This window comes from Catharus ustulatus, chromosome Z, assembly GCF_009819885.2.
Source record: "Catharus ustulatus isolate bCatUst1 chromosome Z, bCatUst1.pri.v2, whole genome shotgun sequence".
Classification (NCBI taxonomy): Eukaryota; Metazoa; Chordata; class Aves; order Passeriformes; family Turdidae; genus Catharus; species Catharus ustulatus.
Genome location: NC_046262.2, coordinates 53,530,451 through 53,660,623, shown reverse-complemented (window position 1 = coordinate 53,660,623; position 130,173 = coordinate 53,530,451). Strand labels below are relative to the sequence as shown.

General features: G+C 39.0%; 1 protein-coding gene across 3 annotated transcripts; it reads right to left on the bottom strand.

The window, feature by feature from the left end:
• Positions 1-22,912: 22,912 nt before the first annotated feature.
• On the bottom strand, positions 22,913-102,390 carry CSNK1G3 (casein kinase 1 gamma 3). Of its 3 annotated transcripts, XM_033084808.1 has the most exons (16): positions 102,228-102,390; positions 87,374-87,431; positions 84,764-85,179; positions 80,993-81,033; positions 69,774-69,843; positions 57,488-57,636; positions 54,433-54,667; positions 44,049-44,134; positions 43,834-43,918; positions 41,771-41,919; positions 40,748-40,843; positions 40,043-40,138; positions 31,361-31,467; positions 30,972-30,995; positions 26,468-26,559; positions 22,913-25,168 (listed from the first exon to the last, which is right to left on the bottom strand). In XM_033084808.1, exons 3-15 carry the CDS (start codon positions 84,939-84,941, stop codon positions 26,502-26,504), a joined length of 1,374 nt encoding a protein of 457 aa, XP_032940699.1. In that variant the 5' UTR covers positions 84,942-85,179; positions 87,374-87,431; positions 102,228-102,390; the 3' UTR covers positions 22,913-25,168; positions 26,468-26,501. The 3 variants fall into 3 exon arrangements, with proteins under 3 accessions (XP_032940699.1, XP_032940700.1, XP_032940701.1); XM_033084809.1 differs by lacking the exon at positions 26,468-26,559; XM_033084810.1 differs by lacking the exons at positions 26,468-26,559; positions 30,972-30,995.
• Positions 102,391-130,173: the final 27,783 nt, after the last annotated feature.

Genomic DNA, 130,173 nt, shown 5'->3' with positions numbered 1-130,173 from the left:
TTTCCCACCTCTGCCGGGGCCGGCCGGGCTCCAGCTTGGCTTGGGGCTGCCGCGGGCTCTCACTTCCGTGTTGGCAGCTTTTAGAATTTTGTTAATAGATTAGCTGCCCCGGAATATTAGCCGCACTTCCGGGTTTCCACCAAAATTTTGGAAAAATTGGTGCGGCTTGTATTCGTGAAATTACTGTATATGAAAAATTCAAACACAAGGCCTGAAAGCTAAAACATGCACAAATGGGGATCAGCTATGCCTGCTTGACCTAAATCCATGGGATTTCTACCACTGGATAAATTACTCCTGGGAAATACTTGCTACTGCAGAAGTCCTTTCCTTTTTGCACAAGATGCAAAAATAATCAGAAATGGTTCTGATATAACACTTGCTTGCAGAGTCTCCTGCCTTTGGGAGACATGTCCAACACTGAGGTGCATCATCATCTTCCTGTTCAGTTTAAAATCTTATTTCACAGAATCATAGACTGGTCTGGGTTGGAAGGAACCTTGAAGATCATCATAAAGGTTTGAACCCACCCTTCCACAGGCAGGAACACCTCCCACTAGACCGGTTTGCTCAAAGCCTGATGTAGTGGGATTTATCCTCTGAATTACCATCATTCATTTTAACCTTTTTTTAATGACTATATTGATCTTACACATTGTGTCCTCTGAGAATGCCCACAATGTGACAGTCCTGATAATGGTTCAGACCACATGAATTCCTGTCAGTTACAAACCAGTTTCTAAACACTCTCAACAATGAAGTACATCAGATAGTTATTGTTCTTAATATAACCCAAAGATAAAAATACAAAGTTTTCCCCTTTATTTCAGTTGCTATTTCTAAGAGATGCTTGAAACACGGTAAGCAATTTACAAAGAATTTTGAACTTGTACGGTAAAAATCACATCAACTGAAAAATTTTAAGATCAGGAGTTGACAAGGAGTCAACAGATCTTTGGAATGCAATACAGTGCTACCCTGTCTGCACCAGAAAAAAAAAAACAAAAGTGGGAAGAAAAAGGTCCATCTCATTTCTACTTCAGTTTTTTCCTTACTATTCTTTACTTCTCGCAATTAAAAAAACCTCTTGTAAAACAAATGTTTTCTTCAGCCTCAATGCTGAAACAGTAAACCTACAAAAGCAAATATCTAAAGAATATGTACTTTCTTTTCTTAAAATATAATGCATAAATATTACAGGGATTGAATTTGTTTACCTTAATTGTGTATTAGGCACAGACGTTTTCCAGTTCTCAAAAATAGGTACAGCTAAAATGGGAGGTCTTAAATCCTCAGTGTTATTCTTCCATGCTGTTTCAGTGCATACAGTAAAACTATTTCTAGAAATTCTAAGTATTTTAAACCTACTGTAAAATCCAGTTCTTTTTTTTCCTTTGCTCTAAAAAAATTCCTCAGAGGAAAATCAAGAAGACTTATATGACTTTTGCCAAAAAAAAATCAAATACAGAAAAATATGCTTTTGGCTATATAAATACCAACTATAACAGAAAATTCCATCACATTTCCTAGGACTGTTGGCACAGCATAGGCATTCACTTTTCTTATTTAGAGGTATGTTTCATTGTTTTGAGGTAAGAAAAATTAGGCGTGTGTGTGGCATTAAGACATCATTCTAGTTTCAGACTAGCTACTGCCTCTGGTCATTAAAGAAAATTCACAACAGAGCCGATAAATAAAAAAGTTTCAGATGCTAAAGGAAAGGGGCAGGAGAGGACAACTGAGAATTGTGTATTTCTCAAGAGATATGGCACAGAAGATGCTGATTGAGTGCTACCATCTAAACCAAAAAATACAGTAATTTCACAATTATAAGCTGCACCTGATTATAAGCCGTACTTCCGGGTGACAGCAACTTTTCATTCTATGTCCATATATAAGCTGCACGTTACAATACAGGATGTGATAAAAGGTATCTATTCTGTCAGCTTCTGTTGAGGGTGGGGGCAGTGATCCTTATCTCAACGGCAGATATCCTGCTAATGGGACAGCCATTGAAGCCAGGTGGGGCATTGTTCTTTATCTTTTCACAACCCATCCTTCCTCCAGCGAGGCATTTTTTGCTGATGGCCATTGAGTCCTACTGTGTGACTGATAAAATTACTTCATCCCATTGGAAGTTGCTCCAGCCAGGGGGAAGAGCCCAACATACCTTACCAAGATAAAAACAGAGGTTTTGGGACACTAAGGTAGCCCTTTCTCCACTGGACTCCAGAGGAAAACTGGATTTCTCCACATCACCACTGGACCTCCAGAGGGAAACTGCACCTTCTGCAGGAGCACTACTTCAACTCAATCACATCTGTCACTGTAAGAGGATGCAGCCACCATTTAATGGGACTGCTACCAACATCCTGCCTGATGGGGTGTCAGGTTGTACTCTGACTTTGCCAGGGTTTGGCGTTTGTTTCTTTGTAGTACTGTATTTCTATTTTAATTTCCCTAGAAAAGAACTGTTATTCCTAATTCCCATATTTTTGCCTGCAAGCCTCTTGATTTCAAAATTATAATAATTTGGAGGAAGGGAATTTATATTCTCCATTTCAAAGAGAAGCTCCTGCTTTCTCAGCAGACACCTGTCCTCCAAATTAAAACAGCAACTTTACATTCTTTGTCCATATATAAGCCGCACCTGATTATAAGCCGCACTTCATGTTCGGACCAAAATTTTAGTCAAAATGGTGTGGCTCATAATCATTAAATTACTGTAACTTTACTTCTTTCCCAGATAAAAGACTGTAAAGTAACTGTAATTAACAAAAAACCAACCAGCCAAACAAATAAACAAAAAATCCCAGTCTCTGATTCAATCATCTTAAGTTTTTAAGTCTTTAAAGCACCTCTGCATTGTTCTTCTAAAGCCCCTTCTTCTTCCAAGGTGTGTAAAATTGTAGTCTCCCTCAGGCTGGTGACTCAACATGTGTTTTTCCCTACATCTTCTGTCATCCAGAGAAGAAATAATAACATCTTCCATGAAATTTGCTTTTATAAAGTGATTACCCTACAATTTGTAAAGTGTTTGTGAATTTTGAAACTGTTTTTTCACACAGCAGTAGGGTGTGCACACATTTGACACAACTTTCAATGTGACATGTTCTAGCAATTCAAGTAATTCATGTAATATTCATATGACTATTATCTGCATTGGCAATTTATTTACTTTCCAGAAATCAGTATACACAGAAGTCTAAAATTCTGGCTTTGTAATTTTAGAATAATCATCTAAAGTTATAGCTTTAATTAAAAAAATCTTTGCAAATTTTTGGCTACAGTCTTGATGTTACCTCAAACTAATCTTCATGTGTGATGTCATCACCAGTTTGCAATTTCATGGTGTTCCTTGAAAGCTTGCTTCACCTTTGCTTCAAATTCACTTACTGCTGATCCCTGAATACTTTGTACAAATAATCCTTCTTTCCTCTATAGGAAATAGAAAAACAACTTATTCCCTAAATAATGAATGCACATTTTATCTTTAACCAGAAACTGAAAAACAGTTTGGTTTCTCATAAATATAATAACTTGGATTAAAAGCATGTTATACTTTCACCTCTGTTCTCCTAATGTCAGAATTGCTTTTCACACAGCTTCTTGAACACTAACTTTGTTTGGAAAGTGTAGATTATTTCTTACAGAATCCACTAATACTTTCCTTATTCATACCCCTAGAAATATGTAGTACTCTAACTCAGACAATGTAGTGTTGCCTTGTTTTTCAGTACAAGGTATGTTTTCTTATGTTCCATAACATTGAAAAAATTATTAGGCAGGTTTTAAGCAAAGTGTTCTTACATCTTGCATATGTAAAATATTGCACATCTGTCATAACACTCTGACCTGCTACAAATGAAAAAAAAAAAAAAACATTCAGAGAAATATAAGTTTTTCCTTTTCTGTAACATTTCTGCCCCTCTCAAAATTTTGGACATGAGATATACTTTTTTACAGTCTTACATGCAGTCTGAGAACTTCATTCAAGTGAACTTCTGTATATTTCCATCTTTTGAAAACTGGCTTTTTATTAAGGCTAATTTTAAACTACAGTACAGTAGTTTCACGAATACAAGCCGCACGGATTGTAAGCCGCACCCCCGGTGCCTCGACAATGTTGCTGTCTTTGTCAATAGATAAGCCGCACCCCGAATATTAGCCGCACTTTCGTTCGTCGCGAGAATCCGTGCGAAGCTTTCACAAATTGGCCAATTAGTAACAGGATCGCGGCATAGCGGGCTTTACTGGCTCGGGGCGGGGCCAGGAAGGCTCGGCCCGCTCATGGTTGCCGACGGGGCCGGTCAGGTGGTGCTGCAGCTGCCGCCGGGCTCACTGGCCCCCCTCTCCCGTCAGCACCACCTCGCTGCCGCGTTTGCTCGCCCTGCCGGCTGGCCAGCTGCCACCGCCGGTGCCAGGCACGCCAGCCGCCCCGCCGCTGCGTTTAGTCGCCCTGCCGGCGGGCCAGCCGCTGCCGCCGCTGGCAGGCATGCCGCCCGCCCCGCCACTGCGTTTAGTCGCCCTGCTGGCGAGCCAGCCGCTGCCGCCGCTGCCAGGCACGCCGGCCGCCCCGCGCCATGTTAGCTCGCCCGGCCAGCAGGGCTGCCGCCGCTACCAGGTTCTGCTGGCGGGGCGGCCGCCTCCAGGCTCGCCGGCCGCCCCCTCCCGTCTGCACTGCCGCCGCGTTTGCTCGCCCTGGCCGGCACTGCAGGCCCCCGCACCGCCGGGCTCTCCCACGCTGCTGGCCCCGATTCTGCTGGGCTTCCCCCGCTGCCAGGCAGCCCCACCCGCCGGCCTTCCTGCTTCTGCCATGCTCCCCTGCACTGCTAGCCCCAGTTCTCCCAGGCTCCCCCGCCCTGTTGGCCTGGGCTCTGCCGCCCCCCCTGCCCCGCCCTACTGGTTCAGGCTCAGCCGCCCGCCCCCCGCACTGCTGGTCCCGCCTCTGCCAGGCTTTCCCACCTCAGCCAGGGCCGGCCGGGCTCCAGCTTGGCTTGGGGCTGCCGCGGGCTCTCACTTCCGTGTTGGCAGATTTTAGAATTTTGTTCATGTATTAGCCGCCCTCGAATATTAGCCGCACTTCCGGGTTTCCACCAAACTTTTGGTCAAATTGGTGTGGCTTGTATTCGTGAAATTACTGTAATTTCACGAATACAAGCCGCATCATTTTGACCAAAATTTTGGTGGAAACCCGGAAGTGCGGCTAATACTCAGGGGCGGCTAATTTATTAACAAAAATGTGATATCTGCCCTTACCTGGTACCGTGCCGGTCCTGTCCGGAGCCAAAATGGTTTGAAATCCATGGTTTCCCAGTGTTCCAACGATGAACCAATCAGAGAACAGCTTATTGCCTGCCTGTGGATGACAGTTTTACTGAGGGGCGGGGGGTATTATCAGGGTGAGTTCCCTTGGCACGTTCTCTCTGTGCATTCTCTTCTTGGCGCGTTCTTCTCTTGGCGCGTTCTCCCCTCGGCGAGTTCTTCCCTCAGCATGGCTGCAGAGAAGAGGCTAGCGTACAATGCTGAGTTTAAATTGAAAGCATTTGACTACGCAAAAGAACATGGGAATAGACCTGCAGCTAGAGAATTCAGTATTAATGAATGCATGGTATACAGATGGAGACAGCAAGAGGACGAACACCGTCTTACAAGAAAGACAAAGAAAAGCTTCCGTGGCTGTAAAGCAAGATGGTCAGGGTTGGAAGACAGACTTTATCACTGGATTTCTGAGCAAAAGGCAGCTGGTCGAAGCTTATCACCTGTCGCCATTCGGATACAAGCCAAAGCAATTGCAAATCAATTGCATATAGAAGAATTTAAAGCAGGAGCTTCTTGGTGCTTCCGTTTCATGAAGCGACAGCAGCTCTCCATTTGTACAAGTACCACAGTGTATCAGCAGTTGTCGGTGGACTACAAGGAAAAGTTAGCCACCTTCCGGAGTTACTGCAAAAGCAAGACCTCTGAAAAAAATATACAGCCACACTGTATAATCAACATGGACGAAGTCCCCCTCACATTCGATATGCTGTTGACAAGGACCGTGGAGCACACCGGAACACTGATGGTATCAATAAGAACCACAGGGAACGAAAAGACATAATTTACAGTTGTCCTTGGTGTTTCGTCAGATGGGCAGAAATTACGCCCCATGGTAATTTTTAAAAGAAAAACCCTCCCTAAAGACAGATTTCCAGATGGAATAAAGGTTCATGTTAATTCAAAAGGCTGGATGGATGAAGAGGTAATGCGGACTTGGCTAACGGAAGTTTATGGTGGCACACCAGATAGGTTCTTTAATCAGTTGCCGGGACTGCTAATTTTTGATTCCATGCATACACACAAAACCGAAAGCGTGAAAGAAATTGTGAAAAAGAAGAACTCGGAGCTTGCTGTAATACGGGTGGTTTGACCAAAGAACTGCAGCCTCTGGACATAGGTATGATTCGTTCCTTCAAGGCTAAAGTGCAACTTCTGTGGGAAAAGTGGATGATGGAAGGTGAGCATTTCTACACCAACACGGGGAGGCTGCGCAGAGCAAGTTACGCTACAGTCTGCCAGTAGATACTGGATGCCTGGAGAAAAGTAGCTACCACAACTATCATCCGAGGGTTCGCCAAAGCCAACATCATTCCTGGACTCACCAGCAATGCCATTGAGAGTACCGAAAGTGATAACTCTGACGGTGAAGATACGGGCAATACTGGTTCGGGTTCGCTGGATCCCACCATTACCCAACTGCTGATTTCCGATACAGAGGACAAAGAGTTCGAAGGTTTCATGGAAGATGAAGCAGCTGATGAAGTGGCTGATGAATGAAAAATGAAGCTGTTTAAAAGTTTAATAAAAGTGTGTGATATTTCTCTGTATTTTTAAGTGTTTTCAGTCTTGTGCGGCTGCGCGTCTGGCCGTCCTTGTGCGGCTGCGTGGCTGGTTGGGCTCACGCGGGGTGGGGGGGGCGCTGGGCTCACATGGGAGGCGGAGAGGTGCTGAGTTCACGCAGGGAGCGGGGCGCTGGGCTCACGCAGATAAGCAGGGGGAGATGCAGCTCCACTTGGAGCTCAGCTGCCCGTCCGCGCGGCTGAGTGGCTGTTTAAAGGCAACGCGGATCTGTTGGGAATGCTTGCAAAATGACCACACTATCGTTCGTGTCTTTTTCGGCTTGTAAATAAAACTTGCAGGGAACACTGCCGCAGCTATTGTCTGTGTCTTTTTTCACTTGGAAATAATGTTTCCGAGGTCGGCAGTAAGCCAGTAAGCCCCGGTGATCCGCAATTGTGTTACTAAATGACAATTTTGTGAAGGTTCGCCGCCAACGAAAGTGTGATTAATATTTGGGTGCAGCTTTTTTATTGACAAAGACATCAGCGTTGCCGACGCATCAGAAGTGCAGCTTATACTCCGTGCGGCTTGTATTCGTGAAATTACTGTAATTAACTTCCAGCCATATCCCTGTTTTTTACTTGACATAAGGAACTTTAAGCTACACATGGGAAATTCCACAGACTGTAACATCTTCCAATCCCTCAGACATGAGACAACAATCAAAGAGAGAATTAGCACCAAGCACATTTTCACAGACCGTGAGTGGCTGAACCATCACATCTCTGAGCACAGTTGACAGCTTGCCCTGATTTAAAGAAGCATTAGCAATGTCTTCCACCAATAGGCCCAAGTCTATTCCACCTCTTTTCCACAGCCATATAAAGGGACAGATCCCATGTTCAGCTGGCTGTGCAGATCTTAGCACATCTGAGATTGCCATTCAGGGCACAAGACAAAGATCAGCCAGGGTAGGTTCCCCAGTGTCATACTCCTGGTGTCATGCCATTAATTGCAGCAGAAATCATTCTATAAATGTTCAAATTGTATCTACGGAGAAAATTGAAGCAGCGTCTCTTTTTCAAATCTGCTTTCTGCTATCAAAATACCTGCTTTAAAATTAAATCTTTGCAGAAAGGTCTTCCACATTTTAATATTTTCTTCCTTGGAAAAGCATCCACTAAACTTAGAACTCCAATATACACATATTTTAACCACTAGAAATATAATACAATTGGTAAAGAAATTGAGCTAAAAATTTCTGTTGGGAAAAATCCAACCTTAAAATCTAACAAATACAAATACTATCCTGCAGTTATGACTGAACTGACTTTTTTTGCTGTTGTCCACTGAAATGTTTAACCAGCTCCAGATTATTACATTTGCCTTTTTATTAATCTTATCTACACTGTCATGTTCCCAGACTACTACAAACGTTGCATAAAGTCTTGTCTTTATGGCAAATAAGCTCTGTCTGGTTACCTAGGTGGAATATACACTATTTTCTATGAACCAAATACACAATTAAACATAAAATGAAAACCTTAAGGAAAAAAGACGACTGAGGTTTGCTGCCAGAATATATTCTTTATATTTAAGCATTCATACTCTCCTGTCAAATTTTCAAGCAATTATAGCAAACAATATTCAGTGTAATTTATTTTTAAATCTTATGCTAATTGTCAGTAACCTTTGAACCTTGGAAATAGTGCTACCATCCGCATGGCAAATGTAATTACGGAATCTGATTTCCTATATGTTGTAAGCAATGAAACTGCTTTAATTGACACTGATATATATTTGCAATAACTTTTGTGTAAATTAAAAATCAATGCCAATATTAGCTCCCTGATCCTATTTTTATCAGACTGCTTGTCTCTTTAGAATTGGAGATAAGCAAGAGCAAATATTTTGTAGAATGTACAATATATGTTTTAAATCTCAGTGTAGTTTTCATGTATGCCATTTATGTTGAAAGCTTGCATATCTCGCACTTATGTACACACAAATAAGGACAAATCCCTTCAGATCTGGGCTGCCTTCAGGAGATTTTGCTTCCAGCTGATTTTTGATTGATTGTCAAGCATGCTTCACCATGACTAAGTGGGATATCATTGTATTATCTGGTATCAATGCTGCCGTGCATTGTAGATACCCAAAACAGGGTTACAAAAGCAACTATAAGTAGAATTATTCACTTTGATTGTTTTGGTTTTTTTCCAATTTTTATAGAGCATTCTAGATTTTAAGCTTTTCAGTCCTGTTGCGCATTCAAAGATATTCTTGGCAAAGACTGCTAACATATCTCTCCTATTTTGTCATTTCTCTTTGTCTTCATACTCTTTGTTTAAATGTTGGAAAGCAAACTATAAATACAAACATACAAAATGTATTTAAAACTTTATACCAGGAAAGGTATCTTTGTTCAGCATCAGTAAAAAACATTCAGCCATTTGGATGCAAGCATTGATTAAGAATTCAGGTAAATTTCAGACTAGGCTTTGAAACAGTCGTAATAGCTGCTGTGGGGAGTGGAAGGAAGGTGGTCTTTGTGGTTTGAGCCCTCAAAACCAGCATGCTGGATTGAGTAAAGTATTTTTCTTTCGTCAGAAACACCACAACAATATATGGTTTTCCCCAAAAAGTAAAAATGCTAACAGTATATTTTGAAAGCACGGTGTTACCCATATAAGCTATATATTAAATAAAGATGGACTGAGGAACAGTGAAGAGAATAACAACACTCGAAGGTCTTGCTCTCAGACACAGTACAGGGCCACATCTGATCTCACAGTGGTTTACCCTGCTGTGACTGCACAGACTTCATTAAGCCTCATCCTTTATACAAACACAAATGAATACATAAATAGTAAGCAAAGATTGCACAGATTTTATAGTGGGGTGGAGGGAAAGGGGGAGGTGCATAATCTGATTCGGGAAGCATCCATCTACCCCTCCAGTTCTGTTTTCAAAGGCTATCTGTTCACATTGTACTCCTTAGTAAGGAAGCCAATTTACATCGGAGCTGCAAAGCAGCAAAAACAGTGCCGTATTATAAAGACCAGGGAAATTTTGCCTCTCAAAAATGACATTTTCAACACGCAATTGAAACTCAATGAGATGTAAATTAGGTCTTTCTATTAGAAGCCTCAAACCATACCAGCCCCTTGTAATAATTTCAGCTGAAGCAGAGGACTCTCTTCTCTCCTGTGTCCTTTCCTAGCAGTACCAGTCAGACATCAGGATGTACCTGATGTACCACGAGGATTCACACTCCAGAGAAAGAATGATCACCTCTCCTCTCACTCCAATTTCTTTGCAGCAAACTGCACTTGGGAAGAAGGAAAAATAAGGGGAAAAAATCAGACGACTTCCAAACATACTTGTTGAAGACAGAACCAACACATACTTAATTTTTTTAGCTCACAGAAAGATGCACTTTTTGGGATCAGTAAAATAATCAATTTTAAAAATAAAAGAATGAAAAGAAAAAGGCTGCAAGCTAGATTTTGTAAATAACACAGAATCCCAGCACACCCACTGTACCTGTAGTTATACTTTACTTAGAAAACAAACCATCGACCTGTAATTTGCTTCTGATGTAGCCTAAAAGCACTTTATAATATTAAAGCTTATTGATGCCTGTAAGACCCTCTTACCTACAGCTGTTTCAAACGCAGTGAAATAATGCAACACTAATCACTAAGACTTTTATTCCATAATAGATGTTTTTCTCACTAAATCAATTCAAAGGCTAATTGGGGTGGAAGGTGGCTATCTCTAGTGGTTATAAATACATTTGCATTGCTATCAATCTTTTACCCGGCTGATGTGTAAAGAGGCTGAGCCGGGTGTCACCGCGTATCCAATGCTGCCATCCAGTGGCACCACCAGCGGGGATGCCAGAGAGGCATTATCCTTACTGCTTGTTACAAGGAATAATCCTTATTCCCGGTAGCAGCTCCGCCTTTGTCCTGCGGGGATAGCTCCAGCTCCTCCAGCGCTGTCCCAAACTCATCCCATCCACTGCTGCCAGAGGTGAAACAGAGCCACAGGCACCCCACGATAGCTCAAGAAAAAAGAAAGACCAGAAAAGGTTGTGGATTCCTTCTTTCAGTGCCTCTTGGACCAAAGCCTATGTCTATCATATATTCCAAACTGATCCATAATTATGTTTCATCTTCCTGGCCAGCAAGAGTTCTTTTGTCACTTTTTAAAATAAGCTTCCTCACACACACGATAAAACCCAAAGCCCCCCAAAACCCCAATCACCTCTACTTTTACCAGGCACATAATTTAAGGTATTATTTAAACTCTACAAGTTTCAGGTCAGAGAAATAGAAGCCCAGTTTACTTTAAAAAAAGGACAAACAACCCTGAATATGTCTGAAACAGGTGATATGGCTTTCCTTAGAGAAATTTAAATAAACATCTTTGGGCTCAAGAATGTTTAAAAAAATATTCTTACAGCATTTTCCTAATGAGAAATATGGAGATATGTGATAGAAAGCATCTGGTTTTCCACCAGAGAAGTTATTGGAGGAAAGAGCTATTTTATTTACTTGGTTTGTCTCTGAAATAGTGAGATTATCCAAGTCAGCTCAGCAGTGCTTTTCTCTGTGCATCATTTCTGTGTGGACAGCTTGCAATGAAGTGTATCTTCCCCTTCAAGACAGGAGGTTCTAAATCAAGTATTTTGCATACACCAGCAAATTTTACCCATCACCAGCCAGACTGCTACAAGCATTATCCACAGAAGGATCATACATAGTCAATGGCAAACATATAATAAGCAAGCAGCCAATACAACATTTATGAAGCTACATTATTACTAGATGCTTTCTGGAGTTTTACAACCAGAAACTTGAAGTAGCCAGTTGCTGTTTGTTAGCAGGCTGTGTTAAGTGAAGCCAGCTATTATGATTGCAGAATTTTGCTTTCATGTGCCTAATGTTGTAGTAAACAGCTCATAAACTGTAAGTTATGATATTAAGGCAGTGGGCAAAAGCCTTGCATTCTGTTATTACTGAGATTTTGTAATATAGTGTCAGAAGATAGTATTTCCTCTGAAATATTAATGTTGCAGCATGGTACTTTACACTGCAAGTAAAGACAAGACAAGCCTTTTTGTCAATGAATACACAGGCTAAAATGAGTACAGAAATAGAAGTGGAAGCCTAAGGGAAAATAGCATCACAAAATGAACAAAATGAAGTTAGAATTAACTACAAACACATATGCATAAAGATAGTTAATTGCACTTTCTATAGCTACAGCAAGAATTTACATTGCTGTTTAAAAGGAAATAGAGGGCATAGTTGTTAGATAATAAAAAATATATTTTAAAAGCTTTCTCAAGATTTAAATCAGGAATACACATTGGGAAAAAAAGGTCCAGAATAAAACTTCATTTTTATAAGCCTGTGGCTAAACAGTGAGTGAAGACTACAAAGAAGATCAAACTCTCTACAAATGTGGTGCATATGTTGTAGCATTAATATTTTTTCTTTAATGTGTTCAGAGATCACAACTGATGTCACACTGACATTTTTAATTTCTGCCTTGAGGACCTTTAAACAGAGACGCATGTAATTAGAAAGCAACTGGACAGAGTACATTTTCTCATTTATTAGCTGCTCAGAAATTGAGACTTTCACTGATTATTGAAAGTTCCAAAACATGACAATTCGAGACATGTCTATTTGTTTTCCATGGTGTAAGCAGAAATGAAAAATTAGAAACTATGTGCAGACAAAATACGTCAGGTATCAAAACAAGCATTCTCAGTAGGAAAAGGATAGCAATTATCCATTTCCGATTATTTTCCTTGACACTGTGAAATAATATAACACATTCTGAACAGCAATTAAACTAACAACAACCACTAACAAAACATACACATAAACCAAAAAAACCAAAACAACAACAACAAAAAATCACAAAGCCTAGAATATAAAAAAAAAATTAAAAAGTATTCAAAACTATTTATCAAGAATTGTTAATGTGCTAGGGCAATCAAGACTACAGTCAAAACCTGCCAATTTAAGTAATGCTGTAACTGTTTCTGAATTTTCTTACCACTGCCATGCCACAACAATAGAGGGGACCTGTGTGAAATCAGACCCTTGGACTATGGCCAGCTAAAGTTGGTCAGTGACACTCTTAGGGAAGTTTCAAAAAATTCTAGTAACATCAGCACAATGACAAGCAGACAGAGGTGTTTTACAGCCAACAAAACCATCCCAGTTAAGGGGTAGCATCTGATGATATTGCATTTCTGTTTATCAACCGATCAAATTTTGCAAGTTAAAAAAACCAAACCAACAAAATCAAAAGCACAAAAAAAAATCCCAATCAAAACAAAACCAACAACAACCACAAAAACCCCACCCCGACACAAAACAAAACAATAAAAAAACCAAAACAAAACGAAAAAAAACTAAAAAAAACAAAAACAAAAAACAACTCCAACTAACCAAAAGTAAGTTTGAGAGCTTATCCAAATATTTCTACATGTTGAACTCATATAGGATTAACAGCAAGCCTTCCCATTCATCTACTTTCAAGAAGAGGTACATGCCAATTCACAAAGAAATCAGGAGACTTAATCAAAGTAAAAATAAAACTCAGTGAGGTTATTAAACTGATAAGTATTGCTTATGACAGAGAACGTTCCTGAACTATGTAATGCTGAGAGAGTTGATTACTGGGAGAAATATTAGTATAATCTTTCCTTGTCTCACAGCCTTTCTTAGGCATCTGATGCTGAGCACTGACTGTGACAGACTACTCTGCTCAATACACATTCAGTCTGCTGCAACATGGTTGTTCTTGACTTTCAAAACCTTACCCGTTTTCACTCTTAATATGAAATTAAGCATATTTGGAAACACTGCATTTGAAAAAATCACAAAATTTCTTTAGAAATGTCCTTGTGATCACTTACCTATGCTTAGATAACTCATGTTTTCTGATAAACGATCTCAGTTTAAACATATTTCATTAAAAGCTTCACAGCTGTTGATCCAGACAACCTTCTATCTCCACATGACACATGGACTAGAAGCGATCTGCTGAGTACCCATGCAACCTGATTTTACACCCTCATTCACATTCTGCCACACTGCTCTGACATCTCTGTGCTTGCTGAAGGGAACCAAGCACAAACAAGGTGAAGTCACTGATGTCCACACGGGAACATTTTACCTCCGCTGAAAGGGAATGTTTGAATTTAAATCACTGAAGCACTTCAGCAACTACAAAGCTCAGTGGCTGAGTATTCTAAAGTTAAAAATTGTGACAAGTGACCTTTTTTTATTTTATTTGATCTAAGAGTAGCATTCATATTTTTTTAAAAGAGTTTTTTCTTGTATGGAAAGATCATCCAAATGGAAGCAGATAAAGTTTTTCTGCTGAATCAGATCCTAATTCATATCACATTTATGCAGTAGAAATGCTCTAGTTTTGTCATGCTATGTTAATGCCTATTGAAACAAAATTGTAATATTTTCAGTACAACCGATTTCCTTAAAAGACTCTCATAGGCAAGTTTGATCTTTATATTACAAATTTCGTTTCACGTAAGCTTTTACATTTATATTACTCCTTAACATGAATTCTCACTGAAATGTGACCTGACAATTTATATCTGTATTTATTCATGCTTAGCTTTCTGCTTCACAACTACTGAAAGTGTAGTATATTCATTGCAGAAATAATACTTCCTGCTATTTCCAACAATGAAGGTCACACCAAGCTTTACATGAAAGGAAATGTAATGTTTCATGTTTTTCAGTTGGGGTTTACCTTTTAAATTCCTTGTTATAATCATCTATAGTAGAGCATTTCTGCAAGTTTCTTTTTTTCCCTAACTCCATTTTCTCTCTTTTAGGCCAGGAAAAAAGTTTATGTATATGACACGGATAGAAGAAAAATTAACAAATACACAGATTTAAAAACTTACTGAGCTATACAGTTAAAACTAAACAAACCAGACCAAACCACTCTCAGGCTCAGGTCTGTCAGTGCGTGAGTTTCATTCATGCATTGTTACCCCATCAGCAAAATCTTACACTTTTGGCATATGCAAAGAAGGGATCCCAAAGAGATCTGTATGTTGTTGAACTTCATGTTCGTATTAAATCAGATCAATAAGAATAACTGCACAGCTCTAGTTCCATAATTAAAGGTATGGTCGGTTTTTAATTCAGTTTTATCTGCACACTAGTGCCTCAGTTCCTAGCTTTTCATCAGCATGCACCAACCACAGCTACTCTGCTAATTTCTGCATTACACATTTGTACATTACACCTCCAAAGGTATTGAAGGCTCAGAACAATAGATATTACTGTCATGAAAAGACAGTTGCTAAAAATACGAGTGCATTTTTCTGGTTAAAAACATTGGAAACATTGGTTGCTTTTCCTTTCTGTATTTTGAAACGTGCAGATATCATTTGTTCTCTCTGTTTCCAATGCTCTATCATAGAAAATGCCCTAATGTATAATTTAAAACAATAATATCAACAATATGTACATAAAAATATTTATAGGATAGTTCTTAAATAAAAAATGTACAGTTTTTGTAGACTAGCTACATGAAACATCTATTGAACATTAGTAGGGTGTCTAGTAATTTACAACAGTTTAACATATTTAATACAAAATCAGTTGAGTTGGGGGTTTTGTGCATATGCTGTTTGCTTGTAGAGGTATTTTTTTTGAGCTAAACATTTTTGCTACAAAATGGGGCATTTTCTGAAGCATTTACTCAATTCCTCATATTTCATTTGAAAACAATTATTTCCATTCCAAAGCACATATAATAAGAACTTTCAAAGGTCACTTTTAAGTGGCAACATCACAGCACAACCAAAATCATGATATTTTAGCACCCATAGCAGGAAACCTGTTTTAAAAAAAAATTAAAAAGAAAGAAACACATTCAAAAACTAATTCAGCTGCACAAGTGTTAAAAAGTATCCCCATCCCCCCCATCTACCCCAGGCTCAGCTTCACTGCCAAATTCTCTGTCTCCTTCACCCTGTAGTGCAGGGCTGCGGTCAGTTCATCACGTGTCTCGGCCACTCTTCAGCCAAGGGGGAGGACTGACAACATGCTTCCCCTGATCCATTGCAGGAATCCCTTCCAAGGAACACCATCCTTCACGGGCTTCTCCAACATGAGCCCTTCAACAGGTTGCAGTTCTATACAAACTGTTCAACTGTGGGTCCTTCACAGGGTCACAAATCCTGCCAGAAACCCTGAAAAACCTGCCACAGTGTGGGCTCCTCTCTTCATGGTGTCACAGGTCCTGTTCGAGCACAGGATTCCCACAGGGTCAATGCCCCTTTTGGGTAATCACCAGCTCTAGTGTGACATCTTCCCCAGGCTAACGTGGATCTCTGCTCCACCATGGATTTCCACCGTGGTCTGCACCGCGGGCTGCAGAAGAATCTCTGCTCTGGCACCTTAAGAACCTCCTGCCCCTGCTTCTCCTCTGACCTTGGTGTCTGCAGAGTTGTTTCTACCACATATTCTCACTGTTCTTTCCCAGCTGCCACTGCTCCTGCACAAAATCTTCTTCCCCCTGCCCAATTTGCTGTCTCAGAGGCGCTCCTGCTGTTGCTGGCTAGGCCAGCCTTGGCCAGCAGTGGGTCTGTCCTGAAGCCCACTGGCCCTGTTGGACATGGGGGAAGCTTCTGACAGCTTCTCACAGAAACCACAGCCCCATGCTACTGAAACTTGGCAATACAACCCAAATACAGCCATAGTGCTGCTGTTTAGATTTCAGCCTCAGCCTTCAACTTTCAGCAGGCAGAGACAATTTCCATCAGCAGGATACATTCTCCTCATAGTTTTCAGGAAAAAAACGTCCAATTTACTTTTAAAATTGTAGATCTTTTGAAATATGTCAACCTTCTAAGCCTAATTTCCTGGATACTTCAAACTTCTGGGTAGACTTGCACAGACACCAGTTACTTTGAGCAACAGCAGGGCTGTAGCCAAAGCTTGGCGGTGAGAGGAGCAGGATCATCATTTGCTGCTGCTTCAGATACATCAACAGACTCAACTTCTCCTATCCTTAAGGATGAGACAGCAGAAGAAACAGAACATCTTTGGATGTTTAGCATCTACAAAGGAAGAAAACAATCCCCAGGCAGTCATGAAAGATGGACAAGAGCAGAAATACCTTCCCAAAACCTTCTTCCTCAGTATCTCCTCTAGCAAGTTATGGCTGCCAAAAAAACCTTATTAATGCAAATACATCAAGCAAGAAATCTCTTGTCGTAGTTCACAGTGGTAGCCATAAGTTTTGTACAGTTCTTATACTGCTTATTGTTGCAATAGCTGGGATAAACCCATGCCAGCTGTCTCCTGTTGGCTTAGCCACCCACACTTTCTCAGCACACAGACACTGTCCGGGCTACTGAGCTGAACAGCAGCATGGGTACTCCATTGAAGGAGAGGGGAAGAAGGGCAGAAAATGTTCAGAGATTCAACTCTTCCTCTTTTCTCTTCCTTCTTAAGGGTGTTCACTAATTAACAGAAACCTAGCACAATCTTTTGGTCAGCCTACGCTTTGGGTTTCAAACACCCATTAAACCTCTTCGAGATACACATTGGTCTTTCAACAGCATAAGGCTCAGTTCTCCTATCCTGGTGTTTCCAAAGATTGGCAACCAGCCCGTATGCTTTTGCAGATTTTAATTATTCTTCTCATACAAACCTAAATTCAAGAGAGATGATCCCCACCTGCTTGAGAGGTGCAAGAAAACATTCATCTGCAAGAAGAGACCAACAGCTGTATTTTTGCTTTTTATGAAGGAAAACTGCCTCCAGAGAAGCCCAGAAGAGCTGGGAGGGGCACCTGCTGCCAGAAATCCTCATGCATGCTCCCTTTTACCCCCACATTGCAGCCAGGCCCAACCCGAGCTCCAGCAGGCTGCTTCTGCTGCCTCTGCTCCTTCACCAAGTCATGGCACACCTTCCTAAAAATAGCTGGACACCATGCACACAATAACTGGGGCTTCATGCTGTTATGATCCAAATAGTGAGAGATGCTTCTGTCTGAATTAAGGTGCTACTGAGCCCATATGCTGAAGTCAGTAGTAAGGATTTTTTTTAACTGTAAATGTGAGGCAGAAAAAAGAAATAGAAAAAAGGAGTGGGGCAGAGGAGAGGAAAAGAGAGATCAAGCAGAAAGTAGCCACCACCCACGGTTCCAGCAACGCCCCACTGCTCCTTCTTCACCCTGGGCCTCTCAGTGGGGGCATCCTGGAGTCATTCTTCTGGATGAACCACCTTTATACAATCCAGGTTGTAGGTATCCACATGTTGGTTGCAGGTGTTCCTGTAACTTGAGGTGGCATGTGTATGAGCAGTTGCTTCCTTTCCCACAGTTTTCCAGAGTGGGAATCTTTTGTCTGGACACATTAACTGGATTGAGTTAACCAAATCTCATCTTTTTGTTGTAATTTTTTCCTGTCTGCGCTTATCTCAAGTTCCTGCTTGGGTGATCCATCTTATTTCAAGTTCTTTCTGTTGCCCTGACTGTTTTCAGATGGGCAACTGTGGTCTTTAGGTCATCATACCTCACTGCAGCCATGCACAGCAGCTCTGCAGGCCCCTGGGGTTGCCCTGCACCTCTTTGAGCACCCACAGTTTTACACGGTTGTCCACTCTGACAAAATTGTCTGCTCTGGCTATGCTCGGGCCACAACTCCCAAATATCCCTCTCTGACAATGCAAGCAAAAGGCTGGAACTCCAGTACCCATCAGACTGGAGTCCCCAGTAGGCACCCAGTCAGCAGACTGCCAGACATCTGGAAATAAACCATCCAAATAACAAACTCTTTCCAGTTGTCATCTCATTTTATAGCTGAATCCCAGACTGAGGATCTAATTTGAGAACTTTCCAAGTTTGTGTAAAGTTATACCAAATCAAATCCAAGTGGGGGCATGAGTTCAACTAAGCTCAAAAGGTGGAAATACTTCCTATCAAAACCTACTGAAAAAAACCTTACTGTTAGAAACATTGACCAAGAACCATGGGCACCATTTGAGCCAGGTGTTGAAAACTAACCTAGCAAATGTGCTTTTTTTGCAGAGGACAAGCAGATTTTGCCACCCTCCAGTTTCCGCAGCCCCTGGGCTCCAACACGGGGTGCACAAACCCCAGGAGTGAGCAAGAATATCCACTGTGGTAAGGGGAGGAATCAGCAGAACTTTCATTTATATTTATTTTATAGCAAAACACAATAGACAAACAAATAAAAATCCCAACAACAAAAACACTTAAGAAAGAAATCATGCTTTACTAACATTTTACATGCAAATCAACACCAGTGTTTCCACTCACCTTATGTATCAGAGCATCCCAGACCATACATAGTGCCAAGGTCTTCTCAGTGAAGAAGGCATGGACAGACAGCTTCAAACAGTGCCCTCCCTCACCCACTCACTTTCAGTGAATTGCCACATAGTGCAGCTCATAAGTACCTGCTCAAGCACATTTACAGCATCTGTGCTCTACTCTGAAGTAAACTACCCTCCCAAAATGGACACAGCTCACAGAGCATCTTGCAAAGAAACTGCAGGTAGAAGACCAACCTGATACTCCATGCAAGCAAGAACATGGCAAAGCTGACAGGTTTCCCATTCATCCTAGCAGGAGCTTTTTTAATAATGCACTACACAAAACTGATGCTTAACGGGGTGGCAGAATTAACAGATACAGACATTCTCTGTACTGGTCATCGATACAGAGGGCTCATTTCACCTGTGACATGAAAGAAACTCGAATTTAGATTGCTATATCCACCTGTGATTTTAATCCATGCAGGGAGGTTTCTCAGTCAAATTGGACTAATTTATGTACACTTACTACCTACCTAATTCTTGAGAGGTCTAAAGAACTTTGTCCTCAGTCTCTCTTGTTCATGGAAAGAAGGCATAAATGTGGAAAACAAACCTCTAGCAAGGATCCTAAGGACAACTGTTCATCTATGGTTCTTTATGTCCAAGCAATGGCCAGTCAATGCCAGCTCTTCATGCATTTGAAATATGGTATAAAATATATTCCTAGCATTAATACAGAATTCCATTGCAAAAGCCCTTTGCGATCACCAAGCCCAACCCCTATAGGCACTGCCAAGGCCACCACTAAACCAGGTACCAAAGCACCACATCTACATGTTTTACCTACCTCCAAGGAGGGTAACCACCATTTCACTGGGTAGCCTGTTACAACATTTGAAGACCCGTTAGAAGAAGAAATCTGTCGTTAATATCCAATCTAAACCTCTCCTGGTGCCGTATCAGGCCATTTCCTCTTATCCTGTCACTCGTCTCTATTTAGAGAGACCTTCATTCACCTGGCTACACTCTCAAAGTCCTCACTGAGCCTTGTTTTCCAGGCTAAACAGGCCCAGCTTCCTCAGCCACTCTATACAAGACTTGTGCTCCAGGCCCTTCCCCAGCTCTACTGCCCTTCTCTGGACTGGCTCCAAGCACTATAATGTCTCTCCTGAATTGAGGCACAGAAATGGACACCAGACTTGAGGTGTGGCCTCAGCAGTGCCCTGTAAAGGGTGACTGACCTGCTGGGACTATCCCAGCTCCTACTGGTGACATCATTTTTGATACAGGCCAGGATGCCTTCTTCTGGGCACAGCTGGCTTGTGTTCAGATGCTGTTGACCAGCACCCTGAGCACCTGTCCAGCCACTCCTTCCCCAGCACGTAGCTCTGCACAGCATTACTGTAAAGGCAGGACTCAGCACTCAGCTTTGAGGTTTTCAGTCAATTGACCTCAGCCCAGTGATCCAGCCTGTCTAGGTCTCTGCAGGCCCTTCCAGCAGATCAACATTCCTGCCCAATGTAGTATCATCTACAAATTCACTCAGGCTACACTCAGTGCCCTGGTCCAGGTCACAGGTAACACCAGCTGCCAGCTGGATGTAACCCTGCTCAGCCCCCACTCTCTGGGCCCATCCACACAGTCATTTTTTTATCCAGTGAGGATTGCAACCATTCCAAGCCATGAGCAGCCAGTTTCTCCAACAGAATGCTGGGGGAAATGGTGTCAAAGGCTTCATTAATGTCCAGGCAGAAAACATCCAGTCTTTCCCTCCTCCACTAAGAAGGTCACCTTGTCAAAGAAGGAGGCCATGTGGGCTTATTAGCAGGATCGTCTTTGGTAAACCAGTGTTGGCTAGGCTCAATCCCCTGTTCATTCTCTATGTGATTGCCATGTGATGACAATCAAAACGATTTGCTCCATGACCTTCCCAACACTGAGGTCAGGCTGACAGGCCTGTTTGTTCCCTGAATCCTCCTCTCAGCCTTCTTGCAGATTACTATCATGCTTGATCTGGCTGGGATGGGGTCTTCCCCGCAGCAGCCCTCAACTTGCTGTGCTGCGTGTCCATGGCTGGTGAGGTGCTGGTAATAGAATGGTGCTTTGGCTACCTCTGAGCAGCCCTGGCCCAACATCAGCACTGTCTCCCCAAGATTCTGGACCCCCACAACCAGCAGGCTGGGGCTAGGCAAACCTGGGGAGGGGACATGAGCAAGATAACTAACCTGAACTGACTGAAGGAATATCCCATACTATACAAAATCTGCTCTGATATAAAGCTGAAAGGCCACAGTCTAGAAGTCAAAGGCAGCAGTTCTGCTGATCCACCCCCTCATTTCTATGAGAACCAAAATAGTTGCTCAAGACAGCCTCCAACCACCACATCACTCGGCAGCCTTTCCTTGTACACAAGTCCACTGCGGGGCCTGGACCCAAACATCCTTGAAAGCCAAAAGCCTGCTCTGCATAATCCCGGGTAGTATCTCTACAGACATTTTCTTTGATAGGGACAACTATCTTAAACTTAACATCTTTATAATCAACAGTGACCAAGACAGCCACCAATCTTCACCCATCAGACTATCTTTAGCTGCAAACAGATGTAGGAATGGACCTTCATCAAAAGCTAACTTCTATGTACTTCATGACCTTGACGAACTTTTGGAGTGCACCCATGCAAACTTTCTGAAGGACAGCAAGGACAAATTCAATATCCTGTGCTTGGCCCAGGGCAACCCTCACTCTAAGTAGAGACTGGATGAAGGTTTTTTTGACCAGAGAAGGACCTGGGGATACTGATGAATGAAAAATTAGACGTAACACCAAAAAGTGCACTCAGCCCAAAAAGCCAAACATGTCCTGGGCTGCATCTAAAGGAGCGTGGGCAGCAGGGAAGGGGATTCTGCCCCTCTGCTCTGCCCTGGTGAGACCCCTCTGCAGTGTTACATCCAGTTCTGGGGTCCCCAGCACAAAAAACACTTGCAACCTGTTAGAGAAGGTCCAGAGAAGGTAACAATAATCATGAGAGGATTAGAACACTCCTCCTATGAGGAAAGGCTGAGTATTGGGGTTTTCAGCCCGGAGAAAAGGTGATTCTGGCAATACCTTATTGTGGGCTTTCAGTACTTGCAGCGTAAAATATGGAGACTTTTTACCAAAGCCTATGACAGAACAAGAAATTACAGATTAAACTGAAAGAGGGTAGATTTAGACTGGATGTACGCAAGACCTTTTTTCCATGGGGGTGGTGAGACAAGCAACAGGAGCAAGTTGCCTGAAAAAGTTGTAGACACCCCACCCTTGGAAATACTCAAAAGTCAGGACGGATGGGGCTTTGAGCACCCTGATCCAGTGAAACATTTCCACATTCACATAAGGAGGTGGTAGTGGTGTTTTTTGTTTGGACTAGATGTTGTTAAATGCCTCTTCTAACCAAAACATGTTCTTTTCATGCATTTTCCAGACCTCTTCAGGTCTTTTTTTAGGTGGTATAGACAGCATAAACTTTAATTCATGAGTAGATTTCAAATGTGTGCATTGAGGTCTCCATTGGTGTTATCAGGTCTATTAAAGCACAGTAACACAACATAAAAGTAACATCTGTTAAGTAAGCAAACACAACTATAAGTCAAGACAGCATTATGAGAATCATTCTTTCCAATACCTTGCCATCCAGTACATCCTAAAACATTATTTCATTTAAGTCTGTAGGAAAGGGGGGAAAAGGCAAATTTTAAAAAACTATCTTTATTTTTTTTCTTACATTTAAACAGGGATGTGTTTCAGTTTTAGACATCCAGCCATTGTTTACTTCATTACTGTAGACAGGAAGAAAAAGTATACAAATGCAAATCATATTGGCATACCTACATTAGTGCCAACTGCTTTACTGGAAGAAAACCTTCCACAATAAAATCAAGCACTTTGAAAAATTATTGAAAGACAAGTGCCTTGCTAGTCATTTCAGCAAATAAACAGCTTTTATATATTCAACCATTGTAAGTCCATAATATTCATACTGTCTTGTTACGGAGTTCAGATAATAAACACTGCAGAGATCAAAAACCTCCAAGAATAAAACTCATCAGGTGTGTGAGAAATACATATACCACATGTACAAGCAATAGATTTGGTCAAGTACTACAAAGAAGGATGTGTTTTCATAAGAGAATGGTCAAGTGACCTACTTCTCAGCTGAAACAAAAACAAATGCATAAACAAAGTAACTTCATGAGTCTGAAATAATCAGTAACACACTCTGGTGGAGTGGAAACTTATGACCCGTCACACAGTGTGTTTTTGTAGGACAAGTTCAGGTTTTCTAAAACAAAAACTTAAGAGCATGAACAGTAATAATGACAAAGATCGAAGTATACATATGAGCACATAATCCAAACAATAAAATACACTTTTGGCTCTTAATGAAAAATAAATTACAAAATAAAATTAAAACCCTTGTAAATGCAATGATTAATTCAAAGGTGTACCTTTGCTTTTATATACATTTTAAATGCTACCATAGAACAGACTAAAAATAAATAAGTATGCCAAAAGACATTTGTGGAAAGAACAAGGACGCTACTTAGCTCTAGAACAATTCTAAAGAAACAGAGATAATCTGTGTTTTGGTCAATAAATCTGTCTAGTCATTTCCACCTTCCACAGACCTTCTTCAATAACTGGCATTAAACATGAAAAAACCACAACTCTGTCATTATGGCTTTAAGAGAAGCATATCTTTTCTGAAGAAGAAAATATAAAATGGGATGCCTTGCCTACAGAACTATTGGTTTGTTTATATTGCAAGCATTTAATTGGATGGTAGAGAAGCATTGGACACATCCTTGCCATCCTATGATACTAGTGAGCTTACACTGCAAGACAAGAAAATTCCAGGGGAAAAAAAGGCAGGAAATTAGGGATGCTCCAGGCTAGTATGCAGTGAAGGCAGAAGTCTAACTCACTTCCATTGCATTTGTTTTCTACATTAAAGAGCAAAATAATACACCTCTAACATTACATGGCACGTCCATATTTTCAAGTTAAAGATGTTGCCAATAATCAACCATTTCAGTGAACATACAGGCTTTAATGCTTATTCTGCTTTAGTAAGATTCAATACCAGATCTGCTCTGTAGAATTCTTTGAAGGAATTCAGTCTTGTTAACATTACCAGATGCACAACTTAAATTATACAAACATTTGTATTCTTTGAACATTCTTATAATTTCTACTGTACTGCAATTTTCATTATCAGCAAAATAAAAGCAGGTTTTCAAACTGAGAGGATACTAGAAATACTTTCTATTAGTAGCACCAGCATTTTGACAACTGTCAACAGTAAAATCAGCATCCCCAGGACCTCTAGACAGTGACAATTTGACTAGAGTAACAATTTGACTGACCAGTAATACTGAAGGCAAAAGAAGAAAAACAATGCAAGTGTCATAAAATAAATCTTGAAATTTTATTATTTCACAATATGGTTGTGTATCTGTATTTTTCTTCTTCATTTTTGAAGAAAACTGCTTTAGATACACTGCTACAAACTCAACTGATTTATGATCCGTCTTCATCTAAGACACTGCTGTTACTTCCTAGGAAAGAAGAAATACTTCCCAAGTTCAGTTTTGCTCAAGATACTGTTCATTTGCTATAATTTCATTGGTCCATATGTTGATGATCAAAGAAGCACTCCTTTTTGACAATATCTTAAAGCTTTCAGAACACGTGAATTAAAGAAATAGAAAACAGATGCAGACGAACCAAATCAAAGCACAGAGGCATAATGTTGTTTATCAGGGAGTCCTCGGAAAATGTGTTTATTATGGAGGTTTTTGCTTTGGGTTTTGTTGTTGGGGTCTTTTTTTTTAAAGTTCACAAGACAACAGTTGAACAAATAAGCATTTTCCAGTATTCTGTTTGGTTCTAGTCATTTGTTGCGCTGGATGGTTTTCCTTTTCCTCCGCTTGAATAAGCAGCAGCACCTGTAAGTGTGACATGAATTACACATGATATAAAAAGAAACCACAAAACTAAACTATTTAATGTATGTCTTGTTTGAAGAATGTAGCTCAGGTATAGCCAGCACCACAAGGAACACATTAATTTCTACTGCAGGCCATTGATTTATTAGAGAAAGAAACTGAAGTAGAGATATTTTTTACATATTTCTCCTTTTTTTTTTTTTTTTTTGAAAAAAGTACCAAGCTTAAAAAAGCTATAATGAAAGCAGCTATTAAGTTTAGAGTATTGATGAGAGTATCAAAAGCATAGGTGGTATAGGCTGATTCAAAAATGCATTCATAAGAATAAAGAACAATACCTGAGCACTTTTTCACAAATAACAGGCAATATGCCAAATAGAAGCTTGTGCTTATGACTGTGTCACCTAAACTATGCCCTTAAGACATTACTGTTGCTAAAACAAGAAAACAATTCGAGCTTCCTTTCTCAACCAAAACTTGGAACAACTTTCTCCAAAGCTATTCCACAAGACATTTTAGAAGGAAATGTTAATGAACAATATAATTAATGTTCTGATCCAGTGCTGTGATAATACTACAACAGTGAAAAATCACAGCTTAAATATAAGAATACTGATATTCTCTCTTCTGCTTTATTTCATACTACATGAATGAAACTAAAATTGACAAACACTAAGAATTTCACTTAACAAATAGAGACAATCTGAAAGTACCTGAAAGAACATTACAAAATGAAAGAGTTGGAGGGAGTTAGACATAGATAATATAAAGAAGGACTGCAGAAGTCCAGAAAGTACTTTTGAAAATAAACTAAAGAGGAAAGCAACAATTAACACATACACCAAAAGAAATCATTTAAACTGTACTGTTAGGCTTATTTTAAGCAAATTCCAGGTCCTGAACAGCACCTTTAAAAATAAAGCTTCATACTAAAGTATTCACAATGTGTGTGATCAAAACTGAATATGCAAGTTTTCTACTCGAACAGCTTGCCCCATGGAGTTCCGTGGTTTGGTTATAGAATTCTCACTCACAGTGCTATATACTGAAGAGTCTTAAACTGTGAAGTACAGCAGTAGTAAAAATATAAATGTACTGCATCAATAGCCTTGATCAGTAAATCCTTAAGTTCACCAAGCACTTTATATTTTATATCACTAAAATTCAAAAGGAATTCAGATTATTTAGTTTGGAATATGGGAAATGGGGAAAGCATTTAAAAATCAGGGAGAACAAGGGTCTAAAAATAAGGTTCTACAGGGGGTGAGAACATCCAAAGCAAGGGGAGACAGAAGTTACCTTCTCAAAATATCCAAGGCACCCTGTCGCTCAGTCACTGAAAAAGTAGCAGTGGGCAGAGGCAGACCAGAACTGCTCTGAGAGTTACATAACTTTTAGCAGAAAAAAACATTGGTTATTGATGAAGAGGAAGCCCAAAATTAAAATTCAGTAGGGGAAACTACATAGATAAGTATTTTTACAGCTAGCAGAAGTATCATACTGTATTTACTAAATTTAAAGCACTTCTTAAAGAAGAGAAATAATGGGTTTTGAAGGGTAGTAGCCACTGACAGTAACTGAAATTCACCCATAACTACTAACCCTTTTTTTAGCATCTGCCTGTAAACACTAACATTCATTATCACTTAAGCTTTGAATTTACTTGTACATGTATGAACTCCAATTTAGTTTAACTTTTTTTTTTACTCCAAGTATTTCCTATGTGCATATGCCATGTATCAAAGCAAAGCAGTGCTCCTCCCTTTTCACATTAATTCTCCTATGATATCATAGATGAGGAAATCCTACCCTCAACTGTGATGGTAAATCACTTTTATACTTGTTCAAGATTAGCATGCTTTAGGGAAAGCCCACAGAAAAATTCTGTCTTGATTTATGACATTAGGATATACAGAATTCAGGTTATGTAAGTAACTGTAAGAAGATGGAAGTACAGCAGACAGTTAAAATTTTAACTCATCTTTGCTACAAGTCTCACAGTTTTTTATTCCTTCTGCATAGCCTATTTAGTTTGCTGCTTCTCTGTCAACCAGAGAAAAAGTGCACCATGAATTCAAGAGTTCTATTTTTAACCAACATAAAGCACTGTTTTTTTAATCCTCTGGTCATTTGGAGTTTGCCTAATAATAATTTCTACTAAGAGTTCTTTTGTTTGGGTTTCTTAAATTTTAAAAATTATTCTACTGTATTTCAATTAAAGGAGAAATCACTAAATGATGAAAACCTTCAATTGGTGTGGAAAAATAAGTATCTTATTAATATATAACATATCTGAAAAGAACTAAAGGAATGCAAATTCTATGATGAATTGTAAACCATAGAACTGTTTTGGAAAAATCTGAACTCTACACCACTGTGTCTTTATAAAATCTAGAAGTGCTAGACTTCGAATTGGCTTCCAAGGCCAAACAAATGTAATTTTAAAATACATCTTTACATGGGATTATGACAGATCAGACTGTAATGCCTGACAAAAAATCTAATGAAAGAAACATAACCGTGAGTTAGAGAATTATAGTGCAAGACTGCTCAGTGAGTAAAACTCATAGCAGAAATGTAGACTTGTTCTTAAGCATACTGTCGCTAGAGGGTGTTATTGTCACTCATACATAATACAGATACTAGATTACTTAGAGTTGTATTTAAAGCTATAGATAGGTACATTACTAAGGACTATTAAACCACAAATTCATTATATTATTCAATATGCATGCAAAATACAGAAGAGGTAAGTTTTTAAAATTTTTACTTCTGGGAAAGGATACTTTTAAAATAAAACATTTAATGACTACTAACCTTTATCTGTTTATGCAACATTTCTAGACCTGTCAGTGTAACATTAATCTATCAAATGCAAGAAACACTGCACTTTTGCTGTTCAATCTAAAGTGACCTTTGAGGTATTATCTGAGGTAGCAATATCAGCATTATGGTTTTGAACACTTCTCATCCTTCTTAAGACATTAGCAAATCTTTTTTCCTGTGAAATACCCTTCCTTCCATTTGAACTTGGGCCAAAATTCTAAAGCAACTTAATTTGTCAGTTGTGTTTAGATAGTTGTGTTTTTATATTTGCCATCAAGCACGTGGCAGGCACTTAACTGCAGCATTAGTAACAAGTATTTCAAGTGGCAAAAAGATGCAAGATGCAAAAAGGATAGATCATATAATCAGTTTTTGTTTGCCCTTCTCTGTCTTCCCACAGAAGAGCTTTTTGGTTATCCAAGTCACACGTGCTCCATAGAAGCATGTGTTCTGATGGCTAAACAGTGAAGAGAGGCTAATTGCTCAGTGATAAATGAAAGAGCATCTGTAGAAGATTATAGATAGATCTGTAGATCCCCAAGTGTCAGGGCAGCACAGTGATCAGGTTAGTTTTTCTTCTTGCTTTACAACTTCAGTAAGTAACAGCTGAAATAGGACAGAAAGCAACTTTTCTAAAAACCCAAACCAACGAAAATAACCAAACCAACCCCTCTGCCCCCAACACTCACAAACCAAAAAAACAAACCCACCTAAATTCCCCAAATAAAACACACACTGCTAAGTCATACTAGCTGCACAACCACCATGAAAATGACACAGCATAAGATTTAGACTATATACTGCATGTGAGTACATAAATACTTATCAAACAATGAAATGTTTGATTAAATGTTGGTTAAATGCCCCAAAACACTAAAATCCTTACTGAAGAAAAAAACCCCGAACTCATCCTTTCTGATTTACAGGATTACACTGAAATGGTAGCAGCTCTAATATTCAGCTAAATTGCATTAGTGTTTATAGTTAAAATCATACATAATGGTGGCATTCCCACATGAGGGACACCCCTTCTAAACCTTTTAAATGAAGATACAGTCATGCCAAGTTTCTAAAACTAAGAAAACATCTAGGACAAAAAATGAAGCATTTCTAAATAAGATTCAAGTATGTTTTTTCAGAGTATGCGGAAATGTTACAAACAGAAGATACGAGCAAGACAGGTTAGCTTTGTTCATACGATCAGGTAGAGAAAAGATTATGACAGAGGCACAAAGTGAGAGTCTCTTGAGAAAACAATGTCTCTTTAAAACAGAAAATATCCATGTCACAAACATGAAGGATATAAGTAATCCCATTCCCTTAACCTATTCCACAGTGCAAAATTTATAAACAAATGTTTAAATGTCTCACAATCCCTTTTGATATTAGGCTTGCAATTACCATACTAAAATGTAAAATTATCTAAATCTTCTAAAGTGTTCTTTCTGAAAAAATATGTGGACCTATGCAATGATGTTTGACAGCAAAGCTGGAGAGAAGGTGAGGGTGAGTGGAAACCTCTAGTCACTGAGGAAACTTCAGCTTAAACAGACAGTGCTGAAACACTAATTTGAGTGTTACATACTCAAAAACAAGAAAATCAATCTAAAGAGTAGGACAATGAGACTAGTTATTTTGTCTGTACCAAAACTAGTAAACAGTAAGCCAAAAAGGTCAAGGATAGTATGTAAGGAGAGTATCTTCATCCATTATATATTTAAATAAGAAAAAGTGAACTTCTACACTTAAGTAGCTAAGCATCTTGGCTCCTGAGAATTCTCTTAAATTTCTGCAGATAACTAAGTAAAGTAGGGAACTAAAAATGGGTTTAATTGTGCTAAGCACTACTCAAAGTACAAGAAATTTCATCTTTTTCTGTGTGTACATGAGATGAGCATAAGGAAGATTATCACTGTGCTTACTTGAAGAGAGGGGACAGGGAATTTATCTATGGGCAGCCTATTAATATCCTTGCCCCTCTGGATTTTTTTTAATTTCAAATATATATCTATCAGAACTGTATTCTTGACAGTAAAATAATACTGTCCCCACAAGGATGGCAGCAAAGAATTTAATTTTTCTAAGTGCTCACAGAAAGCCAGTGCAAAAATGTGGCCACATGCAAATAAAGCTTGTCTACCAAAACCAGAACCTGCACAACAACTGCTTCAAAAAATATTGCACCTTGAGAATTTTCCCTTTTCCCCAAAGTTAGGAGAATGGGTCCTAGAAAAATTGCTGCTACTGAATTGCCCGGCTACTAATGTACCCTTCAGACCTGCGAGCCTGTATTTTATGGTAAACTAAATCCATAAACTTGCAAAATCCTATTTCAAGCACAATTACACAATAAAACATGTTGGAATTCATACCACCATGTCAAGAATATTTTTCCATACTATCTTGCAAGTCTAAGTTTATTGCTCAAATAAATAAACATTAGTTGCCCATCTCATGGAAATACATCTTAATAATTTTCCCTTTCATTACATTGTAACATTAAGGAACCCTGAAGTTATGCTTTAGTGATTAGTCAGATGGCTGTCACAGACTAATACTCTGATAAATACTTTCTTAACAGAGATAACAGGAAAAGTTGAAACATTTGGTAGCAATTATTACTTATTCATGCGAGTTATTTTCTAGATGTTAATACACTAGCTGAATGCTACAATATTTGAAAGGAATGCCTTCCCCTTTCAAATAGATTAGAAAGTAAGAAAAAATATTCTAGTACCCATTAAAAAGGTTAAGGTAAAGTACATCACAAACTACACAACTAAAAGCAAGCAGGATTTGAAGCAGGCAGAACAGCTCCTGAAGGTGGTTTTTGGTTAATTGTTTCACAGAATTAAAATATATTTCATCATTTCTAAACAGACATTTAATTTTTAAGTTTTACAAAATTAGTTTTAAAACCAAGAACAAGAACAAAGCTCCTGGGGCTATTTCTGCCTGCCTGTGCTGTATAACTCACCACATGTTCAACACTTTCTGGCAGCTATACAGAAAGAGAGTAAGAAAAGAAAGAGAATCAGAATACAATACAGAGGAAGAATTTCACATCTTCCATACATGGCATTTGGTAGTCAGAACACTATCTTAAAATAAATATTTCAAAATGAGTTGAAATATCAAAAATGCATGCACTTCTCTAGCCAGCATAGCAAGACATGTCATTAAAGGCTTAGCCTAAAAAAGCACAAGCTACTATTTAAATACTTAAAGACAAAATTAAGTATAGCACTGTAGTTTTGCTCCTGAACAATGGCTATTCAGTTCAGACAATATTTTCTGAAAAACTGTATGAGAAAAATACTGAAGTAGCCAAGCACAAAAGATCTGAAGAATATGAAAAGGACATACTTTGTTTCATCCATTACTTCTACTTCTGCAGGAGCTGTGATGGGTGCATTTGAACGGCCTGCAGTTGGGTCATCCGTGTTCAGCTCTCCATTTGTTGAGCTTACTACCTGAAATCACAAGAAAGACCTGAAATTATACTAGTGCTGGACATACATTTGTTAATTCCTAAGGTTACAATACAGCTTAGAAAACCAGTAATTTTTGTTATTTCCATAGTGATTTTTATTCCAGTAACAGTTATCTTCTCCAGGTTTTATTCTGGCACACCTGTGCCTTTGTAATTTTCTTTTCATATCTATTAGTGGAACTGACCTCTTCATGATGGACTCAAAGTGAGTGAATGAAGCAAAGCAACTCTGTGGATGCCATTTGCTAATCTCTCACACATATCTTCCGAGCCTTAAGGGAAGCACTAAGCACTTTTCCAGTACCAATTCAGTCGGTCCAACCCAATCTCTGCTCCTTCAGTGTATTTTTGCTCCTTAGTTTATCTTTTTATATTCAGACTGAATATGAAAGCCTGATTCAGCTGCATCTCCAAGAACTCTCACTAGTAAAGGGGAAAACTAAGGCTGTCTTCTAGACCTAAATGTATATGTAGATGGTGTCTGATTTTTAGGATAGGAAAACATCTGTTGCCAAAAAAATTAATTAAAAAAATTAATTTTCATTCCTATTAGTTTACCATAAAATTTCTATGTCGATTGTTCAAGTCACTGTAAAAGTTGTGGTTCTCTGGGAATATTTGGTTGGACTTTAAACCAAGTGAAACCCAATAGTCTCTCTCTCAGTTCCTGAGTCAGTCAGTTTTCCTGCATGACAAATGGAGCTGTTCAGAGGCCTCTTTGTTATTCACCCCTCAGAATACAAAAAGGAAGATGGCTCACTGGCTGTAGGTAAGTGCCTACCTGATCAGAGCTGCTTAAGTGCCTACCTGATAAGAGCTGCTGACAGTGCTAACTGACCCATTAAACAGCTGACTGACACCATGAAGAGGTCTACTAGCTGCTAAGTAGTAGCAACTGCTTGGCAATGCAGCAAGCATAAAAACATAATTCTGGACAATTATATAAAAGTTTGAGAAAACATCTGTAAACAATCAGCTATAGAGACTAAGAGTAGTCCATAATTCAAAATTATTACCAGCTGTTGCCTGATGGTCAGAGATTAAGGTAGATCAAAGGAGAGGGAAGGAAAATCACCACCATATTATTTCCCTCACTCTTCCAAGCTCTCCTCTTATTACAGCAGTTATGTCTCATCTATTTATAACTAGAGCCAAGAGCCTAGCCTACTGAGGTTTGTTTTGTGGTTCCTATCGTAACTAAATACAGCAGTTCAGAAGTTTGTTGCACTCAGGGCATTTTCCATGCCCTTTGTCGACATGAGGCTGAGTTTTCTCCTTTTCAAATTTCATTAAAAACACAAATCACTGCCAAAAACCCCACAGGCTTGTAATGAAATAAAAGATATGTGAGATTGCAGGAATCCAACTACTTAAATTTTAGTCAATATAACTGATGGAATCATGGAACACTGGACTTTATCTCTGCAATGATAAGCAAGACAATGGGAGTTTCAGCTAGGTGTCTTGAAAGCTTAGTTTCCTATCACTGGGCATGACAGAAGCACTTCACATTCAGTAACAGAAATAGGTAGGTATTATACTTCAACAAACCTTAAAATGGTGGGGCAGGCATCCTGAACCAAACATCCTGTGTTACTAGTTATTGGGTTTTTCAGTCACGGAATATTCTGAGTTGTCATCCTTGTACATATTTACTAAGAACAGGGATATTGTATTCTCCCAACCACCTCACCAGGTATCTAACTGTGAAGGTCATTTCATTGCTTCTTGTAAAATACCCAGAGTGGAAAAGTGCATCAGAAGTATTTGCTAACTAAGACAGAAGCAGTCACAGAAATGTAAGGATAAAAAAAAAACCTTGCTCAACCAAACAAATGAGTCTGAATCAAAGGAAGCACAGAAGTACAGAATGGTTATGGTTGGGAGGGATCACTGGTGGGGTCATGCTCCCTGTGCCTAATTCTAAAACTAACCGAAACTACAGCCTGCACTAATCCATACAATCCAGCAATGCCACGTAATTAATATTGTAGACAACCTGGCATGTAGCCCTAATAATGCAGGAATTCTGCTCGATAATCTAGGCTCAAAAAGAACTTTTCTAAAAATAACCTCAGATCCATACTCAAGAGTGGTGATGAGAAATAGAAGCCTTTGTCTTCAGTGTATTCAGACAGAGCTAGGGTACATCAAGAAATATCAAGACGGATATATGCCCCTTTCTAGATGGGAAGCAAACACAGTCCAGCTTAGCAATCCTCACTGTTGTAAAAAACAGGTGACAGTTTGCAGAAGCATTTGCAAGAACTCGTGTTTTCTTTGCTTTTCCTAAAAAACTTTAAAAATTTATGACTTTTACACAGATATAGCATACTGCCCAATTGTAACATCTGTGGGGCTTTCATATGACACTTTTTCACACTTCTTTCCCGGAAGCACCTGTTCAATGATTCATATCTATCTTCTTGGACAGCACATTCAAAAAGAGAGATCAATGTACACATCTTCATTTGAATTGGAAAATACAGAAGTAGGTATGTAAAAGTCCTTCCTATATTAGTAATATTGTAAATATTATTAATGTGCTGTACTAATCTAAGCTGACTTCAGCTTTAAAGGAGCCATAATCACCCTCTGCTGGGGTCAATGCACTACTATCTGGTAATAAAGAACAAAGCTTATTGCAGCTTATTCTTCAAACTGACTTCAAACTCAGTTTTTTCTTGACAGTGGTTTACATTAGCTGGGTAAATCTCTTCTCAAAACAGCTTTTTTCCTAAGTTGTTTTATTACTTTGACTGTTTACTTTAAGAGTATTTGAAACACTTTGTTCAAAACTTCACACCACATAGCAAAAGACTGCCCTGCCTTGCTCTGGTCAATGACAGATAATCTCTGTCTGTTTGACAGCTATCAAGGAGAAAGAGACCATAGTCCTTCCCACACAAACACACAGCCATATACATTCACCAAATATACAAAAAAAATACTATGAAGTGTAACTTTCTGCTGCATGACTTAGTTTAGGTGGGAGGCACATAGAAGGAGTTATGACCACAGAAAGCATAAGTAAACCAAAGCGTATATAGTATAAATCTAAAAAACAGTATCAGTCCTTCTTCTCTAGGATCACAAAAGCCCTGAGTTTCACTGAAATTTACTACTGCCAAAAGCAGCTCTAGAAGCTATCACTGATGAAGATGAAGGAAATGAAAGAAACGAAGACTCATACAAAGGAGTATAAGAGACAGGAAGGAGTGTTTCAATCCCATCAGTAAAGTACTTTGCAATCTGACCTAAAAGAGCCTTTAATAAGCCAAACCATTACAATTTTCTCTCTAACTTTACACCAATCAGCTCAAAAATCTACAAAACACAACCAGAGGATATGGGAACATAACAGAATTGAGCAAGAAAAAGTCACCCAGAGCACATAGCGTGCACTGAAGGAGTGTTACACCAAATTCTGCACCCAGAATGTACCACAAGCCACAATGAAAATTCATCACAGTAGGTCCACATAAAAAGCTAAAACTATAGGAGAGAGAAGCTACATGTAACTAAGTTTGCTTTAAGACAAACTTTTAATTTAATTTCTCTACTTGTGACTCAAGTTTGAATGGATTTCCATTGATGAAATCAATAGCCTGATGAAAAAATGATGAAAAACAATCTCTTAGAAGACTTGAATAACACTATAGAGAAAAAATTAGGATATTTGTGGGTTTGCATCTAAAAATTCTGTTACAAAATGCAAATGAACATTCTTTCCTGTATAGTAACATAATTAGGTTTCAAAAAACAAATATTTTTAAAGTTTATAATTACAAGTATTGGTGAGTAAGCTACTCACCTATTTTCAAGTGGGAAAATAACCACTAAACTGAAAACCTAAAAATACTTTAAACATTTTTATAACTTTATCCTGGTTTAAATTTAGTTTCTTCAAATTTAATCAGTTCTTTAAAAGTTTAATATGAAGGGCACCTATATAAAGAAGCATATATATCACTTGTTATTTCTTGATACTTTCTATGCCATGAGGTAAATAAACAAAAAAATCCACCCACTAGCCATTAATGGCACATTAATTGTGGAATAGATTGATTTCTTAGATACACAGTCCTCTGTAAGCTTGATAAAGGCCATTTATAACAAGACACAGTTAAGCCTAAATACCAGTTCCCTAAATGGCAACAGTAAATCTTCAGCCTCTATACTTTCTTTTGGATTAGGAGGCAAACTGATCTTTTACTTGTTATATTCAAAAATCAGTTAGAAAGTCTGCCATGAAAAAAAAATTTTGCTGACTTTGACTGCTATGATCACAACAAGGAATTGCAAAAATTTGAAACATGGAAAAAAACCCCTTCATTCCATTAAGAATCTTAGTAACTGAATTCTCCACTCAAAAAATAAAGGCAGTCTGCATCTCTAAGCAATTAGTGATACTACATAATTCTTTATTTTACCTTAAAAAAAATTTCAGATAAGGCACAAGAATAAAAGTACAGTAATTTCAAGATTATAAGCCGCACCATTTTGACTATAGTTTTGGTCTGTACCCGGAAGCGCGGTTTGTACTCCAGAGTGGTCAATATATGAATGATGTTCAGAAATTTTCCAACCCGGAAGTGAGAGCCTGCAGCAACCCCAAGTCGAGCCAGAGCCCATGCAGCCCCGGCAGCGGGGCAGCGCTGCTGATCCGAGCCCGTGATATTTCTCTATATTTTTTCGGTGTTTTCAGTCTTGTGTGGCTGTCCGGCTCCCCGCCCACTCGTGTGGTTGCCTGGCTCTCTGCCTGCCTGCGCAGCTGCCCAGCTCCTCATCTGCCCAGCTCCCAGCCCACCCATGCGGTTGCCCGGCTCCCCGCCTGCCCACGCGGCTGCCCGGTTGCCCGTGCGCCTGGCTCTCTGCCCGGTTGTGCAGCTGCCCAGCTGAGTGGCTATTTAAAGGCAACGCAGATCCGTTGGAAATGCTTTAAAATGACCACACTACTGTTCATATCTTTTTCTGCTTGTTAATAGAACTTGCAGGGTACGCTGCTGCAGCTATTGTCTGTATCTTTTTTCACTTGGAAATAATGTTTCCAAGGTCGGCACCTGCCAGTAGACCCCGTGATCCCATGATTCTGTTACTAATTGGCAACTTTGTGAAAATTCGCTGCAAACAAAAGTGTGGCTTATAATCTGGTGCAGCTTATATACTGCCAAAGACCTAAACGTTGCTGACACCCGGACATACGGCTTATAATCAGGGGCGGTTTATAATCGTGAAATTACTCGAATCACATCACATTTTTAGCTCACAAAATCTTAACAAAATTGATTTGTTTCATCTAACACTCTGTTATCTTGACTTCTTGAAGGAGAGGAATCTTACAACTCAAAACTAGTTACATCAAATATAAAAATCTTTTACACAGTTCCTAACTACTTTACTGGGAAGTCTTTAGCCCAATCTTTCAATCTAACCTCTTTTTAAATAATCTCACAATGGGAAAACGAAAAGAGAAAAGAGGTGATTAAAAAAATGTAATGGAACAGATTAATACAGTCTTTATGAGTGTACAAGCAGATTACAGCTCATACAAAGAAATAAATAATTCAGTATTGTACAACTGACATTTTGAGAAGCAATGAAAACTTACAAAAACAAAGGCACAAAAGCTGTTGAAAGAATTGCTGAGAGGTATGAGTTGATCATTAATAAGTCTGCTAATGAGTTAGGAAAATGGACTGAAGTAAGTGGAAGAAGAGATGTCTTCCTTTTACAACTCAATTTCCTAATACTATTCGAAATTTAACTGATTCTACAAAGTAAAACTACAGTAATTTCACGACTATAAGGCCCATCCTTTTGACTAAAATTTTCCCTTGAACCCGGAAGTGCGCCTTATAGTCCGGTGCGCCTTATATGATGTACAAAGCTGCGAAATTTGCCAAACCGGAAGTGTGAGCTGTGAGCCGTGGGGGGAACCAGTAGTGTCACGGCAACCGGGCGGAGACGGGCCCAGGGGCCCACGGTACCACCCCTGCCGGGTCCAGGTAGCCCCGGGGGCCCGTGGCTGTCGGGTGAAGGCAGGCCAGGGAGCCCGCGGCACTGCCCCTGTCTGGTCTGGGCGGGTCTGGGGGCCCACGGCTGCTGGCTGAAGGTGGGCAGGGAGCCCACGGCACTGCCCCTCCCGGGTCCAGGCAGGCCCGGTGGCTTGGAGGTAGGCCTGGGGGCCAATGGCTGCTGGGTTGAGGTGGGGGCTCGGCCAGCAACGGCGTGGGGAGAGCTGGGGGCGGAGCCTCGCTGCAAAAAAAAAGTGCGCCTTATAGTCCAGTGCGCCTTATCTGATCTACAAAGTTGCGATTTTTGCCGACTCCAGGGGGGTGCGCCTTATAGTCCAGTGTGCCTTATGGTCGTGAAATTACTGTAGTCATGTCTAAGAACATTAGGATCTTTTGAACACCAGCCTAGGATCTGGGATAAATTTAATTAATACGAAAAAGTAGAAAATATCTGTTAATGAACAAACCAGTTCAAACCTCAATGGTTCCCACTTGTACTTATCACTAAGAGCATACAAATGTATGTTAACAAACATATACACTACCACTCAGTCCCTTAGATGTTAATATGCCACAGAAAAAATCACTAGCACATTTTAATAACTGCCTAGAAAAAGAACCTCAGAAATTACATCAGCAGTAGTATCACAGATGACTAACAGCAGTGACCTAAAAACATTCCACTATCATTTCAAAATAATCGGACAGATTTTCATATCTTACAGAAAGAATTGATGAAACTGATCTCAAAGATGAGCAACTAACATCACAGAAAAAAATACACTTTAATTTCACACCTCAGACTCAACTTTTCCTTTGAACAATTTTTTGAGGGAATTATAGTATTTGTCTCCTTGAAAGAAATTAGGAATCTTACTGAAGTAGCCAGCTAATGGACCAATTTAACAAATAGCATGATTCAGTTAGTATTCCTACAAAAAAGAGGTATTTGAAAACAGTCAGGGGCTATTTCACAGCATAACTGGAGATACTATGTGATTTTTTAAGTGCCCTTAGTAAGGAAACATGACCACTCCACAAGAAGCAATCCACCATGAAAACACCCTGCTGCCCAACACTTGATCTTCAAAGATGCAGACCATGGCTGCAGTTCTGCACAGTGCTTGTATTCACACGGCAATTGCTAAGCCTCAACTGATCTAAATGATCTGAACTCAGAGAGACTGCCTTGTTCTGTGAGGAAAAAGGATAAAAACAACACTGCATTAACAGTAAGAAATATTAGTGTTACTTGTGTTATGTCCTAGAAAATGTTCATCCCATCTCTAAAGAGTATTCAGCATATTTAACAATGGAATAAAATTTCTTGCAATTGTTTATGTTCTACCTGACAAAGAAAAAAAGGTTTCTTAAGTGCCACAATTGCCAACAGACATATGATGACACTTCAGAAGTTTTACTACCTGTAATTTAACAAATTGAATATGTATTTTTCTAACCTTAAATATGGGAAAATAAAGGTTTTTTTAATTTTAAATTTTTAAATTTTTAATGGGAAGAACAAAACAACTTTTCAATTTTTCTTGATACACCGTAATAAATATCACCTACTAGATTTTGTTACATTACACGTCAGCTGTTTCTAAAGCAACACAACTTAGAGAACGTTATCACACTGACAGGACTGCAGCCTTATTTTCTGTACCCTGAACTTTTCATTCTTTCTTCAGGTCATGACAATTTTTCTGAAAACAAAAACTTCAGAAGAAATATACATAACTTAGATTGCCATAATCAAAAATGCAGCAGACAATTTCTACACGCAACCCAGATAAGACTTCACAAAGCTAAATCATTTTCATTTTGGACTCAAAGCTCAAAATCTCATGTAGACTTCAGCATTTTGAGTATTTCAGAATTAATTCCTTGCAGATTACTCCAACCGATTCACACCTAAATATAGCCAAAGAGAGAAACATATAAAATCTCAACAATTAATTTTAAAAATTGAAAAAAACGACCAGGAAAAGAGCTCTTTGAAGATGAAACAAATACTAATATAGGAAAAACTGTTGGTTTCTACATGTTTTTTCACTGAGATGTGTAAGGTTCCCACTGCACTGGGAACATTTTACTAGTCAATGCTAGAATAAAGGTGTGAAGTTAAAGCAAACATCGCTAAATAGCATTTTAATTTGATGTTTACTTAAGGAATGGAAAACATGGCTTGAACAACACTGAATTCAGTGGTTTTTAGCTGCAATACAATTAACATATTTGAAGTCTAAACTTCGGTTGCTTGCACTGAGGTAAGTATATATACTGTAAAAAAGACAGTTCAATTGTTTTAAGACTTTTACTAAATAACATGCAAGAAAAATTCCATCAGCAAAAAGCTCCATAGTTTCAGTGCCTGTTTTCAGTTTGAAAACCGAACTATGAAATAAGAGCAGCATTCTGAACATTACTGACAAGCAATCTTAACATGGAATCATGAATCATGTGATACATTACAGCAAAATAGTATTATGCAATGCAAAACAACTGATTTAGATCATGCAAAGAAGCAGAAAATACCTGTACAGAACCACCATGTCTGTCAGATGCCAGGTGAGCCCTCAAATGATGTGGATTGGTTTGCTGTGAGTCCCAAGCTGCCCTATGGTCTGTTGACTATAATTTTTGAATGTATTAGCATTTATGCAAAAGAAGAAAAAAATTTAAAAATAAACAATTTGTGCATTAATTGTCATATATAATTTTTAAAAGCACAGAAGTGCTACACACTCAATCCCTATATAGATTGCACTTCCACATTATCAGCATTCTTACTCATGCCTTCATATAAATTTTCATACAGAGGTGAAACAACTAAACCTTTAAATTCTTTGTAAGAAAAAGCACACTAACACAACCTTCCAATTTTGCCTAGGTAAGCTGACACAGATCTGAATTCATAACATTGTTATCACCTCAGTCATTAGCTGGCTTAGGAAAAAAAAAAAGTGAAAATGCTATACATACATGTTAGAACTGAAAGTGAGCATACAGTGTATGGAGGAGACACAGAAAATAAAGACGTGTGAGTAGAGAGAAAATTCACTACTGATTCACTAGGAGATATTTATGTATCTCTACATATGTAGACATTAACAAAGACTGAATTAAAGTGAAAACAAAGAAAACCTAGAGTCAATTTTATTTTCAAGTTCTAATAAAAACATAGGAAAATCATTAGACAAAAGACAGACTAATGCTGATAATCTCATATGAGCAGCTTACCTGATTTTTGGATTGTTGCGTTCTGTCTCTGTGCTGATATGCTTCTCTGTTTGAAGACATTGCAGGGTCTGAATGTACTGAACCCACTGGAGTAGGCTACAAATATAAATAATATGTAGCAACTGGTAAAAAAAATAGATTTCTAGGTCTCACCAAAAGGTTTTGGTTTGTAATAGAAAATAATCTTTAAATCTGACAGTTTCAAATAACACAAAATTATCAGATTAAAGCAGAAGTTTCACTAGATATTTACTAATATCAACAAGAAAAAAAGCAAACCATGACTTACAGAATGTACTGAAGTAGCAATTCTAAGTATTATCATACATTAATTTTCTTAAAGACTTTAGGCTGATACTTTCTGCAGTTAGCAGTTATAACTGAAACTTGATGAAAGGTTTAATGTAATTTTTAATGCTAAACACTGAAAAAAGTATTTTGCAATAAAATAAATGTTACAATTCTTTAAGAACCACACAGAGAACTGCAGAGTGAAGTGCATAATCTGAAACTAATCAAACATACACATATTAGCCCTGCCTTCCTTACATAATAAGAAGTGAAAAAATTGAGAAGCTGAAGAAAACCCTACTCTCTATCATTTCTTCAATTATATAAACAGTGTTTCCTGAAACCTTAAATGCACTGCAATGAAATCTGCAATGAACTATGCAATACTTCTTCATAATGAACTGATAAATATCTAAAGTGTACCTTGTACCCAGAGAAGTTATAGTTCTGCATTTTAAAAAAACTACTGGGAGTAAAAAGCAAAATACATGCAATAATGAGTGTTACTGCATAATTTTAAGTTCCTTCAACTCAAAAAACAATCTGAACTTCTACCACCTCATTTTGGATTGAGAAGAGATGTACTTTGATATTAAGAGCACATTTGCAGATGGGCTCGTAAATAGCAGCTCTCTTAACTCTATTAGCAGCCTTGAGATGCACATATCTTATGAAATTCAGAACTGATCACAGAAAAACCCATTATATTACTAACACCTGAACTGTACTCACCAAATGTTTGCCAATCCAGTCGTATTCATAATCAAACATATAGCCTTTCCGATCAAGTAAGTCTGTGAAGAGCTTTCTTAAGTAGTCGTAGTCTGGCTTTTCAAAAAAATCTAACCTTCTTACATAACGTAGGTAAGTAGCCATTTCCTCTAGATAAATAAGAAAAATATACATTTGCCGTTATCTGTTTTAATGGAACACCAAAAAATCACCGTCACCTTATTTACTTTTAAAGCAACTTGTACTTCTCGCCATGAATCTCTGAATTACCAGAAAGAAAAGTTAGCTAATAATGTTCTTTGAGATGCTACCATATTCTGACATATACTACCATATTCCAAATATATCCTAGGAAGTAACACCCGACTAATTTTTCCTTCATGTTACCTGTTGAGATTTTCTATTCGGCGTTCAAATTCTAATGCACAGTGTCAAATATTTGTGGAGAGAAATGTCTCTGCTTTTTTTCTTTCCTATCAATTTTACAGAGGGAAGACTAAGGAAAGGTAAAGAAAAGAGTATAAAGTATCACCCTCGTGTCTACAAGGCCTGCTGTGCTGCTCCTTTCATTTGTCATGAGCTACTCTCAGCAAAGTCCACTTTGCCTATCAATGATATTTTGATTACCTTTCAAGGTGTTCACTTATATTTTGGCAAAATCACGCTCATGTCATACATGTCTCTTGTTCCAAGCACTTTATTTCAGTTTTTAAAAAATATCTTATTTCCTTCTGTCCAATTTTCCAACACCTCATTGATTCTCCTTCTACTTATAGAGAACTAGAAATGACACTTGAAGTTTGCAAGTTATTTTAAATATTAGTCCAAACTGTTTCTAATACAGCTTGTTTTTAATAGAGGTATGATACCAGATTTCAGCTGAAAAGGCTTGCAAAATTTTCAGTGTGCAAACACAAGTGCAGTCTAGTAAATCACTGTAAGCACACACATACTATATTTTTAATGTTTCCTTTAGAAGACTCTATATTTGAAGAGCAACAGCATTAGCTTACCCCTGTTTCAAAGGATAATTCTTCTATCTGGGCCCAGGCATGTTTAACTTGTCCATCAATGACTTGGATGAAGGGGCAGAGGCCTCCTCAGCAATTTCACTGACAACACAAAGTTGGGAGCAGTGGCTGACACCCCAGAGGGTGTGCAGCCCTTCAGAAGGACCTCAGCAGGCTGGAGAGATGGGCAGAGAGGAACCTTCTGGAATTCAGCAAAGGCAAATGCAGGGTCCTGCACCTGGGGAGGAACAACCCCAGGCACCAGCACAGGCTGGGGGTGACCTGCTGGAAAGCGGCTCTGTGGAGAAGGAGCTGGGGGTCCTGGTGGGCAACAAGCTCTCCATGAGCCAGCAGTGTGCCCTAGTGGCCAAAAAGGACATCCTGGAGTGCATTACAAAGAGCAGGTTGAGGGAGGTGATCCGTCCCTCTACTCAGAGGCTGTGTCCAGTTCTGAGTTCCTCAGCACAAGAGAGACATGGAGCACCAGGAACAGGTCCAGCAAAGGGCTACTAAGCTGATCAAAGGACTGGAGCATCACTCACATGAGGAAAGGTTGAAGGAGCTGGGCTCTTCAGCCTCGAAAAGAGGCAGCTGAGAGGGGATCTCATTAATACATATAAATATCTAAGAAGTGGTTGTCAATAGGGTGGATCCAGGCTCTGCTCAGCAGTGCCCAGCAATAGGAGGAGAGGTAATGTGCAGAAAACTGATGCACAGGAAGTTCCATCTAAACACAAGGAAGAGTTTCTTTACTGTGAATAAGTGACTGAGAAGGTGACTGAGCACGGGAACAGATTGCCCAAAGAGGCTGTGGAGTCTCCCTCACTGCAGATATTCAAGAACTACCTGGATAAAATCCTGTGCCCTGTGCCCTGGGATGGCCCTGCTTGAGCAGGGAGGTTGGACTACTGTGGTCCCTTCCAACTTGACCCATTCTGGGATTCTGTGATCTGTACACATACTGTAATTTTTGATACAGATATTAAGCAATTACCTATGCCAGTTTCATTTTATAAATTAATACACAACACTTTTGTTAACAGCAGACATTACCTGGGAAGTTTTCACACAATACTTCTATAGGAGTTGCTCGTTTAGTGTCTCCAATTTTCTGGTAACGTTCTTTTAACGTATCTGCCTAAGACAGAAAAACAAACAAGCTTCTGAAGTTACACAGCTTGCAGGCACATATTCAAAAAAACCCCAAATGTGTCAATAAAAGCTGTTGATCTGAAAGTAAGACAGAGGAAGACATCAAAACCCACTACCTTTAAACCTTGCCATGGAAGACTTCCTCTGAGAAAATACATAAACATATGTCCCAAAGCTTCCAAATCATCTCTTCTACTTTGCTCTGAAACAAAATGCAAATATTATTAGAAATTCCATCTGTGTAATTTTACACTATAATTAAAAGACTAGTTTCCAAATTATATAAAAATAATTGTTAGGTATAAAGTACTTGAAACCAAGTTGAGCATGTGGGGACATTCTTTTGTACTACGGACTGCCTTAAGAACACAGCTAAACCCAGAAAAAAAACAGAGGCAGACAACAGGTATATTCATCTCAACAGCACTTTAATCAAATTATCTTGCTGTTAAGAAATCGTTCTCATTCCAAAACACATTTGACCCTTAAAACTGCATTTTAATTCCGGTATTTTTCTATCTATTATTTTTGAACTTGAAACAGTTTAAGAAAGCTTCAATAGAATTAATTTTTCCTCTACAAAATCATGGAAAAGACAATGTTTTCCTCAGGGATCCATTATGGAATTTCTGAGTAAGCTGAAGGCAGCTTGAAGAAGGCTCAGAAGTACTATTAAACAGAATGCAGCATATACACACAATCTGCTATCAAGTCTAGCTGACATACGAGCTTTCACAGAACACAATGCCCACTAAAGCTACAATTTTTCATCTGCAGTAAAGCAGTGGTAGTCTTTCAAAAAGTTCACAGAAGGTTAAAGGAAAGTAACAAGGAAAACACAGTATATTCAGAGTTTTAAAAGTACAGTAATTTCACGATTACAAGTCGCACCTGATTATAAGTTGCATGTCCAGGTGTCGGCAACGTTTAGGTCTTTGTCCATATATAAGCCGTACCAAAATACAAGCCACACTTTTGTTTGCAGGGAGGACCCGCGTGTAACGAAGTAACAAATTAGAAACGGAATCGTGGGATTGTTCACCCTTGCCTGGTGCTGCCCCATGGTGCCGGCGGGAGCCCACTCGCACCCACGGTGGCGGCAGGAGGGAGGCACAGAGCCTCCCGTGTCCCCCCACCGCCGCAGGGCCGGCAGCATGGAGCCCCCCGCCTCCACCCCAGCGCTGTTGGCACAGAGCCCACCTCCACTCGCCACATAACAGAGTAACCAATTTGTAACAATTGCGCAATCCCGGGTTTTACTGGTAGGTGCTCAGCTCGGCACCGCGGCTCGCACTTTCAGGTTGGGAAATTTCAGAACTTCGTTCACATATTGGCCGCTCCTGAGTGTAAGCCGCATTTCCGGGTTGGGAGCAAAATTTTAGTCAAAACTGTGTGGCTTATAATTGTGAAATTACTGTACATTTCACATAGCTGTTATATTTAATCTGTCACTTCTTGGGAAAACTGAAGGTAGTAGAGAATAGTGAGTCTTTAAATTACTAGAGGAAAAACAGATCTTTTCATTTCCACCTGACATAATTCTGTATTGCTGTTGAAAGAAATGTTATACATTGTATTACATATTGTAAAAGAGGCAGTATTTAATTCTAAATTTTACTTTCTCCCTGACACAAAAAAGAAAAAAAAATATTAACATAGTTTATACTCAGTATTTAAAAAAAAAAAAATTGCTATGAATAGCTTTGATAACAATAGAAATACAGCAGGAAAGTAAATGAAAAAAACTTGATTTTTCAAACACAGCAAAGTCAACAAATCCAACCTGGTTCTGATCTGATTAAGACATAATATTGTCATAAATATATTGCATCTGAAGAACAACTTCTAATTTTCATACAAATAGAACAATGTACTTACTACTCTGTTTTCTAGTTGTTTCTTCTCACTTGAACACTGAATAAACATATTATCAAACAAGTAAGAAAATACAAAAAAAAAGGATGGTGGTAACATGTACGCTGCATCTAGCCCCTCACTTAATCACACATCTGCCAGCCATATAAGGCTCTGTCAGTCATTTCTCCTTCACTCACTTCCATGTTTCCAATTCCATTCTCAACACTCTTCTTGTTTGTGTTCACTTCTCCACTCTTGTTGTCCAACAACATGTCTCACAGTGAGGGCCCTCCAGACAACACGGTCCTATTTGAATCTGCCAACCCTGCAACATCCCACTTGCTGTCCACATGCTACTCTGATACAATCTCATAGGTTAAGAAGAAAGCAGGAGTAAGCTTCAGGGCTCTATGCCTGACAGGTTTCAGTATGCAAAAGCAACACGCAGAAAATCACTACTTCAGGGGCAGTGCTTCTGACAAACATCTTGTGCAATGCAGCACGCTTCAAGTAAGAAGGTGGGAAAGCATACAGGTATGCTACAAATGTGCAACAGATGGTCGCTCTATGGGCAACACTAGAGTACGGCCCACTGAAATGTTCTGTAAAGCTCCATTTGGTCTTTGCTAAGAGACAATAATTCCTCTCTTTCATTTAATTTCTATAAGTTATGCCAATGAAAAATTAACCTTTTCTCCTTTAAAAAAAAACAACCAAAGTAACAGCATCTTATTGAACCAATTCGTCCTTTGGCACATGGTTTCCTCTCTCTCAAAGAGATCATTCTGAAGCTAGCCAAATTGGTAAGAAACTATTATTTTTTACTTAGCTCATAGACTACAGACAATTGTCTCAATTCAAATAGGTCAGCAGCAGGCTATCCCCAGAAATGACCTTTATTTAGCACAAGCAATTAAGCAACCATAACACATTTTAAAAAACAGACATTCAATCTTTACAAAGCATCCAGCTCTCTAAAGAAAATTTAGGAATATTCTACCAGTAGAAAGATATTACCTATTCAGATCAGAAGACACAGTTACCGAGAAGAGGACATGGTTAGATACACAGATGGGAAGTAATTACAATAATTTCACATGTATAAACCACACCCTTTTGACTAAAATTTTGGTCCCAACCCGGAAGTGCAGCTTATACTCCGGAGTGTCCAATACGTGGACAAAGTTCTGAAATTTGCCAGCTCGGAAATGTGAGCCGCAGGCCGAGCTGAGCTCACGAATTGAGAACCTACAAGTAAAACCCGCGATCGCGTGATTGTTACAAATTGGTTACTCCTTTGCACGGCCGGGGGAGCAGGCTCCTCCGGCAGCGGGGTGCGGTGGAAAGCTGGGCTCCTGCTGGCAGCGCGGCACGGGGGAAAACCAGGGCTCCCACCGGCACCACGGGGGGAGCGGAGCTCGCGAATTGAGCACCTGCCAGTAAAACCCGCGATCACGTTATTGTTACAAATTGGTTACTTTGTTGCGCAAGCATCCTTGCTGCAAACCAAAGTGCAGCTTATACACCGGTGCGCCTTATATATGGACAAAGTACGAAAAATTGCCAACACCTGGAAGTGCGGCTTATACTCCAGTGCACCTTATACTCGTGAAATTACTGTACCTTGCTTGAACTGTCAGTTTCTAAAGTTTAGCAAAAATAAATTTGAAACCCAGAGCCTATAGACTTACTAAAAATGACTGGATTTCATTTAATAATACATGGGAAAAAAGTCTTTTTTTCCTGAACAAAACTATGTATCCTGAAGTTAATGGTTCTGGTTCATAAAAATGAAGTTGCATGCCAATTTTAACATAAGCACACCCTGTTATGCCATGCTGGTGTCTTAAGAACAAGATAGACTGAAAATAAAAAAAAAAAAACTTATTTTCATGTATGCCTTTAATTAAGGGTGCAAAGAGTTATTTATTGTTTTTATTAGAGGCACTGTTTCATATAACTGTGGATTTATAAGGTTGACTTACACAGGGAAAAGGATTTCTCTAAGACAGCTAAAATTCTGCCCTGAAGTCCAGTGATAATTCAGTGAGTATGAAAAGGAAAACACTGAACTTACTAAAGGGGAACCCAGGTCTGGGAAAGACTTCATCCTCCACCACTGGTACAGTGACAAGTAAAAGTTGCTGCATCTCCTGCAGAGCCATCACCACAAAAATCTACTACAAATGCAGAAGGGACTTTTTTTTTGGTTTTGAGCTACTGGAACAATTTCAGGATTTAGACTAATAAAATTTTAGGACCAAATGTTTATTGCTCTTGCACTAAGAAGTTAATTAAAATTGATCCAATACAGAATTATTTGTGGATGGTTTAGATTAAAAGAGATTTCTAAATTTCTGATTCTAAATCTAATTTCTGATTCTAAATGTAGAACCTATGATAGCTCTGACAAGAAAACGCATGTACTAAAAGTAAGAATGGGGTTCTCCTAGTTTTGCTTGAGGATAAGCACTTGTTTAAAGAAATTGGCTTCATCTGGCCCTTCTATTCATATTAAGAGCAGACTTGCTTCATTCCCTGAAGAGTTTCAAGTATTCATTGTACGATAACTAACCTCTGCCTCTACAATAATCAAGCACTACCATGAAAACGCCAATGCAACCAAGGATATTGGGGGTGCCCCAGAGACCATTACAGATGGCTAGTTATAATTCCATATGACTATTACTTCCTGTAGCCAAATAACTTAGACAACAGTTTAACACACTGTTCTTCTGAATTTAGAGAAATCCCAAAATAATAACCAATATACATATCCAGCATACACAGAAAATTGCAGAACTTTTACAGATGCAGATTTTTGTCTTCCTTAACCTCCCAGTAGTCAGAATCTACACTGTTCAGAATCTCACTTTCCCTTCCTGAAAATGAAGTGAACTGGAAAAGAAGCACAGAGCAATTTTATCCCTCAGAGAAATTATCTTATTGAAAGGTAGGCTACCAGATAAAGGCAGTTATTTGTATTTCCTTCAAACAGCTGTCTGAATAAAGCCACATTATTCTTCACATAGACAAAATACCTTCTATTCCATATACAAACTTACAGCTTAGCACAAAACTACCAGAAATCCTTGATCAAATGTCTCTTTTGAAACAAAAGATTATTGGCAACAGGATGTTCAGTAACTATGTATTTTCTACATGCACCTTAAAAGAGTGGGCAATGGAGATTTTAAGGAAGTTTTGATTGCACATTTAAAGTCCCCTAGTAGCTATGCATTTGTTTCAATAGTTTTAAATTCCATGGATGCTAAAACATACTTTTGATTCAAGGACAACATCCTTCCTTACTCATATGCACTAACAGATAAAATTACAGTTCAATAGAGATATATTCAAAAGTAACTTGTAAGAGAATGTGAACCTCAGTGTCTCCCTTTTTATTAAAAACACTTATTCTTTTACAAAGGTCAGCTGTCAAGCAGCTCAAGAAATTATCTACAGACTATAAATACTACCCTAAAAATTGTCTAATTACCACTATTTTCAGAGCAAACTGTATCCTATATGCCATTGTCTCTGTAAACACAGAGCTTGAGGACCTTCAGTGTTCTATATGTCTCATTGCATGAATTAAAAAATATTACGTTTTCAGAGGAATATCACAGAACATAAAACAACTGTTGGAATGGAACAATTTAGGCTCTTTAGGAAGGAGAGGCAAGGGAGACCAGGAGGCAGTGTCACCCTCCATGGTAACAGCCAGATGAGAGCATGGAGTTTTGTCTGGGGATGGACGAAGAGGTGACCAAGAGCTATTGGGGAAGGATTACGTGAGGGCAGGTTTAAGCAGCCACAGGCCCCCCAGCCAGGAAGACTGAGTAGATGAGTCCTTGTGGCGGTGCATCCCTCCCCCACTCCTTCCAGGCCACATTGTGATCTGAAAAATGCTCATTATGTCTCAGCTTTACAAGCAGCACCTGGGCTCAGCTTTCCTTGAGTTTATCAGACACTCTGCTCCCAGGAAGCCCTGCCCTCTAATATGCTCATGTTTTCTTTATGAACAGCCTTGGAAACTGTTTTTCTTCCTTGTATAGCATAACATCCCGTTTTCACACTCAAATAAAGTGTGCCAACACACACTGTGGACAGAATGAAACATTACTATGACTAAAACCCACTCTCTTACAACCCTACTAACAGTGGTCTAAAATGAGAACCTTCAAGTTCTTCTGGATTGCAGCAGGGGTAACCAGCAACCTCTCTCTCAGTGGGGCCTCTCAGAGCACATGAACTCTCGAGTTTGTTGTACTCAGAAGGTTGCTGAACAAAAATGAATACCCCCACTCCTTGAGGCTCATCTCTTTGCACAATGAAGAAATACAAAAGCATCCAGAGTGAGTATTTTACTGCCTTCGAGTGCAATTTTTCACAGCTACCTTGCACTGACTCTGCCTGTGCATATAAACATTCACATATGCTACAGCAAATTCTGGGAGAAATGCTGCTCTCTTAGATATTCAGATATCTTGGATATCAAAGTAAATTAGGCCTGTAAGTAAGGTTAAGCTATGATTTAGGTTAAATGCTGTTAAGTCCTATTCCTACATTTAATTCTTTAAAGTACAAGTTAAAGTGTAAGTTAAGGTTAAATAATTTTGAGTGCTGTTAAGCTTTTGGGTAGTATTCTTTTTCGCACTTGCCCTCATTGTCCTTTTGTCACTTGTTACACACACTTAAACAACACAGCCCTAGACAGTTGTCAGTTCATTTCTGTTTTGATTGACTGGATTTTGTTGGGGTTTGGACTTTTTTCCCTTTTCCTTGGTGTACTAGCGAGTAGCAGTGTGACTCTTGCAAGAACTTTGTCATGCTCTTGCTTAATACTAAATCAGATTTTTACTGATACCCTTGCTGATGATTTTTTAAGCGATCTCAAACACTCGTTTGTAACAGCTGACCTCCGATATACCAGAACCACCTCATGTTCACAATCTCTGGTCGTCATGGGAGACTTCAACCACTCTGGTATCTCTTGGAGTGACAAGACAGCAAGGCATCAGTAATCCAGTAAGTTATCATTGATGGCAACTTCCCTCTCCAAGTGACACGAGAAGCTAAAAAAGACATGTGCTATGCTGGAGCTCGTTCTCACCAAGGAGAGGTTGGTGCGGAATGTGGAGCTCAAGGGCAGCCTTGGCTACAGTGATCATGAAAGGCTGGAGTTTGACATCCTAAAGGTAGTGAAGATGGAGCAAAGGAAGCTCAGTACCCTGAATTTCAGCAGATGCAACTTGGCCTCTTCAGGGATCTGTTTGGCAGAGTACTATGAGATAAAATTCTGCAGGGAAGCAGGGCCGTAAGAAAGCTGGTTAATATTCAAGCATTAATTCCTCCAAGTCCAGGAGCAATGCCTTCCAACAAAGACAAGCAAAAACTATCAGAAGGCCTGCATGGATGAACAGTAAACTCCTGGATGAATCCAATGGAAAAGAAAGAGGCATATAGAGAGGGGAAGCCAGGACAGGTAGTCTGGGAGGTATAAAGAGAAATAGTCTGATCAGCCAGACATCAGCTTAAGAAAGCTAAAGCCCTTATAGGATTAATTGCGGTCAGGGACGTCAAGGGCAACAGGAAGAGCTTCTATAAGTAAGTTGGTGATAAACGAAAAACTAGGGAAAATGCTTGAACTCTCCAGAAAGAAACAGGAGACCTGGGATTTGGAGAAAGCTGAGGTAAAAAATTACTGTTTTGCCTCTGTCTTCTCTGGCATGTATTCCAGTCTCATCACCCATGTCAGACAGGGCAGAATGAAGAACTACCTGCTGTAGCTCAGGCTGGAGCCCATCTAAGCAATCTGAAGATGCACTAGCCCATGAGACCTGCTGAGATGGATCTACAAGTCTTTAGGGTACCTCAGTAAGGGCAAATCATGCCTGACAAATTTGTGGCCTTCAACACAGCTACATGCATGATGGAAAAGCAACCAACATCATCTACCTGGATACCTGTGAAGCATTTGACACTCTAAAAGGATATCCTTGTCTCTGAACTAGAGAGACACTGATTTGACAGATGAAACAAGTGGATAAAGAATTGGCTGAGTGGTCACACTGATAGTTGAGGTCAGCAACTCCATACCCAAGTGGAGACCAGTTCCTTAGGGGTCGTACTGGCACCAGTGCTGGGTAACACCTTTGCTGGTGTCATGGACAGTGGGATCAAGAGCACTCTCAGCAAGTCTGCCGAGGACATCTGGTTGCATAGTGCTGTCAACATGCTGGAGGGAACGGATATCACAGGGGGACCTGGACAAGCTTGGGAGGTGGGCCTGTGTGAATATGAAGTTCAACAAAGCAAAGTGCAAGGACCTGAACCTCAGTTAGGACAACCCGAGGACAAATACAAGCTGGGCAGAGAAAGGAGGGCAGCCCTGAAAAGGACTTGTGCATGCTGGTGGATGAGAGGCAGGCCATGACCCCAAAACGTGCAGTCACAGCCCAGAAAGTCAAGTGTGTCCTGAGCTGCATCCAGAATAGCATGACCTGTAGAGAAAGAGAGGGGATTCTTACACCTCTGCTCTGCACTGGTGCAGCCTGTAGTGCAGCATCCAGCTCTGGGGTCCCTAAGGTAAGAAAGACATGGACCTGATCAAGCAAGTCCATGAAGACTTTCAGGCAGTGGTCCTCCTATGATGGCAGTCCAAGAGCTGGCACTGCTCAGCTTGGAGAAGAGAAAGCTTCAGGGAGACCTTCCAGTACCCAAAAGGAGACTGCAAGAAAGCAATGGAGGGACTTTTTACAAGGATATGTAGTGACAGGACAAGGAGTGGTGGTTTTATACTGAAAGGCAGTAAACTTAGATTAAATATTCAGAAGAAATTCCTCAGTGAAAGAGTGGCAAGAGACTGAAACACACTGCCCAGAGAAGCTGTGGAGGTCTCATCCCTGGAACTGTAAAAGGTAAAGTTGGATGGGGCTTCAAGCAACCTGGTGTTGCAACCGGTGGCAAGGGGGTCAGAATTGATGATCTTTAAGGTCTTTTCCAACCCAAACCACTCTATGATTAAACAAGTTACCATTAGACAAAAATAAACACATTCTGCGTTAATATCAGACATGTAATCAAAATTCAGTTTGTTTTTCCAGCAATTACCAGTTTCATAGTTCAGTTTATTTTCTTACAATGTTTGTGGGCAATCTTCTTTTTTAAGGAAGAGTAAAAAATTTATCTGATTTTAGAAGTTATTGACTCACTGTTGAAAATTTTATAATAATCAGAAATCTATTCTGCCTAGTGATGAAAGCTCAGTGTCAAAAATGTAACAGTTACCCTAAGCTGACATCAACACTCCTGCCTGAAAAACATAGACAAGACTTCTTCTATTTGAAGAACCTGCGCACCAAAAGTTAGATTTAGAAAGCTCAAACCCTACACTTGATGTGCTGGAGTATGCCTACTAATGAGCAACAAAGCTGGTGAAGAGTCCAGACCACAGATCCTACGAGGAGCAGCTGACAGAGCTGAGGGTGTTTAGTGGAGAGTTTATCACTCTACAACTGCCTGAAAAGAAGGTGTGGTGAGACGGGGATTGGCATCTTCTCCGAAGGAACAAGGAACAGAACAACAGGAAAAAGCCTCATGTTGTGCCACAGGAAATTTTAGATTGGATATTGGGAACATTCACTTCACCAAAAAAAGCATTAGAATATTGCCCAGGGAAGTGATTGAGTCACCATTTCCAGAGGTTTGTTAGTTAACAGACTTGTAGATGTGGCACTTAGGGACATGATTTAATGGTGCAGCGCTAGGTTAACGGTTGGACTTGATGACCTTAAGGATTTTCCAACCTAAGTGATTCCATGGGTCTGCTTTATTGATAAATCACCTTATTCCTATCTGAGAAGTGTGACTGGTTTCTCATTTGCTGTTAACAGTTATACTGACAGTTAAACTAAGTATTGTGCAACATTTTTATTATCAATTCAAAGAGTAACCTAATTAGTGATTACCATGCAGTAATAAGCAGCTGGCTTACACAAATTCAAAAGGGTCTGTTTTCTAGAAAACCGCTCTATAGCTGGAATAAACAAACATCTGAGTGCTCCAACCTTTTTCAAGGTGAATTTATTCATTCAATAATGACAGCTTTCATATTTATATAATTTCTTTAGCTTGCTGGCATAACCTTTAACAACTCTGACAAAGCCTTATTAACAGTGTAAGCACTATAAAAATTATGGCATCATTTAAGCTACTTTATTATTTTATGGTGCATTTCAGAGAGATCAGGAAAGCAAGGAAGCATTGAAAACCCGTGTCATTGCAACCTATTGACTTTCCTGTATTTAATAAGCACATCTATTTCCTGGACACTTCATTCTGCCATAAGTATACTTATACTGTGAAGGTTTTATGCTACAAAAAGATACACCTCATCTTTTTTTTAAGAATAACCGACAAAGAAGATAGAGAGGACAATTCCCAAGACACAATCATGATAATTAGAGATTCAAAAGAGATTATTCCCATAAACAGTACTTCCATAAGGACAAACTATATTTTGTACAATACACAACGTTTGCAGTTCTTAATGACTATAGACTAAGAAAAATTGTAACTTGAAAGTAAGATGGTTTATGACAAATCACAGCTGTTTCTGTACCTAAAAAGCACTCATACCTTTTCCTAAATGTGTATTTATACTCATGTATCTAGCAGTTCCTGTAAGGCTCTTGTGTTCCCGATATGGTATGTGCTTCTTTGTTTCTGGATCTATGTACTCCTTTGCCAAACCAAAGTCTATAATGTGAATAATTTGCTGGGCTTTGTTTCCAGGTCGTCCTATTAAGAAGTTCTCAGGTTTTACATCTCTGTATATCAAGTTCTTTGAATGGACATACTCCATACGAGAAATCTTCAATCAAAGAAAAGAAAAACAGACAAGTAAGTTCAGTTTAAGCTTCAGGTTGCCACATTAAAATATGTTAGATGATAAATATCTTATATTGGCTTTATAAGAGACCACCCCTCCTAATACCTTCAGACCAAAGTGATAAATGCTCTTAACAAAGTCGCTCCCAGTTACAGTCAAGAAAAATTGTACACTTTTCTAATGCAGATACACCAACTGGCATACTGGAAACTTTCACAATGGACATTAGTCATGAATCTTGTACATAACAGAAGTTTTCACCACTCAGAACAGCCAGCACAAGTATGTTTTTTGTACATTAAAAGTAAAACCAGAAATCATGTCACCAAGCAGTAAGCAGCAAAATTTGAAATAGTTCTATTAAATATTAAAGATATAAGTGAGAGAAGCACTAAATGCTCATCACTATGCATAGAAAGTACATTTTAGGTGGACTACTTTCTATCAAGATTTCCATATTCAGAAAGGAACAGGAAGTATTAAACAATGCTGATCTTTGGACTTGTGAGGACTTGAACATTTAAAAAAAGAACTTGGTCATTTTGGCTGTAAATAAGTTCAATGTGTCTGTATGTCTGCGATCAGAGGCCTGTTACACAATTACAGTCATGTTTTAAACACCTACTTTTAATCATCACAGGTAAAAATATCATTATTAGGGAAGCAGAAATCTGGTAAACATGCATAGCCTTAACCATCCTTCTTTCCAAATCCACCCACCCTTAAATCAAAACGAAATAAGGAAATCTTCAAAAAAGAGAATAATTCTTCATTGAATAATTTTGTGTTATAATTTATGGAAGGATTTGAGGAATTTTTCATTTGTTTGCTTTCTTTTTTCTAAGAATGCCCAGGGTAAAACTATTTATATTATTTAGGAGTCCATAATATAACTGCACGGGTGGGCTAAAATTACAGTAATTTCACGATTATAAGCCGCACTTCCAGGTGTTGGCAACTTTTTGTTCTTTGTCCATATATAAGCCACATGTCCCGGTGTTGGTAACTGTCTTGAGTTACAAGAGTGTGATAAAAGGTATCTATTCTGTCACCATCTGTTGAGGGTGGGGGCAGTGATCCTTATCTCCGTGGGAGATATTTTGCTAATGCACCATCCATTGAAACCAGGCAGGGCATTGTTCTTTATCTTTTCACAACCCATCCTTCTTCCAGCGAGTCATTTTCTGTTAATGGCCCATTGAGTCCCACTGTGCGACTGATAAAATTAATTCATCCCATTGGAAGTTGCTCCAGCCAGGGGGAAGAGCCTAACATTTCTCACCAAGATAAAACAGAGGTTTTGGAACAGTAAGGGAGCCCCTTTCTCCTCTGGACTCCAGAGGAAAACCGGATTTCTCCTCATCACCACTGGACCTCCGTAGGGAAACTGCACCTTCTACAGGAGCACTGCTCCAACTGAATCACATCTGTCACTGCAGGAGGATGCAGCCACCATTTAATGGGACTGCTACCAACACCCTGCCTGACGGGGCATCAGGTTGTACTCTGACTTTGTCAGGGTTTGGGGTTTGTTTCTTTGTAGTACAGTAATTTCACAATCACAAGCCACACTGAGTATAAGCCGCACTTCCATGGTGTCGGCAATGTTGAGGTCTTTGTCCATATATATAAGACGCACTGGACTGTAAGCTGCACTTTTGTTCGCAGCAAGGATCTGTGTGCAACTTTCATAAAGTTGCCAAATGGTAACAGAATCGCGGGAACGCAGGGTTTAATGGTTCAGCCCTGCTCAGGGCAGCCACCAGGGACTGGCCCCAGGCCCGCTCACCGCTGTCGCTGGGAGGCAGGGGAGCAGCGTGCCTGGCCGATGCCATCAGGAAGAGGGAGAGGGGTGTGCCTGGTTGCTGCCACTGGGAGGAGGGAGAGGAGTGTCCCTGGTCACTGCTGCTGGGAGGAGGGAGAGGAGCATCCCTGGCTGGTGCCGCCGGGAGGAGGGAGAGGGGCGTGCCTGGCCATTGCCGCCAGGAGGAGGGAGAGGGGTGTGCCCAGCCGGTACCACCGCCATGCCCCCCAGGGCCGGGCAGCGTTGCCACTGCACTGCCATTGCCCCACTGCCTGGCACCGCTGCTGACTTGGACTTCCGGGTTGGGAAATTTCCAAAATTTATTCTTATATAAGTCTCTCCTGAATGTACGCCGCACTCTGGTTTTGGAGCAAAATTGTAGTCAAAATGGTGAGGGCTTGTAATTGTGAAATTACTGTATTTCTATTTTAATTTTCCCAGTAAAGAACTGTTATTCCTAATTCCCATATCTTTGCCTGAGAGTCCCTTGATTTCAAAATTATAATATTTTGGAGGGAGGGGGTTTACAGTCTCCATTTCAAAGACAAGTTCCTGCCCTTCTCAGCAGACACCTGTCCTCCAAACTAAAACAGCAACTTTTCGATAAGCCACACCTGATTATAAGCCGCACTTATGGGTTCGGACCAAAATTTTAGTCAAAATGGCGCGGCATATAATCGTGAAATTACTGTACTTTTCTTTCTTTAAGGTTTTCTTCTCTGAAAGAGTATGTTGCACTAAAATTCATGATTTTAGGCTGTGACGAGAACTCAGAAGACACAAGTAATTACATTCACGAACTGATTTGAAAAACCAGAACAAAGTAAATGAAAGTAGTGTAAGAGTATTCCTGCTTAAATTGTATCACATGCATTTCAAATAACACCAATACCAATTTAAAACATGAGAAGTGCAAATCTCCTAAGTAAGCATTTAATTCACTGAAGATTGATTTAGTTATTCTAGTGAACATTCAAATTAACATCTATTCTACTTACCAACTGTATGGCTATCATAAGAACGGTTTTAAGAGAAAATGTCCTACCACACAAGTCAAATAAATCTTCCAGACTAGGTCCAAGTAGTTCTAGCACCATAGCATTATATTTGCCACATGGGCCAAAATAATAAACCTGAGGTATTCCATCTGTAAAAGAAGATTACAGAGTAATAAGGGGTTAAATAAGATTAGCAAACATAGTAATAAAATTCCTACCCAATTCTGAGCTGATCTTAAGTTAAAAAGACATTTTTCACACAAAAGCAAAAATAAACCTCATAAAAACTACAAGTGAAAGACACAACAGGAATATTGAAGATAATTACAAAATACTTATAATACAGTTCATCACAAAATATTTACTGAAAATTAATTACAAATATCTAATGCAACTATTACACATCTGACTTGGAAAATATATCAATATTTTCATAAAAAATGAAAATTAGAACCTCTCTATTAAGTCTTGTAACCATAAATTGAAACAGGTTTTTAAAATGCTATGAAGAAACAAGGTCTTCTACAAAAAAAATACACTTAAACTTTTTAAATTAAGGCTATTCCTACCTTTAGGAATAAAATCACCTTATTAACTGGAGAAATAATTTTTAAAAATCAAGGAGATTAATGAACCCAAGAATTTAATGATACATTAAGTCTGGACTTCATAGTTTTAAATGAACACCTGCCTTAAGAAGACAAGCAATCCAGAAGTTTTAAAATATAAATAGTTAAAAGCCTTATGATCCAATGTTACTTTCACCTTTTTGTACAATATGCATTGTCTATTTAATTAAAAATAACTTGATATCATTGCTTCTACCCATCTTGTACTTTTTTACATGCACAGGACATCTTGCTCATTCAGCAGAATTTTGTTTACTTATGGAAGTTAGTTATTCCACATTTTTTGTTTTTTGTTCTTCAGTACATACCCTCTATTCTATTTATTCCAAATATTTAATACTCTGAAAATGTAGTCTTTTCATGAGAGCTTTTTCTACATTGTCCAGTGTTACCAGTGCACCATAAAGAAGCGCCAAACCTATTTTCAGAACACCTTAATGAAACACAGGATTTCACATTCATTCTCTGTAGGTCAAATATAATGCTAACTCTGTGTGTTTTCTGAAGTACATGAAGTTTTCAATTTTTCATACCTTTCTTTTCATACAATGTGTAGGGACACACTGAGGGCAAAAATTTGTAATTGTATTCACTACAGTTTTAGGTGAAAAAGAAAATTAAAAATACTGTTTTAGCAAAATTAACATGAAATGAATGCACCATTTTTAAGACATTTTTCACTAATCCCTTATCTTACAAATCAGAATATGTAAAGAAAAACCCCAAAAAATCCAGTTTAACTGTTCAGTTTTCAGAAGACTTGAGCTACAATTTGTTTTTCAATATGTATCATCACACTTATCTCTGTACTAATATACTTAAAATGCATAATCATACCCACTTTAGAAAGACTTCACAGGAGTAGCTTATTGACACTAAGGAAGAAGCATTGGTCCTAGTACATCCTGTATCAGAATATGATATGAGATAGTGTTCTTCAATTAAAAATACCATCCGGAATTATCACATAGATACCTAAAACACTTGATCTTGTGATTAGATGAGAATTCCAAAATGTCCCAAAACTGTGTTTAATGTGTAATAACTTCTGCAGTGTATATGGAGCATCCTGCCTAAAAAGCACTCTCTGTTCTTTTGCTTACATTCTTTCTCCACATCTCAATCTCCAGAAGTCAGAAAGAAACATGCTGCTAATAAAAAAATATGAAGCTTTCTCTTTCACTACAGAGAGATAAATGTAAGTTCTCTTATATAAACCTTTAAGAGAGATAAATGTAAGTTCTCTTATATAAACCTTTAAGAGATATTGGTTAAGTTAAAACCAAAGAAACTCTAATCTTTAGAAATTTAAGAAACCCCTATTTTGTTGACAAGATATTCCACTATTTATTATCAACTAGGAGGATGCATTTTATTTCCATTTTGAATTACTCTAGCTCAAACCACTGAAGCACAAAAGAAGGAAATACTCTGAGCTTTTAAGATGGACCTCAGTTGTCTTGCTGTGAATTTAAAGAAATCATTGGTCTGCGGTTTCTTGGTTAGTAATTAATTTGATTACCATTCAATCCTTTCTAATACCTTGACAGATCTTCTCCCCATCCTCAAAAATCCCTTTAAAAAAGTAGTACCCCTCCCCAATTACAAGCAGAATTCAATGCTTGTTGCACAAAAACACTCAAAGTTACCTATAACTTCCTTCTCTTTCATCAAAGAAGAAACTTATTTGTGGTCAAAAAAGTAGATTCACATACTCCCACTAAGTTACTTTAACATTTAAACATCTTTCCTTTCTAAGTTTAAAACTCTCAAAATAGAATCCTTTTTTTAGGTACAAGTCATACTTGCCTATCCCTAGATATTTATACTTGTTGACAAGTAAAACACTCATTTGAATGGGCTCAATTGACTAAAGCAATCCATAATACTTAGGTGACTGCCCTGTCATAAAACTGTACATTTATTTTAAGCCAGTATGATTTTAATTCTATTTTACTCTTGACAAAAATCAAAGAAGTCTTGACTTGAAAATTAACTATTTGAACATCACTTGGATTCCTATTTCTTCTATAAAAGTTAACATTCATTAGCCACCTAAAACATTACTGCTGTACACCTCTGGTCTCCAAAATCAAGTCCAAACACTCAAGAAGTACAGTAATTTCACAACTATAAGGCGCACCCTTTTGACTAAAATTTTGGTCCGAACCCAGAAGTGCGCCTTATATCGCAGAGCGCCTTATATACGGACAAAGTTCAGAAATGTGCCAACCTGGAAGTGCGAGCCATGAGCTGAGCTGCGAGGCGCAGCAGCCGCAGTAGCTGAGCTGTGAGCCGCGCCACGAGCCGAGCCTGCCGGCGCTGGGGGCGAGCAGGAGTGCCAGGGGCCATGGAGGGCACCTGGGGCTGCGTTTAAAGGTTACGTCAATCTGCGAAAAATGTTTGCAAATTGAGCACCTGCCAGTAAACCCCACGATCACGCAATTCCGTTACTAATTGGTTACTTTGTTGCACATGGATCCTTGCTGCAAAAAATAAAAATGTGCACCTTATAGTCCGGTGCACCTTATATGTGGACAAAGTTTGGAAATTTGCCAACACCCAGAAGTGCACCTTATACTCCGATGCACCTTATACTCATGAAATTACTGTACTTGACTATCCACTGGGAAGGGAGGTGGAGGACAAGGAGAGTCCCTTAAACCTGACATTTGTTTAACTTTCACTCAGAGTTCAGAAAGTTTTTTTTAAAGCTGACAGATCTGACTTCTTCTACAACGATGAAAGAATAAAAATATTAGAATAAAGAAAACATTGCTAGTAGATTAAGCTGTATCTGCCAAACCTCTTTAAAATAAAGAAAATACTAAGTTGTTTCTGCTTTGGGATCACTATCCATCTTGGTCATTGTCTTTCTCAAGAACTTCATCACTAAGCCTGATTTAAGCTTGAGACTGCTGTTAACTCCATTTATCTAGTGCAATATACGTGACTAGCACAAACACATTTATATCATTAGGAAAAAATTCCATCTATTTGCTTCAACATAAATACTACATCATAGCTTGAATTATTTTATGTGTGTCCTTGTTCAGGAAAAAAAATTTACTTGATAAACTGACAGCAGAGAGAGTCAAAGGAATATGTGATCCACAGGTCAATGGCAATACCATTTGCACTTAACCTCATTCATTACTGACTTAATTTTGAGCGGTAACTTGGCAAAAAGTCTCTATACAATGCAATCTAAATTTGTAAAGCTATTAAGCTAGTAAGTAGCTTTCCAGTGTTTTTCAGTTTCTTGTAGTATCAATTTCCTTTCAGAGCTTTCTCTAGATTGATGGTATCTGCATTATATCCTATTGCATACAGTCTATTAAATCAGACACATAAATGCCAGCCAAACATACAAGACTGCTCTTGCAGATCATGGTGTTGTGTATTCAGCTTCCTACACCCCACTGCCTATTATATGTTGTGTTAATTTTCCTATGTGGCAACTCACTGGACACAAGTCAATACTTGGAACTAGTTGGAAGATTTGCAGTAACAGTTGTCTTTCACAGCACGTTCATACTGGTACTCTTGTCAAGGATACAAATCAACAAACTGCCACAAACACAAGTATTCCCTAGTCAGTCTACAGAGTCTGGTTTGAATCCTCTCAAAGGAAGTGATTATAAAACTCAGGGTAGTGTGTTCTAACTTGGACCAAAGCAGCATAAACAGAAGGTCACAGAGTCTCAGGAAACATAGCACCTTAATACTACTGAAATCATGATCATGAATCATGAAACTCTAAACATCAAATGAGACACTGTATCACCCAACACCTAGACGACATCTCTTACTTACAAATATAAGAATATGTTTGCAAAAAGAAGAAACAGTAATAAAATAATTAGATCTATTTCAAAGGGAAAATTTTCTTTAGTTATTTACATTACTAAAACAGAATTAGAGATGCATTTTATTGTAATCATTATTAAATCAAATATCTATTTATCTAACATTCACTTTCTTCAGTGACCTATATTATCAAGCTTCCTTTCACAATTACAGCTATATATTGTATGCCCCACAGTGTCCACAATCTCTGAAATCTGTGTGATGCCACAACACAAAACCAGTATGTTGTATACTTCTGTATACAACCAGGTTTTTTATGGCCAGTAACTACTGTTTCTCATAAACATTATCCTATAACTCTATTATGCAGCTATCATTCTTACCAGATCTCTTGCACTTCTTCGAGGGGAAAAGATTGCTTTAAATTCAGAAAATCCTGTACATGTCCTTAAGCTAAATCCTTGAAAAGGACTGGCATAAAACAAGAAAAGCTGCAAACAACGTATTTATAATTTTTGTTGAACTACACTTAAAAAATAAATTAGGTAACATCATTTATTGACATAAACATAAATATTAGCATATTCACATTAATAATTGAGCACCTCAACCCTCCTATTAAAGGAAGCATATCAGCAGCAAAAACTGAAAACCAAGGTAGTTTTCCCTAAACACCTCACAACCCAACTGCAGCAGTCATCAGTACACAGATTAAGAGTGCTTATGAACAGATTCCTCTTTAGTCAAGAGATTCCACATTTGATTCAGTTTAAGTGCTCCAACACTACATTCTTAAATTAAGCTTAGAGCTTTATTTTCTAAGATCACCTGCAATTTTTTTTAACTTAATATCGATTGCCAACCACTACAACTAACTGCTTACTGTTTATTCCCCAGCATAATAATGCCTGCCAGTCAAATCAGAATTGAAGTAACAAAGCAGGACAGCATGACTGAAAAAATCTAAAGGACAGCTGTCAGTTTAAGAGTAAATTCACAGCTACCTACCTAGAAGTATAGTTCAAAGCAATATTCATAAGAAGTTACTAATAAAACTCACTTTGCATATATACTGACTGATGGCTAGCAAGACGTATAGAAAGAATATGAAGTGAAACAACTCAGACATATCTGTAAGACCTGAAAAAATGTTATTTAAATATGTAAACTTCAACTACCATGAACTGACTTACTTGCTAACTCTGTAGTTTACAGTTAGACATTTGTCTTCAATTTACATTGTCCTTACATAAAACGCAACACGCTTGTTTTAAAAATCAAATTACACTTTAAAATCTGAAGCTTCAGTAAATTACTGCTGCTTTGACTAAGTAGTGGGAACTTTCAATTAATATAGCTGCACGTTATATCTGAGAATTCTTGTAAAATTTTCATTTCAAACTCACTTCAAATCTTCACAAATTTCATAATGTTTATCCTTTAATAGCAGCAAGACACCAATCCCAAAATATTTTGAAAAATACAGAGTAAGTTATTTTAAATTGCTTCTAGAAGATCCATGAACACAATCACCTGACAATCTAGCTGTAGTGGTTTGCTTCTAGCACTACACTCAAGGAGACATGCTATTGAGACACTTCCTCATGGAATGACAGAACATCAATCTAATAAAGTACATTAAAGTCTACCAACTGAGAAAGAAATTAAGAATTATTACACCAAAATTTTTGTCTTGGGAGGAGTTATAGCAGAACACAGATGCTGATACACCACAACGAAATCATGCTGGACTACCTCTGCTCCGAGAGGCTAAAGTGGAAGGCAAGGTGGTTATGGCTTGGATAGGATGAACCAGAGATGGTATCACTAGCAATCTGACATCCCATCGCCTCCTCCCAGTGGGTCACAGTGACAGTGAAAGTCACCTGTAACTATCTTAAATACAAAAGATAGCTTGTCTTTCACTGGCAAAATCTGCTTCATGGATTCCATATCCTGAATAGAAAAAAAAAAAAAAAAAACAACCAAACAACAACAAAAAAAAAAACAAACCAAAAAACACCGAATAGCTGTCACTGAACATTCTGATCTCGCACAAACCAGTTAAAGTTGGCCTGAACTGAAATAAAATGACGGAAGTACATTTTCTCACCTTAAATATTTGCATGTTTACCCAGAGGAAAAAGCACTGAACACTGAAGTACGGAACCTCATTCTTGGCCTTCAGCCCATAAAACTCATTTCCAATACAAAAAAGAAAACTCTAAACATCAATGTCTAACCTACAAGCCCACATTAAACTGCATATAAGGTACCGCGTAACAAAGTAGAGTTCTTCCCTTAAGGTACTCTGCCACCCTCAAAATCAGAAATTCAAAGTATTTCAAACTCACTTTGCTACATTCCCAAACCAAAATGTAATTATCTATCTGGCAAATCCTGACATGCTCTAAATGCTAAAATAGATATTCTGCTGAGCTTGACTTGAAAATGGTGAGCAGACTCCACTTACTGTATGGTAATATTTCTGTATCTTCCAGGACCACATCATGCCCACACTGAAATCTTCCTGAATCACTAATTCAACAGTAATTATGTCATTACAGCTGTCCAAGTACTATGATTCCTTTGTGTCAAAGGCAGGTTCCAAAACTGAAAATTGTATTTTCAGATAGCAATACAGAGCACATCATATGAATAGTGGTACCAAATCACAATGATTCAGGTACAGAATGCAATACCTAGCACTCATTTCACAATGGCCATGACCTTCATAAATACAACACCTTTTTCCACTGTAGACAAATATATCCTATACATTGACTGGTCAATAGTAGTAACTGTAAGAAAAGTGTCAGGCTTCCAGTTTTTCAGGTCGGAGTGTTAACTCGATCTCAGCTAAAAGAACAGATGTACAACAGCTAAGGAAAACAAAACCTGATTTACAATACTGAGCATCTGCCTTGTCTGAAATAATAATACAGCAGTTTCACCAGTAGATAATCCACTGCTGAACAGATCTGTGACCCCAAAAACGACCTCAAATGAAAAAAATAACATTTAATAATGGATACCCCTCGCTGCTATAAACAAGAACCTTCCTGAGTAACTCTGCTCTTAACAGCATTACTAACAGTTCCACTAAGTCACTTTAATCAGCAGAAACTGCTTGCTATTCTTTTGCTCCACGTGTCAGGTAAGTACAAAAGAGTTCTCATTCACTTGAAAGGCTCCCAGTCATTATGATAATGACCCATTTATTAAGAGAGGTTAGAAAAATCAGGCAATGAAAGCTGCATAGTTTTTGCACTCTTCAGCACATAAAAACACATAACTTCTTTCATTTATAGACTCCTTTTCGCAAAAGGAAACTAAACTATACTGTAAATACCTATCTGTCAGTTAAACTACAGCACAGCACATGAAATACACCTACACCTTATCTTTTAATCATGCAAAGAAGGGCTGATAGCATAAAAGATGAAATTTAAAAAAAAAAAACAATAAAAAGTAAAAAACAGCTTTCTATGAATTCCAAAAGCCTCAGAGCAATTTTAGGTAAGAGTTTAGGAATCATTTTATTTGGAGTACTGTACTTAGGATAGTGCAGCAGTTTTTCTTATAACTCATACTGGTTTATTAAGAAAATATGCATTAAACAAAAATTATTAAAAGCAAAGGTATTCTAAATTCCATCCATATGTTTTCCTTATTCAATTGACTAAAACTTCTGCATGCTGACTAATGATCTCAAAATTCTTGAGGAAAACACCCTCAGTAGTAACTGAATTACAAATTTATCAGAGAAAAGTAAAAGTAATTTTCATTAAAATCTCTATTCGTATATGAAACCTAAATGAAAGATAAATAATGATGAGACTAAAATAAGCCACATCATTAAACTAATTTTAAAAGTTGCTTTTAATAAGTTTAAGAATTATTCCCCTAAAAAACTAAAAGCATTTCAAAAAGCCCAAAAGCACTGAAAGCATTTCCTCTTTACGAAAGATTCTTCACATTTTTTTTGCTGACAAACACCTACATGTTACTGCACATTCACAGGCATTTGAAAGAGCATATTTAAGAGTAAAGTTACAGCTAAACCTTCTTTATTAGCAAATCCTCTCCAAAAGAATACAGTTTTGAAATGTTAATTTTTATTCATACAAGATAAAACCACCTTTTGTTAAATACAAAGAAGTAATACTCTCAGGTCCAAAGTCCCATGTATAAAAACTGCACATCTATCATATTTCATGCCTATTTTCTCCTTGTTCTCTCAATGAGCAGAACTATAAAAGAACCCTCTGATCTTTTGTTCAGACAAGAGTGCCTTCCATCTTCATGGCATTCAAGACACAAAACATTTTGCATAACTTAGCATAGAGATTAATAATACAAATATATATATTAAAAAAAAACCCAGGCTACAAGATCATTAAAAAACCAAGAAAAAAAGGATACTATTAAAAAAACCAAACAGATTTAGTAGACAAACACTGGCTGCAGATAAGCAAATACCAAGAAAACCTACAATTTCAAAATGCTACTCCTTTCATCAAGGATGGCTACTAGACCAAAGGAAGTACAAAGATGCTCTGTTAAAAAGGGTCTGAAACTAACATAATCTGTAATCACAATAACATTTGCTTTATTTGCTTTCAAGACAATATTGCCAGAAAATAACCTAATTTTCTTCTAGAAGTATTAATTCACATGTCATTGCTTCTCCCTCTTTCTCCTGCCACCTCCAAGTCAAGATGGATTTCACAGGGCCTACAGGAATTTTATCACTTAAGCTTCAGGTTGTTTCACACTAAGTGCAAGTCAATTTGTAGCATAAACTGTTGAAATTGTAATTCTTATTTGTGAAAATCATGGGATTTTTACAGAAAATAATGGCTCTGCTTACAAGACTGGGAAGGAGTACTGGGAGTACAATCATCTTTCCAACCACTGCTTCTGAAACCATAGTTTAGTAGTCACTATTAATATACAGGCATACATCTGAATGTGAGGAGAACAAGGAGAAATGCAATTTAGCACAACTAAATGCAAAATACACAGTCCACATAGTTATAAAGCTATCATCCAAATTACTACAAGTTCATGCGAATAAACAAAAACAACTATGGAAAAGACCACTTCATTGTAAGAAAGCCTGCAAATGTGGATTTTAAGAAGCTTAAAAGACGGAAAGCTTCAGACAACTGAAACTCCTAGTATGGTGTGTAATTGTGTATCAAAGCAACCCTCTATCTTCACAATTACTATATTTCAAATTTCTTCCAGCAATGGCAGCTATTTTTATATCTCCTAGGACAGACTCTCCTGCAACTTGCATACTGAAGATCACTTCCTTCAATCTATTCTCCCTCTGATCAAAGTACCACCACTGCCAATAAAGCAACACTGTTTATATAGATAGACCTCGTGTAAGTTAGTTTTTTTTAGTATCTCCTGTTTCACATAGGAGGTTTACATACTTGCTTTCTGAATTGTTTGGCAAATCAGTTTTCCAATGTTATGTTTTCAACTGTTCATGAGATAAAATTACTCAAATCTATGCTTGACAGTAAACATGCATGTCATGAAAAATCAGTAAACTAAAACTAATTGTCACAGATTACACGAGAACAGAAACTACATAATATTGCAACTTGTCTTCTGAAAATCATAGGCTGTGTAATTTCCCCAGCTTCAGGGTCCAGCTCCTAAAACTATAAAGACATTTCTGCCAGAAGATAAGGAATCAGGAATCTTTTTTTAAATTCTAGATAGACAGGAACAAGAAAATTATTTTCTTCATAATGAGCCTTTGCCACAAAACCCATTAAAATAAGCCTCAAGTAAAGTTCGTGAGCAAGGCTCACACAAAGGAGCTTTCAAGGTTCTGTCCTGGGAGAGGCTTTCACTTTTGAATAAAAGCAGGTTATTGAAAAAACAAAGGAGGTCTATAACAAAGTTCTTCATAAATATTGATGATGGTTAGTAAGTCACCAGCTCTATCTTTGAATTTTCACCCTAAAGGTCACTCCATCTTCATGCAAAGAATCAGAGGTGACTCTCCCTTTCAGTACTTCAACAAGGCATCAGAGAAAGAGATAAAAGTTGTTACTACCAGCAAACATGGTTAAGAAGACTGAATGATATCTGAAGCAGAGCAGAATATGACTTGACTATGTTCTTACAGTAAACACAGTTCCCAATCTTATTCGGTAAATAAAAAGGTAAACATAGTTACACTCACAAAGACATTTTCCCAAGAAATATGACTATAATGGTTTCTACTTCTGAGAAGCACTGCCTAATTTCTGCACTCTGAACTAGAAATTACAGCTTTATTCTCACCTCCACTACACAATTCCTTTGCAATTTTACATAGTTACACCTCTATATTCACAGATAGGTAATGCACCTAACTTGTGGGCTGTCATATCCCATTAGTTAAGCACTTAAGATTTCAGCTTTCTACTCATTAGCTATCTCACAAAGCTAGCATAAAATACGCTGACAATATTTAACTACTTACAAAAAAAACCCCATATGTCATACTCTCATTATGTTCTCCAAACAGTAAATACAAAGATTCTAAATTTTAACTACCTACCTGCAACTTTCTTTTCCATCTAGGAAGAGAAATTGGCAATGCTGTGTTTTGCCAAAAGAAATCTCTAAAAACTCCTAGTTGCAAAGCATTCCTAGTACAGCAGTAAAAAAGTCTGTATCAATTGAACATACTAGAAACCTTGTTTCACCAGATAAAGTTTTCAAAAGAGCATGAAATTTTGAAAGCTACCTGAGAAACAGTATCAGTTTCCATCCAGTCAGTGTAGCAATGAGCACATGATCCCGAATTTTAAGGAAAAAGGGGGAAATAGTAATTAAAAAGTATTAAAATTAATCATAACACACACACATTCAAGGTAACAAAATCTAAGTGGTATGGGCATGCTCATTGTGTATTTCATTTTGGAAACAACTTTTCATACTAAGTAGGATTTTACTGCAGTTTAAGCACAACTAAAATCACTGTTACAGATTCCAGGCTGCCTTTGCTAAAAAGCCCCTGAACACTGTTAATAGCCCACTCATAAAATAAACTTCAACATTAGTAAAGAAATTGGAAAAATAGTTAATCTCATTACCTACTCTAGGAATGATTTCAAGGAAAAGATGTCAAAAGACTTCTTTTTCCTAAGTTATAGCTGATTTAGAGTATCTATACTCACTTTACTGGAGTAAGAAACTGCACATCTTCCTAACTGACTATATGCGATTTTGTGAAAGGCATCAAAATATGAGAAGTTTTAGGTATCATTCACCTATCAAAACAAAAGGTGACAATTGGATCATTCAGGCGACCACCAGAGTACTTCTGGGTATAAAAGCACCAAGGGGAGTGAAGTCAGAAGTTCAAATATTAAGCTGCATTAAACTTCATTAAACTTTTCCTAGAGGTATTTGAAAGGTTTAAAACTAGTAAGTGAAGTGAAACAAAACTGAATCTGAAGCTATTTAAATATCACATCAACTTTCATTCAAAATACATAGATTAGCAGTTTGGAGGTCTACAGTATTTTTACAAAGAGTTGTACTGGGAATAGTCTAAGATTACCTAGTTTAAGGTATACCTGCATGCAGACAAATGCTATGATAGGTAGGATTTATTAAATAATCAGACTTCATAGATACACTTTATAGAGTAGAAAAAAACGTTAGAAGACTGGAATTTATACATTAATCCACTAACTCCTGGGGCTTTTTTCTGCTTTATGCAGTTAGTAACACTTTATTAAATAGATTTATACCTCTAAACCAGAAAACTTCAGCCAAAAATTGACCCTGGATTACATCACAGTAAAATGCATTACACTGCTTTTTACCTCCAGATCCTAGCTGCTTGTAGAATCTGTATTCCAAATGTAGCTGTGGTGCTCTCGACTTCATTGGCTCCTGATTTAAAAAAAAAACAACATTTAAAACAAAGACTAAAAACTAATACACTAATCTATTACCAGCAAAACTAGCCCTACTGGTTCCAAGCCAAAAAGAAAGTTTGAATCTTTCTTCTGAAATGTCTGGTAATTAAGAAACAGAGAAAACTAAAACCTCCCTCAGGTGAGACCAGTGCATATTTACATCTTGTATTGCTCCACCAGACCAGAGTTCAACATGCAAACCAAATAACAGACACATGATGGAATAGTTAAAAAACAGTATGTTTCTCCAAAGCACATGGATGGTATGTCCCACATTTCTCAGGAAGTGGCATTAATTTGCAGCTTAACAGATTGAAAGGAACCTCCAATTACGTAATACACCGCAGATCTTTACAGAAATGAAGTCTCATGATAGGATCTTCATACAAAATACTAAATCCTTCCACCAAATAGTAACTGCTTAGCAGAAATCAAGTATCACCATTCTAAATTATAAATCCAAAACAAGCAAAAAAAAGCCCCAGAATAAGTTTGCAGTTTATTCATATTAATGAAATCTTATTTCTGTGTTGAACATGTCAGTGTGTCAGGGTCATGCAGAATGAAATGAAGTGACTTTAAATTAAGAAGAGGAACATACATGCAGCCTAAATGGAAACCCAAACTTCTTGAGTATCTCCCTTTGCAAGGAAAATGTTCTTTAGCACCAGATTCATGAAGTAATTTCCTACAGCACCTTTTAGAAGACATGCCTTGTTTCTTGTGATATGCAACATGACCTTAAGATTAAGCTCCACCAGGGGAGGTTTAGGTTGGACATCAGGAGGAATTTCTTCACAGGAAGGGTGCTTAGACATTGGAATGGACTTCCCAGTGAGGTGGTGGAGTCATCATCCCTGGAGGCGTTAAAGGAAAGACTGGCCACAACACTGAGTGACATGCTGACATAGTGGTCTTCAGTCAGAGGTTATATTTAATGCTCTCTGAGGTCTATTCCAGCCTAATCCATGATGTGATCTTCCAACACATTAGTGATAACTTGAAAATTAACTCTGTTACTATTAGAACTGCAGCACATAGTAACTATCAATACAGTTATCAGCAATAAAACTGATACTGCTGAACATCAATTTTCAGGAAAAGTTTGGGCAAAATGCTCATCTTCTTCCACACACCATCACCTTAAGAAGGTACAAGTTTACAAACCTGTGTTGTTTTTCAGTGTCACATTCAGGGCTTAAAAACTATGAGCCAATGTGCAAGAACGAGAAATTTAGTCTTCTTCCTCAACTCATCTCCCTTCAAGACTTAGTTCTTTCCAATTCCTGCTAAAGTGCCCACTAATGCATTTTATCTTGCCAGGATGCCAAAGGTGGATGCCTAAAAGTAACAGTAATGTAACAGTTTCCACAAAAAACTAAGAGGATTTACTCTAGGTTCTTTACACTCCAGAGCAACCAGCATAACCAAACATTGCATTCTTTGCAAGAACGTGAGAAGCAAGCATGAATTTTCTAAAATAAACAAGGGTTTATTATTTAAAAGATTAATTTTGAGCAAGACTAACTGGGCCACCAAAGGCCTAGTTACAGTTTATGAGAAGGAAATTTATGGTAAAGAACCATAAGTACCAGGGAAGAGAGCTATTCCCTAAAAAAAAAACCACTTTAGTGTAAACATGAGTCAAAGCAAATCAGCACAGCTATCAACCTTTAGTACTCAGCTTTCAGAGGTATGAGGAAACTCACTATGAAGTGTTTGAAATATTTTAACATTTTAGGAAACAACACAAATTTAGCAATTAGTTTGCTTGTAGTATACAAGTCTGTTAGCTATAAAATACACCATGTTCTATATAATTCCTAATTAAAACTTATGATTCTGCCAGCTAAGAAGAAAATATTTTAGTCCACAAAACTCTGCATGTCTGCTGCTTATACTAACACAGGCTTACAGGAAGTTTAAATTTGTTCAATTATACAGTTCTGTCTCAACTGATGGTACATTAACAACTTAACCCCTCATGGTTATAACATGGCCCCATTAGAAGGATGAAAAACTGCTTCTATGTATTAAATTTACAGGACTAGATTTAAAAAAAAAAATCTAGGTAAAAGAAATAGTTTCTATTTCTGACATACACACAGCCTCTTTTTCATGAATGCTGCTTGTCCCAGCCATCAACAGAAAACAGTCCTGATAAATCTCCAGAAGGAAGTGTTCTTAAACAATCAAACACATCTACTGAACTACTACGCAGAGCCAAACACTGAAGCAAAACCTCATTCAGCAAAGAGACAATTAAACACTTTTATCCCTTTCAGTAAAAGTGAAAAAAATATGGCAATATGTACTTGTAGTTCATTCATTGAATGACAGCCTCTAGGAATTGTCTTATTTTTGTAAAAGGCTTAGATAACTTCCTGCCATTCCAAACATGCTAAGGGAACACATTATCTTGTTCAACAAAAGATTGTAAAAGGGTAAGCACAATAATCTCTTTGGATACAATTGTTTTATTTCTCACATTCCACTCCCATATTGTTAGTATGCAATACTGTTAGTATACATCCGATATTATTAGACTGCAGTAACTACACATAAATAAGAAAGGACAAGAAAAGATAAATCAAGACAAAACAATGTTAAATGTAATCTTTCATCATAATGTAAGAGTGAAGAATACACCACTGTATCTACAAATCTAAAAAGAAAATTCAGTAACAATTAAAGAAATGGTAAATCATAGTTCTTTGGTTCCACTAGTGTTTCGGTACATTTCACCATCTAAAAATAAGCTTGAGAATAAATAATTTTTCTAACATCATATTAATCCCTTGTGTGCCTTGAAGCCAACTTCTACTCTTGCCAAAATAAAGTAGCATATTTTTTTTACTTAAATAAGCCCAGGTCTTCACTGAAGCATCCTGAAAGAATTGTTCTGGGATCTGCAAAGCTCTGTATATAACCCTCCCCACACTACCTTTACCTTCATATCTAATTATTTCAAAGTTTCAAATTCTTCAAAACAAATTCTTTTCCAAGTAAAAGACTGCTTCTCTCCAAATGAGGGACACGCTGCCATCAAAGAATTAATGTGCAGCTTACTGAGCCTCAGTTACCTGAGTGACAGAAACAACCACTCCTTAGTTTTATCACGAAGGTTTTTACCTCCCTTTTTTCCTTTGTGGCATTCTTATACTTTCAAACAAAACAAAAAAGACACCTGAAATGTGAAATCTGTTTCAAGTACATTATGAACTCTTTTTACAATTATTTTTGTCCCACATGGAATACAATTAATAAAATACTACTCAGTTTTCAAGTTACTTCCTGTTAGAAAGAGTTTTGAAAAGGCAGTTTACCTAAACTATAAGGTTTGAAATGTTCAAAAAGTCTAATAACCCATACAAACACTCAGCTATTACCTACTTTTCATGGTTTCAGTAATTCAGTGAGAACTCATCTCACTTTACGTTCTGTGTCTGCTTTACACATTTGTAAGCCAAACAAAACCTATTTTCAGGAAAAAAATTCTTTAGAGGTAGGTTCTTGTTATACGAAAAGATTTGTCTATTAAACAGACTTTCACTAGATTTGAATTTACTACATATCCTAGAAGGATTCTGAAAAGGCATTACACTAAACAACAGTTATTCCTTAAAAACACAGAACAGAGAGGAAAAAAACCATTTCAACCTTGAAACAAAGTACAACTTTCTTTCCCCACACACCCCTCACTCATAATTTCAGCAATTCAAATCTCAGAGTGGACTAGTGACTCAGTGAATTAAAGATTACAGTTTAAAAGGCAGTGATGACTACTTTGTAACTTTCTGTCTTTCACCCAAAGAAAGAAACATCAATGCATTTCCAGAAGCAGTTCTGTAGAGGACTAGGTTTGTTTTGTGTCAAATATTCTGACTGTTATGACAGAAAAAGTGTGATTTTAACAAAGGGTCCCATGGAGATGGCGTAGTACTGTTCTGAGCCAGCATCCTGCTCCTGCTCAGTCCCCCACAACTGACTTCCCAGAGAAAGGCTCAAAGGGCTACCTGTGGATGTGCAAACAAAACAGCACGAAAAGTCTTGTTTACGTAAGAGGCAGCACCAGGTTAATTGTAAAAGGAAGCATATCGGGCCCTCTCATTCACTTTTTCCATATCTTTCCCTTTGTTTCACTATCCCAGCTCTGGATTACCCACACAGGAGGACCAACTGCAGAAATCTACAGATGGTGAACTTCTTTGCTCTTTCTTTTCCACCTTAATTTCTCTTTTGCCTGGGCAAAGCATGGCTGCCATATTTTTTACCCCTATATATATATTTACCCCATATTTTTTACCTACAAAATGAAGGGCTTATTAGCCAAAACCTTTTGAGTCTAATAGTGAGGGTTGCCACAATTACAACGACAGTACAATAAAGCACAAGAACTCCCCAGTGTGTGGTCTGGTGGCTTTGTTTAGACCTATAAGAATTTACAGTAAATATTACATTCCTACCAATGGCATCACAGACAGGAATCATGAGGCTGAGAAGGACTAAACAGCTCCTAAGCTATTTTTAGCTGGGATGGGCCCAGATATCTCCATCTCTGATGGGTACAGGATGGATCAGGAAGAGGGAGGACCCCAGGAAATGTCAAGCATGGATCCTGTTTCCATTATGGGAAAGTATGATCTATACTCATCTTCAAATGTGGAGTAGTATGTGTCATGCTGATAGAAATACAAAAGAATAAAAATATTAACGACTCCTTACTAAAATGTCTAGACAGAGAGCAAAAAGAGAGAGACATTTCTATAAAATTTGGTTTATTCTTTACAAAAAAGTTCATACAGAGAGCAAGATGAGACAGACTGTTTTTTACTAAATAGTTTAGATACCAAGAGAGACAAATTAATACAAAATTTGGTTGCAAAACATTTGCAAAAACATTTAAAAGTCTTGGTTGAGTCCTCATAAAAACATCTGTGAGATTAGCTGACCATTTATAGTGATGTTCAGATAGAGAGAAAAACAAAAGAGCAAAATTGGAATCTTTGCTGAGTATGGAAAGAGACTTTAACCAATTACTTCACCTTGAGCTCTGCAAGGCTACAGAGCAGGAGAAAATACTGAGAGATGTGTTGGGTACCACGGTAGGGATGAGAAGCTGGCCTTGAGAGAACAAGGACTTACACAAGCGTTCAGATAGGGAACTAATATGCGAACTTAAGAGGCAAGATTAGGCTGTTAGATTTTTTAGAAACAAAGACAATGACTCACTCACTAAAGAAATCAAAAGCAGTGAGGGATGAGGATGAGGAAAAGGTAAGGAATGTTGGGCAAGGAGACAAAGGTAGCTGAGGAAGAGGCTGAAGCCAGACAAGTGGCTATAGAAAAGACAGAACTGTAGGCAGCAGTTGCTGCAGAAAGAAGCTGCAGTAGCGGAGCCCAAGTGATACCGAGAATCTGAGGTTTTCATACAGGTAAATGATCCTTATAGTCCTAGTCCCTCATCCAGTGGGGTGCCAACCAGTTTCCCTCCTGGAAAGGGAAAGCAGACCTCAGGAGGTAGAGCTGCTTGCTGCTGAGAGCAATCAGGAAAAGAGGCTGAAGGCAGAGGGGTTGTTTGCTGTCAAGCACGGTTATACTGGCAGGCTTCAGGCACAGCTTCAGGATGTGTATGAGAAAATCTTTAACAAGGAATTGCAGGATGTAGAATCTGGATTCTGAACCACTTGGTAAAACTAGAACCAGAGATGATGGACACGGTCAGTAAACTGCTACAAAATAGTGCAGCGTAAGGTAACAAAAATATCAAAGTTATTGCAGGATAAGATACATGAGGAGAAGGAAGATGGTGTATATATACCCATCTCAAATATGGAGGTTTGGACTAACACAAGTGTAAGTTGTTAGTCCAGGCACAGGCGAAAACACACAGTTTTAAAGCAGTGGTTCAGGTTTTCACCCGAGCCCAATTCTACCCAGGGTGTCAATGGCAGCCATTTTACTGCTCCAGTGGTACAGGAATGGGTCATAGGAAACTGAATTATGTCTTTCACAAAAGGAAAGAGAGAGATCAAATTAAACTTAAGCACTACCCAGGACAATCAGTTTTAGCAGATTTTTTTCACTATTGGAGCAGTGACTTAAGAAGCCTGTCAGTAGATACTTGTGGATAAAGCCCATGATAAAGAGCATTGTATTCGCACTAGTGGATAGTAACTTCTTTTCAACTACTAGTTTAGGACAAGGCATTTTCCATTTGTCTTGTCCTACAAGAACTCTGACAAAGCAATGACTGATATTAAAATCAGGCATTTTGATTGCATGTTGCTGTTGTTTTATATCTGTACCTAGCACTACTGACCAGAGATGTTTCAGCAATGTGTCTTTTTACCCCCATGCTGTTAAACAACAACTATTGTAACAAGACTCCAACTTAGCTTGGGAGCTAATACAAGAATCTATAGACAATATGGAGGTCTAACAGCCAAGGGCTTTGTCTTACCATGCCCTGCTTTTCTCACAGGAAGGAATTACAGCAATTTCGCGATTATAAGCCACACCATTTTGACTAAAATTCTGGTCCAAACCCAAAGTCCAGCTTATAATCAGGTGTGGCTTATATATGGACAAAGAACGAAAAGTTGCTGACACCCAGAAATGTGGCTTATAATCAGGTGTGGCTTATAATTGTGAAATTACTGTAACATTCTTTCCATTGCCTGTAGGTTTGCTTGCCCGTGATTTTTACCACTTGTAACACTTGACCTGAAGACTGCCCCTGTACTTACTACAATTGTAATAGGACCAACACCCCATATATTTTTCAGTGTAGTACCTGATGGCAGGAATTGGCCTGCCACAAAGCCTCAAACAATTATCCTAAATCTTACTGACACTTATAATTGAAGAATGACAAAATATACAGCCCCTTTGGTGTTGGTTTGAAAGAGTTCAGAAGAAAAATCTTATTCCTAACAGTAGAATACCATGCTAGACGGAAATGCAGTGTCTGAATTCCTTTCCTGTGTCCTAACAATGTTCAATGTGACAACCCCTCAGAGATGGATGCAGCATTAGCATCCCATTATTGAACAAGCATTCCCTAGGATGAACAAGCACTACCCAGCCTCACCAAAGGGGAGTACTCTGTCACCATTCACAATGCTACAACTTCAACTGAAGAGGCCTGAGCAAAGAAGAAGGAAGCTGCTGACCAGACTGCTGAAAAATTCAAACACTGCAACCAAAGAACTGGTTCAATTAATCAAGCCTTGGATGACAGATTTCTTTTGTTTCTAAAATGTGGGGTGGCAAAAGTGACACAAATGGGGATTGTAATATTGATGGGATTTCTGATTTTAACGATGAGCACACAGATCCTATTTGCAACTACAATTAGTTGTATCCCGTCTTCTGTTTCCTCCCTCCAATACATAGAGATCATCACAGCCAAAGATAAGCCTTATGCCCAACCAATAGGAAGGAATGTCTGAGCCAATGGGTGCTGTGGAGGACCTTGCATAAGCATGCTTTGTCTCAAACATTGTGATTGTTCTGGTAGGAAAGCTGTGATTGGAAGAGAGGGTCTCACTGAGGTGGGGCAGCACAGTGCTGAGCCAACTCCCTGCTCCACCTGGAGACCTGCGCTCACTTCCCCACCCTGCGCTCCCTTCCTAGAGGAGTGCTCCAAGGGCTTGTAATGCATCCACAAACAAAACAGCACAAAAAATCTCATTCATGTAAAAGGTTGCACCAGGTTAACTATGAACGGAAGAAGATTGGGTTCCCCGGTTCTCTTTTTCCTCTCTCTCTTTCACTGTGTCACAATTCTAGCTCTGGACCAGCCACTAAAAGAGATGAAGGTAGAATCTAAGGACTGATGATATTCTTTGTTCTTTTCCTTTCTGCTTCCACTTCTCTTCTCCCTCCCTCTGTCTGGGCAAAGCAAGGCTATCACTTACTATTCTATACACCATACTGAAGTTTATTGTGGGAGTCCAGCACCTTGAGAAGTATGTTGAGGAAGCTGAGAGTTTATTAAAGTGTACTGTAAAAATTACAGGCTTGCTGCCCAGCACTTGTGGAAGTCTTCAAATGTAAGGGCTTGTTATCCAACACCTTTTAAGTATAAATAGTAGGCTGGTTGCTGGACACAAAGAAATCACACAAAAAAAGAGCTCCCTAAAGCATGTCCAGTGTCTCTGTTGAATCCTGATGAGAATTTACAACGAACATCATAGCCCCTATTGATGGGTCATGACACACTCGAGCAGAAATTCCTTTAGCTAGTCTTTTGGCAGTGGTTAAGCATCTGAACAGGAGGTAAGTTTGAGCAGCAGAGAAATTGCAAAGGGGAAATGGAAAAATAACGAAGAAGAAGGAAAAGCTGAATAGTGAATAGGAGGTTTAAGTCAAATACAGGGTCATGTAATAAAAGTAGTATATCTAACAATAAGAAGAGGTGAGCAAGAAAGGTAGATCTTTTTACACACCAAATAGTTATTGCTAAAGAACCACATGATCACAAGGAATCAGTTTGTACACTAAAAGACCAGCAGAAACATACAAACACCACTACATAGCACCGAATTAGTAAAAGCCCAGTTCTTAAAAGTTTCATTATAGCTCTTACAGAAGTCTATTCTGATCTCTCAAACTGGAGTGTGTCCCCAACCAGACCAGGCGATAACGAATTAAGATTAAGAGGAAGATTCTGTAACTGTAGCTGTTCTACCAAAATAAATATGCATTTACGTATAAACATTATACTTTAAAATGCATATGTTGTACGACCCTCAGACCTCACATAGAAAAACTCTAAGGTATTTTTTTACACAAGTCCTGAAGCTGCCCTAAGCACCATAACAGGAACATGCTTATATAATTCTGTCCACAAGGGAAATATTAATTCAAAACTAACAGTTTGAGTCAAAAAAGCACTTGTAAAAAACACTTACTTTTAACATCGGAAGCACTCCTGAAAGCTGCTGTATAAACACAGCCATTCATTGCACTTGACAAACCCACACAGTCCTCCTGCACTAGAGTATATGGTTACCACTGATACACAAAACATCTGGCATAGGAGATGTCTTGCTGCTCATAAGACAACAGTAGGTAAACAATGGAATGCTACTGTGAGGAATGCAATACAATAAAAAAATTTCAGGATAAGGCAGGAGAGAGCACAACAACCACACCTGCCAAGGGTAGCTGTTTAAACTATAAAATAAACTTAATTCAAGTAATCCCATTCAAGAAGGGTAAACTTGAACTACAATAGGTGCAAAACAGAGAGGAAGTTGAATGTCTCATTTACAATAACAAAACAAGGGCTAAGCATAGGCCAAACAACTGCTCTGAAAGCACAAAAGTAAAAGTGACAGAGAAAACAAAAGCTTGCATTGAAAAAGGAAAAGGATGATATGCCACTGTATCTATAGCTGCTACAAAAAGTTCTGGCACTGTCTCAAACAGGAGAAGAGCAGAAAAAATACAAAATCCAAATAAATCCTACAGTTTGATGCAGTTGCTTTTAGCAGACTGAAATTTGTGACTCAAATCCCTTCTGGATTGGAAACAAGGATGTATCTGAAACACATATTGAAATTAAAAAAGGAAAACCATATTAAAAGAATCCACTAGTTCTACCGGCTAATAAATGTATTTTTATCGTACTACAATGATGCAAGCCCCAGGGTTGACTTCCATTACAATTCCTTCATCTGTTTTTCATTATAGCTTTTCATGCCACTAATGTAAGAGGACAAATGGAAAACTCTACATATTCAGAGTTCTTTCAGTACGAGTAGTATAGTACAGACATATTTAACTATATTGGTTCTTTAGTGACTTCAAACCAAGTTAAGTTTTTTACTCAGCTGGGAACAAGCAGCTCTAAGACTGAGATATACGGAAAACAAAAAAGTAAATGTTGCAAATGAACAGTATCACCCGTGGCAGCTGAAAAGGGTTGAAACGGTAGCCAAGCTTACTAAATTGCATATGTAATAAAAATGCTTTTACCAAAACTGATCAGATAAAAAAAGTTCTCTTGCTCTACATGATCAAGTAAATTAGTGCTTAAAAAACACCCTCTAACTTGCAACATATTTCTACATGTGTTTTGTAGTAGACAATCTTTAACTAGAAGAATTCTCAGACTACTTTCAACTTTCACCAGACATACAGAATAAGTTCAAGAAATGTTAAAAAAAAGCATAAATCTGATTTAACACACAATAATCCACAAAACTGTTGCGCTCTGAAGCCACAATTTGCATGTTTTAAAAACTTTTACTACTCCCAAAATAGGCATTTTTCAAAGCAAGGTGAGTAATACCATCATTTTTCAGGAGTTTATTACATGTTTGTAACGCTTTTCAGATTTCTTATCTAAAGCCATGCATTTCTGCTCCCACAGTTTACCTTTCACTTTATAAAGCCATACTATGCAACAGAAATAAACTGGAGTCCTAAAAGTCCTTCAATGATAAAAAGTAACCAAGTGAACTTCATCATGAAAGACTTTAGTTACGAATAGTCATTTACCAAGAAGTTAAAAAAATCCAGAAGCAAATTATGGCATTACCAAAGTAGTTCGTATGACTGAGAAAACGCCAAACAATGTCATATTAACATAATATCTAAAAGTATCACATTTGCAAGACAAGCAAACATACTACACAGCACGGCAAACAAAACATGTCTACCAAGGTGATGTGCAAATACCATCAATAAGAGATGAAAAACACTTGGGGCAGGAGTGCAGACATTAAAACACATGGAGTCTCAAGAACTCCTGGAGTTTCTCTGTAGCCACCTTAAGATTCACAGTAAATGCGTTGTTCCTCTACTTGTTGGACAGCAAAGGAATCTACTAAGATGACTGCCACAGAGCACATCTGTGAAGCAGCATTAAACCATCACTGACTTTACAAACACAGACAGCCTTGAAAACAGCAACAACTATTAAAAACTAGTTTTACTCAATATGGCCAAACTATACAATTACATCTATCACTAATTCATTTTATCTAATGCAATGAAATCATACAAAATTACTAAAAGTTTCAATTAAAGAAATCAAACCATTAACATCTGAAAGGAAAAAAACCAATTAAGTTTCTCATCCCAAATCCTTTTAAAAAATATTAACTTACCAGTTTAATTGCCACATAGTCATTTGTGTATAAATTTTTTCCTTGAAAAAAGAATAAAAACAAAAATGTGAGACACTAGCTTTTCTGTTCAAGTAAATGCCATTTAAACATCAAGAAAGTTTTAAAAACATTTTTCAATCTAAGGTGCTAGGTATTCTGGCAGTTACTTAGGAAACATGGGTTTATTAGTCCAACACTTTACTTTTAAAAGCAAATTTTTTCTTGAATAGTGTAAGAGGTGGAAATTTCACAGAGAGTTTCAGATATTTCACAAAGTGTATGATATTTTTATGTGCTAAAAGACTTGAAAACTGGTAAATCACAATAACCAGAATGTGATAGTCCACATTTTCATTCTACATAATTATTGCTGAAAATGATTTGAAATTTATTTTTTAATTACCATATATTTTGAAACATCAGTCATTAATTAAAACTAGAATTAACTAGTTAGCTAATTAATTGAGGACTATTTTTTTCCTCAATTATCTAAAGCTAAAAGTTAGGACAGGACAAAAACATTCCTGATAGACTTCACCACATGGAAAAATCAATCTACTGCTTTAAAAGAGATTTTGTAACTGGCTAAGAACTCTTCAATGAGCATCACTTCAAAATGTATGCAATGACTAAAATGGCAAACAAGTTTAATAGGTGCAATATAAAAAAAGATAGCAGATAAAGGATAAATTGTCACTTCAAACACTTTTTGTTCCTTTACGATCTTCAAATGCATTTAGTATACTCTTAATGATAATCCTCCTTTTTTTCTCTGTGGAATTACTCAGGTCTGAATTTCCTATGTTTAGCTCAGTTTTACTAAAGAAATCAAATGGGGAAAAGACACAGAACAAGTCTAAAAAGTTCCCTGTGAAGAGAGAAGTATCATAGAATATTCTGATTTGGAAGGGACGCACAAGGATCATTGAGCCAACTCTTAAGTGAACGGTCCACACAGGGAACCCATAACAATGCTTTGACCAAGTGAGTTAAACCAATAGCCAAAGCCTGGAGTGCTAATGATTGTTTAAAAAAAATAGATGCACTAAAAGCTTGCATCTCTTAGTGGATCACCTTCACAAAAAAAGCCTAACCTAAATTACCTGAGAGGTTCACAACAACAAACACAAAATCAGTATGAGCAGCATGCCATACTCTGACCCACAAAAGGAAGTGTACTTCAAGACCTGTGTAGGCACTAGAGCGGATATCCAAGAGTCCTAGCTATTTCTTATCTGATATCATATCAGCTACATTTTTGATAAAAAGTATACTTGGTTTGAAGTTGTTTCTGTGTCTTTGCATGGTGCTACAATCTATAAGACAGTAATAGAAACTCTTGTGGGAACTTTGCTCATTTCATTTCTTAGATACATACATCACCTACTCTGAGTAAGTAACAAATCCAAGTACAGTTAAGTAACTGGATATTGAGTTCCAAAAGCTGTAATGACATGCTTACTCTGACACAGCATCAGAAGGGGCACTAACTTTCCAGGTGGTCAGTCAGAATAATTTTCTCTCGAAAATACAGGAGACACACATATTATGACACCACTGTTCATTTGTCCATAAGCACACAACAGGTATTGAGCAATGCATCATTTGCAGCAGCAACAAGTTCTCTTACTACCTCGTCAGTTTATCTTAACTACATCAGTTTAATTTAAGTATAATGAAGAGTCTTAAAATTAACAGCTCAATATCCAAACCAATTTAGTCCTTTGCAAGATAATGGTTGAAATCACAGACAGTAATTTGCTACACAGAACCAGCTTCTCATTTGATTTACAGGCCACTACTGAAGTCTGACCATCTCTTTCCTCTCAGGTGGAAGAACAACAGCTCCCAATACATAACTGAATTTTTAGCTTCTGAGCATAACTTCATCACTCTACAACTTTTTTCCCCCTTTAAGTCCCTCAAGTCTAACCTCAGGAGGATGCATGCTCAAAACATAACCCCATCTGCAGACGGGCATATAATAAAACTAAGATGTAGAAAGGGTGCACACTAACTACTTGATACAGCCTCAAAGCAAATGAAAAAAAATTAAAAATTAAATCAGAATCTATAATAGCAATACTAACTGTTGCTTTCAGTAATACACATTTAAAACATCTTACCTCACCAAAAATACCCAATAAATAAGGTCTTTATGTAGAATATAAGCAAAACCTACACATATTAAATGAGAAAGGCTGCACTTGTCCTGGTGACTGTTGCTGAATAATACGCTGCCCCGTAATTTTCCTCCTACTCCTTTTACTTATTTGGTTTCAGTACTAATAAACTGTAAGTCTTAACTGATTTAATATTGTATTTAAAATAAATACAGCTGCAAGTAAATTAGATATTAATTCGTAATCAGGTCTGCATTTTGCGACCAAAATAGAAGACAAAAAAATAATTTTACTAGTTTGCAGTTGCTTTCACGAAAAATTAATCTTCTGGTTTGATTTATTATACATTGAGAGGTTTGAAACAAAAATTTGGATTTGAAGGCAGTATGCAAAAGTTTGGGAAGGGAGGAAGAACAATTTTGCAGTTTGATTTGTGGACTGCAAAAGCATGTATGCAACACTGCAAATGTCAAAAAGTAACAATTTTGTTTAACTATTAATAGTAATAACAAGAGTACCTATTACTGAGACAGCAAAATTTAGTGTCCTAAGTCAGAGCTGCAGCAATATTGTCTTTAATTCCTCTACAGTATTAATTTGCTAAGCTTGTTTACATCCTGATAGCCCCCAGCATGCACTATATTAAAAACATGTTTTATGCAAGCACTATATCACAAATACTGTCTGAAGGGCAGTGAGTATTAGTTCTACCATAGGCAAAGATCAACAGAAACGACACCTATATAGCCCACCATCCTCTCAAATATCTAAAATTGAAACCCACCTTTATTTAGTGCATGAAGCACTTTAACTCAAGCCTTCTAACAGTATTAGAATAAATTCCTGCAATTAAGTGTCAAGTTGAACTTATTAACACATACTTGAAGTTACACATCTTGAATGCTGGCTAATCATGCTGTGCCTCCTGTCCCCAAAACTAAACATATAGGGCTCCAAAAGCACACACCCATCAGTATCTATTTTACTAAATGCTAACACTTTCAGCTTTGCTGCACAAATTCTTCAAAACTCCATAGGTCCTTCTCAGCCTGTGCTTTCTCCACGATCTGATTTTCAGCCATCTGTTCAGCAGAGAACTAGAGCAACTGAATTATCCTAAATTTTCTCTACAGATGGATTCTCACTGTTTAACAACAAGTCAATGTTTAGCCTCACTACATTAGAAAAGAAACCAAGGAATTTCCAGGCTCTCTGGTATCAAATCACAGTAGTACCTGGTTACAGTATCTCCAGGAGATCTGCCAGACCTAGAGGACAGGAATGTGTCTCATACATTGAGCCCTAAATATACCTCAATAAAGTGCTTCAGGAAGTCAGAAAAGATTGCTACAATAACCATGACCTAACTGCCAGGATCTTGGAATATAAAACTGACTGAATTAGGAGAGCACTGCATATAAAAAACATATTAGTGCCAGAAAGTATCCTGCTGTACAGATTCTTCATGTCATCAAGCTTGCACTAACTGGGGTAAAGCCATGAAAGATGGGTTGAATATGCCTTGTACAACTGAAGCTTTAATGCAGTTTGAAGATCTGCACAGTATTCATAGAGAAATTTTCTTGCCTAGACTGCATAAAAATGGCCTTGAATAATATAAACTGAAATAAAGAAACAAGGATCTTACCTAATCGCAGTTCTCCAAAATTACCGCATCCAATTTTTTTACCAACTCTGAAGTTAGGGCCGACCATTAACACTCCAGAATTTGAAGAACCAGTTCCACGTGAATTATGGCCTGATCTCCCACTAGGCCGTGCCATTCTTTCATCTGGTTTGTCTTTGTCCTTCTTTTTATTTTCCATGTCAAGTTTACGGTACTCCACTTTGATTTATTCCTCTTTTTAAAAATCAGGATAAGCAAATTCCAATTGGACAATGTGAGAATGAAAACATCATGAATGAAGTGCCCAGCTGGTTACTGTCAGTCAGCAGTCAACAGCTGCATGTTCATCCTGTTTGCAAAGCCTTAGTGGTATATGTAGAAAAACGTATTTCCAGAACGCACAACACCAGCAGTACTCCCTAGTCTTTAGAGAAATTCTGTTAAAAGAAAAAACAAAGTTATTCAAGACACTATGAATCTTGTACAAAATTACCTTTCCCTTCAACTAGTCACACAATTGAGCTATAACTAATTATATTTCCTTTACAGAGCTATGAAAAGCACCACTTTAAGGTTATTTCATTTCTAATATCTAATAGCAAGAGATGTTGGTGTGAGTGAAGTGTGCTAAAATTTCAACACTTCAAGCAATAATTATTTTTCAAAAAGCAACAAAAATGCCCTATGAAACTTCTTCAACACACAATTAACACTTGGACATGCTCACTTCACCTTATGCCAGCTTTTCAAAAGAAAGAGTTTCTCTTTTTTTTTTTTTTACTGTTTTCCCTCAAATAGTATCCGCTGTTTAAAGCAAACGCTCAAGCTGCACAGTTATCGAAGTTATAGAAATACACTGTATTTTCTGAATTGCAGTTTCTGAGAGGCACAAATAATAAACTCATGGCAATGACACTTATGTTTTCAGTAACTCCTAGAATGTAAAAATAAACTGTATTTATTTATTCTCTCCAAAACCATCATAAATCTCTTTCCCTGCTTCCTTTTCTCCCTTGTTTAGCATCATTGCTGAGACACTAATTCCTACATTGATTTTGGCAAAAACAATGTTATCTACTACCATAATAACAGACCACAAGAAAGCTGTTGTTTTTAAATCTCAGCTATAAGATCACGTATTGTTTTCTATGTGATGACAGTGGTGTAAAACCCTGTAATTCAGAAGTTTTTACATCAGCAAAATTCAACGATGAGCTAAGTACCTACCAAAAATTATTTTCCTGTATTTGCTTCAATGTTGGGAATACACTGCAGTAATAGAGAAGCTCCTCTGGAAAAAATGTATTTCATGTGCTACAGCCTAGTTTAAAGCTTTAAACCAGGAGTTTATTTTTAACACTTTGATCCGAAGACACTTTCATTTTCTAAGCCAATTTCTCACAAAGTAAAACTATTACTCACATCACAGCTTACCACAAAATTTCAAAAATCAAAGAGATAGTAGAGAAAATACACCAAATAATATGACCAGTCACATGAATAGTTGCCTGTGCTAAATCATACATTATTATACCACAGTTATAACTAGATGACATTTAAAAATCATTAATCAACAGCTGACTAACCTACTACCTGAAAAATGAAGTACATGGAAATTTGCTTGGCAAATAAACATGACCACAATACTGGGGAAGGAGGAATGAAAGGCTTATTCTGAGAGCAATTAAAAAACACAAACGTAGATTACAATCCAAGATGACTTCCTTAATGCCAGGGAAAAGAACTTCAGCAGTGAGTAATGAAAGCTGTGGTGTTTTATGGTATAGACAGAAGTGTTTAAGAGAAAAAAAGAGGGACATTAATACATAATCTTGCAGGTTTTCAAGCACCACCACCAGATACACTAAAGACACCTTCTAAAGCATAGATCTTAAAAGAACTGACTCAGTGGGAAAACAATAGCTAATTTTCCCTGACCCATTATGCTACAAATGCTAGTGAAGAATAAGAAAGCTAAACCTTAAGTGTAGTGAAGTAGAACTTCAAGGTCAGCATTCAGTTCTTAGAATTAAGATCAGCACATTTGATGCAACAGGATACAACTAAAAATTTCAGGTACCAAAGAAAAGACTTATGTTCCATATCTTACAGGCTTCCTCATAAAGAACTGACAATAACAATCCTAGAATATTTAGTGTACCAAATACATTACAAACAACATCAAATTTGATTTCCAGAAATGTGTCTATTAAATGGGTAAATCTATTACACAGTAACTCGTCCCCTTCCCACTCCTCCTGCTGAACCAACAGATATTCCAGGTACATTATAGGTAAGCTTTCTTGCATAAAATGAAATTTTATTTTTCATTTTTCATATTTCATTTTTTGAAATGTATTTCTGTAAGATATATGCTAAACAAACAACACAAGTCCCACACATTTATCCACACCACATATCAAAAGGAAGACATGCATACATTCCTGTCACACTTTCTCCAGGACACAGGTGTTCTCCTACATTTTCCTCACAAAATAACCTGCAACTATCTCAAAATAAGGACAGTAGTTATGACTTCCTTTATTTTGAAATTCCTGTACAATATTTCATGATGTATTTACCCGAAAAATACAAGTCTTTCATGGTTATATTTATTTGTATTGCACTTACCTATGGCAGTGTTATAACGCTGATGGCAATATCTTTTCTTCACCATAATGCTCACATTCTAAAGGACAAGTATCAAAAAGCAAGAAGACATTTATGTAGTATTTGCAATTACTTAGCATGCAAAAATTTCTAATACAAAAAGAAAGTACAGTAATTTCATGACTATAAGGCGAACCCTTTTTACTAAAATTTTCGCCCGAACCCAGAAGTGCACCTTATAGTCCGGATGCACCTTATATACGGACAAAGTTCGGAAATTTGCCAACCCAGAAGTGAGAGCCGCAAGCCACAGGGAGAGCCTGCAGGGCTACGGCTGCCGGGTGGAGGCGGGGCCGCAGGGCCCGTGGCTGCTGGGTACAGGCGGGGCCTCGGCCAGCAGCCGCACGGCAGGAGCTGGTGGTGGATCCTTGCTGCAAAAAAAAAGTGCGTCTTATAGTCCGGTGCGCCTTATATAACGAAAAAGTTCGGAAATTTGCCGACACCCGGAAGTGTGCCTTATAATCCGGTGTGCCTCACTGTCACGAAATTACTGTACAGCTTTTGGAACTACATTAGTTTTCTTAGACTGTTAAGGAAGATTTGTCTCAAAGACTCAACATAATTTTTAAAGACTTAGAAGTCAGACATCATTCCAAGGTGCGCATCATCTAAAGCAAAAAGAATACATAAAGTGTAACCATCCTAAATTATTTGCAAAATCACTTTCTTGCTATTTGATAGTTACAGGCAATCTGCCTGAAAAACATATTAGCCTCATTTCACAACTTGATTTTCTGTTTAATTTCCATTTTTTCTTTTCTGTCTACATAAACAAGTACACTTAAATTACAAATTCCACCTCAACATCAGGGAATATTCTTAGGATTTAAATAATTGTTCTTAGTTCAAAAAAGGATAAGACTAAATATCAGGATAATGGTAAACACACCAGCAAAGTCAAGTTCATAAAGCAATATCAAAGGAGCAAAAAAACTACATTCAAGTATGAAGAGAAAGAGAAGGCAAAAGAAGCTATCCAAAAGAAGGGTCAAAATGGTATCACATAGAAGAAAAAGTAATTAGATCCCAATTATAAACTAAATCTATATAGACTGAAAACTAAAAAAAAAAAAAAAAACCAAGATTGGAAGAAAGCAAGTAAATTCAGAGTAACTGACATGCACAACTAACAATAGCTACCAGAAGTTTCATTTTTTGGTGCAATCAATAAACTTTTCCAAGCACTGTAGAGAGACTACATGAAAAGTAAGGAGAAGCACAGTGAAGAAAAAATTACAATAGAGTTTAAATTGACTGACAAGTCACACCTGCAGAAGTATCCCCAGATTATCCTACACATCTCTCAAATTTCTGCTAGAAAATGTCCCAATTAGCACTACTGAAGACTACATTCTGTAGCAACAACTCTCTAGGATACTATGTAAGGCAGAGTAAAAAACCAGCTCATTTAAGCATCTTCTTTATTCATACCTTTCTCAAATGCCTGATCCTGCAGCAGCAGCAGGAACACCATTTAATTATATACAAGCTCACACGTTCCAAAGTGTTGTCATGACAATGTTCAATACTGAAGTGTGTAAGTCACCTTTAAAAAAAAACAACTTACTATCTAACCTCATTCCTTCTTCATGTTCTAGATGTACTCCTGAATAAACTAATTAAGAGAACATTAAAGTAGCTAAATACAACATTCCACTGCCCAGGAATGACAAACTTAAATGAAACATGCAACCATAACTGTTCCCTTAGGTAACAAGCATTATCCTTCACATTGTAATTACACATCATACACCACTGCCAGTATCAGCGTACTAACATTTTTCTCTGCTTTTAAGAAACGCAAACAGTAGCAAATGATCCACACAGGAAAATAAAAAATTGATAGAGTTTTAAAGTACATTGGAAGAAAGAAAAGGACGTAATCACATTTGACAGTGATAAGCATAGGGATGGTATGCCAAAACTCAAGGAACTGATTGCTAGTGAGATCCTTAAACTGGTCCACGAGGTGCCAGCTACAATGTATCAAACACAAAATGTTTCTACACCAGCACACACAGCATGAAGATCTTCTCTGGAGTAAGTGAAACCTGGTAGGATGAGCCCTCGACTGGAGTGCCATGTTGGATGGTCACGAGTTCTTCAGGAGGGAACAGGCAGGGCAGGAGAGGTAGAAGAGCTGGAATATTGCCTGAAGTCAGGGATAGCAGGCTGTCAGTTTCTGAGTAAGGGTTAACGGACAAAAAAATGCAGATGTCATTGTAGGAGTCTACTATAGGTCACCTAGCCAGGACAACAATTCCAGAGAATTACTTTTTGAGGAACTAAGTGACACCTTCAAAACAACTGCCCTTGTCCTTACAGGAACATCAGCTTGCCAGATGTTACCTGGGAGTATCACACAGTTGGCACAAATCTGGCACAAATAGGTACAGAACAGTCTTAAATCTGGATAGCCTTGTGATACAGCCACTAACGGAGACGCTACAAAAGGCGTCCTCCTTGATGTATGGTTTGTTAACAGGGAGGAGCACATTAATGAAGTGGTGACTGCTGGCCACCTTGGCACAGTGACAGCAAAATGTCGATCATGGACATAATAAGAGCTGACTTAAAGTTGTTTAGGGAACCAATAAGGTGCCCTGAGAAAATATTTTTGAGGGCGCTGGGGTCCATCGAGTTTGGTCATTTTGTAAGCACCACCTCCCAGGGACAGTTTCAAAACATCAAAAATCAAGCAGAGGAGGCAGAAGGCCAGCTTGATTAAGCAGGAAATAAAGACAAAAAAGTAAGGTGTATGGCCACTGGAAGCAAGGGTTGGTGAATGGAAGAACAAAGATGCTGCAAGCAGTGACAGGACCCAAGGGAATGTCCTGAAGTTGTGTCACGGGAGATTTAGGTTGGATTAGGTTGGATATTAGGGAAAGTTCTTCACACAGATGGTGACTGGGCACTGAACACACTCCCCAAGAAGTGGTCACAGCACAATCTGACAGAGATCAAGAGGTGTTTGGACAATGCTCGCAGGTACATGGTGTGACTCGGGGTGTCCTGTGCAGGGCCAGGAGTTGGACTTCAGTGATTCTTGTGGGCCCCTTCCAACACAGTATATTTTATTATTTTATCAAAGACAGTAAAGGAACAGTCCTGGTTGCAGCACAAGGCATTTAAAATTCACTCAGCCTTCTGGTCTTTTCATACTTCTGCAGTTTCTCACCTCTCAAGTGTCTGTTCACATACTTCTAATCCCTAGGGCTCATGATTTTTTGCAATGACAGTAATTTAGCAACACAGCTTCTCCTCACATCTTCTAGAAGAGTGCAGAGAAAGTTTCTAGTGCCTCTGCCACGGACCTCCAAGAGACTTTCTCTAACATTACATACAGTATTTTTATGGAATGCTTCACCTACTACAGTCTTCAACTGAGATGAAGAACAGTTACTCACTTTTCAATGATCATTTCAACATTACAAATACATTTGTACTGCAGAAAAAATATTACAAGATTCCAACCAACAAAAGTCCTTTAGAAATACTTAAGAGTAAAAAATCTGAAATTCATACTACAAATCTGAAACTAAGAGCTTCATTGTTAGATAGTAACAGCTGATCAACTATTTCTGCTTTTTGTATGCCTCATGGAAAGATTAAGCTGTTCTTCTAGATTAGTTATTACTGCTTTCATTCATTCTTATATACATGTCTCCATGCAACAGAGGAAATCTACCAAATTCCAAATTGACAGCAAATAAGGTCACAATTGAAGATCCCTTGAAGGTTTAGGGCAGCAGTTTCTAACCATAAAAAAGATTTCAGAATTTGAATTAGAAAATATCTCTAAAATTGTATATGGTTTACTTAGAGACGTTTATTTAAAATTAAAAATTAACATTTAATGACTGAAGAGTGGAATTCATTATTTTCACTTTAGTCCAATAAGAAATTCAGGCTCTCCATGACTTTCATGAGACCCAAAGAAGTTGAGTTGCTATTGCAATGATTTATATTAGAAATAAATATATCTATAGCTTTATTTTTGGTATAATATTTTCCTAAGCAAACTCTAAAATTAAAAGTTGTTAAATGATTCATTGTATAATTCAATTAAATGTAACAAAATTACTTCATTTTTCAGATTTCCAAAGCAGAAAAAAATGTGCAAAATCTTTAGCAGTATAGTCAAAACTAAAGACAAAATGAGTGTGCTGAAATATTCAGTACATAAAACTTTCACAGATGGTACATACTCAAGATATCAGCTTTGAAAAACAAAGAACATTTCCAAACAGATTTCTCCTGAAACAATTTCTCTATCCAATTATCAATAACCTGTAACAAAATTGGTCATTACTAAATAATTTTACAAGTCTTAGATGGTGTTCTTTATATGTGACCTGAACATAATGAAAATTTACTCATCAATAACTCGTTTTGCTCTCCACAGCATAATCTACTTCATACACCTGGAGAATTCAAGACTAATGGCATCTGATCTTACAAGTTTGTTTTTTTTAATTTTTAACATAGAAACAAAATACAGCTTGGCACTCTCTGCTCTTCATATTTTCAGAAGTTAGTTAATTCATCAAAGTCTATTTTATTCTCCCATTCCTTAGGTACTTATTCTGACTTCAATTAGGTAAACAATTACCTTGGAAGCACCTCTAATGATGGTCTTTTTCAGTGTCACATGGGAGGACTGCTATCTCCACAAAAATAAAATAAGAAATATACAGGGTATAACAGAAGTGACAATGCACCTAAGTAAGATCTTCAGCAGGATCAACAGTCAAGCCATCAAAAACCACTGCCACATCCTTTCCCTGCCAGTTTGCCTTTCAAAATACTGAACTACAGATCCCACATTTGCTACATGCCTTTCACAGAGAACAAGCATATAATATATTAAGTTTTAATCCTTCCTAGAGTTTCATCAGCAAAGAGAGAAAAAATGCGAAGCAACATCTACTTCTTGATCACATCAAGTTTTTCACACTTCAGAAGACACAGGTGTTTATTTAAGAAAGCAAATATAATAACCTAAATTTCAAAGTCAAATGAAATCTCTTTATGAACAGATCATGCAGGAGTTCAACTGTGCAGTTTACTTCTCAGTGTGCACGGCCTCAAAACACTTTTGATGCATGTTCTTCAGCACTCCAAAGCAACTAACAGATCACAAGTGAACATAAATTTTGTTTGCATTACCAGAACTTCCAACAATACGATGTTTGTATCTCAAGTATCATCTGTATTTCTTTTTTACTTAAAAGTCTCAGTTTTCCACAGATTCTTACTTTTACTTTCTGAAACTCAGACAACAGTACTGTTTTCACAGCTTTCAGTCTTTTTCCACATCTGCCTTCTGTAATAACAACCTATTCTAGACTCAGCTAAGTTTTGCAAAACCAAGAACAGAACTTATTCATTTTGGTGTACAAATTTACAGTAATTTCACGAATACAAGCCGCAGCAATTTGACAAAAATTTTGGTGGAAACCCAGAAGTGCGGCTAATACTCGAAGGCAGTTAATATGTGAATAATTTTCTGACATTTACAACCCCAGACGTGCCAGCCAGGGCGCCGAGCCAAGCACCTGCCAGTAAAAGCCGGCATTTCGCGATTGTTACAAAGTGTTACTCTGTTGCCCTGGCTCCCTGCAGGCAGCACGGGGGGCGGGGAGAGAGGCGGGAGAGCTCCTTCTTCCCTCCTCTGCCGCAGTCCGGGGGACAGACGGGGGGGGCCCCGCGCCGCCATTGCCGCGGCCTGAGGGAAGGGGGGGGGGGGGGGGGGGGGGGGGGCGGGCTCTGCCCCCGCCCTCCGCCGCCATGGCAGGAGCAGGGGGTGCTCCGTGCCCGGCCAGCGCCGCGGCGTGAGCGGGGCGCGCTCTCCATGCCCAGCCGGCGCCGCGGTAGGAGCGGGGCCGGGGTGAGCGAACCCAGAGGCGGTGGCCAGCCCCGAGTGGCACCACCGAGCTGGGCCACCCAGCCCTGTCAGCAGCCCCTAGCGGGCCAAGCCTGCACAGCCTTAGTTGAGCCAGTAAACCCCGCCATGCCGCAGTTCTGTTACTATTTGGCAACTTTGTTGCACACAGGTCCCCGCTGCAAACGACAGAGCGGCTTATATTCAGGTGCGGCTTATTTATGGACAAAGAACGAAATGTTTGCCAACACCCAGAGATGTGGCTTATAGTCAGTGAGGCTTGTATTCGTGAATTTACTGTACTATCAGCAATCCTAAAAAATGATTGGTTTAAAATATGTATTTGCTCACTCTTGCAGATATCTATGACTTTCCTTCTTAAACAAGGGTTTAGGTAACTGAATGTAAGTCTACATACAGTCCTAATCTACAAACACATATGAAGGAAATCCACTCAAAGAAGCAGCCTGATTGAAAGTGTCAAGGTAAATCCAAATATCTTTCTTATGAACAAAAATTTACATAACCAAGCATTCTAAAAAGTCTTGGTTTCATCTCCAGCAGTAAATCTATTAAATTAAAAAACTACATTTTCCTCTTACCATATCAACTGCCACACACTATTTTCAATTAAAATAATTAATTTGAGATTCTAGAATAAGCATTTCAACTTTCACATACATAGGCATTTCCCTACGGAAAGTTCATCAACAAACTACATATGGCCATATATAATCCTCCTTTAATGCACAGAACATTCAAGTAACAGAGTAACAGCTTTATTAACACATTTAATCCACCACTCACCTGTACAAGAACAAATCAAAAATCTACCTCATCTCTACTGAAGCCTGTTTAAGAAGTCTATTCTAGTTAAACTAGTGTAACTTTCTTGTACCGAAGTTTGAGGTCACATGAACAAATCTGAGGGCTGTCAATATCCAAAATTCAGTATCTGTTCTGCACACTTAATTTTGTCACTTGAGTCTACTATGTAAGGAACAACAATAATGCATCCTTCTGTATACCACTAACCACCAGCTCTGGTCAAAATGCTGTCACATCAGAAGACACGCACAATACTGGGGATCACCCTAACTCAATACAATTTTCCCACAAATGACAGCCTGGACTAACTACATAGCAATTAAGATCTCCAAGAAATCTCTTCATCTCTGTTAGCCATCTCAGCTGATGTTGTTTAGAATTATCTTTGTTCATGGCAATAAACATTTTTATTTTCTCATTGATCTAGAAGGCAAGTTTGGCCCTAATCTATGAATTACATTTTATCACAGGCTTTCACCACAAAATCCTATCAACTTCATTTTAGGATTCCATACAAGTGCATGCAGTTACTTGGTTAAAACCTCTATGCATGCATCCCTCTTGCACTCTCATATAATCACCATTTCAGAGTAAAAGCTGAAAGTCAGTTTTCAGAAAGGAAAGCCATAACACAAAGAATAATTTTTAAAAGTCTAATAATGACACTATTAAAGCTGATTTGCTAAAAAGAGCACAGAAAGGAAAAAACTGAGCATTAAGCAATATTTCAATCATTGGTTTCTTCACCTTTCCACCACCACAACCAGACTGAAATGGGCTATACTGTCCACAGCTGACAGAAAGCTAATGCTGAGCCAGCTAATACTACGTAATGGAGGCTTCAATTTTCTACATCAATGATTGTACCACAGCACACAACTGTTACAGCAGAACAACAGGAAAGGTTCACATTAGACTAAGGTTAGGGCAGAGAAACTGTGAAGTTAACACATTTAAAAGTTAGAAAACAAAGCAAAGAGTATTGTATTTCATCTAGCACTGTAACTTCACCTGAAGACAAAATTAAGTACCATGGTGAAGCAACTCAGTGCTACATGGCAAAAAACCCCAAAACATTTCTGAGAGACCAAAAGACATTGATTCTGTTTTCAGATTAGATTTTGTATAGGCTAAAATACATAAAGTGCTCAAGCATTCCATAGTGATTGCAAAGATCAGTTTTCAGAATTAAAAGTATTTTTAGTTCTCTGACAACTCTTTCTGTCACTTAACTTTAATGATGTGGTCAGAATCTACTTCAGGAACTTCAGACAGGAGACAAGCTCAAATTTAATAACTCCACATGTGAGGAAACTGATAACTCACAGTAAAGGAAAATGTCTCCCAACTAAGTTTTGCAGCTTGACTCTGTCAAGGATAACAATAACAAACTACATGCCAATCAAATTATTCTGCTGCCTTAATAGTCTCCATAAACTAGACAGGTAACTTCTAAAGCAGTTTCAAGTATTTTACTATGACATACACTTGCAACTCTCACTTGCATGGCTTTCTGCAATGCATACCTAAAACGCATAAAATTTAATTAAATTCAAACTACAGTTCCATAGTCTTCAAAAGGTTATAAAGATCTTTTCTTGTGTTATATATTTCTAATGGTATAGATAAAGTCTCAGACACCACATCAAATGGAATCGTGCTTGACACTTTCATATTGAATGCACACTGACACAAATTTAAGGAAAAACACCAGCCACAATTAAGATCTTGGATTCATCACTGATGCAATACAAAATATAGTTAAACCAATGCTTTCCTATGGAACTCAGAGGAAAAAACAAGTCTCAAAGTGTTTTACACAAATTCAAACAACACTGAATATGAACTCATCTGATGAGTTCTAAGAACAAAATAACCTGATGCTGTTGACATCAGTTTTGTAAAGGTCGGATGGCAGTTACTTAACCACATTGCTTTTAAATCAAAAGAAAAATTCTCAAACACTAAAATGAGAAAATGTCAGTATGTTGATGTGGAGACCTATGTGCAATAAATTCTTGATGTACTACTTAGGAAGATTAAGATAGAATCATTCCTCAAAAGCATCAACACTAGCCAAGCCTAGCTGTCTACAGATTAGTGTTCAACACCCACACAGTCCCAGTGTAGTAATTCCCCCTTGCAGGATTCTTCCACATTTCCAGAGCATTCCCAGGTCACCCCCTGAAACACTCTTCAGCACTCTTTCTTCACAAAACCCCTTCTTTCTTTCCACATTAAAATGTTCCCTTCTTGTTCAGTGAAGAGAGATTCTATTGCTTGCCTAGTACTACAAGTTGCAAGCTGAAGAGCTCTCAAGCTCCTACCCACAAATCATATAAACATCCTTCTTTCACCATGTTTAATAAACATCTACTATCTAAATTGGTTTTTTATGAAACTTATAGGAACTTATCTTCACAGGCCTAACAATCTAAGCTTGGTTAAAACTGCCCTAAAAGTTCCACATTTCTACAGGCAGCAGATAAGAGATCTGAAGATCAAAAATACCTAATTTCCTTAGAAAACACTTTTTTTTCAGGAGAAAATTCAAAGTATAATCAAGAGAATTTACTTAAAGGTATACCAGTATTTTGCATAAAAACAAACAGTAGTGAATACTGTTGGAAAAATTAAAAGCAAAGACGAGCATTTCTGTAAAGACATCTCTCAGTCTGACAAAAGCTCAAGAGCAAATTTAGTTATTCTGTCTTCCTCTTGTCTGTTGCAAAAATTCTGCCCTCCATCTTTACTGTTAGCCATAAATTCAAGTTTCATCATTTTTTATTTCTCCAGATTTAGAGGTGCCTCAGCCTACCATCAGCAAATGTTACACAGAAATTTTAGTAACTCAATACCCTGAACAACCTGCTCCTGGAACATTGCAAGAAATGAATGAACGCCAACCAAGGTGGCCTTTCACAGAAAGTAAAACACATTCTATACCAAATTTCTGTTTCCAGAGGAAAGTATTTGCAAGGTACAACTAAGAAAATACTAATGGATGAGGTTAGAAGAGAAACATGTCTCCCATGACCCTTAAAGCAATCATGCCACTGACTTCAGCCTCTACAGTATTACTTAATCTTCCCAAGATTACTGCACAATTTCTTAAGATTCAAGAATGCTGTATTTTTATGGACATTATCCACATTCAAAAAGACATCAAAAAATATCAATACTGCATTAAAGTAAATATGTTCTTCATTATAAGCTAGCAGAACTCCTCTGAAGCAACACTGAATACCTTTAATGATTGCTTTATATCATTACATTAAAAAAGCTGTTGAAACATGCCAAGCAATGTTAACTACTTCATTTAAATTCAAATACAAAGACATAAAATGTAAAATGCTTAGTGCCTTAAATACAGGAAGATACTCACAGGATTTTTCAACAGATAAGCATCCAGTTTTTAAATAGTACGTACTTTCTTCTAGGCAGATGTGTCCTATTCTGGACTAAATCACACCTTCCAGCATCAGGAAGGGAACCTGCCAAGAGGCCCATACTTTTAAAGCATTTTCTACAAAAATGCAGCCAGTGAAGCTTTAAAAACGTAACAGATCAAACATTCACTAGGTACTCAGCACCTCAAGCTCAAAGACAATCTGAACCAGAAAGAACCATTTTATGGGTAACAATAGAACCTAAGTCTGAAATTTGCAAAATCCAAATGCAAAAGACAAAATGCAATTATGCAACTTTGACAGGTTAGTATAATGGCTCTTCCACCACTGCATGTGGCACACTACCTGCTGCCCCTGTTGCTCACCAGCTCCAGCACTCCCACACCTCGGTGAAGCCATTATTCAGAGTACCAGAAAACTCACAAACTCAGTAACTTACTAGGGAACAGAAGCTGAATCAACTCAGTGCATGATACAAGAGACAGGATGGGAGAGCAAGAGCGGAGCTATAGAACTGCACAGCCAGAAACAGAACAGGGGAATGCCCCATATTAGAGAGAAGGGCCTTTTCAACAGCAAGCAGCATTGCCACAATGACTAGTGTTTCACAGCCCACCAAGTGCATCCCTTCAAGGACATAACACTCCCAAACTGCCACCCGAACACCAACTCCAATTCTGCTTCTGCTGCAAACTGTTCCATCTACGTTCTACTATTGCACAGGATTTACTGAATAAAGAGCATGGCAATTCACAAATTACGCAATGAATAATAATTATTTTTTTTTAGAGAATACAAGAAGTTGTGACAAACCACTTCAAACTTAGATTTCAAACTGATAACTAGGTTCCAGTCGTCATAAAACATCTGTATTTTTTGCCTACTGAAAAGGACCTCATCCTCCACTATTGTAGTCCAAATCCCATCTTAATTGAAAATAATGTCACTGAAACACATGGTTGACAAAGAGTACAAATTACCACCCAGGGAACGCATAGCAAAAAAAAAATTATTTCTAGGAAAATGACATTAAATTACTAAGTTAAGTAAAATTCTTATTATGAAGTCTTGGTATGTTAAAAGCTAATCTGGTTAGTAATTTTACAGAGAAGATCCTAAAGCATAGGAAAAAAACTGTTTTAGTTATACTAATGATGTTACACACAAAGTCAAATTAAGTTATAAACTTACTTGAATATGCAAATCTTACTTGTGTGTCATGGGCTTCTGTGACCTACAGTTACCTGAGTAAACATTTGGACAAAGACAGTTGTGATTGATCAGTATGTCTCTTGCCATCCCTAACTCCACAGCACAAGGCAAGATACCAGACACAAATGGCAAGATAACGGTTTTAGCTTTTCATATCTACATGAAAATAGAATATATTTATTTTGTACTAAACAGCCTCCTATGAATGGCCAAATAGGGATTTTAATCTATCTTAAATTAAAAGGGTTTCACACAAAATGTCAAAAACTTCAGGTAAATGAGGTGGTGAAGTGAGGGAAGTGTAGAAGTTAAAAATGTTCTCTGTAAGGGATAAGGAACATGCAGTTCAATAAACATCCTAGAAAAATGCACTGATAAACACATTTGTAATAGCCTAAAATTGTTGCACATTTAATATTACATATTTATGACAAATATTTATTTTTAACATACATACATATTTAATACATAAATATTGTCTGCCTTTTTTGTTAGAAAGAAACCCTTTTATAAATTTAAGGTAATGAATATATCATCTACAAAACATTAGAACTAAAGATCTAACAGGTGAGCTAAATCTCACCAAAATAAATTATTCCATACTTTACTACTAAGAGTTTCAGAACTTCCTCTGAAAGCATTGCTTTCAGAAAGCTCCCTAAGTAACCACAACCCAAACCAATTCCATAGCATGGATCAGTGTGTGATGTCTCCTCTTCTACATCCTCCCTATGCCAAAGAGGAGACATTAAATTATAAGTGGCTTACCTAAGAACACAGGGGGAACAGATGTTCCAGTCACTGCCTTCATCTGTGATCATCACCTTAGCTTTTAACTACATTCTCTACATTCTTTCATTTAAGTAGCTATTTAGCTTTAATGCACACATTTTTCTCCACCCAGCTGTTTCAGCTGTAGCTTACAAACCTCTAGAACTCCATTGAGAAAGTCTAGGAGGCTACTCTGAATTACACTTAAGAAAACAAGCACAGCAGCACCAGGCTTGATCTTATTGCACTGGTTCTGCAGCTGCACAGAGGAAGCATTAAAATGCTCACATAGCATTAAAAAAAATACACAACAATTTCTTTAAAGTTACTTTTTTACCTTTTAATAGATATGGGAAAGCAATTCTATAGAATTCTCAAAACATTTTTGAAAGATTGTTAAAGGCCTAGTGTTCAGTCTTGGAAATATACCATTCAATTTACATTATTAAATGACTCCCAAGTATCACGGTCAGTTTTAGATCATTTAAACACAGACCACGGCTGAAAAGCACTTCCCTTAAGCACTATCAGGTATTTTGTTCATACAACCTCAGGTGAGGTATTAAGGGTTGACTGGAAACTCTTGACATTAATTTGCAGTTGAATCAGTGAGCTTAAATCGTGAAGAAACAGTATGTCAAACTCCCTTACAACTTGTTATTCCTGTGGTTTGTGTGTGATTTTAATTACCTTATTACTTTTATGTAAGACACCCAAAAAAGAAAACCACTTAAAAGTAAAAAGAAAAGCCTAAGGAATGAGACATAACTATATGTTTTGTTTACAACAGAAAAAAATGTCCAGTTGGAGAAAAGTTAGATAAAGACTGTAAATATAGCTGATCAGTACCCTAACCTTTAGCAAGTTCTTTTTTGCAATTAGCAGATATTGGAGAAAAGTAACCACAGTCCTATTCCTCATGTTCCATTTATTGTTGTCTCAAAGGCATAACTAAACTAAATTATTCACAAACAACAGAAGACTTCCTAGTCTTTTTTTAAACAAATTTTCAAGACAAGAGTAAAAATATTAAAAATACATGTAACTTTGATTACAGAACCATTCAGCACAGTAACAAGTGAACCAAGAATAACTCTATTTCCATAGGACAAACTTTGCAGATGCAGTGGGGACACTAAGATTTAAAATGCATGAATTTAAATAATGCAATTAATTTCATTGTAAGACTACTAAAAATTGCAACAGGAAGTAAATTCAGTCTTGTTAATTGTACATAAATAGGCTGGACAAGGGAAAAACTCTTGTTGTAGGTTCAGTTTCTCTTTTTTTTAGGAGAGAACAACTTCAGAAGGGTTAAGACACAACCTGTCACAGGTTAACTCTCTTAACTAATCTTGAATATATTTATCTTGATCACACAGAAGAATAAAAACCTCCACAGAAAATGTTATGTATCAGAACTAGTACTCTGAATACTGAAATTTATTTACATTTCATAAGCCAATACACCCATTTGATGCAGAGCAGCAAGAGAAAAAGACTCATTTCATTAGCTGACAGTCATTCTCAGCTGATGTAAACAGTCTGCCGTTTGCCAGGTAATTTCTCCATTTCAGGCCAGCACAACAAAATGCCACTTTTTTTCCACTGCAAATGCTGTTTAACTGTTGAAACGTCTCAAATAAAAAGTAATAGACTAAAGAATAATTGAGATCAAGAGAAGACATCTCCTAAAATACAGTTAGTACAGAAACTTCTATCTCATCTTTTCCCTTTAAAGCAATATTGCATTACTCCTACCTTAGCTTTTAACATCCCAGTGCAGCTCGGGATAAAATGCATTCACTAGATAAGTAGGCTCAGAAGAGATGTGAGTCTGAAGAGTGGGTAAGTTGTTTATCCTTTCAAGCAGTCATAACCCAGGCAGCAAGGCTTAATATGCTTAACAGTGCGCTTCATCTATAATCACGTTTAAGGACATGCACAGTGTCTATTTCTAACTATGTATGCACTTACAAATGATCTTAACTACAAAATTCAGCAAGAAAAAAAATCTTCGAGAATATTCAAAACTTTTTTTACACACTGCATATCACTTCAACACTCATTAAAGGGTGTACCAGTAAAACGAACAAGAATGCCTGAAAATAAGGTCTGACCGAGCTCCATAGTGAAAAATATCACTTTTAGAGATTTTAATTATTCAAACTTAAAACCACTACATTCAGAGCGTGCCTACAAATAACTTCCTGAAAAGCAAAATAAAAGGTAAGAATAAAAGAGCACTGGCAGCTCATCTTGCTAATCTGCTAACCCAGCACAATCGCACTCCAGCAACCTGCTTCTACAGACCAGAAAAACAAATCTACTTGTTCCTACAAACCCTGCCTAGTGCTCGGTCGGAACACCCACCGCCAGCAGCACCGACACCGGCCGCCAGACGGGGAACCCCACGGCCACAACAACTCCTGCAGGAGAGGCGCTCGGAGGTCGCACAGCAACGGCTTTTGCCCCCCGGCAGCGCGGCCGCCGGGACCCGACGGGCCCTCCAGCGCCGGCCGCGCCTCGCGGCGTGCGCTCCGCCCGGCCCCGCACACCCGCCCGGGCTCTTTCTGCCCGGCCCGGGCAGCTGCCTCCGTCGCCGCCGCGCTCGCAGGGGGCTCTGAAGGAAAGGGGGGCGAAGGCAGCCCAAGGCCTCGGCCCGTGGGGGTGTTGCGACCGCCGCCGCTCCGAGAGGACAGCAACCTACCGGGGAGCCCAGGGGAGCGGCGCACAGGCTCGGCGTTCGGCCCTTAACCTCTGGGCGCTGCTTCCCGACCCGCCCCGCCCCTGGCGCAGGGTTCCGAAGTGGGGCCGGCCGGGGCGGCACTCCGAGGCGGAGGGGAAGCAGCGGCAGCCCCGAACGCCCGCCCCTTCCCACCGCGGCACTGGCGCCCGGGCGGGCGGGACGCGCCGCGCGCCCCTCGCGCGGGTAATTGACAGGATGCGCCGGCCACTCGGGCAGCGGGAAGCGAACGTCAGGTTGGGGGAGGGGGCGGGGCTTGCTGGTGGGCAGAGCCGGCAGCCAATGACGGAGGGAGGGGCGGGGCCAGGCAGCGCGGGGGCGGGGCCACGCCGCTGTGGGGCCGCTCCGGCGGCAGCGTCCGGAGCGTCCGGTGGGAGCCGGCCGGCCCCCGGCTCTGCTACTTCCCTCACAACGCCGAGATCGGGCCCAGAGGAGGCGGCGGCGCGCCTCCCCGGCTCAGCTGCGGGCTCGCCTCGCCTCAGGCCTCTCCTTATAGGGACAAAGATACCTGTTTAATATGTGAAGGGCTGGCCCCCAGGGATTGCCCTGTGCCCAGCGGCGGCTGAGTCAGTGTCAGACCGCAGCCGCGGAGCGCCTTGAGCCGCGCTCTGTTCCATCCTCTGCTGATCGCGGCTGTGGCAGTTTCATTAAGGCTGTGCCCACCTCCTGCCCCCGTTCTGCGCTTGGCAGCTGCCGCACCGCCTGTCCGGCACTGTCGGCGCATGTGGGTAAGGTTACCTTGCGTTCCCTGTCCTGGGTGTCCGTGCAGGAAACGGGGAAATCAGAATCCCGCTTTCACTTGATGTCTGCAAGAGCTGCCACGTAATTATTTAAAACAAAAAAAAAAACAAAAAAAAACACGTATAAATGCTGTATCATAGACTTTGTGCCAACACTCGTACAAAAGAAAAGATCTTTAGGCTCTTTTCTAATTCTCCCATCAGGAGAGCAGCATTTTAAAGACCTTGAAATTTGAGTATCATTTAGGTCACAGAGTCTAAGGCTTTAGGTGTAAGTATTACCTTTTTTATATTTGAATACATAAAAACAAATTTTAAAGTTTATTAACAACTTGGTTTAGAATTATTATAAATAGGGAGGAGAGAGGATGCAAAGGATAAGTGTTGGAGGTTCTGACAGGTCTTGGGAGTACTGCTTGTTCAAATAATTTTTTAGGTAAAGTTGGCACATTCCAGAACATTCTAGAACTCTTCGTAGAAAAAAGAATTAGAAGCAATATAGCTTCAAGAAACTTTCAGAAGTCATTTGCTCAAGCTTCACTTCCTTGCCTCGGTAGACATTGAATTACTTTGCTAAAAATCCTCCATAGGCAATCTGTGCTGTTAGCCCTATTAAGAAGGATCTTGGTGACATTCAACTGTGATCTTGCAATTTAGGCCCATTGATAATCGCCCTGATCTCATGCTAAGTATTTGGCAGTGTGCTGGTATAAAGGGCAGGCCTCAGGAACAGAACTGTCGTTCATTCGCAGAAGTGTGTAACTCCTCACTTACCCTGTGGAGCACTGATTCACCTTCAGAACTTCTCTCTTCCAGCAATTAATCTTGACTTCTCTAGCATCATGATGCAGTCTTAGGACAGTACACAGAGCTGGTGTTCTGCTCTGACAGTATTCCCTCTGCAAAAGATGCCTTAATCAAAGAGGAGTGAGCATGTACTGAGTTCCAGTTAGTTTTTCAGGATCCTGATGGGCACAAGCATTCCACTCTCACAAGCAACTAAGCAGAGACAAAAATAGGTCTTGCATTACTGTGATGCCAAGTTCACCTTGTACATTTGTCCTGAAATTCCCCATCAACTTTTATCAGAAATGGGCATATATTCATAACTAACTGGTATTGGTTTTCCCAATTTTTCCATTGGTTTTATTAAATACACTCTCATAAACCTAACAGTAAGTGCAGATTATTTTTTTGGTAAGATATTTTTCCAGTTATGATTTGTTATTTAAACATTAGCTGTTAGTTCAAGTCAACAAATTACTTAGTAAACTGGAAATCTAAGATTTAGGTGATGAGCATAAGGCAAAAGAGAAAGATGTCTTCCACATTTCAGAATTAACAGGTGCATCAGTTTGAGGTAGTTAGAATTACAGTTGGCCTGCGGTGCTGCAGAAAGTGGATGATTGCTACATGTAATTTTAATCTCCAAGAGCAATGGCGATATACCGTGCCATGTATCAAGTACATAAAACAGAAAAGTTGTGCTGTGGCTTAAGCTTTATAGTGTTTAATCTCAGCCAGCCACCACCAAAGCCACACACAAGCAGAGCAGAACAAGGAATTAGTTCACTGTTTATCACGTACAGGCAGGTGTTCAGCCATCTCCAGGAGAGCAGGGCCCCATCACAAATAATGGTGACTTGGAAAGACAAACACCATCACTGCCAGATTTATATGCTGGGCACAACACCACGTGATAGGGACTATCCCTGTGGTCAGCTGGGGTCAGTTGTCCTAGCTGTGTCCCATCCCAGCTCTTTGTGGACCCACAGCATCTAATGGTGAGAGGCAGGAAACCAAGCAGCCATGAACAACAGACAGAGAAGGCTGTGACTCCTTGTAAGCACTGCTCGGCATTAACTATAGACATATTAAAGACACGTGTTACCACACATGATGTTTCTAGCACAAATGTGAAACACTGCCTCATACTAGCTACTGTGAAGAAAATTTACTCTATCCCAGCCAAAACCACCACATTCCAAAAGATGACATAACTTGCTCTGTATATGTATGGATGCTGTTCTAAGTGAAGGGAAAAGTATTTCCAGTGTTTAATCCTAGATTGAGCAGTATTGCCCTCATGGAATCCTTTGACAATTCCTGCACACACAGCGTAGTAACAGAAATTGCTCTTAATTTTCCAAAACTTCTTATCTCTTTAAAAAGTACTTTATTATAAAGGTGACGTGATCTTTTGTTCGCTGTAATATTTCAGCTTTCATTTTAATGTTCACCATTTTGCAGTATTTCAACAGCTGTTTCAGTAGCCTACACCATTTTATTTATGCTGTGTTTCTCCAATGAGCTTATTCCCCCTTACCATGCCAAACTATTTAATTATTAGATACTAATAAATTTAAATTCTTCTACTAGAAACCCACAGGCATATCATCTGGCTTTTAAGTATTATAATTCCACTTTCCCTTCACATCTTAAAAGCTCTTCCAGCTTCTTAAGATCTTTGTTTGTTTCACTTATGTGGAAGAAATTAATGTGATTCCTCATTCCACCCTATGTTTTAAACTCATATCGATTTCTAAATGATCGTCTTCTTTTCACTGGCATAGGATTTGAGCCAATCAAACTCATTTAGAATGGTTGTTCTCACTGTGGTATCTCAAACACAGTCGCTTAAAATTTTTTCCATTCAGAATCCTGTAACTTGATCTATATGCCTAGGAAGATCTCAACAACTAAAAATAGAGCTGAACAGGCAGTACTATAAGCTTCTGCAGTTAATTAATTCTTTTTTATGGACCATCACAAATTCTGTTTAATTACCCTTTAGTTTTAAGTTCTTTGTTCTGGACTAAAAGTTACTAGTGTGTGATAAAAAAATTACTGTGACGTAGTAAAGTACATAGTCACAAGCCAGGACTTTGCCAGCTTTTAGGTCTGTGTGGAGAGCCAGCGAAGAGAATCTCTTTCTGGCTGCTGCAAATTTTTGCCTACAAACAGAGAAAACAAACAACCATGGGTACCTTTTGTTTGTTCTAAAGTTCATGAAGTTTGGCAGCAGTGCTGATGTGAAGGAGAAAGCCTTACCTGGCTGGACTTAAGCATTGCAGACTGGAGTCCACTTGTAGGTTCCAAAATTTTAGGACCACAAGGAGCATTTTATAGTCCTTTTTTGAATGTAGAGAGCACAGCAAAGAGCCTGGATTTGTTAATACCATAGGAGAGAAATGTGAGGCTCATGCAGTTCATGGTGTAGTGCTGTCATTGCTAAGGATGGGTGTGTGACTAGTTAGAGAATTCCTGTAATACATCAATCTCATACATCATACAACAGTAAAAATTGTGAGAACGTCATTACCTTAAATAAGAAACTCACTTCGGCTGTTTATGTCATCTGACCCATGTGCAAGTGTTATACTACTTTCTCTTCACAATCGTGAAGCTGTTGGTTGAGCTAAGTGCTCATCAGTTTGCTGGTCACCTTTTTTTTTTTTGGAAGAACTCCCTAAAGCCAAGGAGGAGTACTTCTACATGAGAGAGAGATGTTGAAAAGTTCTGTGACCAGGCTGATCCCCTCCATACTAATGAGCTTTTAAAAGCTGGTGGAAATCAGAGTTGCACCAAAAACAAAACAAAACAAAACAACAACAACAAAAAAGACATGAAGACATGTAGAACTTCATTGGTGACAAGCCCTCAACTGGATCTAAATCTGTTTCCATACAGCTGGTGAATTACCTTGTTAAATTGTATAGTGAAAAAAATATGAGTCAGGTCAAGTGAAAGCACTGAAAAGACCACCTATGTAAGAACCACATGATAAGATACAGAAAATGAGGCACTTTGGCGAAATGCTAGAATTCGTGAATTTGAGCTAGTGATCAGTGATCTAATTGTTGATCCAACGCTGCTTCATGTACAGAGAGGATTTTGTTTGTTTTAAGCATTTAATCATAGAACATGCTTAACCTATTGTAATCAGTTTGTCATTTATCCAAGAGGTGGAACAGAACACACATACTTTTTCATATACAGTAATTTCACGAATACAAGCCGCAACAATTTGACAAAAATTTTGGTGGAAACCCGGAAGTGCGGCTAATTGTCGGGGGCGGCTAATCTGTGAATAATTTTCTGACATTTACAACCCCAGACGTGCCAGCCAGGGTGCTGAGCCAAGCACCTGCCAGTAAAAGCCGGCATTTCGCGATTGTTACAGTGTTACTGTGTTGCCCTGGCTCCCTGCAGGCAGCACGGGGGGCAGGGAGAGAGGCGGGAGAGCTCTCTTCTTCCCTCCTCTGCCGCAGCCCAGGGGAGGGGGGGGGGGGGGGGGCGCGCCGCCATTGCCGCGGCCCGGGGAGGACGGGGGGGGGGGGGGGGGGCGCCGCCATTGCCGCGGCTCCGGGAGCCGACGGGAGCCCCGCGCAGCCATTGCCACGGCCCGGGGAGGGGGGAGGAAGTGCGCGCCGCCATTGCCGCGGCCCGGGGAGCCGACGGGGGCCCTGCGCCGCCATTGCTGTGGCCCGGGGAGGCGGGTGGAAGCGCGCGCCGCCATTGCCGCGGTCCGGGGAGCTGACGGGAGCCCCGCGCAGCCATTGCCGCGGCTCGGGGAGGAGGCGGGGTGCTTTGTCCGTGCCCGCCGCTGGCGCCACAGGCGCGGGAAAGCTCCGTCCTTGCCCGCCGCCGGCGCCACGGGCGCGGGAAAGCTCCGTCCCCGCCCGCCGCCGCTGCCGTAGGAGCGGGGGAAGCTCCATCCCTGCCTGCCATCGCGGGGCAGCGCCGACCCGGGGTGACCGAGCCCAGTGGCAGCGGTGGGTGGCCCCGAGCGGCAGCACCGGGCTGGGCCACCTGGCCCCGTCGGCAGCCCCTAGCGGGCCGAGCCTGCACAGCCTTAGCTCAGCCAGTAAACCCCGCCCTCCCGCGGTTCTGTTACTAATTGCACGCGGGTCCTCGCTGTGAACGACAGAGCGGCTTATATTCGGGTGCGGCTTATTTAGGGACAAAAACCGAAATATTTGCCAACATCCAGAGATGCGGCTTATACTCAGTGCGGCTTGTATTCGTGAATTTACTGTAATTAAGCGTGATCATCAAAGATCAAAATCTAGGGACAGGAAAACATGGACATTGAAAGTTTTTTGTAAAAAATCAAAGAAGCATTTGAAAAGGTTTTCTATCTCATAAACACTTTCAAAACTGAGCTTCCCAGTAAATGTTGAAAATAAAACTAGACCCTTGTGTCAGAATATTTAGAAATAAATCTATTTATTTAATTATAAAGCCACTTCTTTGTTTTCATTCTATGATTCCAACTGTAACTATTTTAATTTAAAGCTGATACAGGCTTTTTGAAAAAATTGAGTTTTCTTTTATTAATATAGAGTATTTTAAAGAGTAATTTTCCTTTTTCAGCCATATAAGCTTCCTTATATTCTCTTTATGCCATTTTCTGTTTTTAGTATGTTTTAGAAGTACCTCCATAATTCTGGAAAATTAATTTTAAAAACCCCAACCAAAACCCAGAAGAATACTGCTATGATGTAACTTTTTTTCAATCTTTTTCAGGCACTGAAATCACATCTTTGTGATTATTTTCCTCTCTTACTGTAACAGTAAGGAACTACAAATAAACGATGTGTTTCAAGCTATTCTGCAATAGTAGTAGTAAGGTTCAAGGTTTTAAAATGTGGCATTTGCTAATATAATACAAATTGCACTAGAAGTCGTACTTGATTTTTATGCCAGCTGCTAAAAGGTTCATGATTTGGTCCTGCCAGTATTTTTAGTTCTTCTCAATCTTTTCACTTGAAGAGCAGCAGCAAACAGTCCTTTGAATCTGGATTTTTACCCTTGTTACATCCAAGACTCTGCCCTCAAATCCGTTTTCTAGGTTACTAATTTGAATGCTACTTTAGAAAATCAATAGTACATTAGTCACATTAGGGTTTGGCTTTCTAATTGTCTGCCCAATCAATAGCATTCTGCTCATTGACACTAAAAATTTTTCCTGAAATAGAGTAATTGATCAGATAGAGAGCTGCAAGGCAAAATTATGGTTGTGCTAGCTAGACCAAGTGGTTTTTGTATAGCAGAAGCTAGAAAATTCTCTGAAGATTTGTATCCTATTATGAACTATAGTGGCTCTTATGAAAATTAATGGGAATGTGTGTTTCTCATTAAAATGTTAAAGAGAAGCAACTCATATCCATCATTATTCAAATCATGCTTTCCTGTTGGAAGTAACTAGTTTTACAGTAGTCAAATGCATGTTCAGATTTGTATTGCTTTTGGTTGGTATTCCAGATATAAATATTGCACTGGATTGATCACGGTATTTTACATTTTCTTTGACAATTGAGATCAATGGGCTTTATTTTACAGACAGAAAATCAAGGAAGACATGAACCTAAAAAAATAACTTTGCTGTTAAATCACATTCAAAAGGAGGTTCTCTTGGCTTTATATGACTATCTATGCTATTGATTTCTTAAGACTTTATCCCATTAATTTTAACCCTAAAAAGCCCTATGTATCTTCTTAAGATAGAAATTTCTGAAAATTGGATTTACATAGGTTTGGAGTACAAAATAAGATTTCCTTCTCAATCCAGAAACAGAAACCTTTTCTACCATGAGATGGAACATAAGGAATGGAATAGCTTGGCTTCCTTAACACCACTGTCTTTTCATTAATTCAATAAAAATCTGTTTTTAAGGGCTGCTTATGGGCTCTCTGTTACTGCTGTTATATAATTTTCTCTGGAAACTTGCCAGTGATGTGCTGAAAACATGGGTGTTTCCACAGAACTCCTCTTCTTTAATCATGGAGAATAATAGTATACTCAGCATAATACTAAGCTCAGGGGATGATGATTACAATTACAAGATCAAGGACATTTCTTTGAACAGCATTTCTGTGAAAATCCTTGCATTTGTAATCCACAAATTCTGGCGGCTGTTGCTGTACTGGAAAAAAATGTTTGTGTGCAGAAAGGTAGAGAGATAAGGTAAGATAAATACAATGTGAGATTTTTTTATTTTTACAAATAGTTGGAAATGTAAGTTATTAGACATGTAAGTTATTAGACATGTTAGGGGATTGTTTTGGTTTGTTTTGTTTTCTTTGAGTTTTGGAGGAGTTTGCTTGTCTGGGGAAGGGGAGTTGGATTGGATTGTTCATTTGTTTGTTTGTTTGTTTGTTTGTTTGTTTGAGGGGGGGATGGGGTGTTGCTGGTGTCCCAATAATGGAGTTATTACTTCAATAATTAAACTTAAGAGAAATTTTTTTGTCAATACAAAATCATGAAAGCAAATTTCCAGTTCTAAGCATCATATTTTTATCCTTGTTTATAGGCTGTCTCTAAAGTTGGCTAAGGTAAAATATATTTGTATGAGCAATTGAGACAATGTAATATGCTGTCTTGAAGCGGCTGGTGGATCCCTGAACAGATTGGCTCATGTATTTCTTAGCTTCTCCTCCAATGTTCTTCCTTCTGAAGACAGAGATATATTACTGCCCAGAAGTATCATCACATGCTTCCCATTTCCATCTGAAAAAAAAAAAGTTGACTTTTACAAACCTTCCCAAAGTTTTCCCCTATGAAAATTACTTTGGTAAGGTACCTTGCAACCACTGTGTATTCATAGAGACCCCATCTGAAAAAACAGTGAGATAACACCAGTCTGATTAACAGGTGTACTGAGGAATTTCCACCTGCACCAGCAAGACTGGAAGCCTGCAGCATCTTTTGAAGTCAGCCCTTGACCTTTATATGAGAACAAGTGCAAACAGCATTCTACAGGATCTTTGTTATTTATCCAAAGAACTCGAACCATCACTGCCCAAGGATTAGTAAGAACATAGCAGTCACATATGAGACCCTCCCCACATATTTTCCAAGTCACCAATTGCTTTAAGGTCAGGGAGTTCCTTTGCTTTTTGTGTTTAATAGCCCTCAGTAGATCTCTTTTGCAATGTTAGTCCGGGCTCTGTTTGAACTCATGCCAAGTCTATGCACTGACAACATCCTGTGGTGGGGAGATTCACAGAAAATGTAGCTCCTGTCTCAAGAATTTTGCTTGTTTTGAACTTGGCTTGTATCTGCCTTGACTCTTGTTAGAACTCCCACTTAATTTATGCCACAAGTGATTCTGCAACCTACTAAACTGTTCTTTTGGCGAGATGTTGGGTTCTTTTGTTTGTTTTGGGTGTTTTTCCCAGACTGAAAAATCACACTTCGTTCTTTTGTTCCTTGTAAAGAGGTTTAAAGAAACTCTTACATGCATTGGTCATGCTTGTTACCCTCACCTGAATCTTCTGCAATTCCAGTACCTCTTTTCCAAGATCAAGGGGATGAGGATCAGGATGATCCTCCTTGGTTCTTCCCATATTATTTTCAAACTACAGTAATTTCATGATTACAAGCCACACCATTTTGACTAAAATTGTGGTCAGAACCCGGAAGTGCGGCTTGTACTCCAGAGCAGCCAATATGTGAACAATGTTCTGAAAGTTGCCGACCTGTGAGAGAGAGCCCACAGCAGCCCCAAGCCGAGCTGGAGCTCGGCCAGCCCTGGAGAGGCAGCGGGGCTGGCAGAGAAGCGGGCCGGGCCAGCAGAGGCGAGCTGGCAGAGAGGCGGGCCAGGCCAGCAGAGGCAGGCCGGCAGAGAGGCAGGCCTACAGAGAGGCGGGCCAGGCCAGCAGAGAGGTGGGCCAGGCCAGCAGAGGCGGGCCAGCAGAGAGGCGGGCCGGGCAGGGCCAGCAGAGAGGCGAGCCGGGCCAGCAGAGGCTGGCCGGCCCGGCAGCATTGAGGGGCTGGCAGAGGTGGGGAAGCCTGACAGCGCAGGGAAGCCCAGCAGAGCCGGGCCAGGGCGAGCAAACGTGGTGGCGACGGTGCAGGTGTCAGGCAAGGGCGAGCGAGCCCGGCAGCAGCAGCGGCCAGCCCCGAGCGGCCCCGATGAGCGACAGCGCCAAGCTGGGCCACCCAGCCCTATTGGCAGCCCCAAGTAGGCCCCAAGCCAAGCCAGTAAACCCCACGATCCCGCGATTCTGTTACTATTTGGCAACTCTGTGAAAGTTGCACGGGGATCCTCGCTGCGAATGAAAGTGCGGCTTACAATCCAGTGTGGCTTATTTATGGAGGAAAAATGAAACGTTGCCGACACCCCGGAAGTGCGGCTTATATTCAGTGCGGCTTGTAATCGCGAAATTACTGTATTTATAATTTCTAATTTGTTTTGTTTTGTTTTGGCCTCTATAGAGCATTGAATTGAAGTTTTGCACATTAACTAGGTTCCATCTTCTGCACAGTTATGTTCAGCCCACCTTTTTATGGGTAAAACTGGCATTGTTTTGCCCAGGTCCATCACTTCACATTTGTCTGTCTTGAAGCTCACCAGGCATTTCAGCTGCTAGGTGATTTAGTCTTACAAGATGGAGGAATTTTTATCATTAGATCATTTAAAAAATCAGATTGGTGCACATTTCTAAGATACATTTAAAGTACAAATCAAGCTTGGGTTTGTAGTTATCTTTTGCTTTGAAAAAACAGAGTGACATTATAGGTTGAAAAAGCAAAGGACAATTTATCTTAAGAAAAATGGAAATTCCATCACATTAAGCACAGTATAGAAAGCCATTGTACCACTGAAGATTCATCTCTGTGCATCTGACTCCCCAACAACTCTTTTCAAAGAGTAAGTAATTTACAGTAATTTCACAACTATAAGGTGCACCCTTTTGACTAAAATTTTCCCTCGAACCCGGAAGTGCGCCTTATAGTCCGGTGCACCTTATCTGATAGACAAAGTTGCGAAATTTCCCAAACCGCAAGTGTGAGCTGGGAGCCGTGGGGGGAGCCGGAAGTGCCACAGCAGCCGGCTGAAGGTGGGCCCAGGGGCCCGCAGCACCGCCCCTGCTGGGTCCAGGCAGTCCCAGGGGCACATGGCTGCTGGGTCCAGGGGGGCCCGGTGGCTTGCAGCACCGCCCCTGCCAGGTGGAGGCGGGCCCGCGGGCCAATGACTGCTAGGTTGAGGCAGAGCCTTGCCCAGCAACCGCGCAGGGGGAGCTGGGGGCGGAGTCTCGCTGAAAAAAAAAAGTGTGCCCTGTAGTCCGGTGTGCCTTATATGATCTACAAAGTTGCGAATTTTGCCGACTCCCGGGGGGTGTGCCTTATAGTCAGGTGCGCCTTATGGTCATGAAATTACTATACTCTTTTTCAAAACATTGCAGTTAAGTTATATTTTTTCCCATTTAAATTGGCATTTAGTTCATATCTTTGTTTTTCCATGTGGAAAAATAATCCCTGCCATGTAGTTTTGGATAAAACCCACACATCTTAAAGGCATTTAATCCCATTTTCACTACATACCTAAAGGTTCAAAAAAGTGTGAATGTACACTTCATGACAATAGAAGCTGTCTAGCAGGATATCACTCTTTAAGGTTTCTGACTTTGTTGAATTCGAGGAATAATGAAGATAAATTTTAAGACAAAGAAAATTTAGGAAATTATTTTCTGCTGGGAGGACAGTAGGACAGTGGAGGAAGGAAATCCTATAAGATGCATGAACCAACGTACTTCTGTGTGTCTCATTTGTTCTTAATGTACAGTAATTTCACGATTATAAGCTGCACCATTTTGACTAAAATTTTGGTCTGAACCTGGAAGTGCGGCTTATAATCCAGAGCGGCTTATATATGAACAACATTCTGAAAGTTGCCAACCCGTAAGAGAGAGCCCGCAGCAGCCCCAAGCCAAGTTGGAGCCCGGCCGGCCCCGGAGAGGCAGCGGGGCCGGCAGAGGCAGGCTGGGCCAGCAGAGGCAGGCTGGCAAAGAGGCAGGCCAGCAGAGGCAGGCCGGCCCAGCAGCCTTGGAGGGGCTGGCAGAGGCGGGGAAGCCCGACAGCGTGGGGAAGCCCGGCAGAGCCGGGGCCAGCAGCGCCAGCCAGGGCGAGCAAACGCGGTGGCGGTGGTGCAGGTGTCAGGCGGGCGCAAGTGAGCCCAGCAGTGATGGCAGCAGCGACTGGCCCTAAGCGGCCCCGCCAAGCGACAGCGCCGAGCTGGGCCACCTGGCCCTGTTGGCAGCCCCGAGCACGCCCAGCCCGCCTGGCCCCAAGCCAAGCCAGTAAACCCCACGATCCCGTGATTCTGTTACTATTTGGCATCTTTGTGAAAGTTGCATGAGGATCCTCGCTGGGAACGAAAGTGCAGCTTACAATCCGGTGCGGCTTATTTATGGAGGATAAACGAAACGTTGCCAACACCCTGGAAGTGCAGCTTATGCTCAGTGCAGCTTGTAATCGTGATATTACTGTAGTTAAGAAAAGCTCAGACAGTGTGCAGTGTATGCATTTTACTTCCTACCACAGTCTGGAATGCAAGAAGGAAAAGCCAAAAATTTAAGGGTCTGAGTTACCAAGGTATTGCTCAGGGTCACAAAATGTAAACAGTGTAGCTTTCTTGTGGTATACATTTACATTGTATTTTGATAGAGATGTATTTTACACTTACCCTGATAGCTTTAACTCTTGCTATAATTATTCTTCAAATTCTGTAAACTTCCATATATTCTACACTAATTGTATTTGTATAAATTCTCAATTATTTCACTAGTTGTTTGCAGGTCTCTGGCAAAGCTAACAGAACTAGAACCTTGAGAATTTGAAGAAACTAAGAAATCTTCTCCTATTCCTGTTATGCCGTTAAAATGCTATCCTTTCTCAGACAGCCAACTGTAAAAATTTTGATAGCATATTAATTTCTTAATTATTTAGATCATTGTGACAAATCAAACCTACAGAAAGAACACAAAACCCCAATGACCCAACCAAATTAAAAAAAAAAAAAAAACAGCTAAGCAATTACAGCAAGGAGAACTACTTTTTGTGTCCATACACAATGTTGCCAAAATTAATTAGGCTGCTTACTCAGTGTATTTTTAACATTCAGCCAAAAGATTCTTTTATCCTCTGTCAGAACAGTACTCAAAGGAACAGTACAGTATTCAAAGGAATCATTCCTCCCCTCCTCAACTTTTTGGTCTTCTTGGGAAGATATACCAGCATTTTATCCTACTTTGCACTGGGATAAAGCGGTCTAACACTGCTTTTTCACTTCTAATGAGTTTGTTCTTAATTTTGTGACTTATATTCATGTAATTTCTTGAAATCATAAATTAATTTAATCTTAAAAGCACCAATTTTAATTTGCCAATACATATATTATAGGTCTGTAACAATTAGACACAAATACATTTTGAAAAATAATGTTCTAAGAGGCCCATAAAGATCATAATTTCCAGTTCCCTGCCTCAAGACATCACCTACATTAATTCAGGCCAATGGTTGTCTAATATTTTCCCAAAAGATTTCCAATGCCATATAATTGGGCAAATAGGCCAGAACTCATCCTTGCTTTTAATACTGTAAATATAATAATAATATATAAAAAACAATTTAATACTATAAATTCTATACTACCGAAAACTGGGACAAAAAAGATCCCCATCTTTATGGGGATAGTATTTATATTATTGTATTGCTTGCCAACTCTATCAGAGAATGATAGAACTATAAGTTTAGATAAAGTATATAATCAATAATTCCAGGTGAATTTTTTTGGCAAACAAAAAGAGGAAGATGGAACTGAGTTAATCATGATGTAGTTTGATCTGAAAAAAAATAAGTAATTCATGTCCTAATCTAAAACCTTTATAAAGTCAATAGGAAAAACTGTTGAAGGTTGAAATGCTGCTGAGCACTCAGGCTGATAATTTAAACCACTTTTCACTTGAAAATTAATGATTTCTAGTAATGTAAAATTCTTTTTCTCCAGTAACATACATACTTATTTTGTTTCATTAGGGAACAAAAATATGGAATAGTCATCAGGTACAATTTTCTTCCCTACTGTAACTGGTATGGATTTCTGGAGAGAGAACATTTCTCTACCATGTAGAAATACTGTGAACCAAGTGAAAACTTGTGTGCGTTCTCATTATTGATAAGAGGTCATCCAAAAATTTAAGACCTTAACACTCCTAAGCATATGAAGAGCTTTTCTTCCACATGAATTATTCTGTTGACTTCATTAGGGCTGCTTACATTTTTCAGTCATGGCAGGGTAAGGATTATAATTCTTATGATGTTAAAAAATCACTTGTTAAGATATAACCAAGGCAGGCATTTCTTAATGTTAAGAAATCACAAAAATATGTCAATTATCCCCACAATACAATACAGTAAAAATCCAGTGCAAATAAACCAGATTTAAATATGTAGGTATCCAGTAAAATTAAATATTTTTAATTACAGCTTTTTCTGTTTTAGTATCATCTCATGAGTCAGCATTTATCAGTGTATATTTTGTCATTAAAACATTCTTCTCAATAACACACTTCAGCCCTTGATTCTGATCTTGCCTAATGCCTGGGGTGAAGTTCACCGCCCATCAGTGCAAATGGGCATAGTGCCCCTGACTTCAGACCCAAAAATTCTTATTTGGAGCCCTCTTTACATGCAATTAAAAGGTAAATTATTCTATTCAAGACATCCATCCTAATGTGTGGGTTATTTATATGTGTTGAAGCAGATAAAGCAAAAATACCTGGTATTCATACTCTATAATGCTGCATGTTCCTCTTGACAATACACAGCACCAGTAAGAAAGTTTTCATTACATTTTTTGGATTAATAAAGTAGGAAAAACAATTGAATCTTCAAAACACCGGCTTTAAGAAAAATATTTCTAGTACTATTTCTATCTTTTGCTCTAAATATAGAATTACAGATAAAAAATAGAAGTAAGAGAATATCTGGAAAGGAATCTGCTTCTATAATTTAGTTATCATTCATTTTAGCAATACAAGTGAAGTTTTTAAATCACTTTAGAACATACTTTTAGATGTTATTTTGATTCACATTACTATACCATTCACTTATGAATTTACTATTAAAAGACAAGCACTGGAACATACTAGAAGTACTTTCTAAATCAGCAACTAATGAAAGATTCTAGAATTTTAGATAAATAATTTAAGTTATTAGATTTTTTTTTCAGAGGCCTTGTTGATTCCACATGGAGAGATTTTTGGGGCTTGACATATTAACATACAGCAGAATATATTAACTTGCAAATTAATGCAATATATTTACTCACCCCAGAGGTGGAATGATACAGAAATCATCTTCTTGCAACTCTGTCTATTACTAAAAATGTATGTCTTGAGACCAGTGTCCTTTGCAATCTAGTTATTCTGGTTTCATTATTCATAATTTCAGTAATTGCCTCATTCTAATTTTTTCAAGGTTATTTACAGGATTGCAAAAGAAAAAATACAAGCACTGCTAAATTTTGCTTATCTGGGACTGTGAAAACTATTGATTTTTACACACCAGTTTTATAACCCTACAGCATTTAGATTGAAGGCAGGGACAGCACTGAAATCCTCGCTATCAGTGAAGCATGTATGTATCTATTGTATGACTATATTTGTATGTATGTATATATATACACCTAGGTATGTATACTGGCAGCTTACAACTTAGTAGTGAAGAAAAGAGCAAGAAACACTGTTTTCCTTTAATATATGTCAATATTTTGTACTAAGGAACCTTGATCCTTCTTTGAAGCATCTAGTAATCAGCACCAGGGAAAACAACCCCAACAACTATGGTTGATTTACAGTAGTCCTACAGTAGCTCTGAATCTGCCACACTAGATACCTTCAGGAGTGTGAAAATCTAAATATTCATGCCCATTAAATATTCATAATGTTAATATTCATGCCCATTTTATTGTAAGTAATAATGACAATGGCCACTCTTTACACTTCCATATCTCATGTACTTCCAGTAATGGTATATGCTTTCTAACAATGGCGGTAAAAAGAGACCTCACACAAAACGTAATTGAGTCAGCATCTCTGTATACACAGGCAGAGACTGCAAGTTTTGAATAAATTTTATTACGCCTACAGAAACATTCTCGTGGGTTAGACTAGGCATTTCATCTAACCACTTTACCTGGATTTTATTTTTCACATTAAAAATATAATTCGCAGTAACATTATGCACTGTGGTTCAGCATAACTTTATGCTTTAGAGAGAAAAAAAATTAGAATGGTTGTGTAGTGTGAATTTGTTTATCAGGTTTTTTTCACATAATAATACTGTCTTAATTGGGCATGATGTAATGAAGTACTATTAGGACAATTCATTTACCTGGTTATATCCCTAAAATATATGATACTTAAGGGGTAAAATTCTTACTCTTCCTGTATTAAAACTATGCTAAAATATTTGTCTCTCATGTTCCAGTCTGAATGTAAAAATAGATTCCGTATGAAGTCCTGAAGTATCAATATGATAAAGTCAGCTGCACATCCATATACCTCTCTTGTGGGTATAGCCCACTAAAATATGTTAGCTACTCTAGAAGTTTATAACATCATACTTGTAACAACTAATCTTTCATTTAAAATCTGTTTCAACCACATTTTAGCTATATGGGAAAAAATGTGGCAGATCTTGAGAGACAAGATGCTTATTTTACAGTTGTGTGAAGATCACTGAAAATAAAGAGTTTTGTGTTTATATTCCATCATTTCAACTTCCTATTTATTAGAATTGTAATAGAAATCCTAAATACAACTGAAAAGCTTTCCACAGGAACACTTTTGAGCATAACTCCCTGATGAATCAAAGTAGAAAGCTATTCATCGCATTTACTTAAGAAGAATTTATATCTGCTAGTTTATTTTTCCCTCATGAAATTTCAGAGTGGATCTTTTTTTTTAACTAGACTAGGAAAAATAAATTGTGTCCACACTGTGTCTGTCTGCAGTTCCTTTTGATAACCATCTAAAATATGGGTAACACCTCTGTCACTGTCTGGGGAGCTTTCCAGTGGCATCAAAGGAATATGTGGTTCAATTCAGTGTACCAGCTAATTTGCAGTAAGCTTTACTTGGTACTTGGTAAAAAGCTAATTTTTCAGTGCAGGACATAGTCTCATTTTCTGCATTTCATTTTTACATACTGTACAAAATTTCTGAAATTATTCAGCTTGTGAAAAAGAGCACAGATGTTTCACCATGGCATACTCTGTTGCACTTTGGAACACAAAATTTTTGAGCTCCAAAAGCAAGATCAGAAAAAAAATCAACTTTTCTCTTTGGATATCTCCTAGAGAATTTCACTCTAGGTCTCTCAGTGGAATGAAAGCCTTTGATTTTGCCTTCCTGTTCAGGGAGGATGTACAAAGTTTCTGGGGATGGTGGCAAAATTAATGCACACATGAAGGATTTATATCTTTGGACGACTCAAGCAGAAGTATAAAAAAAGCTCAATGGGTAATCTGGATGTACATTATAGACCCTTCAGGAGACACAGGCAGGGCAGAGGAGTTGGACTGTACAGTGTTTGCATTAAAGGAAAAGCTAATAAAGCAGATCTTTTTGTGGGAGTTTACTATAGATTAGCCATCTAGAATGATGCCACCAATGTATTATTCTAAATGGAACTAATGGAAATCACCAGGGCAGTTACTCTGATTCTTATGGGTGACCTCAGATTCTGAGAGGTTAACTGGGTCTGTCATAGAGCAGACTCAAAGAGGTCCAGGAAATTCCTGGAGCACATTGAGGAAAAAGCTTAAATACAGAAACTAAAGGAGAGGAGTGGGAGGAGTGGACTGATCTCTTTTCTCTGATGTCTAATGACAGGACACAAGGGAATGGTAAGGGAGATACAATAAATATCAGGGGAAGGTAAGACTAGATATTAGAATAAAGTTCTTCTTTGTGAGGCTGGTCAAGCAATGGAACAAGCAACACAGGGAATTGGCCCCAGGCCTGTTGGTGTTCAAGGAGATGACTTATCTTTTGTGACAGTTGCAATTTTTTAAACAATTTTGAGAATTTAGAAATTTTAAAAACTGCTCACTTCCAATCTGCACATAAATTAGAAGAAAAAAGGTAACAACTGTATGTATAACACACCAAATACTGTCTAGAAGCAAATGAACTTCACAGCACATGACAATTAGCTGCAAAAGTACCTTTGCAAATAATGTGGTCTGGATAGGACATCGTAATGGAATGTTGAAGAGTAAACTAATGTCTTTATTCCAAGGCATCCATGGGCAGGACATACAATCCTTGTATTAAAGTTATCCATCTCCATAAAGGGATTAAATAACAAACCTATCTCTAACTCTCTGTCCATCTGGTCCATCTAAGACCAGATGTTAATTCACAGTGGCAGTTACCAGTTACAGAAATAGTTTGTGTGAGCAAATGATACAAATTCAAGTATAGATTACTACTTGCTAGATTTAGATGGCCTTTTCCGTGTATCACTTTGTATCATCTATCTATATATGCCTTAAGGATCAGCTTTAGCACACTTTCAGTATTCTGGTCTTTGGTAATACAATATTTATATCTGTTATTTTTTGTTAGGTACTTGCTATATACATATTTGTCATGTTCTGTTATTCAAAGAAAGCAACAAACTAGTTTCCAATCTAATTCTCTGTGAGAAGTTACACAGGCTAGCAAAGATACTTGAATGTGACTTGTATCACTAGATTTTAGTGTCACAATCATAGAGATGTATTTGACATTCATTTTCATTTTTTGCTGTACACCTGAGTGTCCCAGAATAATAGTGAATTTTCCAACAAGGTTAAGTTGTGAATCTGTACAGATAAAAATCTCAGAAATCACCAATCTGTAGGAAGAAATATGTTAGAAAAGTGACTGAGTATCAGCAGTTCTTGATTAATGTCATTCCCTCAGGGCAGAACAGCACTTGTGCTTTTTATCATAATTAGTTCATTAGCACTACACAACTACTTTGTTGATGCCTACTCTGAGACTTCCACTTGCTTTCTTATAGCTACATTTATATTTTTAGTTGTGAATTGGGAAAGAAAGTTATTGCACTGAACACACTTCCTTTTTCTTTTCTTCTCTTAATGTCCAAAGGATACCTACCATGTACCCTTTGCAGACAAGCTGATCCAAACACCTCTGCAGTCTTCAAGTTATCCCTGAGTCCATTTTCCCTTTTGTTTTTCATTGAATGTGCTCCTGCTTACTCTTAACTTATGGAGTCTAAGTAAATTATTTAAATGCATATATCCCATTATTAACAGTGAATCTGGTAGCAAACTGGAATACCACACCCAAATTATTTTTTCTTAAAATACTCTAAAAAATATCTCATTTAGCATGTTTGCTGCCACTTGCCTTAGGCTACAGATGTATTTTGATGATTTTGTATTTGATATTTCCGCTCTTACATTATAAAGCGCATTCAGCTTCATAAATGTTCTCTTCAAAAAAGAAAGATAATGTGTTGATTTATATTAAGACCAACAAGGCCTGATGCATAGATTAAAGAACTAAGATTTGAGAGATCAAGGTTCTCAGTTTTTCACTGATCTGCCAGGTTTTGCAAGCCAATATGATAACATTCTCTTTATATGACAAAAATTCACTATGTTTGCTGTTCAAATACAACCTAAACTGCATGGGTAGTCTTTCTCCTTGCAGAGACGTAGGAGTATGTTTGTAGTCACTTGGGTCAAGATCTGAAATCTGCTGAAGTTATCTGTTCAAAGAAAAGGACAACATCCCTTCTCATTAAGTCATATGAGTTCTGAATCAGATCCTTAGTTTAACTTGTTTAACTTACTAGCTCTTTCAAGAGGCAAGGAGTTTCCTGAGAATTAGAGAGTAATAAAGCGAAAGTGATGACATAAGGTATTTCCTTCAGTGTTATCATAAGGAGATGCCATTTGCTGAAATCATTTAAGTATCAGTCACAGGGTAATCTTTAAGACATTTTACCTCTAAATAAGTATAATAAATTTTGAAAAATGTAAAGGTCTCTACTAAAAGTGAAAAATAGAGCCCACAAAATATTCTTACCTTTACAGAATCTTTTTTTCCCCCTCTCAAATGTTGACTGAAAGCTTTCCTCCTTCCAAATAATTAGGGTTTGGTAATTCTTCATATTCTTCAGTTTTAGCAATATTTGCTAGGTGAGTAGTGAGCAGCTGAACAGTAGGAGACCATGGAACCAAAGACCAGTCATTATGTACCCATTGAGGGCATGTTGTTGCCTTCGTTGGGGGGAAACGAAGGCAAGTGGCGACCTGGTTAGAGCGGGCCACAGCGAACACACACACACACTTACTATCCCAGTTGCCGGACAAATCACTCGCTACACTGATGCAGTCGACGGTGAAATGCGTTTATTTCTCGGCAAACACGGGCTTAAGTAACTTCGATACAGCTGTGATTGGCTAATGCCGTGGAGAGGGCGGGGCCTAACTCCTCGTGCATAACGATGTCTTCTGAACGAACTTTCTAGCTCACCACATTTCCCCCCTCTCCATGACCGATTAAGCCTTCGCAGCTGTGCTAAACTGATGTTAGTAACAACTCGTGAAACATATTAGTAACAACACGCCAACTATTTTAAACGTCTAAATGCAATCGCAACTTGGTTATAACTTATCTAGTCCAACAATGAAAAGGGAACCGAACATTAACACGGGTACAACAACTGCAACTAGTCCCACTAGGGTGAACACATGGGTGGTAAACAGGGCTGTTGGGTAAACAGGGGAATCGAACTGATTTCATTGTCGGAGCATTTGGCCGTGACGTTGGAACTTGTCTTCGAGTTCTTTGCTTTGCCGATGAAGCGGGTTTGGCAACGACAGAACACCGAAGCACGAAGATGGAATGCGAGGCTGATGAGATGGATCACAGCAGCGAACCTGTCAAAAGAAACTCAGAGATCTCGTTAGTTTCATCGGTTTTGTTAGACAGCACGGGCTTTATGGATTTTAATGGGCACCACTTGATGACATAATCATTTTTTTACTGCTGCGTACTCTCTGCCCGTTACAACTAGCTTCCATCGTCTCTTTAGCGCAGGAAGCTTCTGCTGTCTCCAGAGCAGTCACTGCTTCAGAGGTTAGCTCCAGTTCACTTGCTGTGGTGTCATCACTCACATTCTTTCTAGTCTCTGGCACTGTCTTAGCAGTGCATCCTCCACAGTAACACTCAGTTCGGCTGCTTTCTGAATTTCTTTCTCTTCCTCTTCTCTTGCCTGCTCAATGCACTCTGTCAGAGCAGCAGATATCCATGATGGTGATCTCTCCTCAATGCTGCTCACTACCTTTTCTTCTTCCACAATGGTAACAGCAACTGCATGTACCAGCCCTTCAGATCATTACTCCATCCTCAGGGTCTCCTCTAACTTTTCTGCTCTCTCTTCCTCTGAGGTTTGTTCTCTCATTGCTTCAGCATCTTTCACTCGTTGGGCTTTTCCTGATCTGCTGCTTCATACTTCGATAAAGGAACAACAGCTGGAATATCAGAATGTTCTTCAGCTGTTTCTGCCATGTCTTCTCTTGCTTGTTACCTGCAGCTGAGCCCACGCACCAGGGCACTGGCAGAGGAATTCTCGCATGTGTGGGCACGCTCCTGCCTGGACTGCTGGATGGGGACCCGGTGCCCCTCCAGGAGGAGCGCCCGCAGTCCTGGCGCGAGAAGAAGCTGATGGAGGGACTGCTGCGTGGATGGGAGCTAGATGTTCTTCTTCTGTGACTGGCTGGTTCGATGCCCAGATGCCTTGGGGCAAATCTCCTGTCTTTCTCCCCGCTTCTTTTCCCTGTGTTTTTTGGTTTTGGTTTTGTTGTTTTGTCTTTTTTTTTTTTTTTTTGACTTTTAAAAATAACATTGCCCACTTTATTTTGAACTTCCACGCTATTGGGGCGAACGATGAAGAAATTAATTATTTTCTTTACGTTTCAGTAGTGCTACAGGTTTGGCTTCACCGCGAAGGGTGGGAAGCAGCAGTAGCTCGTGTTTAGGGAGCTGCGGCACCAACCTGGGCCAGGGCTGTGGGGTGTGAGGCACCCCCCGTTCCTCCCGACGGGCTGGGAGCTGGGGGGCTCTCCCTCCACCACCTTCCCATCCTCTTCAGAGATGCCCTCCGCCGCCTGGAACAGCTCCTCAGCGAGGGCGGCAATGCGGGACGGCGCCTCTTCCCTCAGCAGCTTCCACAGCAGCGCTTCCACAGCCTCCTCCCGCGGCCCCGCCATGGCCCCTCATGTTCATCACTGCCCGTGTGTGAGGCGCAAGAAAGCTCTTGGCCCCGCCCCTCGCCCTCAGGCTCGGCACCATCTTGTAACGCGTAGAGCAGCGTTTTTGGTTTTTTTTTTTTTTTTTAATTTTTTTTTTTTTTTTAAAACTTCTCCAGGGCTTGCCTCTTTAAAAATGCCCTGAGGCTCACACATTTTCTTGCAGTCTGGCAACCGATTAGTAGCTGGATCGGGGGTTGAGATAAGGGACTGGGGCCGCGAGCGGTTGTCAGTTTTCGACCCCGCACGATCACCAGACGCAGACTGAGTGGCGGCCACCTCCACTTTCGGTGTGATTTTTAAACAGTCTCGGGCCGCTCTCCAAGTTTCCCGTTTCAACAATGCTCCCTCCAGAGCCCTCACAACTCCTCCCCAGCTCTCCAAACATTTACCAGAGCTGGAGACAATCACGTTGTTAGCGCAGGCGTTAGTACACTCCCTCCAGCACCCCGAATGCAGGGTGTCTGTGGTACGGTCTATCGCCCTCAATTTTAACAACTGCATGATTACGTAATCAAAATCCCTTGATTTGCATTGGATGCCACATTGCCTATGCAATTGGGGAACTACCTTGCCAAGCGCATCCATTTCTTGGCGGTACGTGAGCGTCCTCACCTTCGGGGTCAGATCCAGCTGCCTCGACCGCCCACCTCTTCCAGCGCGAGTCCCGTCACCCGGATCGCCCTCAGCCGCGTGTATCAGGGGCTATTCCCTCACCCAAACACCTGAGGGCGATCCCGGGTTTCGGCACCACTATGTTGCCTTCGTTGGGGGGAAACGAAGGCAAGTGGCGACCTGGTTAGAGCGGGCCACGGCGAACACACACACACACTTACTATCCCAGTCGCCGGACAAATCACTTGCTACACTGATGCAGTCGACGGTGAAATGCGTTTATTTCTCAGCAAACACGGGCTTAAGTAACTTAATACAGCTGTGATTGGCTAACGCCATGGAGAGGGCGGGGCCTAACTCCTCGTGCATAGCGATGTCTTCTGAACGAACTTTCTAGCTCACCACAGCATATTTAGATTGCAAAGCCATTAGCCATTTTCAGTCTTAGCAATTTCTATCACCAACAATTTCACACGGGATCTGACCTTCTACTTTTACGGAAAAGGTCTGAAAATTTAACAGGAAAAATCTGGTAAGCTACATGAATAATCCTAGAAGTGTCACAGCATAGGAATGTTTAAGAGACATGCAGAATATATTCCAAAATTCTTCAGGATGCTCACATTTTTCATCATAGAGTTCTAGATTGTCCTAGGCTTGAAAAAAGAACAAAGCCAGTGTTTAGTCCCTAGTTTGGAAACATCCACGGGATACTTTCTTTTAATTTTTCATTTATGTAATTGTCTATTTCCTTTACAGTTCCAATTCTTCTAACATTTGTGGCGGGTTGACCAGGGCATCCACTGCCAAGTGCCCACTGCTGTTATCACTCTCCTTCTCAGCTGGGCAGCAGTGATATTAATGTAACAAAAGGTTCATAGGGAGAGATAAGGACAGGGAGAGATCACTCCCCAGTTATTGACAGGGACAAAACAGATTCAACTTGAAGAAAAAATTAATTTGTTTCATTTCCAGTTAAATCAGAGTGAGAATGAAAAATAAAAGCAAAATCTTAAAATACCTTCCCCCATCCCTCCCCTTTTCTCAGGCTCTTGATCTTCTCTGCCTCCTGCCCACAGCACCACAGGGGGACTGGGAATGGGGGCTGTAGCCCATGGGGGCCCTGATCAGCTCATCACAGATGGGGGCTTCCCACAGGGTCACAGACCTTCCCACAGCCCTTCAGACACTTCCACCTTCCAGAGGCTGTAGGTGTAACCCTGCTCTCCTGTGGAGGTATACATGGTATCCACAAAAACAGTTCATGTGAACAGAATTAGTCATTGCAATAAACTGTCCAGTGACATTTACACTATGTCCACATACCACAGCTGTCAGTGGAGGAGAAATAATGTTTTATTACCTTTTCTGAAGAAATATAGTTCATCCTTTTTACTCCCATTTTCAGAATGTCTTAGGCTGCAATACACAATATGCCCAGAAGTGTGTATTCCATCACCATCTGTTGAAACCAGGTGGGGCAGTGATCCTTATCTCTGTGGGAGACATTCTGCTTTTGGGTCATCTGTTAAAAGCAGGTGGAGCATTGTTCTTTATCTTTTCACAACCCATCCTTCCTCCAGGGAGGTATCTTCTGCTAATGGCCCATTGAGTCCCACTGTATGACTGATAAAATTACTTCATCCCATTGGGAGATGCTACAGCCATGGGAAGGAGCCTAGCTAGATAAAAACTGAGATTTAGGACATCAGGGCAGCCTTTTTCCCACTGGATTCGAGGAAAATTGGACCCTTCTACAACATCACTGCACCTTTGGAGGAAAACTGCACCCTTCTACAGGAGCACTGCTTCAACTGAACCACATCTGTCACTCCAGGAGGACTGCAGCCATGATTTAATGGGACTGCTACCAGCACCATGACTGACGGGGTGTCAGGTTGTATTCTGACTCATTTTGGAATAGGGTTTTTTTTGCGGGGGGGTTGTTTTTTGTAATACTGTATTTCTATTTTATTTTTTTCCTAGTAAAGAACTGTTATTCCTATTCCCATATCTTTGCTTAAGAGCCCCGTAATTATCAAAATTATAATCATTTGGAGGGAGGGGGTTTACATGTTCCATTTCACAAAAGGCTCCTACCTTTCTTAGCAGACACCTGTCTTTCAAACCATAACACACAAGAATAAAACTTACTGCTTTTCTAATCTAATCTAATCTAATCTTTGAAAAGAGCCTTCAGTTTTCCTTCTTCTTAAATTCTTAAATGATGTTTTTTCTCCTCCAGGTAATACACTGTGGGTCAGTGGTTCCAGTTCTAAGTTTTGCCTTAAAGACAGTATTTAAAATTTGTCTCTCATATCCAAACTTTACAGTAATTTCACAAATACAAGCCACACCAATTTGACTAAGATTTTGCTCCTAAACTGGAAATGCGGCTAATACTCAGGAGCGGCTAATATGTGAATAATTTTCTGACATTTACAACCTCAGAAGTGCCAGCCAGAGTGACGAGCCGAGCTGCTGCAAAGTCGGCATTTTGCGATTGTTACAAATCGCTACTCTGTTGCACTGCGGGTGGAGCCTGCAGGCAGCACGGGGGCCGGGGAGAGAGGAGGGAGAGCTCCCTCCTTCCCTCCTCTACCACAGCCCGGGGGAGAGATGGGGGGGCCCCGTGCCGCCATTGCTGCGGCTCGGAGAAGAGAGGGGGGACCCGGGCCGCCCCTGCCGCGGCTCTGGGAGGCGGCGGGGGACTCCATCCCTGCCTGCCACCACAGGGCAGCGCCGGGCCGTGGTGACCGAGCCCAGTGCCAGCGGCGGCTGGCCCCCAGTGGCCCCGCCGAGCAGCAGCGCCGGGCTGGGCTACTTGGCCCCGTGAGCAGCCCCGAGCGGGCTGAGCCTGCACAGCCCGAGCCGAGCCAGTAAACCCCGCCCTGTGGCGGTTCTGTTATTATTTGGCAACTTTGTTGCATGTGGGTCCTCGCTGCGAATGACAGAGCAGCTTATATTCAGGTGCGGCTTATTTATGGACAAAGAACTAAATATTTGCCAACACCCAGAGATGCGGCTTATAGTCAGTGCGGCTTGTATTCGTGAATTTACTGTATGCTCTTACTGAGGCTGTTTTATGATAAGAAACAATAGAATACTTAAGGTAGGTTCCAAAGTATTCCTAAGTGTAACCAAACAACCATAAGAAGACTATTTTTAGAATACATATTCCACTTACATACAATTTAAATCCCCACTACAAACGGTTACAGCTATTTATTATTCTCTCTGCATGAACAATCCTCAAGTATAAAAGGAGTTCCAAAACAGGTTAAATGAGAGATAAGTAAAAGTTCCTAAGCCAATTAGAAATGCAGCAAGTAAAAATCTTTCAATGTCAATACAAACACATTTTAAAATTTTTATATAAGAGAATGAAGTAAAGAAAGAAATAACTTTGTAAAATGAGGTATAAGAAAAGACATACAAAAAATTGACATGACCATGAGAAGTGAAGCTTCCATGCCAAGAAAAATAATTTAAAAATAACGTACTGGTAAAACTTAATAGACTCTAAACAAGGAGATAAACATAAAAAGTCTCAATTAAAGCATTTAATATTTGCACTCATAAATTAACTCAATAATTAACCATTCACTATATGAAAAAATATTTGTAACCAATGCTAAGTTAAGCATTGTACCTAGTATTCAGTACTTGATTTGATTTTATGATCTAATTTATAATATATATTCTCCTGAATTTAATTATGTTGTTTCCTTAGACATGTGGGATAAGTGAAGATAGCAATGAAGCAAAAGATATACTGGACAGTCTCTACTTCACAGAAATTTGAGTACAGATTGACAAATGAATACTTTAAGAGTTACAGTTCTAATTCTGTTGTTAAAAGAAAAGCATAATAACATTAAGTTGTTGAAGATGAATTAATATGTCAAACTAAGAAAATGGAAAAATGTATTAATGTCATGTGATAGAAACTGACTGTAGTTGAAACAGGCCATTTTATGACTTGTTCTCAGAGGATTTTATTTTACCTTTGTATCTTGGGGGTTTTAATCTATATAATTTCATATAGATTAAAACAGTCTCATAAATTATTAGAAAGAAGTGTGCTGAATAGCAATAGTATATAAAACCTTTTTGATGCCAGCATTGCCTTTATGTTGTTTTGTTTAGATGCCTTTCCAAGTCTAGTACATTTGTTGAAGTATGAGAGTCATTAGGTTGTCTCTACTGTTTGAGTTTCCCTTAGTTTGGAGTCAATAAATGCCTTTATAAAAGGGTAAAACAAATTTCAAGAAAGCATCCTTTACTCTTTCATTGCTATTGTCAAGCTCTAGATGATAGTCAAAATACTCCCTAACCCCTCCACTTCCTAAAGAGGGTTCTCTTTCTCTACTGATTCTGAATAGTTTATAGACAGTTCTTGCAGCATTCTAGAAGCGCAGGTTATCACACCACTTTACCATGATTGCCTACACGGTAATTTTTGGGCTTGACAATGTTTTCCATTGGTGTAGATGTATTTTAGTTGGGCTTTCAATCCTGCCACCTTTTTAGGAGAAGAAAAGCTAATTCCTGTGACTGTTCTCAGGTGCTTCCATGGTCTCCAGCACTTCAAAACCCACCCCTGCTGCACAAACTACTGCTGGGCAAATCAAATCTGCTAGTGTCCACTTGCACACCACCCTTGAATATTTTTGATCATCAGGCCTGCTGCTGACAAATGGGGTGCACCTGTCTTATAGGGAGAAAAGGATCTTCCCTCAGGAGTTAACAGGCCTCATTAGAGGAGTTTTAAACCAGATTTGAAGAGGAACGGTGATAAAAACAGGCTCACTAGAAAGAAATAAGCCTGGGAGCACCCATGATGATCAAAACTCACAGAATTCTGCCAGGGACCAGTCTGATCAGATTCACACACTGATCTGTTATTCTCTTGATCTGCTTCTTTTTTCTTCCTTTATCATTTCCTGCAACTGGAACAATAGGGGAGAATTTTACATGTACTCCTGATCCCTTAACCAGTTAGTCTCAAGGTGCTGAATTCCCTTTTTGATTGCCCTTAGACTTACAGCAATTTCATCACTGCCTGCTTGAAAAAATATGAATAGATAATAGTCGGAGGGCTGCTCTAGAATAGAAAGTTTCCTCCTAATGTCTTTAACACAGACTTTGAGGGGTAGCAGACTTTCTTTAAGAAGTGGGTCCAGTGTGCATATTGGGTTTTTTTGGTCTTTCTCAGAAGAAAGTCACCTGTGACAATGAAATATCCCTTTTTCTTATTCTGTATGGAAGCAGTCTTGACACAGGGAGTAGGCTGATTTAACCTCAGTGACACCTCTGACCTAGATGAGCAATCCTTCTCGTTACTGTTCAGCTGCACTTGCAGAGCCTTGTACCTGTTGTGCCAGGGCACCTGGGAGGGTGGGATGGTAATGGAGGGAATGCTCC

Excerpts from the sequence above, each read along its gene's own strand:
- CSNK1G3 (XM_033084808.1), bottom strand. The coding sequence starts at position 84,941 with ATGGAAAATAAAAAGAAGGACAAAGACAAACCAGATGAAAGAATGGCA. Across the intron at positions 44,135-54,432 it reads AAATACACATTTAGGAAAAG|AGCAAAGTAGAAGAGATGAT; the intron begins GTATGAGTGCTT and ends ATTTTGTTTCAG. Across the intron at positions 40,139-40,747 it reads CGCAACAATCCAAAAATCAG|TCAACAGACCATAGGGCAGC; the intron begins GTAAGCTGCTCA and ends CAAAAATTATAG.